Source organism: Papaver somniferum, chromosome 10 (genome assembly GCF_003573695.1).
Source record: "Papaver somniferum cultivar HN1 chromosome 10, ASM357369v1, whole genome shotgun sequence".
In the NCBI taxonomy this organism is placed as follows: Eukaryota; Viridiplantae; Streptophyta; class Magnoliopsida; order Ranunculales; family Papaveraceae; genus Papaver; species Papaver somniferum.
In genome coordinates, this window is record NC_039367.1 from 95,334,585 (window position 1) to 95,478,763 (window position 144,179).

The following is a 144,179-nucleotide window of genomic DNA, read 5'->3' on the forward strand; positions in this document are numbered from 1 at the left end:
TATACCCTTCAATCAATTAGAGAATCCAACCTTTGGTTGTTGATTATATTGATTGACACTTGAACATTGGTATTTGGTACCGTTCAAGTTGTTTCACATAATAATCAGGCTCATGGATTTCTATCTGTTTGATTTGCTGATTACATTGTGAAACAGAGATACAAACTCTTGGATATATTTCCATTAATTGAGTCTGACTGTCTAGTTGATTCTCTTGGAATTATATTGGAGTTTGTCCATACAGATTGCTGAGTGTGGTTGTTAGACCCCCGTTTTTTTACAATATATTAACGAAATGAGTTGACAATTTAATCGGGTATATGGGTAAATTACTTTAGGTTTTAATAAAGAACGCGCGATTGGGGGATATCAAAACTAATTGGGGAATATGAATTACTTCCCCCAACCAAAGGTGTCTGCTAAGGGGTGTTTTTTGGGGCGAAAATACTAAAACACCCTTTGATTAATTAAAAAATATTATGAAAAGACTGTTATACCCTTCCCACAAAATAAAAAACTTAAAATCAAATCTAAAAACAAAATAAGTTATCCCCCATTTGTGTGCCGGCATACTCGTGCGTTAGGGTTAGGTTTTGAAAGTAAGAATTCTTTCATCTTCCTCTCCTCTTCTTCATCGTTCTTCATATACTCTACGATTGATCGTTCAATCAAAAATTTATTCTTCGATTAAAACCAACCCATAAGAATGCCTCCACGAAAGAAATCAGATGCCCAATCGATTTCTCAACAAAAACAAGAAAAAAGGATTGCTTTGATTGCTCAAGAGCAAGAGGAAGAAGAACAAGAGAACTCGGACGATCAACCTCTCGTAAACATGCCTTCTGTGAGAAGGTAAGTGATTTACAACTGTTTAATTAGTGTTTCAATCGATTTGTAGCTATGGGTTTAGGTCAAAATCGCAAATCCTAACTGAAACAGTTGAGTTTCAGTAGCTTTCGGCATTCAATTTGGTATGAATACCACATTGGAACAGTGTAGCGGCATTCGATTTAGGATGAAGAACACACCAGCGCTGTGTTACGACATTCGATTTAGGTTGAAGACCACATCGGAACCTAGTTACGGCATTCGATTTAGGATGAATACCACACCGAAACCCTGTTACGGTGTTCAAATTAGGCTTAATACCATGCCGGTATTGAGCTTCTAATAAACAGAGAACCTTTGGATTTTCTGAAGGGTACCGGCATAGGTTTTAGGTTAGATTCCATGCCGGTACCTTGTTACGGCATGCGTTTCAATTTTACGTATGTGCCGGCAAAGGTGTTTTGGTATCCAGGAACTTCCTAGAAATTACCGGCATCCACGACAATTATTTGGCAATGTTGGTAATGGTTCTCGGCATGTAATGGTTTGAATTTCTATGCCTTGTTTTGGTCACGGCATGGTCGATACTTTGATAAGGTATGCCGGTAGTGATGATTCTATGTTGTTATGTGGTGTATCTATGCCGGTATTAGAAATGAAAGTTACTTCTCTTATATTTATTTCGTGCTTCTTTTGAAATAGGGCTAAAGCAAATGAAGCTAACAAACTAAAAACTAAAGATGATGACATTAAGAAAAGAATGAATGACGGTCTTAGTATTCCTTAATCTCTGCCTCCTAGAGGGAAAGAACAAGGTCGCAACAAGCGTTTGGGGGCATCTACAAGAGGTGAATTTTGGGAGAGAGGTCTTGACCGTACTAAACTCGCAATCCGTGAAACTACCGGAGCAGTTGAGGAGGAAGATGAGCAAGATAAAGAGGAAAGTGAGGAGGAAGATAATGAGATTGATCCAAGTCAATTAGCAACCCAAAGCCAACTAGTAGTGGAACAAGGTGGGCCAAGTCAATAACCGACACAAGGCAAGGGCACAGGAAAAATAAAAGTTAAAGGTTCACACCTTCCTCATATTGATTACATGATACCTGACCTTGATCGTGGTAGAATTTGGGGTGCAGCTTCTTTTGATCCGGGGCATCTATTTGGCTACAAGGACTCTTGGGCTCGTACTATCTATCAAACTTATGTAAGAATTTCTATCTCGTGCATATGTATTGTTTTGTATTTATATAAAATCTTTTAATCGTATTATCTCCTAATTGTAGGATCATAAGAAGGATGTGCGTTTTTGCCGAAACCAAGCCGCGTCTCATTGGGATTTGTCTAAGGAATGTGAAGAGGTCCAAACATTAGTAAAGGATTCTGGTCTATATCCTTTGGTTGAAAATTATGTGAAGCCAGATATTGTGACAGTCAATTGCTTCGTCGAAAGGTATCATGGTGAAACAGATACCATGCACTTCCCGTTTGGCGAGATGAAATTGATCCCTGATGATGATCAGAACATTCTAGGATTGAGTGTTACCGGTAAATCAATTGCAGAAGGAGATCATTGTCCGGAGCTAGAATGGTCGAAGTTGCACACTCTTACTAACAAGTTGTTGGGTTGGGACTACAAAACTTCTGTGGAAATCTTCTATATATCTAAGACTAGTAGGACAAAGACCATCAAGCTGACGCTGCTTAAGAAGAAGTTTGAATACACGACGCAAAGAAAAGACAAGGATGGATGGGACACTGCACAGATTCGTTATACAACCGTTGCATACTTGTTATTCATCTTGGGAACTAGGGTATTCCCTGACACTACTGGCAACAGGGTTAGTGCAAATTACCTTCAATACTTGGATCCGTTGGAAGAGGTCTTTAGCTATTCTTGGGAACCATGGTAATGGCACATTTGATGACGGAGATGAGAAGGGCCTCTAAGGAGGTTACAAACCAATTTGTCGGTAATTTCACTCTACTCCAGGTAATTTTGTTTTTAAACTTATGTTCTTATTTATATTGTTCACATGTACCCTTATGATGAATTTATAAACAAAATTTACTGATTTTTATATGTATCATTTCACATTTGTATAGGTGTGGGCTTATGAATTTCCCAACATTGTTCAAGGGCAACCCCTTCTTGAAGATTATACCCATTGATGACCCCGAGGAGCCTAGAACCAAGAGATACCAGTTCAACAACCATCCGAAGCCCAGTAACAATCGTCGACTGACAGATATGAGATTGGCTCTGGACGCGATTACTACCAAAGTGTTCGACCCTTACAGGGAGTCTAGAGAAAATCTCTAATATTTGAGGTTCTATAGCGTTGCATTTTACAATGGGCCTTTGTTCCACCCAAAGGGATATGTTATGGCTGACCCTCGACGTGTGATGCGACAACTTGGATATAAGCAATTACCCCGCTTCATGACAGCCTCTAATGAAAGGTATCGGCTTGACCTTTGGTATCCATGTCAAGTTCCACAAGGTTGAGGGTAGAGTATGATCCAATTCCAGAACCAACACATTGGAGGGATAGAGAACCACGTCGTTTGGTAGATGCTAGTAATTGGGAGCTTGTGAACAATGGTGATGACCGATCCCACCTACATTCATAATTACTTGGTCACATCCTTTTGTCGTGCGCCCGGACGATGTCGAATTTCCACCCCAGAAAAACCATCTCGTTCCAACTCCTACAGAGGCACCACCTACGATGGCCCAACTTAATAAGATTGTTGGATTGCTAGTACGTATTTTTAATTGCTTAGTTGTTTAATTTACACATAATTTTATATCAGCATATATATATTAATTATGTGTTGTATGTATGAAACTAGCGGCGTCGGCTTCGCAAGTTGAAGAAGTTGTTAGGTTGCAAGTACGACGAAGGAGGGGTGATATCCACTGAATAAATGAAGGAAGTCATGGAGAAGCTTGATAAAATTGAAGACCCAAGTGCAAGAGCTTTGTTTGGGGAAACGAGGAAGGCTCCCGTTGGCAAGAAGCAAAAGACCAAGTGATGTACTCTATAGTTGTGTTTCGTTATTTGGATGGTGGTTGTTATGTTGTGAACAATTTCTAACTTTTTTTTGGTTGAACTCTTTAGTTGTTTGGTTTACTTTTGGTTTATGATACCTTAATGAAGAACATTTAAGCACGATTCAGTTGTTTGGTTTATGTTGAACATGTTTAGATTTCTAGTAAAATGTAGTCTTTACTAGATTTCGGCATTCATATGTTTAAGTTCCACAGCACCGGTACTGTTTCCGACAATAAAACTTGATGTAATTCTATGCCGTCACTTGAACCGGCACAGAATATTTTCTCTTAAACTATGCCGGGCACAATTGAAAAAAATAACCAAGTTTCTATGTACATTATGGGTAGTTCTGGCATTAACAAATTTATTGAATCGATGCCAGAATTATGATTTTCTTACTCTTACATAGTTTTGCAGAATTCGGGCATTGGATTTTAAAAATATACTATGCCGGTACTTTATATAAATAGGTTACGAATGCTCCATTTATTTCTTTCCTAGATAATCTATCACATTATATTTCAAACTTGAAATTAAAACATACTAAAACATGGTAACGAAGCACTTTTGGTTTAAGATGATCTCCTATTTAGTAACCCATCCCTTTTCAACAATTGCGGAACCTTTGAGCCTTTCACGAATATCTTCGAAGACATCGTCTGAAATATCAGTGTCAAGGACCATCTTCATTGGTTCTTGATCTCTTTCAACATATTCCTTTCCCTTCATATCACACCCATCGATGGGCTTGCATTGGCCTTTGTGGTTTCTCTTGATTCTGCTAGTGCAACAGCTTTGTCAAACCATTGAAACTCATCGCACTTTGGGTAATTCAAACACCTTAAAAACATTCTTCCATTTTAGGCATCATCAGTTTTTGCAATCCAAAACCGTCGTGTCCCATCACAACTTCTACACTTTGAATAAATAAAAGGGCAGTCCATGGCTAGATGACAAGGTGACATTCAAATTTGACACATGCAATGATGATTCTGTAAGAAAAGATTATATTAGTTATGCGTCATTGTAGTGAAGATTTTAACTGTCCATATATTGTTAGTAATGTTCAATCTACATACTTTGAAAATAGAGCTTGATGATGAATCTCCCATCGCTTGTGAAGCTTTAACCGTGCTTGATTGATCTATTTTTTGGTGCTTTCTTTCTTGAGAGAAGGATTTTTGTTATTTGGTGGGTGCTTTTTGTAGATTTTTCCAAAGGAATGGGGGGGGGGGGGGGGGGGGTATTATATATAAATGAATCTCCAACGGTCTTATTTTTCAAAAAACTAGTCGTTTTTTTGTTTGAAATTCACAAATACTGGCATAGTCGCAAATATATATTCAATGCCGGTACAATGTACCGGCGCTGAACCATGTTGTTCAATTATGCAGGTAATAACAACAGGCATGGTCGAACATCTTCCGTACACTGTCGGAATGGAATATTCAATGCATAACGACTATTTTTTTAAACCATAAACCAGTAAATACCATTTCCGGCGTTGGATCTAAGTTACTGACAATACCGGAATGATAAAGTGGAAAAGATCCGTTGTGTCATCATCTATTTAAAGGAATGGATACACCCATTGTACTTGATACCTCAAAAAAAAAATAGGTGAGCTCCAACACATATCTCTGATGGAAAATCAATCACCAACTACCGACTTCATCATTTCCATGGAAAAAGAAAAACTTAAGAAGAACAAATTATCCTCTCCGATAGGAAATCAATCATCATCCACCACCAACTCAATTCCCATTATACTATAAAAACTTAGAAGGAAGGAGCAAACCACCAAGTCAATTGCCGCAATGGAAGAAGAGATACTTAGAAGGAAAAGAGAAGAAGAAGAGGCAGCAATACAAACAAAATATCACAAAGAAACTAAAGAGATAATCGAACGTGTAAAACAAGCGAAGATAGAAGCGGATGTTGAGGAAGAAACCGAATGGATTAAAAATTTCTTCATAGTACCGGATTTGCCGGAAGATCACCATCCTTCAAACCTTTTTTGGGGTCTTGTTGCGGATGGTCCTTATATGTCGAGGTTATATGACGGTAAGTGCAAGAAACGCAAAATGGATTACGGGGATGAGTTTGTGGCGAATTGGACGATTTCCCTCATAAAATTGTGTCGCAAATACAACGAGTTCCTCGCAAGATACCGAGATAATAGGTATCAAGCTCAGGACGCATATACCAAATGGAGAAAAGAGCCTTTTAGGCATTTCGAAGTCGCGTTGTTTGTTGAATCTCGTACCAAGAAATGATGTTAGTTGAAATTAGCTTGAGATCTTTCATTTTATGTGTTTAATGTTTTTTAGTTTATTTCCTTAGTATTAATATGAGCCCAATTTGGGTCAGTTTGCTTGCTTAAACCTTTTGTACATGCGTTAATAATGAATCAAGAATCACTACCGGCGTTGAACTGTAATCATTATACTATGTCGGTTTTATGGTTACAATTGAAACTTATCGTCTGAATGATGGCATTGAATTATGCCATCTTTCCATGCGAGTATCCTGACGGTTACAAACAAAAGTTATGTGGCAGTTACAAACTCCTTCATTCCACTAATTTGACGGTTACAAACTATTTTATCCCACTTATTTGACGGTTATAAAATCCTTAATACCAGTTTATGCGCCGGTTACAAACTCCTTAATTCTATTTAAGTGAAGGTTATAGAAAGGAAATTATTCAATCTCCCTTTCTATTCACTCTCCCTTTTTGTTTAATCTTCTATACCAAAGACAATGGGTCGTCGCAAACCTCGTGAAACAGCCAATCCTGAAGAATCTGATGATGATGTTCTGGTAAGTGAGCCTGAAGAGTCTGTTGGTGAGGCTGGAATAACACAATTGCTCCGGTAAGTGATGTATATGTTGAATTGAAGTATTTTTAGGGTTTATCCAAAGTGAAACTTGGTTGTTTAGTCTTTCTACTACACTATAAGTAAATTTTGAAATCGAAATTTGTAGTTTAGTTACATGTTTGATTCGCGGTAGAATTCAATTTGAAAATCATGCAAGATTATATGTCTTGAATCCCTATTTTATTGCATGACCCTGCCGGCATGAATAATTAATTGAATACCATGTCGGTTGCCGTTTCCAGCGTTGTATACTTGATCAATACTATGCCGTTTTCATTAGCCTTTTTTGTTAAAAACTCTGTAATGAAATTACAACGTTCCGGCATACACAGTACCTATCTTACAATGCCGGCAACAGTGCCGACAGTGTCTATATGTGAAAGTACTATGCCGGTTTTCTTTACCAAAAATTATTAATTTTCTGTCTAAAATTCAATACAACCGGCATGGATTTTTAATTATATACAATACCGGCCCTGATCACGAAATTGATGTTATGTTCAACATATATGATGGTTGTGGTTATTTAATTCAGCTTACATATTGGAACATAGGTCAACATCAGAAAAAAAGAATAAAGGAAAAGGCAAAGCTGTTGTAGAAGCAAAACGTAAGTCTTATCGACGTAGCCGTCCTGATCCGGCTATTGCTAAGGTGACAATTCGGGATCAACCTATAAGCGACTCAACCAGCAGTGATGATGATGATGATGATGAGTGGGAAAAATTACTTGTACTGGAACGAGCAGGTGGCTCATCCTCACAAGCAGGTGGATTAGGACAAACTGGTGTCGGAGTTGAAGCCCCTAAGGATAATGAAAAGGCACCCCCAGCCTACCTTCCTGATAAATATGACATGATTCCAGACCGCGACGATGGCAAACATTGGGGTGAACTGATAAACCCGCAACTCTTATTTGCTTACAAAGACTCTTGGGCTCGTTGGATCTATCAAACTTATGTAAGACTTTTGCATCTTCTTCTTATATTATTTATTTGTGATCGAGTGAATTTAATTAAGTTTGATGTGTTTTTATAGGACCACAAGAAAGCCTTCCGTGTTATCCGCCATCAACAATCGGATGTATGGCCTTTGAAGTTTGAGTATTGCGTTGTTAAAGCAGTAGTCAAAGCATATGGGTTGTGTCCCGCGATAAAAAATTATGTGGCCACTGATACCGTCACGGCGAACTGTTTATTGGAGAGGTTTTTTGGTGAAACTGATACCATGCATTTTCATTTTGGCGAGATGACCATTATACCTGAAGATGTCCAGAGGATAATAGGTCTTGAGGTTCTTGGGAAATCCGTTTAGGTAGGAGATGACTCTAAGGACCTAGGATGGGACAAGATCTATGAGCTGACTAAAAAGTTGTTTGGATGGGACAAGGAAACCACTTTGGCAAATCTGTACAAGACAAACCGTTCCCAGACAAAGATTATCACATTCTTCAAACTCCTTGAATTGTTTGGGAATACGAAGAACAAGGAATTAAATCCCGAACAAGTTCAGCAAACTGCCGCCGCTTATATATTGTTCATCTTGGGAACCGCTATATTCCCTGACGTTAATGGTAACAGGGTGCATATGAACAACCTACAATACTTGGATCCGTTGGAAAAGGTTCATGAGTATTCATGGGGCACTGCTTTCTTGGCACATTTTTTGGCAGAAATGCATCAATTTAATGGGAATTTCACTGTAATTCAGGTATAGTGAACTACTTATTTTGTGATCGTTTTCATTAAATTTGTTAGTTTCCAATTATTAATTTTCGTATACATTTCATTGGAACGATCTTTCATTGGCATAGGTGTGGGCTTATGAACACTTTCCAAAATTGTTCATACGGTATAAAGGACTGAGTGCTTTCCTTGACTATCAACAGAATAGGCCTCTAGGTCAGAAATACTTCTTCGACAATACCCCGAGGCCCAATAACAAGAAACGGTTATGTGCAATGAGATTGGCTTTGGACTCGGTGGATGTCCAAGATGTTGTGTTTGACCCATACAGGAATGACATAGGAGTTCACTTGCACAGGCGTGACAATGTTTCATTTTACAACGGACCGTTATTTCATCCAAAAGGACTTTTTATGCACAACCCTCTCCATGTAATGCGCCAACTTGGGTACAAGCAGAAAGATCTCACAGATACATCTTATCAGAAGTTCTCTCATGACTTTACTCAATGCCAATCAAATGAGAATAGTACTCACATAGTTTACGACCCTGAACCTATTCTTGCACATTGGAGTGAAAGGGAAGAACAAGCACTTGTGTTGGATAGGGCTGATTGGGAATTGGCTGAGAACGGTTATGAGAGTGAACCAACCTTCCTGAGAGGCCATCGGAAGTTCTTGTATCCTTATGCTGTACGCCCGGATATCGTAATAGTTCCTCCACAACCAGCACGTCCCTCCACAACTCCGAAAACTGTACCCGCACTTGTACAGCTCGTTACATTGTTGGTATGTACGTCTTGTTCATTACTATTATTTTAATCTATATCTATGAACTTATACAATTGTACATACTAAGTACATGTTTCAAATTTCCTTAACAGCTGATCGGTTGTCAGCCGAGCAAATATAATTTCACTTTCTCACTCAACTAGATATAAATATAGTACGTGATAAGAAAGAGTTCGTTCCCACAGAGAGGCTTTTGTTGTTATCAAATTTTCAGATTCTTAATTAACCAAGGGGGGTTGTTTTATCTAAATTAACAAAGAAATAAAAGTAATCGAAAGCAATAAAATAATTTGAATAATCAATAAGGAGAAGATATTGGCCACAGGATAGTATCATTCACAAACGTGTATTTTCATCAACGACTAGAATTGAAATTTTAATCTCTCATTTACTAAAAGTCCTAGGATATCTTGATCCAAGAGTATCCCGTTTATTTTCCGATTTTATCACAAACAACATCAAAAAATGCTATTGTGAAATCTACCTAGAAAGCAACCTAGAAAACAAAGAGCCTTTTAGGCATTTTGAAGCTGCTTTGTTTGTTGAATCTCGTTACAACAAATAATGTTAGTTGCAATTAACTTAAGACCTTTCATTTTATGTGGAACGTTGTCTATGTGTTTAATTTTTTTTAGTTTATTTCCTTAGTATTAATATGAAGCCCAATTTGGGTCAGTTTGCTTGCTTAAACCTTTTGGTGGTGCCTTAATAACGAATCAAGAATCACTACCGGCATAGATTGTTAATAACAAATCAATGCCGGCACAGTATACATAACTTCAGTTAAATTCGTCAGACTACTGGCATAGACTATGAAAGTTCGACAACGCCGGAATTATGAAGGTTTATTACCTTTCAACCGTCATTAATTGAAAACGTTTAAAAAACGTAACAACTAATTCTAACTCCTTATTATTCTCCATTGTAACTGTCGCACCAATTATCCCCCCATTGTAACCGTTACAAACTCCCTCATTCCATTTATGTGACGGTTACAAACTCCATAATTACATATAATTGACGGTTATAGAATGGAAACGGTTCCATCTTTCTATTTCTTTGTTTTCACTTCGCAATTCCAAAAGAACTTCCAAAACCACTAAACTCCATTATTTGGTTTCATCCTATGAACCAAATTCATTCAATTCTTCACAAACCTCCTGAAAAACCAAAACCTATTCCTGGTGGTAAATCGAAATCAGAAGCATCTATTGAACAAGATGATGATGAGGAAATAACAAAGATGATGAGGTAAGTGATGTCTATGTTTATTGAAGCATTCTTAGGGTTTATTTCATAATATAAAAACACAAATTGAAACTTGCATGATTATTGTTTGTACTAGGTAAAAGGAAATTTGCAATTTGCAATTTAGTGAATTTGAAATTGAATTTAGTGAATTTGAAATTGAATTTAATGAAATGAAATTCCAATTTAGTTTCGGCGTACAATTAAATTAAAATACAATGTCGGTTTATATGTCATGTATCCCCTTTTTATTGCATGCAAGTTATTAGAATACCGGCATAGAAACCCACTAAGTTTGAACGTTGGCACTCCTGCCGGAAGTATTGTAATGTTCACTAGCCATGCCGGTTTTGGTTACCTTATTTTGTTAAATCTCTGTAGACAATTCCCATATTACCGGCATGGGATTTTATTTACATATAATTTCGTTACCACGAAACCGGCATGTAATTTGTTTAGAGTACAATGTCGGTACATATGCCGGCAGTATCATTATGTTCACCGGCCATGCCGATTTTGATTACCTTATTTTGTTAAATCTCTATAGACAATTCCCATATTACCGACATAGGATTTTATTTACATACAATTCCAGTACCTTTAAACCAGCATAGAATTCTTTTAGACCATTATGCCGGAATGTGTGCTGGCAGAATCGTTATTTTCATCGGCCATGCCGGTTTTGATTTCCTTATTTTGTCAAATCTCATTTTGTACGTAGGTTCAAAGCTGCAAAATTGAAGAAAGGAAAGGGAAAAGCTGTTGATGAAGGAAAACCTAAGTTTTCTCGTCCTCGACGTAGTCGAGATGATCCGGAACGTGGTAAGGTCATGATTCGGGAGATTCCCCATAGGGAGACACAAGCAACGATGATGATGCTGAGTGGGAGAAATTTGTACCTCCTGATCCAGCAGGTGGCTCATTCTCACATGGCTTAGGACAACCTGAAATTGAAGCCGGTGATAAAAAGGAAAAGGACTCACCAAAGCACCTCCCAAAAACATATGACATGATTCCAGAACGCAATGATGGCAACACTGGGGTCAGCCGAGATATCTGAAACTCTTATTTGACTAGAAGGACTCTTGGGCTCGTTGGATCTATTCAACTTATGTAAGACGTTTGCATCTTGTTTTTATATTGTTTATATATGATCAGGTGAATTGAAGTTTGTTTGGTGTGTTTTTATAGGACCACAAGAAAGCCTTCTGTGTTTGCCGCCATTAACAAATGGATACATGGGATTTGGAAGGGGAGTGTTGGTATGTTCAAGCGGCAGTAAGAGCATCTGGGTTGTATCCCGCGGTAGAAAACTATGTGGCCACTGATCAAGTGACGGCGAATTGCTTCTTGGAGAGGTTTTTTGCTTCAACTGATACCATGCATTTTCCTTTTGGCGAGATGACCATTATCCCTGAAGATGTCCAAAGAATATTAGGTCTAGAGATCCTTGGAAAAGCTATTAAGAAAGAAGATGACGGTAAGACCCTAGAATGGTCCAAGATCTATGAGCTGACTAAAAAGTTGTTTGGTTGGGACGAGGCAACGACAAAAGCAAATATGTACGTGTCCAAGAATACCATGACAAAGACTGTTAAAGTCGTCAAGCTCAGAGATTTGTTTTAGATTACGATGGGCAAGGAATTTAATGCCGAACAAATTCAGCAAACTGTCACTGCTTATCTGTTGTTCCTCTTGGGCATCGCAATATTACCTGTCTCTAATGGTAACAGGGTGCATATGAAACACTTAAAATACTTGGATCCCTTGGAGGAGGTTCATGAGTATTCATGGGTCACTGCTTTTGGTACATTTTTTGGCGGAGATGCGTAGATCTTCTAAGGCAATTGCCTGTCAATTTAATGGGAATTTCACTGTATTACAGGTAACGTGAACTAGTTATTTTAGTTTTCTAATTAGTTATTTTCTTATATATTTCATTAGAAAGATATTTCATTGGAGTAGGTGTGGGCTTATGAACACTTCCCAACATTGTTCAAGGAGTACAGATATTTGGAGTCGTCAACTTATGGTTTGGACCCACGGGATCCTGTAGCTACGAAATACTTTTTCGACAATAAATCGAAGCCCAATAACAGAACTCGGTTACTCGCCATGAGAGAGGCTTTGGACTCTATCGCTGTCGAAGATGTTGTGTTTGACCCATATAGGAACGAAAGACGAGTTCACTTTGCAAGGCATGACAATGTAGCATTTTACAACGGACCATTGTTTCATCCAAAAGGATTTGTTATGCATAACCCTCTCCGTGTGATGCGCCAACTTGGGTACAAACAGAAAAACTTACGGGTAAATCTGATGCCAAATTCTCTCATGACTTTCCTCAATGCCTATCAGATGAACAGCATATGCTGGTAGTTTACAAACCAACTCCTCTACTTGTACATTGGAATGAAAGGGAAGAACAACAACTAGTGCTAGATAGGGTTGGTTGGGAATTGGCGGAAAACGGTTGTGAGTCGGAACCAAGTTTCCTCAGAGGTCATTTGAGGTACTCTCATCCTTATATTGTACGCCCGGCCACCGAAACAGTGCCTCCACAAGCATAACCTTCCTCCACAACTCCTGAAAAAGTTACTGTACCCGTACTTCAAAAGACCCTCACGTTGTTGGTACGTAATTCTGGTTCACTTCCTATTATTTGAATGTATATCTATAAACTTATAAAAGTTAATTATGTCTTTGAACAATCTACTGTCGGTTTATGTTTGTTTGTGTGTCTTGCTAAACTTTGAACATCTTTGTTTCATTTGTTTTCGGTTTGGAACATCTTAACTTTACATATGGTTTGTTAATCAATCTAGTATTTGCTTATGTTATTTTGTATGTCTTGCTAAACTTTGCAGATGTTGATTTCATTTGTTTTTGGCTTAGAACATATTATATTGGTTAATCTATGTCAAACATTGCAATTTTTTTATGTTTTTTTTCAGAACCGGCACGGTCGAAATTGTAACAACAATGCCGGTATACTGATTTCTTTTTCGGACCAAAGAAATTTAGAATTCCGTCATGGATTCGCTTTTCTAGACAATGCCGATACTCTTTCTTTTACTCACACATAAGTGATCTGTGTATAATTCCGTCATTATTAGGAAGTTAATTTCAACGCCGACACTAAACCTGATATCTATGTGTATTTATGGTGCCTTTCCGGCATAAAAGAAAAAAAACTTTCTAAGCCGGGATCAATTCCCGACATTGTAAAGTTTGAACTAAATCATGCCGGCATGTCTATAGCATACGGTTGAATGATTACAATTCAAACTTCCAAAAAAACAAAAGGTTGCATAGCAGTGAACCTCACATTTCCAAATTACTCTTCATCACTTTCTAATTTATGAATAGGAATTTCTCCCTTTTCCGGGTTAATTGATAGCTTCAACGCATCCCACAATTGGTGGTTCTCCTCATACAATTTCATCCATTCCTCCGAGTGATTGGGGACTATATCCTTGTTTTTAGTCAACCGACAAACCGGTGACAATGGACAATTTTCCTTTAGCTTCAGAATAATGAAATGATTACCGTTCGCGAACGCCAAGACAATTCTTCTCTTCTTAAGAGATCCTTCGCACTTTTGCCACTTTGGCGTATAAGTTGTTTGTTCGGTGGGGGAAAAATAATTAACAACACAGTTAAATGTATCCGCCACAAGATGCCCACAAACTGGCATTGTCATCCAATATTCAGTAGGAAGGAACTTCATCTCGTGCTCTGGCCCTAACACCCGAGCATTAAAACTATCAAACCCTTCCTCATCATCTACCAATTGTTCCTAACATCTCTTCTTTTTCATAAGTTATTCGGCCATCCTCTTTCTAGCGTATCGGCATGATGTCATCCCTTTACTAACCGCCGTCTCAAAGATTCCTAATTGTTCGGTCAAGGAATGATAGCCACAATTTCCATCTCCATCGACATCATCTGTATATACAATATACTTGCGAATAACCTCGGGAAGTTGCAGTACATATGACTTTATTTTGGTATGGTAATGTCTATAAGTCTTACCTGTTTTGGAATCCTTAAACATCAACTTTTAGCTTAAGTATATCCAATCCATCCTATGCAATCTCTACATTTCCAACGTCTTCAGTATGTGATGGGAGTCCGTACTTCCTTGGCCTACCACTTCTCTTCTTAAAAGAGACTGCATCACCATCGTGTTGTTGATGACTAGGCATTGGTCGCTTACCTTTGCCATCACTTATCTTTGGTGTGGCTTCGGAATTTTCAGCTTGATGTACTTTACTTGATGTAGGTTCCTTATTCGGCCTTTCATTTTTGATATGCAAAGCCGCCCCTTCAACTATGGGTGTGACTTCGGAATGCTCCCCTTGTTCAATCATTGTTGGTACCTTCCTAGTCCTACCCCTTTTCTTTGTAACCTCGACTCTATGTGTGGCATCCGATTCCTCGGATTGTTGTTCTTTTTCCATCGATGCAGGTACCTTTGTCGGCCTACCCCTTTTCTTTGGAACCGGCACTTCATCGGCTTGTGGTGTGGATACGGAATTCCCCGTTTGGTGTTGACTTGATGGCGGTTGCTTCCTCGGCCTACCCTTTTTCTTTGGAACAGGCGCTTCCGCGAACCTTGCTTCTGAAAGCTCACATCCAGTTGGGTCTCGTTTCTTACTTGCCTCTTCTTCACATTCGCGTACTCATTGCTTTCAATTCTTTCCTTTATTTTCTCCTAGTTGTTTTAGTTTGTGGTCTACCGGGGGGATCTCCCTTTCTTGGCTCTTCACTTTGTGCTATCCATGGGCGTGTAATTATCCTTAGTTGGCTCAACAATACTTGTCGGCTAGCCGAGTTTCCACGTGAATAAGCTTCATAGAATTCCTTGGCCTCCTTTGTATCCCATGGTGATTGTCCGGGAGCTTCCGAAGGGGGAGGGTCGAAATATAGTTGCTTCCAAAACGGATCAATAACCTCAATAGGTATAACTTTTTCATACTTCACAAGCATATGACGACATGGAAGCCCCAATGAAGACATGTCGGGACAAATACACACATCATCTGGTTCGTCGTAGTTTATCTCTTTTTCCATTTCTCTAATCATGTGTTTTATTGCCCAATGAGAGACGTTGAATTCTATTCCTTGGAGCAAATTACCATATCGAAAATGTGACGTCATCCTTTCCATTGAGCTTTTCTCAATGGCCTTCTTGATCCTATCGATATCAGCCTTAAAGTATTGCTTCATTGCCTCGGTGACCGTAACCATGTTTCCTTGGCCGGACTGGATGAGATCTTTAAATCTCCCATGAGCGGACTCCGCTATACTAGTTGCTTCATTCCCATAGTATCTATACCGATTTGTCCACGCACGCACAAATTTTTCCTTGAACTTATCCAACAATTTATCCCGACAATATGAGATGGCAGTTGGATACATTTCGTTATATTTGGCAATAAACATGTTCAATCTCTTTTCATATATATACTCGGTAAGAGACCAATAAACTTTCTCCCAATCCTTTATAAATTCCAACCACCTTTTATGATTTTCATCGTGTTCTTTGTCCACTCGCTCTTTAATCTTTCCTCTTTCCTCTTCTTCTTCTTCGGGTGATAGTTTCTTCTTGCGAACATCTTCCTCTAGTTGAGCAACCATTCTCTTCTTAATATCCACCTTAGAGGGTTCAAACAAAGCATGACAATGTTTTATCACATTTTGACCTATATGATATGTACATAGGAAATTTTGTGCATCCGGAAATACGTCAGATATAGCATTCATTAGTGCGTCATCTTGATCGGTTATGATGACCCTCAGAAATTGATTTTCCGGGAACAATAATTTCAATTGTCGTAATGCCCAATGATAATTGTGATCCCTCTCGTTTTCCATCAAACACCAAGTCAATGTGAATGATACCTTGTCCGATGTTTGCCCTACGATGTTGAACAACGACATGTTGTATTTGTTTCTTGTAGGTGCGATCCATCATGAGGACACCACAACATGTATGAGACATTTGTGAAAGCAAAGGATGCGTAATGAATATTTGAAGGGGTTTCTTGTCCGATCCTCTTTTAATGATACGCGTGTAGTTGCGATCCCAAAGTATCTTCTCAAATTCTTGCATAACGGTCCTCCCTTCCCGTTCCACCCTTCTAATGGTTGCTTGTGCGCTATAAATTGTACTTAGGGAAGAAACGTTCTGATCATCCTTTTCCTTGAAGCCTCTGAGAATCACTCTTGTTTTGGTACATGCTTTGGTCATTATCTTTACATCCTCGAGTTCATGAGGTTTTAGCTTCGCAACCAGGGAGTGACCAACAAAATCTTTCGGATCCCGGTGGTTATGACGGCCAAACCACACCGTACAATCCCATTCCTTTTCTTTGTCTCGTAGGTTCCAAGCCGATATTTTGTGCCGGCTTTGTCCATAATTTATAAACCACGTCGGTACTAGGTGCCGGCGTGCTCGATAATTTATATATCACGCCGGTATTTAAGTTCAAAAATCTTTAACTCCTGGATGTTTTTCTTGTGGTACCAGCATGGTGAAGTTAGGAGTGAACCATGCCGGTTTGGATATTCCATGGAATATTCTGTGGTAGGTAAAAAGTTAACTGCGTGCCGGCATGGATGTTTTTGGTTGAAGATCACGCCGGAAATTGTTTCAAAATGGGGTATATTTTTCGCCGGCATGGAAGTAGTATGAATGTCGTGCCGGTTCTGGTGGTGCCGGCGTGGTATTCATACTACGAGTATGCCGGCACCAAGTTTTTTCAGAGAAAAAATGGCGGTTTCAAAAAAAAAATCGACCTCTTAGCAGCATTACCTTTGTGTTGGGGATGCTTGTATGTTGAACTTGTTTACTTTCTTGGGTTGGTTCTTCAAAAAACACTTCATGCTCACGAAAATCATGATCCAAGGGTGTTGGTTCATCATATTATTCCAATTGTGAGTTGTTATCATTAACCGAAGATTGAAGATATGATTGTTGTTGTAGTTGAGCTAAAGATTCAGCAGCTGCAATTCTCTCTTCACAATCATCTTCCATTTTCACAAAAAAAAATTCCACTCAAAAATATTTTTCCTTCCTTCTACTCTCACCTCACTCACACAAATTCAAATAAAAATACACACTAATCTATCCCCCAAATACTTAAGATTTTACTAATTATTATTAACCACTAAACCTGATTAGTGAGGGCTAGATTAGGAATTAAAAAAATAATTACATAACGGGTGACCTAGATTTGATATTTGGATCTAGTTTTTGTCATGTAGCTATATCCTCCAATTAGTTTTCATATCCCCAATCGTGCGTTCTTAATAAAATCCCAAAAAGTCAATTTTATGCTCAATATTTTTCTTTTTGCTTCTCACTTCATCTCAATACGCAGTTACTTAGCTCCATGGCATAACGAATCCTTAATTCTTCGGATTTGAAGATGGTAACTGGGTATGGTTGGTTCTATTCTTTTAAACCCTTTGTCAAGTAGATCTTGCTTCTTTCCTTCTATCTGTTTGTTGAGGTTCGATAGTTAGGGTATTAACTGTAAACCGAATACAAATGTTATAAATAGGATAAGATAAGGGTGTCTATGGATGTTTGAAAACTCTGAAATTCTTTCGAATTCACATATGATATGTCAAATATTATTCGATAATAATTTTTAGATTTGGATATCCAAATTTTTCATTCGAAAAATACAACCAATCGGATAAGAATTCGAATACATAGTAAAAAAAGGTATCCCTATTTGAAACACTTCTATCCAAAATATACATAGTTCAAAGTAGAAAAATTTATATCATATCATATTTTATTTTATTTATTTTTCTTTTCAAAATCCAAAAAAAATGATTACAACTCGAAAAGACTATCTTATGGTAAGAAATTGGTCGGAAGCCTAGCAACAAGCTGAGCTCCAACACCTTTTTGAAATCATGAAATTGAATGCTTAATGTTAAAATGATATTCCTTCCGTTCCTTTTTAATAGGCTGGTTTATATAAATAGATGTTTCAAAAAAATAGGCTGGTTTCCTAATTGGGAAAATCAAATGTTACTTTAGTTTTCTAGGACCACTTTTCTCTTAACTTCTTTTGAGGACAAGTGTCATGTGGACCATTTCACTATACTTCTTTTGCTGACAAGTGTCATGGGAACCATTTCACTTCACTTCTTTTATTGACAAGTGTCATGAGGACCATTTTTAATGATTAGTTCTCTTAATTTCCTTAATTTTCTCTTAATTTCCTTAATTTCTCTTAATTTCCTTAATTTGCTGACAACTATATTGCACCTAATTATAATGATTTTGGGTTGCATCAAAGATTCAAAATATCCTTAAATTTGTGCACATTATCAAGCAATATTCTAGCCGTCTATCTGTATCAACAGTACTGTCAGTCATGGAATAAGCTACAACCGTTAGATTACAGATAAGTGAAACCTAAACCTAACAAGCAGATCCCCAACTCTTATAAGTAGGCAGTCTTCTTTTCTCCTTTAGATCCGATTTGCGCCTCCATTCTAACAACAACAACTCCCAACTCCCTCGTCCGGCAGCTGCAACAGAATCATGGCATAAGCAAGTGGTGGTGGTTCAATTGCATCACCAACAACAACAAACAGCTATTCACATAATAATGATTTTTCCCCTCTAAATGTCAATGTTCCGTTGCTATAATCCAGCATTTGTTCTCAGTTTTGTCTGGTCAGTGGGATGCTTTTCTTCACGATACTCTTATAACTGGGCTTAGAAGATTTCATAGCAGAAGCACAAGATCTGATCTGCTGGTTTAATCTCAGCTTCCATTTCCGTTTGTATGGTGTTCATCTATCTTATGCAATTGTTGAAGTTTGAAATTGCAACTGCAGCTGCTGCACTTTAAATTCTCCAGTTATCAGTAGTTAATAGTAGTAGGAATTGATAATAAGGGATGGAGTTGTGCCGTCGGCACAAATGCACTTGGAAGTTGTGATTTGATGAAGATTATCTACCAAAACAATTCATGAATTGAAGAAGTTCTGCAGATTCCAGTTTTTTTTTTATTTTTTTTATTTTGAATTCTTGGAAACATCCCAATTATGATCTGATATGATGGTGAGAGCACTTGTTTTCAATGAATTTAAGTGTTTATATTTGATTTGGTTTATGGGAGTCTGATTCCAGTTTACCACCCGGAATCAGGCGATCCTATATTGAAGCCGGCATAGGTGACCTTGACATCTAAGCTTAGTAGTGCTCAAGCCCAATGAGCATCTGCTTCTACAGATATCCATAAATAATCCAGATGTGCTTTGTAATGTATCTAATTCATTCGAGTTCAAGGATTGTTTATTTTTTTGCCACGGCTCTTGCTCGGTTAAGCCCTTGCTTGTAAAGGATTGCTGCGAGGATCCCAAGCCAAAGTGACCGGTTTTGGCTATGTTTCTAAATCCGGTACAAAGTCAGATTACCGTTTATTTTAGGAAATAGAAATCAGATCCTGTTAGGAAACAAATTTCCAGTTTCCTTATTCACGATGTAGTAGTAGAGGAACACCTCTATAAATATCAGAATATCTAAGAGTGATGCAAACTTGAACAAGCTCTGTGTGAAATACAGACACGGGAGGAGAGTAGAGATAAGAGAAATATCGGTAGAGGGCATTGTTTTGACGATTAAAAAGCAGTGATGGAAGGTTATGAGAACTTGGATGAGTATGAGGACGACGGATTTATCGTAGATGAGGAAGAACAGGTGCCTGGAGACGGATTTATCGACGATGACGAAGAACAGGTGTCTGAAGAAGATGAAGTAGAGGAAGAGAAAGTGCAGGAAGAGGTAAAGAAGCCTACGAAAGACGAGATGGATTACCTCAAAGTTAGGCAGGAGTTAAAAGAAGCAATGAGGAGGAAGATGAAGAAGGGAAACGATTCTGTCACCGGAAATTCCCAAGAGAGGGAGAAGCGTAATTATGGTTCCTTTTTCGGTCCTTCTCAGCCTGCTATTGCGCGAAGAGTCATCGAAGAAAGCAAGTCATTGCTGGAAAATATGCATTTGGCAGCTAAAGTTTCAAAACCCCATCATAGTTTGCAGAGTCAGAAGAATCCTGCTGTCGCAAAAGCTACCCCAAAACCTGGCGCAGGTGAGCAGCCTGTCACAGTTGTTAGCATGGAAAAACAGAAAGCGCGCATTTTAAAGGAAGCGAGAGATTATAAGTTTCTTTTCTCTGAAGATGCTGAACTGCCAGCTCCTGCAAAAGTGCTTCCACCTAAGACTAGTTCTGTACCAAATTCTGATGCTCGATCAGCTCAAGTGACGCCCAAAATCCCAAAGTCAGTTAGCAATACTAGCAGGCCAGTTCTGAATGGTCGTGAACAAAGACCACCTGTAGCTGGGGGTAACCGAATGCAGAGTAAACAAGGGCAGCGCAAACCGATTCCTGATGGTAGACTTGATTCTACCTCAGTGAAGCATAGAGAACAGCTAGGCAGCAGTACTGGAAATGGGTCAAGCCGGCCTCAGGAAGCAAAAGGCTTGCCTACCAAAACCAGCGTGAAACCCTCGACTCTGACTAAGAAGACATCGGTTCCAGATACTCACACCAAGGACAGAAATGCTTCTTTAGCTGTTGAGAAAAGGCCTCCATCTGATGTGCGGAAAACAATGTTACCTAGGCCACATCCTTCAATGTCAGGTCAGCAAAAACCATTGCTCAAGTCGCAGCCATCTAGCTCCAATATGCAGAGAGCGCCATCCAAGTCGCATCCACATGAACAGGGAAAGGATGTTCAAGAACCTGACAGATCTAGACTGATGCCCAAACAGCCAGTATCTTGTCCAACAGCTCCTAAGGTGAAAACTCCCAAGAAACTTCCATCTCGTCCTCCTGCACCAAAGAACCGTCAAAGGAAGAGGTCTATGAGTCCAGAGCCGTTCGATTACCGACAAGAGATCAGAAATTTGACAGGTTACGACCCTAGCAAATACGGTAACGATAGAGATGACCGTAGCATGGAGGCTAGTTTTAAGGAGATAGAGCGGGAGGAAAAGCGTAGTGCAAGAATTGCAAACAAGGAGGATGAAAGAGAACGTCTCCTCCAAGAAGAAGAAGAAAAGAAAAAAGAAGCCGAAGCCAGGATGAGGAAGAAGCGTAAACTAAGCAGTCAGCAGTGATGATAAAAAACCGAAAGGCAACCAACCTTCTTTCTCACACTCAAATTTTTGTAACTTAAAATCCTCAATTAGTATTTTTGTTTTTCATGTATAATCTCTTGTTTGTGCAGTCAGTTTCTAGCATTAATAAAATTCAATTAAATTAACAATAAAAGTATGCTTCAACTTCGTATATTCTAATCAAGAAAATAGACAACTCTGCCCGAGTCAGAGGTGTCAAACAGGCCGGCCCGGCCCGGACTGCCTCTGTGTCCCATTCCCATACCATCTCACCTTCTTTTTAAGTGCAGGTCCAGCCATCGGCATAAGCCATAAAGGATCCCTTAGCTAGCCAAAGTGACCCATGAAATTGCCTGCCTGCAAAATTGGTTCTTGAAAATAGAAATCAAGATCCTTTCAGGAAACAGATCCCTAGTTTCCTTAAATCACACCATATCTAATCCGACGGTCAAGATTTAAACCATATACTTGGAGAAACACATCTATAAATATCACAATATTGGAGAGTAGGGATGCAAAACTTGAACTAGCGCTCGGTGCCGCAAAATTGAGAGACAAGGGAGGAGGAAAGTACAAAGAAGTAAAGAACACTTCAATCGACAAAGGGTATGTAGGTTTTTCCCTAATTGCATAATTCATTGTAGGTTTATAGAGATTTCGGTTCTTATTAAAGTTATTAGAATCTATATGTTAAAGCCCTAGATGTATAAATTGTTACTTAGGGTACAAAACGATCAAATTATTGTCACCCAGATTGTAAAATTAGGTTAGGAGTTTCAACAATGATGAATTAAGGTTGTGGTTTGGGAGTAACACTAACGAAATCTGCTGTTTTGGGGGCAATTGGAAATACAGATATTTTTCTGAGTTAATAATGGAAGCAGCAACAAGTAGCAACAGTTCTGACATGGAAACAAAGATGGAGCAGCCTCAAGTTATATACCGCTGTAAAAAATGCCGGAGAATGGTTGCTGCACTTGAAAATGTGGTTTTGCACGAACCAGGAGCAGGGGAACAATGTTTTAAATGGAAGAAGAGAAGTGGGGAGACTGAACCACCTGGATGCTCTTCCATATTTGTTGAGCCCTTGAAGTGGATGTTGGACAAAGGTTTGATTTCCATCCTCTGGCTAGTTTTTGTTTTGTACTGCTTTTGCTTATACAGTAGAAGTGTGCTAATTTTTGTTTTTGTTTGGGATTTTTGGTGTTGCCAGTGTATGAAGGCAACATTGGAGAAAAGCTTCTGTGCGTAGGTTGCAATGCTCGATTGGGGTCCTTCAATTGGGCAGGCATGCAATGCAGTTGTGGTAAATGGGTCAACCCTGCGTTTCAGCTGCATAAGAACCGAATAGATGAATGCCCTTCATGAATTAAGAGTTGTCAGGCCAGTATAACAGATACAAGTTAAACGTAATCTTCAATGGATTTGTGAAGATGGAACAAAAATAATTTATGAGTTACTAATATAGGCTAGCTTAGAATAATTCTTTGTACTGCAGTTGTGCTACTTTAAATTGAAGGTATCTGATATCTATCTAAATTATAATTGTGAATCTGTGGTTCTAAATCTAGTCTATGGTTTGCGACAAAGATCAGGAGTCTCTCTTAGTTTTACTTTCTTGGAATGGGTAGTTCTGTTGTTTCCTGATTGTAACTGTCCGGTTGCAGGATCTTCTACTAAAGCTTGTTCTATCTATACATGCTTAATGTTGTTGAAATATAGTGCACTGCTCAATGTTGTTGAAATAGTGCACTGCTCAATCATAGAAACTAAGATAGTGCACTGCTCAATGTTGTTGAAATATTTCATGCAGGTTAATGGAATTTGCTTTGATTTGCTTTTTGTTCATCTTTGTAGCATTAACTTACCATTTCAGAAACAAAATCAGCTACCGGATAAAGCTGTATCAGTTCAGTTAGTACGGCCTATAGAGTATAGACACATGCCCGACTTGATCCCCTCGAGCCATTTAGGCCCCAAATGTACTATAAATCAAGGTGGCTTTGATTTCTAAGCTTGCTGCTCTCTAGCTCCAGCCTATTGTGCTTTCCAAACAAGGTGAAATGCTAATGCCAAAAATATTTATACTTTTATATAGAGACTAGACCACCAGCTTGCGGGAACGTTTGCGAGGAGGAGGAGATTCCTTGTTGGATGAACTCAAGGATTAGAGAAATTTGCATAGATACCCACGACCAAGCTTGGACTAACCAAAAAATAAAAAAACATGACCAAACTTGGCCGGATGGTGAACGCTTGCAATGGGATAATTCTAACTAGGTATGACTGAACTGGTTTTGGTATTAACCAATATTTATCACATTATATGTATGCTTTCTCATTCATATATTTTTGCATCTACTGATGGGTGTGCGTGTGTTATAACTGTCTCACAAAATACAAATGCAAAATATCGTCGAAATGACTACCATATTGACGGGTTTACCATGAAGTTTGAGTGAATTGGTTACATGCTGAAGATATAAAAGGATAGACATCCCATCTAACTGGTTTTAATTTCTTTCTCATAAAACAAAATTAAAAGGTCAATCTTAATGAGGTGATTAGTGAGTTGTCGGAGTAAACTGGAGATAATAAATGCTAATCTTAAGCATCAATCGGGTGATTTTTCAGTGTTATCAATTTTCCTTAACTTTACAATGAAGAATGTTAGGGTCATTACGCCAAATCCTTATTAGTCTTACTTAGATTGCACATCTTACAACCATTGTATGGTCGACAAAAGGAAAAAATTGCAAGTTACAATAAGACTATTGACTCAACTCCAGATTAAGTCTTCAAACTTCAGAGACTTTGTTAGTATCATTCGAAAACACTAAAACTATTAATTCTTCTGATAATATTTTAAATGTTGCGGACACACCTCCTTTTATCCATAATGCGGGCTAGAGGTAGGGGTTCGATTCCACTAGAGAGGATTAGAGTATACCCAGCTAGCTAAACCGGGCTGTTGTTGATCCGGCCACCATTCCTACACCATGATTCCCGTCTCATTTGGAGACGGAAAAAATATTTAAATTATTGCTACGAGTAAGCATTGTCTGTTTGCTTTTATTAGTTATGTTCTTCTTTAGGGAACTCGCATTCAGTCAGGCGAACCTCTCATTCAAATATAATTGGGGTACACCACTGCACCATAGAAAAATTATGCATCCTACCATTAATTGTTAACAATTATGTTTTCTTCTTCTATCACTGTTATCTCCATGGATAACACCCGAAGTCGAAATAGTCAATGATAGAGAACTGGTTAGTTGTTAATTTCCCAGATTACGAGAATCTAAGATAACCAACAACCGGTTAGTTGTCTTCATAAATATGAGTGGTCCATTGCCCCGATAATCAATTGCACTCGCCCACAAAATTATTAAGCCATACTGTGTGTGTCTATAGACCAATGTGATATTTATATCCATCCAGGACTCCCAATAGCTACCACTAGTTGACTGGAATTCAACCAAGTCTTCCTAATAAAGACGTAACAAGATTTTATTATAAAAACCCCGTCTGCTCTTTGATTAGTAGTCTATCAGCCCAAAAGAAAAATCTCCTCTTCTTTTAAAATGTCGCAGCGAGTAAAAGTTTCCACTCATACTTTCCTAGGACTGTTAGTGTTGCTCCTAGTTTCATATTATAGTATCGATCTTTTCGCATATGGTTCTTCTTTTTCTTCAACTCATGAAAAACAACATTTACAAGTAGTAGTAGAACAAGAAGTAGATGCTCTTTTAAAATGGAAAACTACCCTTGTTAATTACCAGAATCATTCTCTCCTCTCTTCTTGGAAAATGAATGTTACTGTGAGTACAACGAGTCCATGCAAGTGGTATGGAATTAATTGTCACAATGAGGGAAGGGTTGCCGAATTGAATTTAGGTGATTTGGGTTTCCAAGATATGACCCATAATTTAAACTTTTCATCTTTCTCCAACTGTGTTAGTCTTAACATGAGCTACAACGAACTCTTCGGAACCATTCCATCCCAAATTAGTAATCTTTCGAAACTCATTTACCTTGATCTTGCCTTCAATAAACTTTCTGGGCATATTCCACCAGAAATAGGTACTCTCACGAGTCTGTCGTATATAGACCTCTCCGAAAATCAAAGTAGTGGGTCCATCCCTCAAGAAATTGGCAATTTAAATTCTCTCACTCAGCTAGGATTGTCTGTAAACAATCTGACTGGTTCAATTCCTACCTCAATATACAATCTTGCTAACCTGACCTTTTTAGTAATGTTCGCAAATCAAATTTCGGGCGTTATCCATGGAGATATAAAAAGGCTAAGTTCCCTTGTCCTCTTAGATTTTGCCGACAACAAAATCAGTGGTTCAATCCCTACTTCAGTATGTAACTTGACCAACTTGATTTATTTGTCAGTTTCTGAGAATTATATTTCCGGCATCATACCGCAAGAAATTGGTAGGCTAAGGTTTCTTAGTAGGTTGTATTTATACAAAAACAATCTCAATGGTACAATCCCTGCTTCTTTAACCAATTTGACCAGGCTGAGGATTTTTCATCCATATTATAATCAACTTTCTGGTAACATCCCTCTAGATATAGGAAGCTTAAGTTTTTTTTGGAGAAGATAAAATTCATTCACTAGAGAGTGCTGAGCTAGCACTAAAAGAAACAACACACAGCTAGTTAAACTGGACAACACAAAATGAGTAAAGGGGAGTGTAAAACATGGAACAAAAAAACATTTCCCCTACTACATGTTTGAAGCTAGTTACTACTTAAAAACCTCCCAACCGTGCATGAAATCCACAAACTTAAAATGCTTAAAGGATTCATGAACTCTTGCCCAACTGAATAAGGAAGCCTTCCCTTGAATAATAACCCTTTCTACTGTTTTTTCCTTGTTGCGGAAAACTCTATCGTTCCTTTCCTCCCAGATTTGTTGCCATATGACGAAGGGCAAACAGAATATAGGAAGCTTAAGTTTTCTTACGGTCTTATATTTGTCCCGAAACCAGCTTACTGGTTCAGTCCCTGTTTCTGTGAGTAACTTGAAAAATTAGACTCTTTTATCTCTTTTTGAAAATAAATTAACTGGTTCACTACCAATAGGAATCAACAATCTAACACAGTTGAAACAACTGAATTTGGGTTACAACATGTTTTCTGATCATTTACCTCACTATGTTTGTGTAAGCGGAACACTTGAAGAATTTGTGGCAGGCTCAAATTATTTTACGGGTCGTATACCAAGAAGCCTTAGAAATTGCACTGGCCTTAGAACTCTCGTACTTCAAAATAACTAACTGGTAGATAATATAATTTTTCCCACAATAGTAGGAAATACCATTAGTAGGACAGAGGCGTTTCACGTGTATCCAAACCTAGATAGATTAGCTATGAATAATAATAAGTTGTATGGTGAACTCTCAAAAGACTGGGGGAGTTGTCAAAATTTGACAGTCCTATATCTCCATGGGAATAATATTACTGGTCGCATACCATCAGAAACGGGGAAGTTGAAGATTTTGAAGGAACTATATCTTTTTTCAAATAATTTAGTAGGGGAAATTCCTAAGGAGTTGTTGAATCTGTCTTCACTAATCCAGTTAGATTTGAGTAATAACCAGCTTTCTGGTAGGTTGTCTTTCACAATTGGATTGTTATCCAACCTGCAATATCTCGATTTATCAAAAAATAAACTCATCGGCTCAATACCTAAACCACTAGGGGAATCCTCAAGGTTATTATCTTTAAATTTGAGCACAAACAATTTTAATGAAAGCATCTCACCTCAACTCGGAAATTTGGATTCACTGCAGATATTGTTAGATCTTAGCTACAATAAGTTGAACGGGGAAATACCAACATCTCTCGGGAAACTAAACAAACTGCAAACTCTAAATTTATCCCATAACAAGCTTTTCGGCTCACTTCCATCCTCATTTGATCAAATGCTTAGCTTAACTGCTGTCGATATTTCGTACAATGAATTGAGTGGTCCTCTTCCAGACATCAAGGCCTTTAAGGATGCTCCAGTTGATGCATTTAGGAACAACAATGGTAAAAACTTTCGGGATTTACTACCATGTAATTCTTTGGTTGTGACTACAAGAAAAAGGACAAGCATAAGCTCTTGCTTGTAATCTTACTTCCTTCGGTTGGTTCGTTGATTCTTCTGTTTTTACTTTTTGTATTATGACAGTTATATATGGGCTGAAGACTGTTGACTTGAGATCCAGGATTGAGACCCAACTTCACAGTCCAATGTCTAAACTGTTATGGACAGTCCAATGTCAGGTGGAACACTAGGGTCTAAAACTAGGGTTGTACGTCTTGTATAAAGTGAAAGTTGAATGAATGAAAAAGACACGAACTCATTGTTATACGTTTTGGAGATTATACAAAATCTAACATGGCATCAAGAGCCAGAGTTGATTAATATGAATAAGAAAACCTTAGACCAGTAAACATGGCGGATGATACAGAATCATCTAAAAGAGGAAAAGAGGTAGAAAACAGTATGCAAAAGAAGAAACCAGAATATCATCTGGGATCAAGTGATGGACCAGGGATTGTCATCACACCGATTATGTTAAAGGGAACAAACTATGATGAATGGGCTAAAGCAGTGAGAAGATCATTGATAGCCAAAAGAAAATCTGGTTTTGTTGATGGAACCGTCAAAGAACCAAGGGAACCTGAGGAGTTGGAGGAGTGGATTGCAGTCCATTCAATGCTGGTTTCTTGGATCAGCAATACATTGGAGACATCTATTAGATCAACGTTGGAGGATTATGATGATGCGAGCTTGTTATGGACGCACTTGAAGAGGAGATTTTGTGTTGTAAGTGGAACTCGGATATGCCAGTTGAAAGCTGCCTTAAGCGAATGCAAACAGAAGAAAACTGAGGAAGTTGCCGTGTACTATGGGAGACTGAACAAGATATGGGATGAGAGGGTGAAGTACATGAAGATACCGAAGTGTAGTTGTGGCCAGTGCACGTGTAACATTGCGACACAGGTTAGTACGTTGAGAGAAGAAGATTTCTTACACTATTTTTTGATTGGTTTGGATACTGTGTATAGCTCCCTGCGTGAACAATTACTGGCAAGAGATCCACTGCCATCTATAGATGTGTCTTATCAAGCTATGGTTAATTCGGAACGTCTAAAATTGGGGGACGGAGTTGTGGCGTCTCAGACACAGGACAATGTTATGGCGTTCAAGGTTCAGTCGGATCAGCGTCCATACAATAATATGTATGATCCTAAAAAATATTGCAAGCACTGTAGCCGAGAAGGGAACTCACACGAAGGGTGTTTTCAGCTTATTGGATACCCGGAATGGTGGGGTGACAGGCAAAGAGGTGGAAGAGGATATGGTCGAGGAGGTTGAACTGGTGGTCGAGCTGGTGGTCGAGGACGTGCTGGTGCCGGGTTTGTGAACAACAGAGGAGGTAGAGGACAAGACAATATACGTGCGCATAATTTGAGCATCTCGGCAGCAACAGCATCTCATCCTGCCACTCCAGGAGATGCATCAGGACTGACAGGCGTGACTGCAAGTCAAGTTCAGCAGGTTCTTGAATATTTAAATTCAAGAAAAATCAGTTCCCAGCTCCAAGGTAAGAAAAATCAAACACCCTGGATTATAGACACAGGAGCTACAAATCATGTCACTTGTAAAAGAGATGATATGATAAATGTGAAAGATATTAGAGCATGTTCTGTGGGACTGTCGGACGGAAAATATGCTCACTCTGAGAAAATAGGAACAGTTATTCTTCCTGGTGGTTTGAGATTGGACAATGTGCTTTATGTGCCACAGATAACTTGTAACTTGATTTCAGTTACACAACTCATTGATGAGGTAGTATGCAATGTTCAATGTACTAACAATTTATGTCTTATACAGGACCGGTTGACGAGGAAGGTGATTGGAGTGGGTGAGCGACGAGGTGGACTATATATGTTCTGCGGTGTGCCTCCAGTTAAAGTGCTTGCGGTGAGTGAAGATACGTATGAGCTGTGGCATCAGCGAATGGGACATCCATCAGAGAAAGTGTTACAACAGTTACCGGGTATGGGTAGATTATTGAAGAAGAATAATGATGCGTGTGATATTTTTCCGCGTGCAAAACATCGTAGAAGTAGTTTGAGCAAATCCAGTTGTAGTTTTGATTTGGTTCATATAGATTTGTGGGGTCCTTATAAGACGCGCTCGTCTTCTGGAGCACAATATTTTCTGACAATAGTAGATGATTTTTCAAGAGGTGTGTGGATTTATTTAATTCAAAGAAAAATTGAGGTTGAAACAATATTTCTTAACTTTATTGCGCTTGTGAAACGTCAATTTGGTAAAGAAATCAAAATTGTTAGAAGTGATAATGGAACTGAATTTAATGCATTGTGTGGCTATTTTAAGACTAATAGAATAGTTTTTGAGACATCCTGTGTAGGAACACCTCAACAAAATGGAAGAGTTGAGAGAAAACATCAGCACATAATGAATGTGGCAAGAGCTTTGAGATTTCAAGCAAATTTACCGATCCGATTTTGGGGAGAATGTGCTTTGACAGCAGCGTATTTGATTAATTGTACGCCTACACCGGTTCTAAACAACAAAACTCCATATGAAGTTCTATTTGGGAAACCGTCACCATATAATCAGTTGAAAGTATTTGGTTGCTTGTGTTATGCACATGATCAAAGTAGAAAAGGGGATAAGTTTGCAAGTCGAGGAAGAAGGTGTGTATTTCTTGGTTATACTTTTGGGAAAAAGGCATGGCAAGTATATGACTTAGACAAAAGACAATTTTTGGTTTCAAGGTATGTAGAGTTTCTAGGGTACCTGATAAGCCAACTGAGATAGTTTGGGCTAATAATGACGTGTGTTGGAGTGATGATGAAGAAATAGTGCAGAAAGAGAACCCATAAAGCGTTACTGAGAACCCAGAAGATCTTACTGAGAACCCAAAATACATTACTGAGAACCCGGAAGACAGTACTGAGAACCCAGAATATATTACTAGGAACCAGGAAGGTATTACTGCGAACCCAGAAAACATTATTGAAAACCCGGAAGACATTACTGAGAACCCGGAAGATGATACTAAGAACCCAGAATATATTACTGAGAACCCTGTGGTCTCGAAGGAAGAAGTGACGGAAGCTAGTATGGGTAAAGGAAGGCGACAGAAGATTCTGTCTAGTCGGCTCAAAGGTTTTGTAACGCACACTGTATGAGAAAATAGTCCATATCATGATCACTCTCCATAGTCATCATCCTCAGGTACGCCGTATCCTTTGATGTATTATGTTAGTTGTGATAGATTCTCTACAGTTCATAAAAAGTTTCTTGCAGCAATTATTGCTGGTCTGCGCCTAAAAATTTCAAAGAAGCCATGAAGCATCCAGGATGGTGTAAAGCAATGGCAGAAGAAATACGAGCTTTGGAAGAACAAGGAACATGGGAATTAGAAGAATTACCGTCGGGAAAGAAAGCTCTTGGTAGTAAATGGATTTACACAGAGAAGTATGATGAGAATGGACAGTTGGTGCGGCTCAAAGCTAGACTGGTGATCTTTGGGAATCATCAAGTAGAAGGGTTGGATTAGAATGAGACATTTGCACCAGTGACGAAAATGACGACAGTGCGGACTTTCCTAGTTGTGGCAGCAATTAAGAATTGGGAAGTGCATCAGATGGATGTACATAATGCATTTCTTCATGGAGACTTGGAAGAAGAAGTATATATGAAAATACCACCCGGATTTGCTCAAGGTAAGTCTAATATGGTGTGTAGGATGAAAAAATCTTTATATGGTTTAAAGCAGGCTCCTCGGTGTTGGTTTGCAAAATTTTCTGCAGCTTTGAAGAATTATTGGTTTCGGCAATCATATTCCGATTATTCTCTTTTTACTATGACTAAGGGAAAAATCCAACTTAACGTTTTGGTCTATGTGGATGATTTGATTGTTGCGAGTAATGATTTAGTTGCGCTTGATCAATTCAAACTTTACTTGGGACAATGTTTCAAGATGAAAGATTTGGGAAAGTTGAAGTATTTTCTGGGTTTGGAGGTGGCCCGGAGTGCACAAGGTTTTTATATATGTCAACGCAAATATGCGTTGGATATCATCATGGAAACAGGTTTATTTGGTGCAAAACCTGCAGAATTTCCAATCGAAACGAATCATCGTCTTTCTTTGGACAAAGGAGATTTGTTCACGGATGTGGAAAAATATCGAAGACTGATTGGGCGTTTAATCTATTTGTCCGTGACTAGGCCGGACCTAGCATATTCCGTTCATATTTTGTCTCAATTCATGCAACTGCCAAGAATAGCACATTGGGAAGCGGCTCTTCGTGTGGTTCGATATTTCAAGAAGAATCCTGGACAGGGAATTCTGTTGCGCTCTGATAGTGGTCTTAATTTGAAAGGATGGTGTGACTCAGATTGGGCTGGTTGTCCCTTAACTAGACGCTCGTTGACAGGATGGTTTGTTCTTCTTGGGTATTCTCCAACATCCTGGAAAACTAAGAAGCAACATACCGTTTCTCGTTCGTCAGCTGAAGTGGAATATAGATCTATGGCGGCGGCTACGTGTGAATTAAAATGGTTGAAAAAATTACTAGGTGATTTGGGAGTTCATCATCCACATGGTATGCGTCTTCTATGTGATAATCAATCGGCTTTGTATATTGCTCAGAATACAGTTTTTCATGAACGAACAAAGCATATTGAAGTTGATTGTCATCTGGTTAGAGATGCTATCATGCAGCAGCTTATTACGCCTTCTTACACTCCTACAACAGTGCAATTGGCGGATATTTTTACTAAATCTTTAGGGAAAGCTCAGTTTCAGTATCTTATTTCCAAGATGGGCATGTGTGATCTCCATGCTCCGTCTTGAGGGAGGGTATTATGAGAGTTATATATGGGCTCAGGACTGTTGGCTTAAGACCCAGCATTGAGACCCAACTTCACAGTCCAATGTCTAAACTGTTATGGACAGTCCAATGTCAGGTCGAACACTAGGGTCTAAAACTAGGATTGTACGTCTTGTATAAAGTGAAAGTTGAATGAATGAAAGAGACACGAACTCATTGTTATACGTTTTGGAGATTATACAAAATCTAACATTTTGCCATCTTGTTAATTTCAACTTCGAAAAAGATCGGTAAGAAATGTTGCGTTATGTATCAAGCTACATCTACCAATACTGGCAGAAATCCATTTTCAGTTTGGAATTACGAAGGCAAAATAGTGTACGAAGACATAATTGAAGCAACCGAGGATTTCGATACTACATATTGCATTGGAACGGGAGGGTATGGGAGTGTTTACAAAGCAGAGTTATCAACAGGTCAGGTCGTTGCTGTGAAGAAACTTCACTCGTCAGATGAAGATTCCGAGATATTGGATCTCAAGTCATTTGAAAGTGAAGTTCATGCACTGACAGAAATCCGACACCGGAACATTGTGAAACTTTTCGGGTTTTGTTCTAATCTTGAAATGCGAATCTCATTTTTGGTTTATGAGTTCGTGGAAAGGGGAAGTTTGAAAAATGTTTTAAGCGATGGGGTACTAGCAGTGGAGTTCGATTGGATTAAGAGGGTAAGATTCATCAAGGGAACAGCTAATGCACTTGCTTACATGCGTGGATTTCGGTACGGCGAGGATTTTGAAACCAGATTCATCAAATTGGACTTCTCTTGCAGGAACCTACGGATATGTTGCTCCAGGTATAGCCTCCCAAGTCCCAACTGAAACTTTTATAATTTTATTGGTATTGCGGTACATGTTTACTTAAATCAGTTAGCAATTCACATCCATTTATTTGTTAATATTAATGATGTTGCAGAGCTTGCCTATACAATGAAGGTGACAGAGAAATGTGATGTTTACAGTTTTGGGGTAATTATATTAGAAGTACTCATGGGAAGGCATCCATCTGAAATCATCACATTACTCTCGCAAGTTCGTCATTCATCTTCGTTTTTAGATGATATAGGGAAAAACATAAGGTTGAGAGACATCTTAGACCAGAGTATTGCAGCACCACCAAATGTCGTTCAAAATGACATAATGTGTACTGTGAAAGTTGGATTTTCGTGTTTACGTGGTGATCCACTTACTCGTCCAACTATGGAAGAAGTATCCGCTATGCTCAACAGCTCAGAGCAACGCATCTGTGCCGAAGTCCTTTGACACTATTACTTTGGACGACCTAATCATGTTATAATGGTGATTCATTTCTGCCGTGTCACCTTCTTTGTTATGTTTTATTGTGCCACAGCAGCTTCGGTTTCCTAGTATACGTTGAATTTGTTTTGTCGGTTGTAATCAACAGAGCTCAACTAATAATAAAAATGATTACAATTGTCTCCTGCAGGGGCGGAACTACCTTGTGACTAGGGCTAGCTTAAGCCAGCCCTAACAAGAGAAAAAGTCATTTTTTTCAAAGCCTTTTTTAAGTTGGGCCACAATTGGTCTATGAGTTTTATTCTTAAGCAAGCCCTGAAAAAAGCTCCAGCCATCCCTATATCCAATGTCTAGTTCCGCCACTGGTCTCCTGATTGTAACTGTCCGGTTGCAGGATCTTCTAGTAAAGCTTGTTTTATTCTCTATCACAGGAACTAAGATTGTGCACTGCTCAATGTTATTGAAATATTTCATGCAGGTTAATAGCCAAATAGGAATTGGATTTTGCTTTGGTTTGGTTGCTTTTTGCTTTTTTGCTTTTTTGCTTTTTTGCATTTTGATAAAGCAGTACTTATATTGTATCAGTTCAGTTCGTATGAGCCTGATATGGCTGTAGAACATACATATATACCTGTAAACACAGGCCCGGTTTGACCCAATCGAGCCAGTTAGGTAGGTGGCTTTGATATCTAAGCTTGCTGCTCTCTGGCTCTGGCCTATTGTTGATTTGCAAACATGTATATATGCATTCTAATGCCAGATGTATTTATACTTGCGTATAAAGGTGACCACCAGCTTTCGGGAACATTTGCATCTGTTTATTTGCGTTCATAAGGGAAGAAGGGGATTCCTAGTTGGATGAACTCAAAGCCAAAATGGAAAGGATTAGAAAGTTGCATAGATACCCATGACCACGCTTGGGTAACCGGTGAGCGCTTGTAATGGGATAATTCACTAGGTATGATTGAACTGGTTTTAATCAATATTCATCACACTATATGCATGCATGCCTTGTCACGCATATTTTTGCAGGATATTTGCGGGCATGGTTTTTTGATGCTGTCGGCATGATCGATGGATTGCCGGCATTGAAAAACCATGCCGGCAATATCCCTCAATTATTCCATGTATCCCCCAATTAAATGTTCTTTTTAAGAGTGTCAGATTAATTGTAGGGTGTTTGTCTTTTTTTTTTGTAATTAGGAAATTCATTAAAACAGTAACATAGGACAGGGGCGGAGGCAGTTTAAAGCACTGCACACCTAGACTAATTGACTCCCAAGTTTAATTTAGGCCCATTTATAAATTTTAGGCTATTTATAAACTTAATTTTGCTTCTTTGCACCTCGTAAAAAATCTTCTCCACCTCAAAGTATATTTTTACACCCCCTACTTAGAAATCATGGCTCCGCCCCGGACATAGGGCGTTAGTAACCAGCAATACTTGTAGAGTGCTTGTACCAAAAATGTCAATCAATAACATGTAAGCCTGATGTATTAGTTGGACTATAAAGTTGCAACACCGTGTAGGACATTTTTTTTTTTGATAAAAACATATAATTTTATAATAAATCAAGTAATGTAGTACAAAAGTTGTACAACATCATTTTTTTTCAAAAACATTAGATAAAATACTTGATTTATAAATATTTTCTCTAATGTGTAAACATAAATGTTGCAGGCTCTTGATTCTCACTTCCTTCGCTAGAGTATCCGCCGCGGAGTTGTATTTTCTGTTAATATATCTGATCTTGGCTTGAGGAAGAGTATTTAGATTTGCTTCAACCTCTTTTATTGTGTTTTCAACTTCCCAATATATTTCCTTACACTTCTTGTTAATGAAATCAGCAATACTTTTGCAATCTGTGACAATTGAAACACTAGGTAGAATATTATTTTTAACCAAGATGTAGCTTTAAGCATTGCCTTTGCTTTTGCATGAACTGTTGTCATTGCTTTATCTGAGCTTGCTTCGAATATACATATATGAATTCCTCTTGGTCCGCTGAATATAAGAGTAAGGCAAAACCCATTGATAGATCTTCTTTCTTGAAAGCCACATTTATAAAAATTATCCAATCCGTGTTTAACGAAGTCCAATTTGGAGTTGATACTACTCCATTTCTAGCTGCAATTTTCCTTGTGATTGATGTTGAAGCTGCTGAGTGTAAATATTTGTTTATCATCTCTATAAACATTATCGGGTTAAGGTCTTTTCCTTCGAAGACAACTGAGCATCTGTGTTTCCACATAAATCAGAGAACAGTAGCAATTTTGCTGAAATTTGAGCATAGTTCGGATCTTCTATTCAGTTTTTGGTCCGCTGAATATAAGAATAAGGCAAAACCCATTGATAGATTTTCTTTCTTGAAAGCCACATTTATAAAAATTATCCAATCCGTGTTTAACGAAGTCCAATTTGGAGTTGATACTACTCCATTTCTAGCTGCAATTTTCCTTGTGATTGATGTTGAAGCTGCTGAGTGTAAATATTTGTTTATCAGCTCTATAAACATTATCGGGTTAAGGTCTTTTCCTTCAAAGACAACTGAGCATCTTTGTTTCCACATAAATCAGAGAACAGTAGCAATTTTGCTGAAATTTGAGCATAGTTCGGATCTTCTATTCAGTTTTTGACCCAATTGCATATATTGAGTCAGAAAAAAGTGGGTTGTTAATAAAACTTAAAAAAACCTATCAGCACTAATGCACCAACACTAATGCACCAGAACCCATCAGAACAGTGTAGAATTTTATTATCTCACAGCAAAATTGCACCCCTCTAGCAACCATTGGGATACACTGCAATCGTGCTTTCACACTTTCCTTTGGTTATTTTTGAATCCTATTATTCGGGATTGAAACCCAAAGGATTTTGGGGCCTTTATTAGGTCATGTAATAACAAATCCAATAACCCCTTATCCTATTATTTTGTTAATGTCTAATATACCCTCAATTGAATTAATGTTAATTAAGGAAATTAACTAAATTAATTATGATTAGTATGTGAATTAGGATTAATCATTTTACTAATTTTATAAAAATCAAAAAACTTTTTTTCATCAAAATTCTTTTTTCTCTTCTTTTTTTGTTTGATTAAGTAGAGGATCTGAGGATTTTTTTGAACTTTTTTGAAAAACAACACCTAATATGGTGAAATATCCTTAAATTACTCAGAATAACCCTATATATGGAGGATTTTGTTGATTCAAATCGGAAAGCATCCATTAAAAATTTGGGTTTTTTGCAGTTTCGGCTCGGAAAACATCGAATCCCATCCGTAACCGACACTTATTCGGCTGGGAAATGATGAACATCCAGCCTAAAATATTGTATACGGATGGCATAACATTACATCCCAGTCGCAACTCAACAATTTACGGTTGGGAAAGCCCAGCCGTAAGCAATCTCGGCTAGCAAAACCTTGTCGACCTATACGTTATCTATTTTAATTATCAGAACCATTTTCGGCTGGGAAAATCCAGCCGCAAGTCTTAGATACGGCTGGGACGTATGAGTCGTAAGTTCAATTGTGGCTGGGAAAACCAAGCCGTTTTTCATCCTCTGTTTTTTTTTTTTTGTGTGTGATTGTCAAAATAGCTTACGGCTGGGAAATCTCAGTCGTGGGTGTACTAACATCTGGGAAATACTAGCCGTAATTGTTTTCGGGTGGGAAAACCAATCCGTAATCTAAATTAACGGTTGAGAATTTTGAGAACTCCCGACCGTAAACACCTTCAGATTCTTTTTCTTTTTTTTTACCCGAAATTGATCGAATCGGATTTTTTAACCATCCAAAAGCAAAAATAAATGATGGGTTTTCTTAGTTTTTTTCTTTTTATGATAAGTGTTAATTTTCATCGTGATGAAATTATGATCATTATCTTTATCATGATCAAAGGAAAATGAGAATATAATAGTTTTTGGTTTTCTTTATGATCATCATGTTCATCATGATTTATGAATGAGAAGAGAGATGAGGAGAAGATAATGTAATTAGTTGTCTTTTTATGATCTTCATCTTCATCATGATGAAATCGTGATCATCTTCATCATGATTTGTCAATGAAAAGAGAATGAGAAGAGAAGATTATAGATTTAGGATTTTTTTTTTTTGATAACTAGTGAAATTTGAATAAGGGTATTTTTGACTTTTTCATATTCCTAGAGTCCCCCTATCCACTTTTTGACTACACATAGCATTTTACGCCCCCAAAATCCATTTGGGTTCAAGCTCCAATAAGGCTAAGTCTCATGGGCTAGATTGGAGGTGCTAGATTAGCACTTAAGTGTTGCAATTAAAAAAAAAAAGTCTGGCAAAAAAGTTAACACTAGTTCTCTCTCCTACCATGAACTAGCATGCTAGATAGTTTCGCTGAATGATTCAGCGTCATAAAAAACACCTTTTCGTTGAATGGTTCAGCGCTGGACGATATATCTGTTAATCTGACGGCTGAGATTTAAAGCGTTGAATCATTCATTGTTGGGCGCTGAATGGTTCATCGCTGGGTTGACGTGGACTGCTAATCTAGCTGCTAGATTAGCAGTCAGAACTACCTCCTAAGTCTTATGGGAGTGCTAATCTAGCAGCTAGATTAGCAGTCCACGTCATCCCAACGATGAATCATTCAGCGCCCAGCGATGAATGGCTCAGCGCTTTAAATTTCAGCCGTCAAATCAAAAATAAATCTCTCAGCGCTGAAGTATTCCGTGAAAAGGTGGTTTTTCAGGCGCTGAATCATTCAGCGTAACTATCTAGCATGCTAGTTCACATGCTAACAACTGGTAGGAGAGAGAACTAGTGTTAACTTTTTTGCCATACTTTTTTTAAAAATTGCAACACTTAAGTGCTAATCTATTACCTCCAATCTAGCCCATAAAACTAAGTTAAGACTTAGGTGGTTCTGCTATCTGACGTGGATTGTTAATCTAGGGGCTAGACTAGCACCCCATAAGACTAAGCCTAATAGGATTCTTATTTTAACCATGCTCTCACTAGACCATGAACTGAATGCCATACCGTACGAGTCAAACATACTAGTCTTATGGCATATATGACTTTCAATTTATTGCCAACAACTCTATCTTCTACTGAGGACTGAGTAAACTCAGAAGAAGAAGAGATGAGTTCACTACAGTTCTTCCCTTCTAATTCTTCGTTGAAAAACCCTATTATTATATCAACCCAAATTACTTCTTCCATTCAAACCCATAACTTCAATCTTCCAATCTCAAAACCCCCAAATTTCAATACTTCTTCACTTAAAACCCCTAATTTCTCAAACCTCAAGCAATTTCAAAACCCTAGAATTCTTAAAAGAGTTAAATGTAATGGAGTTAAAGACACTGGGGAAGAAACAAAACTGAAATTGGATGGTGGTGGTGATAATGGTGGTGGTGGTGGTAATGGTGGTGATGGTGATAATGGAGATGGAGGAGAAAAGAAAAATGGGTTTTTACCAGATTGGTTGAATTTGACTTCAGATGATGCAAAAACAGTTTTTGCTGCATTTGCTGTTTCACTTGCATTTAGATCGTTTATTGCTGAACCTAGATTTATTCCTTCTTTATCAATGTATCCTACTTTTGATGTTGGTGATAGATTGGTTGCTGAAAAGGTTTCATATTACTTCAGAAAACCATGTCCTAATGATGTTGTCATTTTCAAGAGTCCACCAGTTTTGCAGGTAACACACACCATAGACTGTTTGTGTAAATGCTGCAATGGTTTAGCCTCATTGTTTATCAAGTTTTGTTTCTTAATTTGGGGTTGTTTTTTTCAATTTGCAGCAAGTAGGATATACTGACAGTGATGTCTTTATTAAGCGGATCGTCGCGAAGGAAGGTGATGTTGTTGAGGTTAGATCACTGAAACCGACTAATATGCATTTGTATGTGTCTTTAATGGTGAAATCTTGTATGTTTCGGATTTTCATCTATAGCAGGTTAAACCTGTTAGCAAGTAGTATGATTTGCAGAAAAGTAAACTTCCAGCTTTTAGTGAATGTTAATTAGTTTGAATTGACTTCAACATTTTCATATGATGTGACATAGTTCCACTAGTATTTATCAACCAAAACACGACTTTTAGTTCAGCAACGAAGGAAAAAATTTGGACTTGGGGTTAGCCAGTTCAGTTGTTAAACGATAAACCAGCTTGTATGAATCTATAACGAGGCATAGCTCCACTTATATCCAGTCACATTCCAGCTTATCAAGTTATCGCTCTCTACAAAAAAAAAACTAGGGCAAAGATTCGTATTGTCTTGAACTAGTTGAGATCTGGTTACATGCTTACACTTACTAGAATTGAAGTGTTTAGTAATCCGTATGCAAGTTCCTGGGATTTTATCTATTTTGAACTTTAACAACTTGAAAGGATGTGTTTTGATGGCAATAGACCTTCTCCATTATTCTTCATAATATGGTGCCAGTGGCGATAGTTAAATGTCCTGACCTTCTCCAGTCAGTTGTTTATTATAGACTAGTGTGTATTACCTTGAGATAGTTGAGCTCTGTTCACGCACTTACACTTATTAGAAGTGAATTCATCCTGTAATCTTACTGCAAGTTCCTTTGGTTTTAGCTGTTAGGAACTCTCTAACGACTCTGAAGGATGTCTTTATGACAATTGACCTTCTCCATTATTCACACTAGAATTACTTCCGATGATTGATTTACCTGAGGTGAAGCAGTGTGCCTTGCATTTAAGTGATTTAAAACAATAGGGTTATACTTTGCATTGGAGAGCTGTCTCATAGTAAACCGATTGTGTATTGCAGGTTCATGATGGAAAGCTAATAGTAAACGGAGTAGCAAGAGATGAAGAATTCATTCTCGAGCCACCTTCTTATGACATGACCCCAGTTGTATGTATCATTTGAACTCATGTTTGATCATATTTACAATATGCTAATTTCTCCAACCATGGTATGCATTTCTTCCTTCCCCTGTGGTCGGCACTTACTTGCAGAATTTAATTCTTGAATTCTATGTTTAAACTATCCTGCAGACAGTACCAGAGAACTCTGTCTTTGTTATGGGTGACAACCGCAACAACAGCTACGACTCACATGTTTGGTAAATCAATTTGTAGTTATTACATTTCATACCTCAGCTTTGCACGTTATTGTAATTGTATCTTGAATTTTCGTTTTGGTTTTCATTGTAGGGGTCCTTTACCTGCAAAGAACATAATAGGAAGATCGGTATTTAGGTACTGGCCACCAACAAGGATTGGTGGCACAATTCTGAAAGATGGTTGTCCCATATCACCACCACTTACAGACACATCTAAGAAAATTGCCCCAATAACAACGACATCTCAGCGTGCAGATGATACCCAAAAGGTACCCGAGAAAGCTATGTAGATTATATTTATACCATGTTTTTTTGTCTCAGTTCTTCTAGGTAAGGCTGACTGACCGTAGGTTATATTTGTCTTTGTAATTCTTTGTGAATGCTTCTGAAACCCCTCCTATTGATTACAAGTGTAATGGTTGTACATTTATTTATGGCATATACAATGATAGAAGATCTGCTACATTGTAATGCCTTCTGTAACTTTAGAACAGTCCCATTATGAACAAAGATTTTGTTGTTCCTTTTTCTGAAACTGTTTTGTTCTGTTTTTCGTCGCTAGATTTCCTTGTAATGTGTCGAAAAATCATTTGTCAACATTTTCAGACAAATACCCCTTTAATGGATGTTACTTTTTATGATTAGATAATGGCAAAAATGAATCATGTTTCACTGTAATGAATGTTGGTGATAATTCCTATTAAGGGTTCAGGGAACTCAGGTCAGGATGGACTACTTCAAGGATAGGGAACTGAAAGAGGCTTTGAAGGATGATATCCGGGATAAATTAGTTTATCAATTCAGCACATTTCATGTGCAAGGTTGATGAATTATACTTATGAAAAAACTTCAGGTAAAGTTGGTTACACACATGATACGTTGAACCAATTCTGAAGGGTACTATGTCCAGATTTATGAGTCGTGGGCTAAATTCTTTTGAAGACTAAGTATTCTTGAACCAACAACCTGCAAACAATCAATCTAAATCACAACAGAGAAGCACGGAAGAATCGCCAGGGGCCTTAGATTTTTGCTTTTCTCACTCACCTACCGACATTATCCATAGCCAAGTTACAGATGGAAATATCATATTTATTGACTTGTAAACAACCCAACACCAATATTTTGACCAACTTTATTCATCAATACTACCAAATTATGGTTCTCAATAAATCCCATTGCTACACTGTACATGGTTGAATTGCACCCACCAGCAGAAGATAAAATCTAAAAGAAGGAAAAAAAAAATTGAGAGAAGCAATGGAATCACTGGAGGATGAGATAAAGAACTTAATCAAGGTATGGATAACAGTTATGATATGTTTAACCTATTGTTATTTAGTCTCTAGAAACATTCCAAAGGGATTTCTTAGGCTTATTTCAGTTCTTCCAATAATTCCAATTTTCATCATCCTCCCACTTTATCTTTCATGGGTTCAATTTGCTGGAACTACAGGTTTCTTTATAACTTGGCTTGCTAATTTCAAACTTATTCTCTTCTCATTCAATCATGGCCCTTTATCATCACCATCAATTTCATTCCAACATTTCATTTCTATTGCTTGTTTTCCCATCAATTTTAAACAAACCCCAAGTACTAAAGTCAACGATCCAAGCTCTCAGAACCCTCAATCATATCTAATATATTCTCTGAAGGGTTTAATACTTGTCCTGATAGTTCATGTTTATAATTATAAACAATATTTACACCCAAATTTTGTGATTTTGCTATATTGTATGCATATTTACTTGCAACTAGAACTCATGCTAATTGTAATTGCGGGATCAGTTCAGTTCTTTCTAGGATTAGAATTAGAACCCCAATTCAATCAGCCATTTCTCTCTACATCGTTACAAGATTTCTGGGGCAAAAGATGGAATCTGATGGTCACAGGAATTTTACGGCCAACGGTTTACCAACCGATGCAGTCCATTTTTATGTCTATTGTCGGGAAGAGGTGTGCCAAGCTCATTGCTTTACTTGCTGCATTTGTTGTGTCTGGTTTGATGCATGAGCTGATCGTTTACTATTTGGGGAGAGAGCGGCCAACTTGGGAGATATCTTGTTTCTTTGTATTACATGGGGTGGCTCTGGCAGTGGAGATTGAACTTAAGAGGTGTTTCAGAGGTAAATGTCACTTACCACAGCTGGTTTCCGGTCCTCTGACTGCTGGTTTTGTGCTGGTTACTGGTTCTTGGCTGTTTTTTCCACAATTTTTAAGGTGTGGTGCTGATGTTAGGGCAATTAGGGAGTATGCCATCATTTGGGAATCTATCATGGGTTTAGTGAAAAAATGTTGGGATACTTTCTTGGGTCATTGATGTTTTAACTTGAGCTGTGAAAGACTATTTCCACTGTAAATCCACTGTAAATAGTGATTTTTCTGCTTCTTTTTCCCAACATTGCTAATGGGTGTACCAGTTCTAACTTACCCTGCTTATAATCAGATAACGCCAAAAAATTGGCTATGTTATGTTTTCTGTAATGTAAATATGTCAATGATCACAACTTTTTTACTAATAATGGGGCACAAGTTAACTTCAATTTGGATAGATTTTGATAAACGGCTCAAAACCCATATCACGAATGATAGAAGTTTTATTTCAAACTAACCACTTTACAATGCCATCCAATCTTCTAGTCTTCAAACTTACACTACTGGAGTCATACAAAATGTTATGCCCCTTAACAATGTCATCTAAGATTCTAGTCTTCAAACTTACACTACTGGAGACTGGAGTCATTACATTTACAGCGACTCCACCTCCCCTACAGTCTGCTTTTATCTTGATGTTGCCTACCTATAGCTCCTTGGCTATAGGCCCATTGCCCTGCTCTTTGTATTTGCTAATCCTTTAGCCTATTGCACTGTCCTCTGTATCCTTTAGCCTATTGCACTGTTCCCTGTATTGCTAATCCTTCAGCTGCAGCTGGCTGGTCCTGTCATGTGGTTCCTGAAAAGTACAAAGTATCAGCAGAATATCATGTACTGTATTGTTAATCCAGTAGCTAATCCCAACCCCTTAAGTTCCATCCACTTATGGCATCTACAAACAATATATCATGTTTCATATCAACAACACAATTCCCATTTTGAGAACTATCATCAAGAACTCTAAACAACAAATCACATAAAATATTATCAAAAGAAGCCAATCAGCTTGAAGAATACACGAAGTGAAGTTTGTAAAGATGTTTCAGACATCCAAGGAAGGAATAAAGCAAACCTATTCAGGAAACCTAACAGATAAAAAAAGCTTTTGTAAAGATGGATCAGAGTACTGGCTTGGAAAACCTCTTCTGTTGAAAAAGAGATTTAAACAAAACGCACATTATAATCTTAGTCAATCAGCTGGGGAAAGGATCATCACTTCCATCTTAATTATTCTCACAAAAACAATCAAAGCCCAAATGCCACACAATAGACAAAATAGCAAGGACATATTTCTATTTAGAATCGCTGTGTTGTAACAGAGATAGAAGCAATATGTTGATATTGTTTTAGTTTACCTAACAGATATTCAGTCATCATCGGCATCTCTACAAGTTTAAATCTCAATATCTGGGAGAAAATTATCTGGAAGCAAGTTCTGAAAGTAGATTTAGGCTTCAGTGTGCGTAACATTCAGATCATTGATAAAATCTCACCGAAATCCGCTAAGATGTAAAATTTATCATCAAGGACATGTGGTTCTCTGTATTGCTAATCATTTGATATAGAATCAAGTCAAACCAGAACACATGACGTTGACTGATAAATGAACTGAATAAGAATAAGCAACTTCTAACACTACTCTCTAAGACAAAAACAATAAGGAATGTGGCAGTTATTTTGACACAAATAAGCTGTTGAAGAACTAAGCAAATCTGCAACACTAAACGGCATAAATTTAGCATGAGCATTGGGGCTTTTTTCGTCATGATATATTTCGGAGAAGCCCGGGGTGCAACATGCAAATAGCATGCTATAAATGAAGAATATAAACCTCTAGATAATAATAAACACCTCAGCCCCTTAGATGTTCAAATTGTGCGGTCATCTCCGCAATCATTATCATCGGCATTTTATTATACTGATTAATCAGTGTAAATCAGTGATTCTATATGGACCATGGTTCCAAACCACACCAAATCTGTCCTTAACCGTCCCTCTCACAGAAAATGGGACCTGCCTTTCTGGAACCTAGCAGGGGGGCCTTCATGGGTGCATTGGACCCACTGTCTTTGAAAGGACAATTTGGACAATTTTAGAGTGGTTTAGAACCAAGGTCTGATCTAATTTAAATACTTGGGAGACTATAATTTTGAAGTTATTATTGAAGTATATGAATAAGAAAAGATCTAGGCTTCAGTGTGTGTAACATTCAGATCATTGATAAAATCTCACTGAAATCCGCTAAGATATAAAATTTATCATCATTAGCCTATTAATCTGATCTGTTGATTTGATTCTTGTGTATTTGATATAGACTCGAATCGAACCAAAACATGACTATGACAGAACCTTAACAAAGAACTGGATAAGCAACTTTTAATACCAACACAATGAGGAAATGTGGCAGTTATTTTGACACAAATAAGCTGTTGAAGAAACAAAGCGAACCTGCAACACTAAATGGCACAAATTTAGCATGAGCATTGGGGCTTTTTTCTTCATTGTATATTTCAGAAAAGCCCGGGGTGCAACATGCAGCTAATACATGGAAAATCATACTTTCAAGAGAGGCACTAAGTAATGAAACATAATTGGGTCTGATAATGTAGCCAGATATTGTGGCTAGCAACATATGAGTGAATAACAAGCAATCTTACTCTGGTAAGGTTAATTTTGGCTCTAAGCGGCAGTCAGGTTTTGACATTGAAAGACACCTGCTGTTGACTCAGATATAGAGCCATTTTCAATCAGTTTCTGTTCCAAAATATTATCAAAAAGAATAATTCTAAGTTGACTATTTTTAAAGAAGAATTGGATACTTAAAAGGAAGAGAAAAGGGATGCTCAGTGGAAGGGGAAGTTGTTTTTGTTAAAGGCTCACGGGAAAGATTTTTAGGTCTTCCCCACTGCCCTAAACACACTCCCGTGTGCTTCAACTCATCATTGCATCAAAATCAGAACTCTTAAGTTCTAACTAATAATTAAAAAACATAAAAGCACAAACAATACCTATATAATCTTTAAAGTTAACGAAGTAGTCAATAAGAACAGATTTAGGCTTCAGTGTGTGTAACATTCAGATCATTGATAAATCCCACTGAAATCCGCTAAGATAAAAAGTTTATCATCATTAGCCATTTTAATCTGATTTATTGAAATTAACATTACCATTATGATACTGAAAACCTATTTTCATTCCCATAAATCTGATGAAACAAGCAAGAAAATCTGAATTATAAGTTCTAGTCCTAGACCAAACCACACAGCAGCTCTAATAAAAGAGCAGTGAACAAATAGAACATGAGTGATTCATCTTTTCAGTCCAATTCAGTGTTAATTTAGACCAGAAAATCTTTGAAAATTAATGGGTCGGAGTTGCTGATACTCCTATGACAGCACAAAATTCAATATTTCCCACAAAAGAAGCTAGAGAACTCGGAGAGGCTTTGGTCTTGGAGATCATACCCGGGGCTAAATTAGTTTCTTACACAGAAGAGACTCCTAAATGCTGCATTTGGTCAAATCAAACTAGCTTAAATTTTAGGAATCATGCAGAATTCGTCAAACAGTTGATAAAAAATACTACTTATCAAAATAGAACTTAATTATGCTCAGTTGAATAAATTGAATAAAGTTTGCTAAAGTACAGATCTATGAGTAAAAGTTTCTCTAACAGCAACAGAGAAGAAGCAGACCAAAAATCCATAGAGAACCAAAAATCCAGAATTTTTTAGTAAAAATGAGAACATACAGAACCAGCTTCTTCTCTTACTGAGAAGACCCTAATTTTTTGCTTCTCTATGGATTTCAATTCTTTTGCTAAACAAGATTGATTAATACAATACATTTTGTCAAACAATTTAGCTTCAGAGAACTATCTAAACTCAAAAAATGAAAAACAAACAAAAAAATATACAGAAAAAAATGAATGAGTTGGTAATATACAAGGAGTGGGTGATCAGATAGGAGCGAAAGACTAATTTCTGTTTCAATTAATCAGAGATGAATCTCATCTGAACTATGCAACAATCATCACTTCTTTACTCCTCCACCATCAATTTCATTCACAACTACAGATTTAAACAGTAACCAAATCTAAAATTACAAAAGGATAACCGATTGATTGAAAAGAGGCTTCATAGAGAAGATTAGATTTATCAACATAGAATAGATTCAGCCATATGCTTGTCTATAATTTCTTTAATCATAAGCCACTTCAGAAAATTTCAAACAAGTATAAATCAATACCCTACCAAATTAAATTGACAAACATAAAAATCAAAAATCAAAGAAACAAAAAACGAGTTTGATTTGGGGATTCAACTCAGAATATGGGTGGTGATATATAGAGTGGTCGGCAAGGCCATGATTAACAGCCATTACGACGAACGAGACCATTACAATATCGTCATTGTCAAATCCCCCGATTTACTTCTTTACACTGAATAGAACCCTTAAATATTTTGAGGTAAATTAAAACTCTAATTTTTAATCTAGATAAGATGAGAAACCCTAACTGAGACGGAGAGAAATAGATTTCGTTTACTAGCATCTCCAAAGTGATATTTATAGGGCAGACAGACAGGATTTCGGATCTATCTAAGACTACGTCTAATGGTCCTCCGGGATTCAAGATTTGAAGGAAAAAGCGTGGTCTAAGAGCAAGTCTTATGATGGAATCCATTCATCTTCCACGCCACCTTAACATTTGGAACTGTGGATGAAAGCGCAAGTGCAGTGGTGGAATAGTGAAAACGCTATTCTTAATAGCGTTTTTTTCCCAGCCGTTAGATTTCAACAACTCATCCTAAATCTACGGACAAAAAAAAAACGCTATTCTTAATAACGTTTAACGCTATTCTTATTGGCGTTTCCATGGATTCCACGAACCCTTACACGAAACTGTGGAACCTTGCTTGGATTTTTTGTGGAAGACCCCAACTTGGAAGCCATTAGACTTGACATTCCATGGTTTTTCCACACTTGGAATAGGTTGGATTCCACCATAAGACTTGCTCTAATGTGTTACTGTTTGCATGATTCCCAATTGATCCAAGCGATTGCTTGGATCTAATCTGAGTGCAACCCAGGCACGCCATTAGAAATGGCGCACCCTAAAAGTGTCATACGCCATTACAAAAGGCGTGTTGTAGCATATTGGAAAAAAAATTTCCCTCATACGTCGTTAGAAAAGGCGCGGCACGGTATTTCAAAAGGCGTCCACTGGGGACGCCATTACAAATGGCGCATCGTATTTATACTTATTTGACCTTTTTTCTCTAACACCCTGTTTACACCCGCAGGTTATACGACAAACTATGTGCGTATACTTTCTACCATGTTCCTACACCGGTTTACACTGTAATGTTAAACGACGAGTTATTTACGTATACTTTCTCATATCCCAATTTAGTAGTTGAAAGCACTCATACCAATCAATTTAAGCCGTTATCATTAAGTCATCTACACTGTTTTTTACCACAACTTCGAATAAAAATCTCGCTATCCTTATCAACACACTGTAACAGCAAGATTCTGTAAAAGGGGATTTCATTTATAAATAATAACAATTATTTCCTACAAAAACACTCCATCAACCACGCAAAGAAATACACTATAAAATTAGTGGCGATCCTTCTTGTGTACCCGATTAAAAATGGATTCTAATCGCAAGGGAAAACAAATTGTGTGTGTAGAAGCAAACCAAATTTGTCCGCTCTGTTTCCTTGATGACCATTCATCCATGAAATGCCCTTGGATGTATTCCAAGTGCCCGCAAAAGGGTTGTGCTGGTATCAAATTGTTACTAGAATCGGGACCTGAACAGAGTAGGTACCTTCGTTGCCAATTCGACAATTGTCGTGAAGAAGCTCAGTGGTTGGAGGATGCAATCAAGTCCAGAGATGATAAAAAGATTAACGAACTTTGAAAAAACTTCAAACAAAAAGGGATGATTAAGGTTGAACATGAAAATGGGGCGTCATGCCCAGTTACTGGATGTAGGTTTTTTATGAAACTGCATCGTTCTAAAGATAAGGACACCTATGGTGCACATTTCTGGGAATGTCCTAGCTGTCATTTGGTGGAACGGGCCGAGTAAGTACATTTGAGTTTTCTCTTTGATTTATGGTGTTATATTTTGTGTTTATGATGTAATGTTTAATCATGTGTTTTATTCGGGTCAATGACGCCCGGTCTGTTGTAATGTTTATGATTTATGTACTGTGTGCTATTTACGTTTTTTATGTATGTTAACGTTTATTTGAGTTTCTTTATGTTTGTGTTATTTAAAACCTCCTTTTCATCCAGAGACCAACGTGTTGGTAAACACATTTCCTTCGGTGAATATTTGCACCTAAGTCGTCAAACTCCCAAACCACGAGATCCCAAACCACTTTATTCCATTCCACGTGTATGATAACAAATCAAAAGGGAAAACTGCATAATTCAATGCTCATCTATACACTGTTGTCTGACATCCAAGTGGTGGACAACTCCATTGGGTGTGATTTGAAAACACACTGTGACAGGTGATGATTGAAGAATGGCCGACAAGTGATGACACCTCTTGCTTGCAAGTTCCCCTTATTTTAAATATATTTCGTTGTAGGATTTCAAAATTACGTTTAAACCCATTGTAGAATTTTATTATAAATCTTTGAAGAACGCGTCACAATTCAATTATCTCTGGAGGTTTAGTGCTCTCTAAACTCAACCAACAGATAAAGTATTTTCCCTCCCAATTTTTCAAATTCACCTATTTTATATCCACCACAATAATCACTCAAGATGCCACGATTTACAATGCATGAAGATAATGCTCTAGTCATAAGTTATTGTAAGGTTGTAGATATGGATCATGATACAGAAAATCCTCAGGCGGGTATGGCGTTTTGGTGTCGAGTGAGGGAAGACTTTTTGATTCAAATTGGGAATGGAAGCGTTTGGTATTCTGCTATACGTATCCAACACCGCGTTATCATGCTAAAAAGGATTTGTGGTCATTTTAGGAAGTATCGGGTTCTTGCAAATGGTAATCGTGCCCAGGTGATGGCCATGTATGAGGCGGAATTAGGGCAACCTTTCAAACATTTCGTTGCCAATTATTTTTTTGGTACTCACATATAAATTAAAATCTCTTTATAGGGAGTGACCCGGAATGTTACAAGCATCCCTCCGTTGTCGAAAGTCCTCATCTTGGGTGCAAATTTCTGGTAATAATCTAAGAAATAGTTCTCGGGGAAAATCATGGTGGGCCTTAAAACGCTTAGGTCCAAATCTGCAACCCGGGTTGAAGTAGTCCTGCATCATCCTAGCATCCGCTTCTACGCGGCATCTGTTTATGCTTCTTCCAGTCAAAACAACCGTTGGTTCTGGTTGGTGCAAATTGTGCGCCTCCTGCAACACTTCCTGATATATGATTGTGTAATCTCCATGACTATCATCAAGGTACCGTTTGGTGTATGATGACGGTTGGGGGTATGCAAACTCTCTCCGTTGTCGCATATATCTAGCGATAATTGACTCCATAATACAGCTAAAATAAAGTCAACTTTTTATTTTTTATGTATCAAGACATGGCATACAAATTTAACTATGTGGTTTGTTCTAAAATATACTATGAAAGACACTTAAATTTAATAAGACGAAAAAAAACATAATATGTATAAGACGATGTGCAACTAAGATTAAGATAAACAAACTACATATTAAACAAGAACACACATTTACAAACATGTACTAAACCATATCTAATTAACACCTTTTTAACTAGTTTCACTATATAGGAGGAAAAAACTGAGTGTTTGGCACAACATCCATATCATCACTATCTTCACCTATCTGGCCACTACCATGAACACTACCCTGCCAACTCCCACCTAAGCTTAGGCCTAACAAATCAAAAGAGTTTAGTGAATCACTGTTATTTGGCGAGCTCTGATCCATTGGCGTGGGGGGATGAACATGAACGTTACTTTCAATACCGTAAGGGACATAACACGCATTAGATGTACCAGGATCTCCTGTTTGTCGCTTACGACGGCGTTGGGTTTCTTCTAATGATACACCCGCGTCATAAGTGAGGGCATTAGTTTGTTCTTCCTGACTATGATATGTAGTGCTGGTGTTATACAAGTCTCGTCGACGAGACTCATCGAACACTGTCTGTATAGTAGAGAGGAAGCACCAGTAAGTGTCCGCCGCAAACTGGGCCATTTCTTCCTAAAAATATTAAGATTAAGTTTGTTAACATACTAATGCAATAAGGTATACTTATCAAATGAAAATGATAATGGAAAATAACTGGTCTAACCTTTGAGACATTCATATTAGAAAAATCGTATGGGTTTGGTTGCCTCGAGACTGGAACTAGATTTTCAACCGACTCTTTGTAGAATGGCACATCCCATTGGACGCTTGGTAGTTGTGTCATGGACGGTCCGACTTGGTGGTATATGTATGACTGGGAAGACATGGTAGGTGGTGGGTACTGGGGCATCAAACTCCGGGGTATACCAATGTGCCCCACTCCAAGATCATCACGTGTGTTTAGGTGAGCTGTTTCTGTCAAAAGAGCTCCCACGCTATGACTTGTCCAAAACTGAGAATATAAGTCTGCAGAGACATAATGAAAGTGGTCACCATTGACAAGCTCCGTCTGATTAGACACCGTATCTAGACTAGGGGGATTACATGGGATAACTATTATCCCTGCAACCTGCCTCATACATCTCTCAGCCAAATAAGCAGTAACTCTTGTTCCGTCCTTAACATCCTTGAAAACAAATCTCCTCTTAGACATATCAAGTGCTATCTGAAAGTGTTCAGTTTGTTGGTGTGAGCTATCCCCGAACCAAGGATCCCAAATTACCGCGTCTCCCATCCTCATGTCTATCTGAGCGCATGAATCAGTCACAGAGTGTTCGTGAAGATCTACTTGTCCCCCCCACTTAAGGTTCGTGCCACAAAATAAAGAAATAGCTGGGTGTGCATCAAGTTTATCATCTTCTAGGTCGTCTTTTAGAACAGGCTGACAATTACAAAAATAAAAATAATACCAGAATTCTAAGATCATCCACATCCCACCCATATCTGATCGTACGCACAAACTCCATTCATCCATATGTTTATACAAATTACCCAAAATTGGAGTACCCCAATCATAAGAATCTACCTCTTCCAAATCATCCAACACTGAACACCACCGTTTATCTACTGTAACGGTACAGTTGGGAATCAAAAAAGAACCAATACACCAAAGCAAGAATATCCTAGTCAAATCATCGGAAATATCGGTGTTATCAGCAGGAGGTTTCCTACTTACAATGTAATTAGCCAAGTGAGAAAGACGGATGGTAAGTGCCTTTGACTCATAGTCGCCACTTTTCTTCTCAAAATGTTTTCTAACTGCCAAATGATCTAACACACCCCGGAAATATTTATCATCCATAGCTATAATTTCTTCAGACGTGGGTGTTTCGATTGGTAATTGTGGGATTGGTTTACCTACTCCAATTGAAATACCAGTCAACCGATAGAAATCTAGAGGGGTCAAACCTATCTCAAACTCACGGAAATGAAAGGTTCTAGTCTTCTTCCACCACCTCTCAAGTAAAGCTTCAATTAATCCATTATCCGCATACTTAAATTTAAATTGAAAAACAGAAGAAAAACCACACATATGAAGCAAGAGCAGTGCACGAGGGTTATTAGCAACCACAATCTGGTAAAAATCATTTACCGTGGTCCAGCTACCCCTAAATTTAAAACGTCTATGCTTCAAGTTCTCACATTTATGCTGTAAACGGACATTATTCTGAGATATTTCAGATAACTTCTCAAACCTAGACAAATCGATATGCTCCATAATTGCCTAAAACAAACAATAACCACAATCAAAATTTTAATAACAAACAAACATCCACCGGTATTATCTATGCACAATCAAATTCACATTACGTATGAACAACCCCCATATGAAAACATCAAACAAAATCATATTGTCAACATCATATTCACCCATGTAATCTTCCACACATTATATATGCCCAATTCAACTACAATCAATCAAATAACGCCATTGGAGGATTCAACTTCAATCAATCAAATAATTTGTGTTTCACCTAAATTAACCCAAATATCCAAAACCCTAATTTCAAAGGAATAATTTTCAAATCAATTAAAACTTTGTGCTACTATTCCATGACAATATAAGCAATTCAATGATTCGATTATGAGTAACTATCATGAACAACAAATAAAGAAAATCAATCAAAATTAAAATTTGTTACCTAGTTTTGATTTGTTGATGAAAATCAACAAAAATACCACACAAAGCTTCCCCTTACCGGTTGGAACAAACCTATTGAGATTATACCTAAACACCCACCAATTTGTTACGACACACCATTGAATCTTCTTAACCCGTTTCTTATTTTTTGTTGAGAACTAAACATACAGAAGAGAAGAAGAGAAGAGGAGAAGAGTCGCTGCGTGTTTCAGGATTTAACCCTGACACGCCATTACAAAGGGCGTGTGGACCGGTCAACGAAGTCAATACGCCATTCCTAATGGCGCGTGCGCTTATTTTAATGATACGCCATTTCTAATGGCGTGCCGCACCGATTCTAAAGGCGTTCCAATGCCGAATCCTGGGTTACCACTGCGGCTAGGCAAAGCGTTTTGCTGACGTGGTTCCAGGATTCAGCTTGAATCCTGGAGGACCATTAGACTTAGTCTAATCAGGCTGGGCCTGTGTGAGTTACGTCAACTTAGTCATGGGCCTCTATTCGGAGAAGTTATAAGGCGGAGCAACATATGAAATCTGTTTTGATGCATACTGATTTTTTTTAAGAATGATTTTTTAGGGACCATGGTTTTTTTTGGGGGACCATGATCTTATTAGGCCACCTTCCCTATAGTTATAAGGGGTGTCCTAGAACATTGAAATGACTAACCTATCATTAACCTAATTTAATTTAAAACCAACACAATAACCACCTCTCTCTCTTTATATATATATATAACCACCACCTACTCTCACCACCACCTCCCACCACAGCCGATTACCACCACCACCACCAACCACCGATTCCCACCACCACCACCAACCACCGATTACCACCACCACCACCAACAACAACAACCACCGACCGCCCACCATCGCCGATTACCACCACCACCACCTCTAATTATCACCACCAACAACCATTGATTGCCACCACCACCTCCGATTACCACCACCACCACCACCACCACTATATATATATAGCTTAATTTAAAACATTAACAAATATATTCTCACAAACCCATTACTTGTCATTCGTTTTTGGTTGAATAAATGAGAACTAATCATCAAAATGAGTTGAAAATGGAAGTTGCAGAGAGGTTTAATGGAGTTTTTTTCAGTGAAAAGTTCAGTTATCACAAATTATTTTTTTCTTAACCGAACTCAAAGTTCGGTTGATTCGCAAAAAAAATACTTTTAACCGAACTCCTTGTATTAGAACAATACAAGTCCATAAGTTGGGTTCGTTCGCAAAATTGTTAAGTTTTCTTTGTAACCGAACTCTACCTATAAGCCCAGTTCGGTTGATTCACAAAATATGTTGAAGTTTGCGAACCAACCGAACTTCTAACACTAGGTTACTCTTAAACTGAATTTCGGTTGGGAACTTGGTTGCGTTGAAGTTTGAGAACTAACCGAACACACAAGATGTACTCAAATAAATTGTCAAGTTCAAAGTTCGGTTACCTACCATTTTATCCTAGGTAACCGACCATTGCACTGTACGACCAAAACCTCCATTAATGAGCGAGTTTGGTAACCTGCGTGTTTGGAAAACGTAACCGAACTACACTTTCAGGTGTGTTCGGTTACATGTTCTTGACATATGGTAACCGAACTACACTTTCAGATGTATTCGGTGACATGTTGTTGACATATGGTTAACCGAACTGGCCCAAATTTACATAAAAAATTTCATTTTTTTGAAAGTTTGGAGCAATTCAACCAACATTATCTAAGTTTGAAGCATACCTGGGTACCCAAATACCCTTCCTCCGGTTGTGGTTGGTAAAATCCATCATTTTTCATGTTTTCCTTCTTCATCTTCTCTAACTTTACTCTCTCAATAATTCTACTTCTTTAAAAAAAAACTCATCTGATTTTTTAATCTCACTAATTATCTTTAACTTAATCATCTCACTAATCATTACACTAATTATTATTAACACTAGCTAATCATCACCCAAAATTAATCAGGAGGGTAATTTAGGTATTACATATCTAGATAAGGGATGACCTAGATTTACTTCTAATGTCTTTACCCAAAATAAAACCATGGTCCCCCAAGAAAAATCATGGTCCCCAAAAAATCGTTCTTTTTTAAGGCATACTTATTCATTATCCCAACTAGAGTATGTTTATAAGGGGTGTCTAAATGGGAGTGTAATTACCTATATATCCTTAGACATTTAAACTACTAAAGTGACCTTACCCTTAAAAACCTAAAACCAAAAACAAAATCACATTTGAACTTAAACTTATTTTCTTCTTCTCTAGATTTAAAATCAAAAATTGAAGTTGACATTTTTTTCATTGCCATAATTGATTACTGATTCATGAAAATTTGATCTTCTATTAAACATAGATGTAAGATAACTCTCACAAAGAAAAAATCACTAGGTAGGTGTTCAAATTATTCTACTAATCCGTTAATTGAAGAACAAAAAGAAATTGAGGTGTTGAAACTGAAATTCAACCAAGTGAAGAACTAGCAGTCGAACTTCACTCTATTCGTCACCCTGAAGGTGATTAAGAACAGTTCGGCTGGTATGTTTATTTCAATAATCAGCCGAACCTAGTTTAATGCATTTAGCGAACTACTGGTTCGTCTGATTCGATAATATGAAAATAGAGCCGAACCATACAATAAGGTAAACGATTATTTTTCTCAGGTTCAACTGATTCGAAAATCTATTTGTATTAGCCGAACCTTATGACTACAAAGAATAAACTTAAGGTTCGGCTATTTATTAGACGAGTTCGAATGAGCCGAACCATAAACAAAAAGTCAAATACTTAGGTTCGGCTTTAAATTTATAAGCCGAATGGTTCTTCGCGCGTAAAGTTCGACTTTTAGTTTTCAGCCGAACTCAAAACAAATCTCCGAAAAAATCAATTTTTTTTGATGAATTCAACCTAAATAAAGGAGACTAAACATATTATATAATTATACATATGTATTATTAGCATAAAGTTCCCCTTTTGAATCACAAAATTCTCAGATTTCTCATAATCTTTAAAACCTAGGTTTTTTTCACTTCTTCTTCCTCTCAAAGCCCCAAACTCTCTCACAAGAAATCAGATTTTTTATATTATTTATTGAACTTTAATCAATCTTTAACAACGCTAGTTAATCAAATCATTAACATCTAATCATAATCATTAAAACTAACTAAATAAGGGTATCCTTGCCATTATTAAAAATGGGTGGACAAGGGGTGATGGATTTTTTTATCTAGTGAACCTATTTTGTCACCATTTGGTATGCCTCAAAACAGGTTTCCAACATATGGTTGGTTGCGGATTTGGTATAACCCGCATCCAAATGGCAGAATTTGTATTAGCATCCGCGTCTAGTCCGTAACCCGGAAGATTTGACATTTATGGGAGGCGAACCGATGTTCGGTGCCGGTGGATTGATGAATTTTCAGTAAACTCTTTGTTATTAAAAGACTTTTGTTAGGGTAAGAGTAAAAATGGATTTGAGGAGTGCGAAAATCGTAGTTGACTCATCAATCAACTAGGACTGGTTCACTATATTTTTCTAATTCAGACAAATTTACCCTACTAAAATCTAACCACATAAACTCACACCTAATCACCAACTCTACCACCACTATCAACGACCCTCTAAGCACCGTAACCACAAAATTCATGAGATAAATTTAGGATTGTGGTTGCGGATTTTAATTATTTGGGAAAGGTAAACAATGACAGGTTAGGACGACATGCGTGGTTTTCCTTTCAGTTTCTTCTGATAGAGATAATTCCCATTATAAGCAAGTTTAGATTTTAGGTTTTAATAATATACCCTAAAGAACAAAACATACTTTGATAATGTCTACAAGAGGATCTGAAAATGGGGGGTCTAATAACCAAACCCAACAATTCGTTTGGCAATCTGAGAGGACTTACTCCAATACACTTTCTAGAGAATCAACTAGACAGTCAGACTCAATCTAGAATAAATTATATCAAAGAGTTTAATATCTCTAACTCTTAATTCAATCCGCAATCAGCAAATAGAAATCTGCGAACCCAATTGAATAAGAGGAGTAACTTGAACGGTACCAAAGACCAATGTTCAAGTGTCAATCAATATAAATCAACAACCCAAGGTTGTATATTCTAATTGATTGATCTTAAAGCACAACCTGTGATATTGCAATTATACAACAAAATATAATGCGGAAAAGAAATAACACAGACACCAGAATTTTGTTAACGAGGAAACCGCAAATGCAGATTAACCCCGGGACCTAGTCTAGATTGAACACCACATTGTATTAAGCCTCTATAGACACTAGTCTACTACCAATTAACTTCTGACTGGACTGTAGTTGAACCCTAATCAATCTCACACTGATTCAAGGTACAATTGCGCTTCTTACGTCTCTGATCCCAGTAGGATTTTACGTAATTGATTCTCTTAGCTGATCTCACCCACAACTAAGAGTTTCTACGACCAAAGTCGAAGACTTGATAGACAATCTGTCTCACATAAAAAAGTCTATAGGATTGAATAAATCTGTTTCCCACAGAAATACCCAAGAGTTTTTGTCCCGTCTTTTGATAAATCAAGGTGAACAGGAAACCAATTGATAACCCGGAATTATATTCCCGAAGAACAGCCTAGAATTAGCAATCACCTCACAATAAACTTAATCGACTAGCGAAACAAGTTATTGTGGAATCACAAACGATGAGATGAAGTTTGTTTGTGATTACTTTTCTATCTTGCATATCGGATATATAAAATCTTGAGCCAATTATTTCAATTTCACTCAACATGATAGAAACAACAAGATCATATCACGCAACTACAAAGATAATAGTTGGGTCTGGCTTCACAATCCCAATGAAGTCTTCAAGTCATTAACCTACAGGGTCCCGAGAAGAAACCTAAGGTTAAAGGAGAATCGTCACTAGTTATGCAACTAGTAACACACATGAGGTATGTGGATTAGGTTTCCCAGTTGCTACAGTTCTCCTTTATATAGTTTTCAAATCAGGGTTTGCAATCTAAGTTACCTTGGTAACAAAGCATTCAATATTCACCGTTAGATGAAAAACCTGATTCAACCAAGCTGATATCTTTCTAATGTAAAGTAATACTTATAATTGAAATTTCAATGTTAAATTATAACAAAACACCATGAAATAAAAGTAACCAACCTTCAAATGATGCTTCTTCTACCATTGGAACAAGGAAGACACAAAGATTTGAGGTTCTTCTCTAATAATCTTCAAATTTCTACCCAATTCTAAGATTGGAAACTAGAAGATAATATATGCATCTCTTACAAATTGAAATTTCTACCCAATTACAAATTGGAAATAACAAAGTGTTGGAGGCTCTTCTCTTAGGAAGGATTTAGGGTTTAAACAATAAGCAGTAAAAAAAAAAGACAAAGATGAGAAATAAGGGAAAGAAGGGGATAAAAGAGTAATTATGAAATAAAAGGGCATAAATGGTATGTTTGAAATACAATTATGCATCATCCTTCCCTCCTTAAGTGAAATTCATCCTCGAATTGTCCATCTCTTCGTCCATAGCATTGTCACCCAATATGGAACCAAGTGCTTAACATTAAAGACGTCGGGCGTACGAATTGAGCTTGGTAAGTTGAGGCGATAAGCATTATCATTTGTCTTTTCTCCAATTGGAAATGGTCCAATCTTCCTTGCCTTGAGCTTGTTGTACTCACCCACGGGAAAACGTTCCTTAGTAAGAATCGCATAAACAAGATATCCTACTTCAAACTCAACCACACGTCGTCTTTGATCAACCTTGTTCTTGTATTTCCTTGATGAAGATTCTTAATGCTTTCGGGTGCTTTCATGTATAAGGTGGAGTTTAGAAACAAAGTCTTCCGCCTTAGCATTTGTCCTTTTCAAATCCGGTACTAAATACAAGTCAAGTGGTACTCTTGGATTGAACCCGTACACCACCATGAATGGTGAATAATTACTACTCCAGTTCACCGCATGGTTGTAAGCAAATTCCACCTTGCATAAAACTTGGTCCCATGTCTTCAAACTCTCTAAAAATAAAATGAACTCCCTTGTGGCGCCCCCTAATCTAGCAACTGACTAATCCAAGAGATTAACTATAAAATGAGGCACTAATGATCTGAAACATATAATTAAACACTAAGAAAGAAGTTTTAAACAAAGATTAACCCGAATCTAACCCTCTCTGAAATAAATACAAGATCTCCCCTCTAATGATAAATATTCAATAGTGAGTTGATTTACAAATGAAACATAATCACAAAATAAGCACAACATAAGCTAACATTACATCCCTAAATCGATAAAAGCTTTAAGCTATGAAACTGCATATCTTCACGCGCACCTTTTCTTCTGATTACTTAAAACTGAAGTGGAAACGAGTGAGCACATCCTCCCAAAGGGGTGCCCAATGGAAACAAATAACTTTCAAGTAATCGCTAACATGCTTCACAGTTCTAAAAGATAATAAAATTGAAATAAGCAGAAAAATAAAAGAAAAAAAATAACACTTTTTACATACATCACGAAACAGAAGATTGCTTCAACTCTTTTCCCCAGATATTGCGTCCATCGTGGCAATATCCGTGAAAGATCCACCACCGGATGGACCTACGAGAAACGAATTAAACAACCTAAACATATGTTATCCCAACCTCGTATCACTCAATGGAGAAGAAGATGCTAGGAATAACTCCGGTCTCAAATGATAGCATGAATCCGGGTACCGTAAGATATTATCGTGGAATGCGTACACCTCATAGATCCCAATTCCACCATCTAATTCTAGAATATAATAAGGTTTTGATTAATATGATCTGACCCCACACAATAGCTTCACAAAACTCCCAATCATTATTCGTAAACCGAAGTCTCCAAATAATGACCATTTCCAGTCATGAACCTAGAATTTCTTCCTAAGTCAAGGTCATGGTAACCCAGTCATACTACTAAGACTGAACAATCAAGTATGATATGCATATGAGTGAATTCCCCAAATAAAATAGTATATATACTATCGAAACGGATGAGTTACCGCGCTTCTAAGGTTATATTGCATACAGATGAGTTACCGCCCTTTTATCTTAATAAGCAAGAAAGTAAGTAATATTGCAAAGGGATGAGTTACCGCCCTTCTAAGTAATATTGCAAACGGATGAGTTACCGCCCTTATAAAAATAAAAAAATGAATCTAAGCCCATTTACGGTTCTACACCTTTTCATTATCTAACTTTAGCATAATTAAGGTTTACTAATTGATTTAGGTTGGTTCTATAGTTCATGAGATATGTCTTATGAATATCTACAACTTTGTAGAAGGGACCAAAGATAGATTCAGACCATAATGGTCCAAAATATCAAAATAGGAACATCAGACCTAAGCCCAAGTCCACTACACAAACCCAATAATCCAAGGCCTGGTCAAACTGGTCAACCAACAATCACTGACGGTCAAGACGACAGTCTCAGGTCAACAAACAGTCAACGTCTAAGTTCAGGTCAGAGTCCAGTCAAGTCAACAGTCAACAATTCAAGGTCTACCAACTCTGAGTCGAACCAAATCAACTCAGTCAGATAAAAGCCGAGTCATCTAAGAACATATTCAGTCAGATTACTAACTGGGATGACTAACAGGTTACAAAACAAGATACAAAAATTCATACAATTAAAAACTACTAAAATCAACTCCAACAGTACAACTCTAGCAAAAACATCTTCTTAACTGAAACACCCTTAAACACTCAACTACACCTTAATCTTTCTAAGACAACAACACCACCAACTTTCATCTTCATAGACATTCTTCTCATCTGAAACTCTCTCCACATCAGTATCTTCTTAGCTTCTTCACATTCTATCAAACATTTCTTCATACCATCTTAGCATCACAACTTCATCTCCTTACACATTGGTGGGCCCGGGGAAGCGTATAAATTAAGCGTAATAAAAACGGGCCTACAGTAATACCGCAAGTGCACGGTCGTCGGTTGTAGCTCGTGCAAGTACGGGTCGATCCACAGAGACTGGGTGTGTTTGGAGTTTCTAGCTATTTTGGGTTCTAATTTGCTGTTGGGCTTTTGAATGGTCAATGGGCTTTGAGTACCCTTCTGTTTTGGACTATGGGCTTAGTGAAGTGATCTAGGCCTTGAGCCTCTGAAGTTTACTGGGCTTGGATATGAACTTGGGTTCAATGGAGTGAACTGAGCCTTGGGCTTGGTAGTATTTTGATGTGAACTGGGCCTTTGGGCCTTTGAGGGACTGAACTTCAAATGTAGCAGTGAACCGAGCTTGGCTTTTGAAGTGGTCTTTTGCCTTTCCCTAGCAGTAGCTGTGATCTGGGCTTGGCTTAGTAATGAGCTTGGGCTTTTAGCCTTTTGTTTCAACCCTAACAGTGTGCAATGGGCTTAAACCAGTGAACCAAAACAGGAAAATGGATTAAGATACTGAAGAAAAGTGCCAAAGAGACAGTTGCACACCAAGGCCTAAGCCAAGGGCGGTGAAGATGAAATAAAGAAAATAAAGAAAATAGTAAACAAAAACAATGGGTTTAAACAGTAACAAGAGTGAACAGTTTTAAACAATGAGAAAAGAAGCAAAACACAACAAAACAGTGAAGAAAGAATACTAGGATAGTGAATCCATCTTAACTCATATTATGTACTCATCTATTTACACCAGTCCTGTCCTTGTAATCAGATAAGGAAGAAGTGTCAAATCTATCACTTATCTAAGGTGATTCACCAATTGATAACTCATGCATACCTTATATATCAATTCTAAGCACTAGTTGTCTACTTCAAGCACAACTAGTCAGAGAATTCAAAACAAATTCCAAGGTATTGGTAGGGATACAATCAATATGGGGGAATTCTAACTACAATGGATACTTGGCATTCACTGTGAGAGCAACATATTGAAGTATCATGATTGAGATTATCCTAGAATAATTTGATCATTCAAGACAGTATAACAGCATGAATATAATAGAGAATCAGGATTTCATGAACATGACAGTAACACATAACTAGACAGAACAGAACATACACATTAACAGAGAATATTGTCAAATTCTATCCAGGGTATTAACATACACATTAACAGAGAGCATACACAGAACAGAACATACACATCTAGGGTATTAACAGAACACAGTTCTGGACGCTGGCTATTCCAGCATAACCTTTACATCACACCCACAGTCCCCTTTTTATACCCAGACACCCAAATTAGGGTTTACAGAAAAATTCCCCCAAATCCCCAAATTGAACAGTGACAAAATTAGGGTTTCTCACCTAATTCGACTAATTTAATCATACCCATGTTGCCACTGTTCTTCCTCATGCTCTCCCTAGCAGTAATTAGGGTTTTATCAAACAAACCCTAAATGGACAGAAAAATTAGGGTTAGGGATTTTTCTTACCAAACCTGCGATTTGACGCTTCCCTCTTCAACCCATTCCTCTCCTCGTTCACCAGCTCCATTCCCATGCCTTCAATTGCTTTTCTAGCTTCACTAATTCGTCAACCATTCACCTAGGGTTTCGGCAGGGGAGAAATTGACGAATTAGGGGGCTATAAAGATGGGTAATAGTTGTAGGAAGGTAGGGGTGATGATGGTGGAGGGTGTGTGGTGGTGGTAGAGGAGTTGGTGGCGGTGGCAGTGGAGTGGGTAGTGGTGATGATGGAGAAGGTGGTGGTACGGGTTCTGCTGCAGAGAGGGGGGGGGGGGGGGGGAAGAGAAGAAGTCGATGGAGAAGAAGGAGGGGCGTTTGGTTAGGGTATAGGTATAGGATACTAGTGTGTTGATCAGGTGTAGAGGATTTTGATGTTTCGCGAAGCTGGACCGTAGGATTATAGGATGATGGAATGATCCAACGGCGCGATGGAAATGGATGAGGGGAGACCGTTGGATGACGAGATACATCAAAACTGACGGCGAAGATCGAGGTTAGGTGTTGTAGTGTTAATCGGAAGTATCGAGATTTGATGCGCAGGCAAAGAAGCGACCGTAGGATCTAAATGTGATCTAATCTGAAGGCTTGGAATTTAGGTACTATGGTGTTTGCAGGGACTTCAGATTTTGATGAACGATGAAGAAGCGACCATTGGATGATGAGATGGATCCGATCTAACGGTTGAGAATGGAGGCGGGTATGGATATAGAAAATGGGTTTGGGTAAGGGTTTTGGGCCTTGGGTATGCCAAGCCCATATCTTCTTTAAGAACAATTCTTCCTTCTTGAGCCCATTCCTAGCTTTTTGGACGTGCGCTCCATTCTTTGCGGCTTCCTTGCGTAATTTCTTCCGGCTTTTCACCATTCTTCAGCTCTTTTCTGCTCCGCAAGTCATCCAGACTTTATTTATTACCTAAAAATGCAAAATTAAGTAAGAAAAATATTTATTCTTGAAAACAATGAAAATACAAAATATGGGATAAAATGTAGAATTACTGCACAAAAGATGAGTTAAATGCCAACAAAAAGGGATAAATATATGCACTTTTTAGCACTCATCAAATACCCCCAAACCTGAATTTTACTTGTCCTCAAGTAAAACAAAACTAAGGAAATCCTACCTATACCACTGTCGCTGGTCTCTCGAATGCATTTAGCGTATGCACTAAGCCTTTTAAACCACTAAGTGTCCCTAGTGGACGAGTGAAGTCTCGTGAAGGTTTGCTTAGAACATACCTACAAAGTTCTAGGTCAAAATATAAGCTCAGATTCCATCAAATGTGACATGTGCAAGACAGTTTAAGCTCACAGCAAAATGGAGATGTCAATCTAGCTATCAAAGGCACAATCCTAGCACTGATAACAAAAAAATACATGTGATAAGAGTGTAAAGTGTATCTACACATGTGTAAAGAAAGATCTGAAGTTATGACTACTAATCACCAAGAGATAGTTTCTCAGGCTAAGAACCAAGGTCGAAATCTAGCTAGCTGTCCGGACTTTACGAGAATTGTGAATGAGTTGGAGGTATTTCACAATTACTCGCGTTGTACATCAATGGCATACACCCTCCTTGCTTATTACAATGAAACAACAAAATGACTATTTACATGACTCTTATTTACATTGACTATTCTCTTTTTATTTTTGGAACAAGAGAGGATGGAATTGATTACTTGATTTTTTTTTTTTTTTTTTTTTTTTTTTTTTTTGTTGCAAAAGAAAACACTTTTGATACATATACAAAAGGAAACAAAAGATTACATGACACTTTGCAAGAGGTAGCCCTTTTTGATGCACCCAGTTAAATTCGATGGTTGTCTTTCTTAATGTAACCTCCACCTTCTATCCCAACCAACCAAAGAACAAGCTAGTCAAGTTTCGTTCAGTATTCTAAAGTGATTGGCAATCGTAACTTCCTATCAAACACCTTGAAGATCGAGGCCATACATGTATTGGTAGATCGTGCGCGTGCAAATTTCATATCACAATGTGAATTGTGCTAGAATCAGGGTGCCTAAATATCTAGACTAAGACTCCTAATAATTACATATTTGCACAAGAGTCAACATTTCAAGGTAAATGAGCTCCATTTTTATGATTTTTTTTCAATTTTTTAATTTTTTTGAATTTTTTCGATTTTTTCAAAAGAGAAGGAGTTCGTTTTCAATTATGGCATATTATCGTGGTATCTACTCTATACCCCCAAACCTAAACTAAACATTGTCCTCAATGTTTCAAAATATGGAAAGAATTAAAATGCAACATATGGAAAGGGACATGCTGAGTAGAGTAAAAGGAGAGAGAATACCCGATTTCGGCGAAAGCAGAATTAAAACTCCGTTATTCAAGGCAAAAATCCAACATATTTCAGCCGAGATCATATTGGATTAGAAAAATATATACAAAAGGAACAAAAGGGTTTTTTAAGAAATTTTATCTATTGGATTATATACAAAAAATTCACCATACACTAACAATCTAAAGAGTTGAGGATCAACCCAAAAGACAAAGTGTAGCGGTTTCAACAGCTTCACACAAATATAACAGGAAAGAAACGCAAGTGAAACTGTGAAACAAAATGAGCTACCCCCAAACCTGGATTTTTCAACGGATAAAATTTTGGAAACAAAATCTCGCAGTTTTGGGGGTTCATCATGCACAAGGTCTAGCTCGAAATGAACTTTGCTAGGGACGGGAAAACATGCTAATTCCAACTGTGGTTCCTCAGATGTATTATACTTAGAAGCAAAATAGTCCAAGAGGACTTGGGAAGCACACAGTTCCAAACCTAGGTTGGGCATTCTCAGAAAAATTGGTTTGACAATATCGGTACAAACCAAATCTAGGTTAGATGGAAGGCCATCAGATTGTGACTTATGTAGGACGATAGGCACATCATTATTAATCACATCAACATCTCCTAAGTCTTCTACAAGTGTCACAACATGCTCACAATCATTAAACAAATCGGCAAGATCACAATCAGAGTCATCAACATCATCAACAAATTCATTCTCATGCATCGGCAAATCAGGAGAAATATCACAATGTGACCTAGGTAGAGAATCAGACACATCAAATATATTTTCATGCATATTAGTGTCCACAGAAGATTCAACTATTCCTATGTCATGCTCATCTTCACAGAATAATTGTACGAATCTCATGTCAATATCAAAATCATATGAATTACAATGAGTATTAGAAAGAACAACATGCATGAAGGTCGAGGGCGAGAAGCCATATGTTATTGAACCAACAGGTTCCACAATATTTTCATGTTCTTCTAACACATCATCATAATCATCATAATCATCATCATGGTAGCATGCATATTGGTCCTCATTAAAAGTGGTGGTGTCGTTAGTCGATTCATGTTCCTCTAAATTAGGTTCATATTCAACATCATTTACATGAATGGGACTAGACACTTCATTAGGGACAACATACATTTCCTCATGAATTTCCTCCTTTTGTAGGTGAAGCAAAATCTGATCTAAATATGCCTGAATTCGTGATGTAGATCTATCGAAGTTTTGCTCACTGAGTCTGAAAGCTTCTGTGGTGGAGTCTAAATTCATGGGAGTACAAAATTCTTCATGTTCAAATTGTGGTGATTGGTACATGTGTGCATGGTCATTAGGGTTTATAAAAGATTGATCGCAACCCTCAAAGGATTGATTATGGTCCCAATGACTACCATTCTCACAATTTATGGGCATTTCATACCTTGGATTTTCTCTAGATTGCCTAAAATTATGCAAAATATGACAATTCTCAACAGGGTGGTCTAAACTACCACATGCGGGACATGCATAGATTTCAGGTTGCCTAAGAAAATTAGATGTGACAGATTCCTCATGTGATTGCATTTCTAAAGCTGCGATCCGAGCTTCTAATTGATCCACAAGAGATGATTGTGTGAGTGAGGTATTAGAAAAATGTTCATTTTCACGTTGTGGCGAATGATGCATGTGTGAATAGTCATTAGGGTTCATGTATTGAGGCTCGGGACTTTGAAAATGTCCATAATAATTCCTATGACTATTGACATCATGGTCTATGGGAGGTTCATAACGTGAAGTTTGTCCACACGCAAGTTCTCTAAGGGATTCGTTGTATTCCCCAACTGTAGAAAAAGATCTAGACATGATTGGGCTCAAAGGCTAAGTAAAGAGTTTACAAAGCTCAAAATTTGGTTTTTAAGGGAATGAAAAACATTTGGTTTTTGATGGGAAACATTTGGTTTTTATGGGGATAAAAGAAAAAAAATTTGGTTGTTAATGTGGGAGCAAAATAAAATTTGGTTTTAAAATCTGGGAGCAAGTAAATTTTTTTTTTTTTTTTTTTTTTAAAGAAAAAAAAATTTGGTTTTTGAATGGGAGCAAGCCCACTGTTTGTTTTGTGTTTGCTTTGGCTCAGCTGGTTTGAAAACGTTTGGTGAAACTGAGTCCAAAATCTCGGCCTAGAATTTGGGTACTCGGCCTACTAACGAGTTAACCTAGCGTGATCGGTTACAAGCTCAGCTGGGTTTAAAAACCCAGAATACAAAATACCAGTCCAAATTAAACAAGCTCACAAAAATTAAAAACAAGCCCACAAATTAAACAAACAAGCCCACAAAAATTAATTGCAAACCCAACAGAAAATAAAAAGCCCAAAAATTGGCTTTAATATTACAAGCCCACAATTAAAAATTGGAAGCCCACAGGTTGGGTTCTCTTAAATGGGTTACCTTTTTAGCACAGCCCAGCTGCTCTGATATTGTTGCAAAAACCCAGTTGGGCTTTGGTTCTTTTCCTTGGTGGCGTCCCAGCAGAGGAAAAACAGGTTCAGAACAGCAGGTCCAACAACAAAAGAAGTGAAGCAGATGCAGATGCAAATGCTATGCAGTGAAATGCAAAAATAGCTAATAAAACTACCAGAAAAACACAGCACCAATCCCCGGCAGCGGCGCCAAAAACTTGGTGGGCCCGGGGAAGCGTATAAATTAAGCGTAATAAAAACGGGCCTACAGTAATACCGCAAGTGCACGGTCGTCGGTTGTAACTCGTGCAAGTACGGGTCGATCCACAGAGACTGGGTGTGTTTGGAGTTTCTAGCTATTTTGGGTTCTAATTTGCTGTTGGGCTTTTGAGTGGTCAATGGGCTTTGAGTACCCTTCTGTTTTGGACTATGGGCTTAGTGAAGTGATCTGGGCCTTGAGCCTCTGAAGTTTACTGGGCTTGGATATGAACTTGGGTTCAATGGAGTGAACTGAGCCTTGGGCTTGGTAGTATTTTGATGTGAACTGGGCCTTTGGGCCTTTGAGGGACTGAACTTCAAATGTAGCAGTGAACCGAGCTTGGCTTTTGAAGTGGGCTTTTGCCTTTCCCTAGCAGTAGCTGTGATCTGGGCTTGGCTTAGTAATGAGCTTGGGCTTTTAGCCTTTTGTTTCAACCCTAACAGTGTGCAATGGGCTTAAACCAGTGAACCAAAACAGGAAAATGGATTAAGATACTGAAGAAAAGTGCCAAAGAGACAGTTGCACACCAAGGCCTAAGCCAAGGGCGGTGAAGATGAAATAAAGAAAATAAAGAAAATAGTAAACAAAAACAATGGGTTTAAAAAGTAACAAGAGTGAACAGTTTTAAACAATGAGAAAAGAAGCAAAACACAACAAAACAGTGAAGAAAGAATACTAGGATAGTGAATCCATCTTAACTCATATTATGTACTCATCTATTTACACCAGTCCTGTCCTTGTAATCAGATAAGGAAGAAGTGTCAAATCTATCACTTATCTAAGGTGATTCACCAATGGATAACTCATGCATACCTTATATATCAATTCTAAGCACTAGTTGTCTACTTCAAGCACAACTAGTCAGAGAATTCAAAACAAATTCCAAGGTATTGGTAGGGATACAATCAATATGGGGGAATTCTAACTACAATGGATACTTGGCATTCACTGTGAGAGCAACATATTGAAGTATCATGATTGAGATTATCCTAGAATAATTTGATCATTCAAGACAGTATAACAGCATGAATATAATAGAGAATCAGGATTTCATGAACATGACATTAACACATAACTAGACAGAACAGAACATACACATTAACAGAGAATATTGTCAAATTCTATCCAGGGTATTAACATACACATTAACAGAGAGCATACACAGAACAGAACATACACATCTAGGGTATTAACAGAACACAGTTCTGGACGCTGGCTATTCCAGCATAACCTTTACATCACACCCACAGTCCCCTTTTTATACCCAGACACCCAAATTAGGGTTTACAGAAAAATTCCCCCAAATCCCCAAATTGAACAGTGACAAAATTAGGGTTTCTCACCTAATTCGACTAATTTAATCATACCCATGTTGCCACTCTTCTTCCTCATGCTCTCCCTAGCAGTAATTAGGGTTTTATCAAACAAACCCTAAATGGACAGAAAAATTAGGGTTAGGGATTTTTCTTACCAAACCTGCGATTTGACGCTTCCCTCTTCAACCCATTCCTCTCCTCGTTCACCAGCTCCATTCCCATGCCTTCAATTGCTTTTCTAGCTTCACTAATTCGTCAACCATTCACCTAGGGTTTCGGCAGGGGAGAAATTGACGAATTAGGGGGCTATAAAGATGGGTAATAGTTGTAGGAAGGTAGGGGTGATGATGGTGGAGGTGTGGTGGTGGTAGAGGAGTTAGTGGCGGTGGCAGTGGAGTGGGTAGTGGTGATGATGGAGAAGGTGGTGGTACGGGTTCTGCTGCAGAGAGGGGGGGGGGAAGAGAAGAAGTCGATGGAGAAGAAGGAGGGGGCGTTTGGTTAGGGTATAGGTATAGGATACTAGTGTGTTGAGCAGGTGTAGAGGATTTTGATGTTTCGCGAAGCTGGACCGTAGGATTATAGGATGATGGAATGATCCAACGGCGCGATGGAAATGGATGAGGGGAGACCGTTGGATGACGAGATACATCAAAACTGACGGCGAAGATCGAGGTTAGGTGTTGTAGTGTTAATCGGAAGTATCGAGATTTGATGCGCAGGCAAAGAAGCGACCGTAGGATCTAAATGTGATCTAATCTGAAGGCTTGGAATTTAGGTACTATGGTGTTTTGCAGGGACTTCAGATTTTGATGAACGATGAAGAAGCGACCATTGGATGATGAGATGGATCCGATCTAACGGTTGAGAATGGAGGCGGGTATGGATATAGAAAATGGGTTTGGGTAAGGGTTTTGGGCCTTGGGTATGCCAAGCCCATATCTTCTTTAAGAACAATTCTTCCTTCTTGAGCCCATTCCTAGCTTTTTGGACGTGCGCTCCATTCTTTGCGGCTTCCTTGCGTAATTTCTTCCGTCTTTTCACCATTCTTTAGCTCTTTTCTGCTCCGCAAGTCATCCAGACTTTATTTATTACCTAAAAATGCAAAATTAAGTAAGAAAAATATTTATTCTTGAAAACAATGAAAATACAGAATATGGGATAAAATGTAGAATTACTGCACAAAAGATGAGTTAAATGCCAACAAAAAGGGATAAATATATGCATTTTTTAGCACTCATCACACATCTGCTATTAATTACAACTCCACCGTTATCCACTGTGCAAGGCTCAACTATAACACTATTTCAATCCTCAATTGTTGTGACTTAATCTCAACCCCTGTACAACTAGACCTCAACATACCACCTGAATCTCCACCTCTGCCACTGCTACTTCGTACCACAATTACAATTCTAACAATCTGCAACACCCATTACTGTTTCATTCACTCTATAAAATCTCCAACACCAATTGCATACCTCATATCTTACTCAGACAATACTCATCACCATTGCTTCCATTTCACTTCATCTTAGACAAGTACTGCAACAACACTTGATCTATAACAACAGCACCAAATCTGCAACCACTACAATCAAATACCTCAGCAACTCCTAACCAACAGAACCAGCACCACCAGTTTCATCATTAAGCCGTGGAATCTGCAGTTTTAACTCACACGCTTTACAACTCAACTGCACCACCAACACCAATTGAAATCAACTTCAACACCACCTGAATGACTACTTCATCCAACTAAGGTATTGATTCTCAAACCACCTCATAACCAAACCACCTACACCAATTCATTATCAGTTCAACACACCACCATTTACACTACATATGTACAAGCAAACTCCATCTCAACTGCCACTGCATAACACCTGTAATTCAACCTATCCATAACTTCTCAAATACACTACAGAGAATTCATCCAAAAATTCTTCATGACAGACCCAATTTAATACTGACCAACCCTAAATAGGATGAACCCTAATTCGTTACTCAAATCTTACATAAACTGATATCAAACCCAAAACATTCAATTATGCATCAATTAACAGCAAATCCAACCTAATTGATCAAACTATAAATCAAATTCAAATAATTAAACCTTCAAATTAATGGAACCCTAGTTTACCTGATTATGTGATTCTTCATAAGAACAACTTCAGAACTTTAATTTAACACCAACCCATTCGATCTTCATCCAATAGAAACTTAAAACTCCTCTTAATCTCTCGTCCAACTCAAGAACAGAATCCTAATTGATTCAACAACATCAGCTTCTTCTACTATCGAGTTCAATCAACTTCAGTTCTACTTCTTCTTCTTCGATTCATCACACTACCTAACTTTCTATGAAAAACCCACACAAAATAACTTGGTTCTTCTGAACTGAGATCAACAGAGAAAAAGAGAAGAAACAGGGAAGAAGAAGAAAAGAGAAGAATGAGTTCCTCTCGACACGTTTTTGGTGATAAGGCCAACCAAAATGATAAAGGCACCCAATAAACGGATAAGGGAATCCAGGCGGTTTATCTGCAAATGACAATCCCCTTCGTACTAATCCAGTGATATTTTCTTCGTCCAGTATCCGAATGACACGTTCGAGTAGTCTATTTCGCATAACATTTCGAGACTTATTCAACGATACTAATTTCGCATCTAGATCGTTGTTAAATTAATTTCTATCAGTTAACGTTCGTATTAATCTAATCGATTCATTAGCGGCTAAAACGTGTCTTGACTGGTCTAGTAGCGTTCACGATCTTGAGGGTCCTTACATCCCTAGTGCTTGAACTACTTCCCTTCTTGAGAACTACTCGACCACGATTTCTTCCTTTATAATTACTCACCAAGTCTAACCTCTTGTGGTGATAGTCAAGTGCACACTTAAGAAGCAAAGAAACACCAAGTAGTTTTTCCAACTTTGAATGGTGACTAGCGTTATTATACTTGTCTTCAAAGGAACCCAAGTTGGATCAACATAAGTTAATTTCTCATTTTCTTTGCTAATACTTGATAAAGAGCTTGTTGTTGGGTGAATTTTTCTCTCAAATTTCATCTAGTGAATGACATTTTTGGATATGGCATAAACATAACTATTGGAATCATCAACAAGCTTGCTTACCTTTCTTCTCATGGTACAAGTGGTATGGAATGCGTCATGCATTGTCCCTCGATCATCGTCATCAAGTTCAAGCATAGAGTATTTGTTTATGACACCCAATCTTTGTCTTTGATAACCGGTGATAAACTCTTCTTTCATTTCTTCATTAGGTTCTTCATCAAATATGGGTGGCGTCGTAGGATCAAAGTAAACATCATTAACAATCTCACCTTCCTAAAAACTTGAAAAACTATCAAATTTTGGTCGAGACATTTTATCAAATACCATGTGGGCAACATCATTATCAATATCACCTTCCCCACAATTTGAAAAACTATCAAAATTTTGTGGAGGCATTTTATTAAATACCATGTGGGCAACATCATTGCCAATCTCACCTTCCCCACAACTTGAGAAACTATCAAACTTTGGTGGAGACAATTTATCAAACATCTTGTGGGAAACTAAAGTTGAACTATTTAGCTCCACTTCATCTCCATGGTCAAATGAATCCACATAAAGACACTCCAACTTCTTAAATTTCTCTTCTACTAATTGATGCATTTTATCAAACATCTTTATAAGGACCATCAAGCTCGTCAACGCGATTAGACCATTCATGAGACAACTAAACCTCTATTGAATCGATTAATTAGAGACGGACGTTAATTGTTAGAAATTAATCTAACAACGATCTAGACACGGATCTAGTATCACTAGATAGATCTAGAAAAGTTATGCGGAATGGACTACTCGAACGTGTCATTCGGACACTGGACGAAGAAGATATCATCGGATAAATATGAAGGGTAAAATATTAATTTTGCCGTAGACCGCTTGGCTGCCCGTATCAATCTTCTAGGTGCCTAAAGTATTTTCTTTGGCCTTATCACCACCCCACGTGTCGAAGAGAAATCATTTCTCTTATTCTTTTTATTTCTTTTTTTTTTCTGTCTTCTTATCTTCTTCTCTTTCTTCTCTTTTCTTATGTTCTTTCTTCTTCTTTCTTTCAATCGATTTCAAGTCAAAGAAGCGATCTTGAGTTGATGTGAATGTTTTGTTGAAGCTGTATAGATGATCAAGGAGATGTAGTTTCTGTTAATTGTGAAGAAGAAGTTGGTGTTGATGAAGAATCGATGAAAGGTAATATAAAGTTTCTGTTTAATTGATTTCTTGATGAAATTGAGAGTGTTTTGGTGTTTTAATTCTTGGGTTTGTTGTTAATTAAAGTAGACATGATTGTGTAAGGTTTAATTTCAGTTTCATAAAGAATTAAGGTTTCTTCTGTTCTTCCCTAAATCGATCAGAAATTAGGGTTTAGAGAATTGAACCGTTGATGAAGATGAATTGTTTAAAGGTGATTGAAATTGGGATTTGTTTAGGGTCTCTGAGAAAAACCAATGATGGTGTTGAAGATTGTTGAGTATGGTTGAGATACAAGGGATATGAAGCTACAATTATAATGAAGTAATGGCTTAGCAGTGTAACTGTATTGAAGATTTAGGCTATGGAGTGTACTGGAGATGAATTTGTTTGTGTGTTGGTGAGTGCAAGTGTTTGTGTTGCTGCTTAGGTGCTTGAGTTGGAAATTAGAGGAGTAAATAGCTTCTAGATGATGGAACTGATGTTAACTGAAGATGGTGATGGTTCTAGTGTTATAGTTATAAGACTAGTGATGATGCTACTGAAGAGTAGATTATAAGTAGAGCTGAAGTTATGGGTTGCTGGTAGTATTGAGATTTGAGGAAGCTTGTTATTTTGTGGGTTGTAGTCTTGGCTTGAAGCTGTGGTAGTATTATTGAACTGGCAGGGGACATGAAGAACTGATATTGGAAATTACTGGATTAGGGATGTACCAATCAGAGCAAGGGGAATGAGTGGCAGTAAGGTATATGAAATATGAATTACAGATTGTAGATGAAGTTGCAGATACTAGTTATGAGGAACTGAAATGTAATTGAGGGGTTGGTGTTCTTTTGGGAGTTGCAGGTGGTGATAATTAATGAATTATAAGACTTTAGAAATGGTCTGCAGTTGAGGATGTTGTGTATGATAGTGTTGCTGTTGAAGCTAAGATGGCAGTATTGATAGAATTCAAGAGATTTGAATGAGTTGGAGTTGTTATGATTGATGTTGAAGTGCAGGTGGATATAAATTAATAGAGGTCAGGATTTGGTATGCAGATTATGACTCAATGAAGGTTAGAGTTGAACTACAATTGTATTTGGTTGAACTGATAGAGAATAGGTTGCGAGTACAAGGTTGTTGAGATGAAGAAGAAATAGTTAGTTGAACTGAAACTACAAGATTGTAATGGTTTTTGAGTTACAAGATTATGTACTGGAATTAGAATTGAAAATGGTGATTATAATGTTTGAATTGATTTAAGAAAGAGATGTAGGATTAGTCTGTGTTGTGTGGGTGTTGTAATGCATTAGTTTGTGGCATGAGCTAATAGCTCAGGCTTTGTGTTTTAGCTGACTAGTTGATAGTTTAGTCTGACTCGCCTGAGTCAGTTTATCTGCTTGAATCAGTCTTTTGACTGAGTTGACCCTGTAACCAGACTTGACCCGATTTGACTCTGTGACTTAACTCGTTGACCTGACCTTGAATCAAGTGATTTACCTTGACCTTTGACCTGACGTTGACTGCTAGTTAAACTCTTGATTGCTGGAGACCATTAGTTGACTCAGATGGACCAGGCCTTAAGTTAATGGGCTTATTTAGTGGACTTGGGCTTAGGCATAGTTTTCTTATTTTGTTAAATTGGACCCTTATGGTGCGAATTGACCTTTGGTTCCTTCTACAAAGTTGTAGATACTCTTTAGACTTATCAAATGGACTATAGATTCTACCTAATTGAATTAGTAAACCTTTGTTATGCTAAAGATAGATAATGAAATGATGTACAACCATAAATGGGCTTAGAACAATTAGATAGTTCACTTAGCTTATAACTAGATAATTGTATGAGATTATATTTGAGCCTTGTATGAGCCTTTTGGTTACATTCTCAGATTTGCTTGTGTGATTAACAGTTAATCTGTATTAACAACGATCTATCCAAAGGATGAACCTGTGGATTATGGATTTCAAGGTATGCGAGGCTTGTCATCAAAAGAGGTGGGAATCGATAACGAACTCTCTTGTATTCATTATTGTTTTACAAATCTATCTTTTGTGAAATTCATGCATATCTTTGTTACTATATGATAGTGTATATATGTATTATCTGTGTGTAATACAAACTGTTTTTCTTTTACATTTTGGGATGAACTTGGATTTTTATAAACAACTAATATCTGTGTTTTGGGAGTATTTACTTATTTTCAAAAAGTGATTCTTTCCATTGACTGGAAAAGTGGTTACAATCTTTACTTATTGTTAGCATGAAAGGGAGAAGGTTTCCTTTTTATTGGTGTGTGATGTGGTTGCTCAAAAGTTATATCTATATTTATGCGCTAAAGGAGTGAAAATTGCTGCCAACTAATAAACTATCTAGGTGTGTACTCGTGTCACCGAATATTACTTTCTCTATTTCTGTACGGGAAACGCATGTCTCATACATGAATGTTTAATGTTCTTGTAAATTACTTTCAAAAGCTATTTTATTATGTTTTGGTGTTTAGAGAGAATGATGTTGAGAATATTATATAAGATTGTTGGATATACACGTGAGCGGATTGTGGGATCTCGACTGTGTAAGCACTTCGGTCGGATATAATGTTGTTACCATTTGTTTTCTTTGAATACTTGCTATGTAGAGTGCGCGTAGAATAAGGTACTGGTAAGGTACATATCGTTTATGACTTGAGGACGGAAACCTCATGGGCGCTTTAATGATCATTGAAGAATCCGCAATAGTCATGCCTTGATACTCCGAAGGAAGACGTCGCTCAACTATTATTTATGTTGTGAATGTGTACCGGTTTAATGGTTGGTAGAACTTTATATTTTCAGTAAAACTTATTATTTTAATATGCTTTATCTGTTTTTCCGCGTTTTATCGGTTTTTAGCAAAACCTGCATTGTTTCCAAATCATTTTAGTGATTACTTGAAAGTTAGTTGTTATTTCTGCTGGGCACTCCTTTTAGGGATGATATGCTCACCCATTCCCACTTTCAGTTTCAGAGACATATCAAGATGTGCACGTGGTAAGGCTGCAAAATAACCGGTCACTTGTCCTTGTACCGGTCTGGAACCGAAAAAATCGGATCGGGACCGTACCGGAATCGGTGTAGGCGGTACAGGGACCAGTACTGAAATTTGAGAACCGGAGTAGAATGGTACTGGTATTGGTTCCGGGGGAGTACCGGTCAGTACCGGACCAGAAGAATCGGTGAACTAAAACCGTCGATATTATACTTATAATTTAATCCTAGCTGTCTATGCTAGGTCTAATATATCTCTATCTCATATATACAGACAATCAACTTCTTCTTTTTTCTGCTCTCTCGACTTCTTCTTCTTTTCATCGTTCATTTCTTCACCACCTTCTTCATCTCAGCTTTCACTTCTTCTTCACCAACCAATTGAAGAAAACAACAAATGTAAGTCGTTCATCTGATTTTGGGGATTATTTGAGACCGATTTAGGATTTTATTTTTATTCTTTATGGATTGATTCAGGGATTCAGGGGGTTTTGTTTATTGATTGATATAGGGTTTTATTCGATATCAATCTTCTTTATATTAAAAAAAATCGATTATAGATCTGGATATTGATTATTTGTTTCTTTTTCTTCAGTGACTTTAGAAACTAATTGCATGTTGATTTAGGGTTCGATTGAGAAGCAGAGGAGCAAAGAATGGGATTTTGGTAAAGTGCATATGTAGTTCTTGAAGATGGTTGTTGGATTTGGTGGTTCAATCATGTTTATATCTATGTTCAATCAAACAATCTTATGATGTTGAGATATGAACCTGAGATAATTTCCAGGAATGATGGTCGAAGTTTTGAGCCAATAGAGATGAAATTAAGAGTTTAGGGGAAGATTAGAGATGGGTTTTACTGATTTAAAGAATTAGGTTGTTTATTAGGGCTTGAATTATAGAAGTCTTGATTTGGAAATTTAATTAGGGTTTCAGAAATAGTAGTCGGTGAATTAAAAATTCAGAGAAGGTTAATGTTTGGGTAAGTTCATGTGTTTTTTAATTTCAGTATTTGAAGTTAAATTGCTTGAACTGTTGAGTTTATATGTTTGTGAATGGAACTGTGAAATTGAATTGAGTATAGAAGGAAGTTGTGATTGTATCTTAGGTTTGTGTTTAATCACATGGAGGAATCCTGAGTTCTATGGAATGAACTAGTGATGTAATTGTGTTGTGTTGATTTTTATTTTTGTTCAGAGTTTCTACCAGGTAAAAAGTCGGTACCGGTGTGTACCGGACCGGTCTCACAGGTCCAGGTACCGGTCCTCAAAATGAGGTACCGGTCAACACCAGGTACAGGGACCGGTTCCATAGGAGAACCTGACTGAACCGGCCCTTGTGCAGCCTTAGCACGTGGCGATGAAAGCTTCGAGGAGTTGGTTTCGTTAGTTGGTTATCTTCCGTTATGTTTATTTTGTATATATATTCTATTTTTAAATCAACTCACTATTAAATATGTATCACTTGAGAGGAGTTCTTGTATTTATTTCAGAGAGGGTTTAGATTCGGGTTAATCTTTGTTTAGAACTTCTTTCTTAGTGTTTTTAATAGATGTTTTAAATCGTTAGTGCCTCATTTTATAGCTAATCTCTTGGGTTAGTCAGCTGTTAGCTTAGGGGACGTTACAATCTTCTATCTAATTTTATTCAATAATCTCATCACTTGAACATTACTTACTTTTAGCTCCCCATCCATTTTCATTCTTCTTTTTGATATCATAATAAAACACCATAAGATTGAAATACCCAACTTAAGAAAACTACCAAGAAAAATAAACACAACAACAAAATATTTGATGATGATATTAGTATCTTTACCAAACCTTCCCCCAAAAATCAAACCAAAGCTCTTGATACCAACTAATGTAGAGTAATACTTATAATTGAAATCGCAATGTTAAATCATAACAAAACACCATTAAATAAAAGTAACCAACCTTCAAATGATTCTTCTTCTACCCTTGGAACAAGGAAGATACAAAGATTTGAGGTTCTTCTCTAATAATCTTCAAATTTCTACCCAATTATAAGATTGGAAACTAGAAGATAATAGATGCATCTCTTACAAATTGAAATTCCTACCCAATTACAAATTGGAAATAACAAAGTGTTGGAGGCTATTCTCTTTGGAAGGATTTAGGGTTTAAACAATAAGTAGTAAACAAAAAGAACAAAGATGAGAAACAAGGGAAAGAAGGGGATAAAAGAGTAATTATGAAATAAAAGGGCATAAATGGTATGTTTGAAATACCATTATGCATCACTTTCAACCGTTAGATCGAACTTAGCTTGTTACACACAAATGAAATGTACCCTTATTTAGGTTTATGTAGCCGTACCTAGACGTGTACACCAGGTTGGTTCACAAATAGGTAACCGAGGTTAGCCATATGATTACTCTCATATAAACCTTATTCATCTTAACCATAACTAGTTCAAATGACTCAAATGAAACTAGTTAAAGAGTTTTTCAATTGTATAGAAAACACAATCAAAACCAAATCAATTTGATTCACTTGAATCAATCATGAACATTATATCCATGGTTTGCAAAGATTGCATTCCTTATGATTTAAATGTTTAAGTTCATGAACTGAACGATTTGACAAAGTAACCAGCTTAAGTATGCGTACTTAAGCAACCAGATTTTGAGTTTGTTAAGTTTCCAAACTCAGCAGAAATTTTTGGTTCGAAAACTTCTGCCAGTATGCGTACGGGTACGCATACTTAAGGTGACTAGTTTAGGAGTTTGTAATTCCCAAACTCAGCAGATATTTTCGGTTCGAAAACTTTCGCCAGTATGCGTACGGGTACGCATACTTATTTTGTCTCCTTCACCAATTTCGTATACACACATATGCATACTCTTGGTTCCCGGTTTATGGATTTATACACTAATGTGCGAACACAATATATATGCTTATATCCAAAGATGGTTACATCATCAACTCTTTATTTCAATCATTGAAACATTCTTCTATAATAACAATAGCCGTTTTCACACACTATTAGCATCAAAGCAATTTTCAAGATATTGAAATAATCATTATTATCGAAACACTCCAAGCCTACATCAAATGATTGTATCACACAAACCATGTAAGATGTTACTCGGCAATTTTCTCATGATATAAGATGAACTTGGTCGAAGCGAAAGCTTACCAACACATATTTCGAGAAATATGTAAGCGAGATATACTCAGCCCGAAATCTCAAATGTGTATAGAGAAAACTATATCGTAACACGACTTATGTCTAAATATAGGGGATAATAGAAATATACTTTCCAAGTGATAGATGAGTTCAAGTCTCCACATACCTTTTTTCGAAGAAGTTCCACAAGCTCCCCTGAGTAGTTCTTCGTCTTCAAGAGATGAACGCCGATAGATCTAAGCTCAACTACACTATCTATATCCTAGTCTGAGACATCTATAAAATAGGCTAGAAATCAAGATTTATAGTTTTGATCACTAACATTGACAAACATGCTTGAGATATCAACGCATGCGAGTTCGACCTAGCAATGCTCTAACAATCTCCCTCTTTGTCAATTTTAATGACAAAACTATCAATACATATGGATTACAAAATAGATAAAAATTGTAGCTTCCCATCCACATGCTTGATATCCTTGGCATCTTCAACGCGACTCGAAATCTTCGTCACCTCCAAGTACTCCATGATCCTAAAGGTTGTAAGTTCAACATCATAGTTGTTGAAGATCCGTAGCTATAACAATGAGAAAACAAAATGCTCTCAATCATTGTTATACAGTGTCATAGTATTATTACACAACATCAAAGTTCAATTGTATCACAACTTTGACAACGATACTATGGTGATATTCATCACTCCCCCTTAGTCAATACTTTATCTCAACATGAAAACCACTCCGCCTTACATAATGATCCGTAAACCATATGTATTTGTAGTATCACACTACACATTAATTCTCCCACTTTTTGTCAATATAAATTGGCAAAGGTACGAAAACTAGTGGGATCCTCATGAAATTTCCACGGAGATACTTCATGACTAAAAGAGAATACCATACCAACTTATTTAGATGCAATTATAAAGCCGAAGCTAAATGCATTCATCAAGGAGTTAATAAAGATACACGATAACCCCTAAAATTCCACATCCGCAATCCCCACAAAGATTTGGCAATTAAGCACAAGTTCAATATGAACTCTCCCCTATAAAATGTCATCCCCGAATGAACAACAAAGAAAACCTTACTTTCACAAGAAAAGAAGGATTTCTTTGGACAAAATTGTCACACCCCATGAATTCTGGCACTAGAACCTAGTCCATAATCCCGGAACGCCACTGTCGTAGGTACAAATTTTCCTTTTTAAAATAAGAACAATTTAGAACTACGAGAGAAATTCCAATAAATAAATAAATTATTTACAAAACACCTTAAATGATTACAATCCGTAATTGAAAAATAATTAAACATAACATATCGGCGATATTGAACTACCGATTCCCAAATCCCCGTAATAAATTATAATTTCTTTTTCTTCAGCTAGTGTCTCTGTGTACTCTGTAGAGAGAGAGGAAAAAGGGATGAGCAACCATAGCCCAGTAGGAAATTTTCAAAAATAATATAGTGCAACGGAAAAACATAAACCGAACGATGCATCAAAGATATAAATAAGTAATTACAATCTTTCACTTATTTACTGACTTTTATTTCAAACTCTTACTCAACAACACTTCATATTTAATTAATGAGCTTCTTAAATAATTTAAAACATTTTATCAATTTTTGTTCAACCGGATATCATTTAGCAATTTCTTTATGCGCGTTTTAAACTTCCTAACTTTTAGATGTTTTTCACTTCATTGTCTTAACTAGACTTTTTCAACAAATCCTTAAATACTTTAAATTTACGACCCACCGCGACACACTATTTGAATAGATGTGGCCCCGACCTCGGCAAACTCGACTACCCCAATCTTTATTCATGGACCGCAACCCAAATCATAATCAATAACTATTTTCCACCGGTGTTCACAAGGTATTTCTTTCTATTGTGGCCTTGATTTCTTGGCTCTAACACTATCTACTGCCCACTGGTGCACACGAACTATTTGAATAGTCGAGGCCTGATCTCTTAGCAAGTAGATTATCCGATATCACTATACCATCGACCGACTAATAATATTTCTCGGACCAAAAACTATCATTAGTTTTCTCTTAATTAAATCTCTTTCTTACCAACTGTATTTTTAGTTTAACGTTTTTTTATTTTTCTTGACTCATAATCTTTAACTCATTCACATTTCTTAATGTATCGAAATCATCATGTGTACAGATGCACCTTCTATCGACAAGGTTGCAGCTTAATCTTTTAGTTAAGACCAAAATGTTGTAGCTTAATCTTTCAGTTAAGACCAAAATGTTGGGTTATGCTTAATAGCTTCCCATCAACAGTGATGACAAGCTTTTGTGAAATTTTCGTCTTGTTAAGAGCAGCTCACTTATTTTACATTCAGTTATTAAGTTCTATGGTCACAATTGCATGCAAACAAAATCACACAGGACAAAGAATTTTCTTCAGAAGAATATAAGAATCCGATTAATGCCAATCAAGATACAAAGCTAGTGGAGTAATTGGTTCATGCATGTGAAGCCAAATTTTCTTTTTATGACCAAAAGATGCAGTACACTTTTCTAGATTAAATCCAAAACAAAGTTTTGAAGGTAGCCCATACTGTGAACGGCACTTAGGGAGTTAGTACGAGACACGTTTGTTTCCAAATTTTAGCGAGCCAACACACAGAAGATGGTTTTTGAGAGCAAAGCAAGAAGCCATGACCGAAAACACCCAACATAAAATTCTAGATAATGCGGTTTATAATAGGAGAAACCCATACGGCATACATATTAAAATAGCCATATCAATGATGCAAACGAAAACCATGCCAAAATAGTTTAATTTTTAGTATTACGAAGAAACCCCTAACTCAATCGCTAAATTCCAATTATGGTGATTATAACCCACGGCAGGAAAGAATCAGAATTATCTCCATGTTGTGCTCCATCCAAAAGCTAGAACTTGGTCTTAGAACTGTTTTAGTAAGGAAAATAAATAGAAGAAGTGCCGATCATCGTTTACGGCTGCTCTAGGTATTGTGTTCGAGAAAAGACGAAAAAAAGAAAGAAAAACAGCGGCTGATCTTTTTCTTCTAGGTTTTGTTTTTTTATGTATACAACCAATGCATATCTATATTTAGTATTTACACGTTTAGTCTAGGTCGAAAGAAAACACTAATGGCTTTGGGCCTTTTAGCACCCAAAACGTGAGAAGCGGCTTGCATGGGCTAAGTTGGACCAAAAGTCAACTGTGGTCAAAGTCAACTTTAAAAAGAGGGACATTAAAATATTATGTTGATGTGGATTTGTTTTTACTTCTTTTTTGTTATAGGGTCTATGTCCCATGGATGTGCGGTCCATTAGATGACTAGGTTTTTCCTTACATGTATATAAAAAACATTATGTGTATGTAATATAGTATGTCTCTTTATCAATAAGAAGTTCTTCTCCTTCTCTAATTGTTACTCCAACACGTTATCAGCACGACTCTACCAACTGGTGTAAATTTTTTTTCTTCTCTGGAGATTTAGACTCAAAGATATTTGCAAAAGTGCATGATGGCCTTTTGCTTCCCAAGTCGAATGACTCTAAACTACAGAGTGTGTTTGCTGTTACACTAAGAACACTCACTTATTGATTTAAACAATCAGGCGGATGTGGTATACCCGTCTAAGTGACTATTGGATTGGGAAGGGATAAACAAGTAAGGCTTCGTACCATGCGTATTAAATAAGTTCCTGATTCAGAACTATAGCTATCTATAAGTACTCTTAATGGAATAAGAGATCTTACAAGCTATGTAAAATCTGAACTTGAGATGAAAATCCTGGGAAATCTCGATCTTATCTATGTTCTAAACTAGAAGACCGAGCTTGTGGTATATTATTCCACCATTTTGCATATGTCCATTGTCAGGCAATTTAACAAGGACGTGCATGCTGCTAGCACTCCCATGATTACTCGAGTTTCAAATGTACATAAATGACCAATTCGACTAAAGGAAGATGACGAAGTTGGATCGGGAGATGAAATTTCCTTATCCAAGTATAATAGACGCATTATTGTACTTAGCATAATGTACTCGACCAAATGTTACATCCTCAATGAACTTGTTAGCTAGATATAGCTCAGCGCCAACGCAACGTCATTGGAATGGTATAGTGAATGTAATCATGTGCTTAAAAGTAACCATTGACATAATTTTGTTTTATCCATACAAAGACATAAAAAGGAATGCTAACCGAAAGTGCAATCCAAAGGTTGTTGATTATAAAGGAATAATAAACTCTTCTCCAACGAAAGTAATCATGGGGAGATGCGGTAGATTATTTTCTAGGTCATTACCGATATTCAGTTTCGAAAAGTACATGACTAAAGGAACAGTCTGGAACAACTTTGAAAGTAATTAGGGGGGGATGCCGACATCAGGGGGAAGATCTAAGGATATGATGTCGATATAATTTACTTCGAAATTGAAGCTGTGTTGTACTCTTTTTCCCTTCGATCGATAATAGTTTTTCCAAAGGGTTTTGTTACTCGAAAAGGTTTTTAGCGAGACAATACTAAAAGCATCAAATATGTTGATCGTTTAAGACATAAAGATCACGTTGATATTATTGAAAATATCTGAATCAAAGAAATGAAACACGATAGTACGTTAAGCAACGTAATTTCCAGAATCAACAACATGGTTCTATAAACATCCAAGTTACCAAATTAAAGTGTTATAAACTTCTTTTGACTGCATTTAGACTAATGAAAATTGTATGACATCAGGGGGGGCATCTAATGGTGTGTTGAACTCTTTTCCTTCACAGAGGTTACTTTTTCCCACAGGGTTTTGTTGCTCGGCAAGGTTTTTAATGAGACAACAACAAACACCGGTAAGTAATTTCCCAACTAAGACTATTGTCTTTCCTAAGAGGATTTTCTTCCTTAAGAGTTATGTAGCAACTAGTCAACTTCAACGGAGCAAAGTGATCATCTGCAACGGATCACCTTTACTTGCATCTGTCACGTTGTACTCTTTTCCCTTCGTCAAGGTTTTATCCCACTGGGTTTTCCTTGTCAAGGTTTTAATGAGGCAACATATTCGAGTCCAACTATGTTCTAAGTTTGCTTAATATTGTAGGTTATTTTGTTTTTGGTACCCAGGTTTTGTCCGACTTTTGAGTTTGGTCTAACATTTGTCCAGCTTGGTGTTTGGTACTTGGAATTGACGTTGACCCGCTTTGACTTGGTAAGAGTTTGACTTCAGTTTTTTAATTATTTTAAAAATTAAATAAAATCTAATTACTATTTTAGTTTACTATTTTAGCCTTTTACTTTACCAAAAAAGTCTCCCCAACTCTCGAAATCATTTTCTACTTCGCTTCTTCCGCCTCCAAACCCTCGACAAACACCACAACTCTCCATATTCATAACATAAACACGGATTCTTCTCCTCTCTCAAATCTAACTCTCTGCTACTGCCATCTAGATTCTTCATATTCTACTCTATTTTTTCCAGAGACTAATTGGATTTAGTTATGGTACAGTTTGTGTTTAGTTAGGGTTTTGATATTTTGAAAATTTGAGGGTTTAAATGAAAAATTATATTAGGGTTTCGATTCATCTTCGGGTTTCAATTTTGGTTCATGACAGAACCAATCTAATAGGGGTTTCAGTAAGCGTTTCAATTAGAGATTTTTTACAAGGACATAGATGTTGTTATTGAAGAATTTGATAAATTTGAATACTTCTCAGTTATAACTTGAAGAAGAATTGTTATATGGGTTTGTTGTAATTGAGGTGAAAATGGTTGTGTTAATGTTAAGAATGAAAATTAGGGTTTTTGATGGCTGAGTTTGATTTCAAAATTGAGAAATGGGTGATTTGTGACAGAGAAATGGTTCAATAATGGAGTTGTTGAATGGTTCCTGATAGGTTTATCTAATTTTCGAGGTTGAGATGGGTAATGAAACTGTAATGGCAATGGGGAGATAGGGTTGTTGTTGATTTAAATAGAAGATGGGTTTTGTTAAGAATGAAATCTGTAAGTGGTGTGGTTTGATGCACAGAAGAACAATGGACCTGAGTCTGTTGAGTTGGCGGTGTAATGGCCTAGCCTGAGGTTGATTGATACATAGATGGTGGATGAGATTGGTATCATAAGTTGTGGTTGTGAATTTGCAGTGACTAGATGTATGTTTAGGTTGTCTATGAGACAGAAGACAAGCAGTGGGGTTTGTTTTTGAGCTGGTGAGCTTTACGCTGAGATTAGAAAGTGAGCAGGAAGAGGTGATGTGGTTCAGTTGGCTAAAACGGGTGTGAAACAATCTTGTTGTAGTAATTGCAGGTGGAGATAAAATGGCTAGGAAGTGGTGGTTGATTGAGGATCAGGTTAAGAGGTGCAAGCTGGTGATAGAAGTTGTGGATCTGATATGCTGCAGTGATGATTCATGTGTAGTTCAGCTGTTACTGTTGGTGTCTGGCAGAGAAACAAGAAGGAAATAGTTCAGATGGTGGTGTTGGTGTGAAGGCAGGATCTGAGCAGCTAAAGCTAAGAATAAGTTATAATTGGAATGTATTTCTGCAGGTTTGAGGTTGCGAGCTCAGTCTGGTGATAGTGAGGCAAATGAAGTTTGTGATGGCTGTGATAAAGAGGCAATGAAAACAATGGTGGTGGTTGCGGCGGTGATGTGTTAAGATAAAATGAGTTTGACTGAATGATTTTGATGTAATGTAAATTCTAATAAAGTGAAGGGTATGTTTGTAATCTGGTTTCACATTTTAATTTTATGTAAATTTATTAATAATTTGTAAACAAAAAGTCAAGATTTAACTTGGTCAATGGAAGTCAACGTGAATTTCAAGTACCAAACACCAAGCTGGACAAATGTTAGACCAAACTCAAAAGTTGGACAAAACCTAAGTACCAAAAACAAAATAACCCTAATATTGTACTCATTTTCTTTAGTTCAGGTTTTGTCCCTCTGGGTTTTCCTGACGAAGTTTTAACGAGGCAATTAACTTAGACTCGTCGATCTTTGAAGATCGTATTGCATGTGATGAACTACATGTATAGTACGAGACAACATGTGAAGTACTACATGTGAAGAGATGTGCCAAGGTTTTATCCCACTAGGTTTTTTTACTTGTCAAAGTTTTAGTCAGGCAATTGATTTCGACACAAGTCATCAAGGAGACAACGACATTCGAAGAACTACATTCGAAGCACTATATGTGAAACACTACATCTGGAGTTTCATTGTTGAACCGCACAAAGGGGAGTGTTATAGGGCCTATGGCCCATGGATGTGCGGTCCATTAGATGACTAGGTTTTCCCTTACATGTATATAAAGAACATTATGTGTATGTAATATAACATGCCTCTTTATCAATAAGAAGTTATTCTCCTTCTCTAATTGTTACTCCAACATTTTTCTCATTATTATTTTATTTAAATTATACTTAGGATAAACATCAGTAAATGAATGTAATCATTTCTTAGAAGTCGGTTTTGGTAGAAGCGTAATTCAAAACGACAGATTATGATAAAAATCAAATCATATGAAAACATAAATTTGAATCGAAAGTATTCAATTGAATTATCCATAAAAGAATTCATGATTAATTCAATCGAAATGCACAATTAAATTATCACAAGAAAACTCATAATTAATTCAATCGGAATACACAACCAAATTAACCACAAAAGTGATTAATTCAATTGGTCATGCTCGACATAAGAGAACTTACGGAGCAACACTAAAAATAACCATAAGAGAATGATCTATTTGGTTGGTCATGCTCAAACATAAGGAAATTTATGGAGAAACACAATATATGCACAAAAATGTGGATCGGAGATCGACCAATACTGTGGAATAGACAAGGATTCATCCTATTTCCCATTACTATTTCCACAATGACATACAATAGGCTTAATCCTTGTACACAAAAGTTTTATCCTTTCTTCCATCAAAACAATGACATAAAAGGCTTTAACTTTTGTAATGTCAAAAGTTCATTCTATCTTCTATCAATACATTCATACCGACATAATAGAGATAACTTTTGAACAAGTATGGGACAGTCACGGGTTCACAGACGTAAACAACATATCCCATAACAATTTGCAATATATAAAATCATAAAGATTAAAATTGCAAAAACCATGTTCCAAATAACTTAGAATTTAAATAAATAAATCTAAAAACGTTGAAGATGAAAATCGTTAGACATAGCTATGTGTACTTACAATAATGGCTATTCCAAACCCTAGTTATCCTTCTTAAAAACACAAGAATAAAATTATCATAAGAAGTTACCTAGACATCAAGAAAAACTCGTAATGCACATATAAGATGATTTGTCCTTGGAGAGTAGAATCAATCTTTTTTGCATGGATTTACACCAAGAATAGCTACCAAAGGAGCATACATATTTTCTTAACAAAGAAGAACATATAAAGTCATTAATGATCATGCACCATAGTTCACATAAGATGATTGTGAACATTCAAGAATTCCACAACAATGCGTACTACTGTCCATTCTTGAACTTCCTTCTTTGTGATTCACCAACAACATTCTTGTAAAATCTACAAATGAGATTAGAAGAGTATTACTCCAAGAATCCAAGTTCCCAAGTCCAAGAGAAGTGGAACAAGTGCGACGAATCGGAGCGAAACACTCAAAAACAAGAGACAGAACAAATACCAATCTTAACTCATCCAAAATCAAGAATTCTTATCTCCATTTCGAAGATAATTCAAAGAGGAAGAGAATGCAAAAAGAATGAGGTCATTCCGAGTTCGGACGAAGAAGATACGGCCAAATCTTTTTACCGAATATCGACGTCTACAGGCAAGTATGCATACGGGTATGCAAACGGATTTTCAGTATGCAAACGATTTTCCCTGTATTTTATTACAAAAACTCATTTGTAAACTGATATGCAAAATGGTATGCATACCTGAAGAGTACTATGAAGGCCAAAACATCTCGAATAACTATTTTCAAACCGGAACATTTAAGAACCTTAAACATAAATCAAGTTAGGTAGACATGAATGATACACAAGGTACATAAATCATCATAAAACTTGCTCAAGTTTAGAGAAATGCGTTTTTAGAAAAATCCGATTGAATTCTACAATATTACCAAACATTCAAAATCATACCCAACATAATATGTGTGCCCCAATTCTCGTGCTTCCCTTACCGTATACATAACATGACATTTCTTGGTGAGGATGTACTTTGAACACAATCAAGTTGTGTTGAGGTGAACAATGTCTTGCTCACCATGGCACCAAGAAAGAGTTTCTTTCCAACTACTTTTGCATTCAACAAAGTTGAGAAACATCCAAGAATCTGTTTTTACAAGTTTTGCAAAAGACATTAGAGAGATACACAAAAATTTGAGTCCCTGATGTCTCATTTTAAAACTTAATAAAAATAGTGTCTGCAAATAATATTTAATATTGCACAGGGAAGCTCTTTTGGTGTAGGAAGACATCCTGACATGTTTACAACAACAAACAAGACATTATCATGACACATTATATCAGGAATTGACCAATGAACTGATTCATGCTTTGAGGTGATACCGTTAGATGACTGAGATTTAAACTCCTCTTGTAATACATTTAGTTTACTACAACCAAGTGGATTACACAGAGGAGGAGCATTGCTCTCACTAATTAGTAAATCAATATCAACCTCGACATGAGTATTATTTATCATAACTTGATTTATCTTGTCACGAGATTCTTGTTCTTTCTGAAGGTATAACTCAACATCAATAGATAAGCTTTCAAGTTTATTTTCAAGCCCTGAAAGCACTTCAAGAGATTTTAAACCTGGTGTAGGTTTAGATAGCATTTTCTCTACATATTAAATCAGTCATGGAAGATAATTTTGAAATCCCTGGATCTGGTGGTGCATTTATTGAGATAGCACTTCTGTCCATATCAGATCGCTACAAACACAGACTTATGAGGTCTTTAACGTGTTTTCCTGCTCTGATACCCATTGAAAATGCGGGGGTCTAACAACCACACCCAACAATTCGTTTGACAATCTGAGATGACTTACTCCAATACACTTTCTAGAGAATCAACTAGACAGTCAGACTCAATCTAGAATAAAGTATATCAAAGAGTTTAATATCTCTAACTCTTAATTCAATCCACAATCAGCAAATAGAAATCTGCGAGCCCGATTGAATAATAGGAGTAACTTGAACGGTACCAAAGAACAATGTTCAAGTGTCAAACAATGTAAATCAACAACCCAAGGTTGGATATTCTAATTGATTGATCTTAACGCACAACCTGTGATATTTCAATTATATAACAAAATATAATGCGGAAAAGAAATAACACAGACACCAGAATTTTATTATCGAGGAAACCACAAATGCAGAAAAACCCCGGGACCTAGTCCAGATTGAACACCACACTGTCTTAAGCCGCTAAAGACACTAGTCTACTACCAATTAACTTCGGACTGGACTGTAGTTGAACCTTAATCAATCTCACACTGATTCAAGGTACAGTTGCGCTCTTTACGTCTATGATCCCAGCAGGATATTACGCACTTGATTCCCTTAGCTGATCTCACCCACAACTAAGAGTTGCTACGACCAAAGTCGAAGACTTGATAGACAAATCTGTCTCACACAGAAAAGTCTATAGGATTGAATAAATCTGTCTCCCACAGAAATACCCAAGAGTTTTTGTTCCGTCTTTTGATAAATCAAGGTGAACAGGAACCAATTGGTAACCCGGACTTATATTCCCGAAGAATATCCTAGAATTATGAATCACCTCACAATAAACTTAATCGACTAGCGAAACAAGTTATTATGGAATCACAAACGATGAGACGAAGTTTGTTTGTGATAACTTTTCTATCTTGCCTACCGGAGATATAAAATCTCGAGCCAATTATTTCAATTGCACTTAACACGATAGAAACAACAAGATCAGATCATGCAACTACAAAGATAATAGTTGGGTCTGGCTTCACAATCCCAATGAAGTCTTCAAGTCGTTAACCTACAGGGTCTCGAGAAGAAACCTAAGGTTAAAGGAGAATCGACTCTAGTTATGAAACTAGTAACACATAGGAGGCGTGGGGATTAGGTTTCCCAGTTGCTAGAGTTCTCCTTTATATAGTTTTCAAATCAGGGTTTGCAATCCAAGTTACCTTGGTAACAAAGCATCCAATATTCACCGTTAGATGAAAAACCTAATTTAACCAAGCTGATATCTTTCAACCGTTAGATCGAACTTAGCTTGTTACACACAAATGAAATGTACCCTCATTTAGGTTTATGTAACCGTACCTAAACGTGTACACCAGGTTGGTTCACAAATAGTTAACCGAGGTTAGCCATATGATTACTCTCATATCATCCTTATTCATCTTAACCATAACTAGTTCAAATGACTCAAATGAAACTAGTTAAAGAGTTGTTCAATTGCATCGAAAACACAATCGAAACCAAATCGGTTTGATTCACTTGAATCAATCATGAACATTATAGCTACGGTTTGCAAAGATTGCATTCCTTATGATTTAAATGTTTAAGTTCATGAACTGACCGATTCTACAAAGTAACAGCTTATGTATGCGTACTTAAGCAACCGAATTTTGAGTTTGTTAAGTTTCCAAACTCAACAGAAATTTTCGGTTCGAAAATGAAAAAGCGGGGGTACAACAACCACACCCAATATTTCGCTTAGCAATCTGTATGGACAAACTCCAATATACTTTTTAGAGAATCAACTAGACAGTCAGACTCAATCTAGAGAAAAGTATGTTGAGGAGTTAATATCTCTCTCACTTGATTTGATCTTAACTCAAGCAAATAAGAATTTGCGAGTCTTTATCAAATACAAGGATAATAAACTTGGATGGTACCAAAGACCAATATCCAAGGATCAATCAATTTCCAATCAATAACCAAGGTTTGATTTCACAATTGATCGACACAACACACAACTGTGATATTTCAATTATATAATAAAATATAATGCGGAATAGAAAAAACACAGACACCAGAAATTTTGTTAACGAGGAAACCGCAAATGCAGAAAAACCCCAGGACCTAGTCCAGATTGAACACCACACTGTATTAATCCGCTAAAGACACTAGCCTACTACAAACTAACTTCGGTCTAGACTGTAGTTGAACCCCAATCAATCTCACACTGATTCAAGGTACAATTGCGCTCCTTATGTCTCTGATACCAGTAGGATACTACACACTTGATTCCCTTAGTTGATCTAACCCACAACTAAGAGTTGCTACGACCCAAAGTCGAAGACTTTAACAAACAAATCTGTATCACACAGAAAAGTCTACATAATAGATAAATCTGTCTCCCAGAGAAATACCTACGAGTTTTGTTCTGTCTTTTGATAAATCAAGGTGAACAGGAACCAATTGATAACTCGTACTTATATTCCCGAAGAACAACCTAGTATTATCAATCACCTCACAATAATCTTAATCGACGAGGCGAAAGAAGATATTGTGGAATCACAAACGATGAGAGGAAGATGTTTGTGACTACTTTTCTATCTTGCCTATCGGAGATATAAATCTCAAGCCAATCGTTACGATTGTACTCAAAACATAGAATCAGCTAGATCAGATCACACAACTACGAGAAAGTAGTATCGATCTGGCTTCACAATCCCAATGAAGCCTTTAAGTCGTTAACCTAGTTTTCAAGAAGAAACCTAAGGTTAAAGGAGAATCAACTCTAGATAATACAAATAGTATCACACATGAGGTGTGGGGATTAGGTTTCCCAGTTGCTAGAGTTCTCCCTTATATAGTCTTTCAAATCAGGGTTTGTAATCAATGTTAGCTTGGTAACAAAGCATTCAATATTCACCGTTAGATGAAAACCTGATTAGATTCAAGCTAATATCTTTCAACCGTTAGATCGAAAACTTACCTTGTTACACACAAATGAAATGTACTATTTTGGGTTTATGTAACCGTACCCAAACATGAACATTTATTGGTTCAACAATAGTTAACCAATGGTTAGCCATATGAGCACTTTCATATCAACCATATTCTTCTTCACCATAACTAGTTCAAATGACTCAAATGAACTAGTTAGAGAGTTGTTCACTTGCAAGGAAATCTTATGTAACTATACAAGATACAATCGAAGCAAAAACGATTTAATTCACTCGAATCGGTTCATGAACTATATAGCCACGGTTTTCATTTAGCATTCCTTAGTTAATATAAATAAGTTCACAAACAATCGTCTTTAGATATAACCAGCTTAAGTTCGCAGACTTAGTTCGCGGACTTAAGTTCCCGGAAGGAGTTCTCAAACTCCAGCAGATTTTATCGGGTCGAGAACTTCCGCCAATTCGCGGACTGAGTTCACGGCTCTTGTTCAAGTTTTCTTGATCAAAAAAGTTCGCAAACTTCAGTTCAAGGAAAAAGGACTTATACATATATGTGTTGCCACACAATGCTTATATCCATAATTGGTTATTTAATCTAAAATCTCATTTCAACCATTGAAACATTCTTAGAGGACATTTCCTCAAAGTAAGCAATTTTCAAGGTGATTGAAACATTTCATGACTTTCGTCACTAGGTAAAGATGAACTTGGCCAAAGCAAAAGCTTACCAACACATATTTCGAGAAATAGATAGGCGAGATAAACTCGGCTCGAAATAGCAAATGTGTATAATCAAAGTCTATATAGCAAAACGATTTTTGTCTCAAAATAGGAGATAGAGTAGATAGACTTTTGAGTGATAGATAAGCTCAAGTATCCACATACCTTTTAGTCGATGAAGATCCACCATTTCCTTGAGTATTCCTTCGTCTTGTATGATGATCGTCATGGAGTTCTTGAGCTCAATTACACTATCTATCCTAGTCCAATACTTAGCTATAGTAAACTAGAAATGAAGACTTATAGTTTTGATCACTAACATTGTCAAACATGCTTGAGATAGCAACACATGCGAGTTAGACCGAGCAATGCTCTAACAGAAAACTTCCGCCAGTATGCGTACGGGTACACATACTTATCTTGTCTCCTTCACCAATTTCGTATATACACATATGCATACTCTTGGATCCCGGTTTATGGATTTATACACTAATGTGCGAACACACTATATATGCTTATATCCAAAGATGGTTACATCATCAACTCTTTATTTCAATTATTGAAACATTCTTCTATAATGACAATAGTCGTTTTCACACACTATTAGCATGAAAGCAATTTTCAAGATATTGAAATAATCATTATCGAAACATTCCAAGCCTACATCAAATGATTGTATCACACAAACCATGTACGATGTTACTCGGCAATTTTCTCATGATATAAGATGAACTTGGTCAATGATGAGTGCCAAATATTGTATATATTTATCCCTTTTTGTTGGCATTTAACTCATCTTTTGTGCATTAATTCTACATTTTATCCCATATTCTGTATTTTCATTGTTTTCAAGAATAAATATTTTTATTAATTAATTTTGCATTTTTAGGTAATAAATAAAGTTCGGATGAGTCGCGGAGCGAAAAGAGCAGAAAAGTAGTGAAAAGCCGGGAGAAATTACGCAAGGAAGCCGCGAAGAATGGTGCGCACAACCTCATTTTCTACACACAAAAGCGCCTTCGTTCTCAGCCGTCAGATCAGTTCCCAGAAGCATCCGATGGTCGCTCCTGCATAGAGCATCAAAATCTGAAGTCTCTGACAAGCACCACAGCGCTGAAATTCCAAGCCTTCAGATTAGATGGTAGTTGAATCCAACGGTCGCTCCCTTGCTGTTCATCAACGTTTGATATCTCCGCCTTACACTACAACACCTAACCCCATCTAGAGCCGTTAACTTCGTCGTATAAAAAAATCCAGCGGTCGCTACAAGCTTCACTTCATCTCACCGTCCGATTGATCTTTCATCTCCCTATCCCACGGCGCAGCGTCGCAGATCATCACACTCGATACACTCGCCTCACACCCTAGCGACCGAGCACCTACACCTCAACCAAACGCACCCTTCCCTTCTCCATCGAACCATCTCCTCCATCACCCCCTCTGCAGAACCGCCATGCCCCGTACCACCACCATCATCACCACCTCTCCCTGACGCCCCCAAATCACTCCACTATTTTCTCCCCAAATCACTCTACCTATACCCATCATCACTATCACGTTTTACATCAACTAATCTCCTCAATTTCTCATCTCTGCCGACTGAAACCCTAGGTGAGAAATTGAAGATATAAGTTGATGTTAGAGCAGCAATTAGAGCGGGAGATGACTCAGGAAGAGAAATAGAAGGATGGGTCGACGAGATGGAGCGAGAATTTCATCAACAGTAGGTAATTGGCAAAACCTAATTTTACGGACTTTGGGGAAAATTGGGGGAAAAGCTAATTTTGTGTAATGGGTATAAATTGGTGTTGGGGGAAGTATTAGAAAGAGACTATTTTACCTCTCTGGACTAGCCAGTAGAGAATTGAACAAAATTTTATGAACTGAAAATTTCAGTGCTTGTATGTTTGTATGTTTGTATGTTGCAATTTGCTTATGTGTTGTAGTCATTTGTTTTGCTGCAATTTATGTTTAAATTATCTATGTTAGTGTATGCATGTTGTTACTTCATGGTTAGCATGAGCTAATCATTTTCAGGCCAAGGCTCAGTGAAGCCTTGTGCACTGTCAAGTGTGAATGAACTAGAGAGTTGCTTCCTGTTGCTGTGTTGTGAAGGTGTATTTGAGAGAGGCCAATGCTTATAGAGCCTGTGATTGGCTGTACTGTCAAAAGACAGCCAATGCTAGGGGTAGCCTAGCAAGCAAGTTGGTGTTCTCTCATTTCTAGTTGTATGCTTAGGAAAGAACTTAACCTAGACCATGTTACTTGATTAGGATACAAGGTGGATCATATGCTTTGGCTTGCCCACCACTTCTCTTTTAATCAATCTTAATTTCAGTCACTTTTAATTTCAGTCTTGTATGCTTGTATCACCTGTTACTTTTCTTGCCTTTCATTTTCTTGCATTTTATAACTATTGTGCACTGAAGTCAGTGCACTGAACACAATCCTGCCTCTTGCCCTTGGCTGCCAAGCCTTGGTTGTTTGTTGCTTTTCTTAACTGCTTCTTTATTGCTTTACCCTGCATTTTTGGTTCTTTGCTTATCTTTCCCTGCTTTGGTTCTTAGCCTGCTTCTCTATTGCTTTACCTTGTGTTCTTATTTCTCTGCCTGAAACCTTGGTTGCCTTTAGCTTGCCTGCCATAGTGCATTGCCACTCTTGTTAGCCTAGGAAAACTTCTCATATGCTCCTCTCCCTGTGGACAAACCCCTACTCACTCTTTTATTACAAATATTGACCTTGTATACTTGCAAGTGTTTTGTGTGCATCTCAAAATTCACACCAAGTTTTTGGCGCCGCTGCCGGGGATTAGCCCACATCCAGGACTGCTAAGTTCTGTTAATTCTCTTGTCCTGTTGAATTTTCATGTTTCAGTTAAATGTGCTAGTAGTTAATTCTCTTGCTGTGTTTTGTTAATTTCTTGCTTTGTTCTGTTATATGTTAAATGTTCTGTTAATTTCTTGCTCAGTTAGTATGTTCTGTTAAATGTTCTGTTATAAATATGTTAAATGTTCTGTTATTGTTAGTTCAGTTAGTTGTATCCTGTTTAGATGTTGCTCACTGTTAGTATCAATTCACTTTCATGTTTGTTGTTGCTCCTGTCACTGTCAGTACATGATGGAATGCTAGGCTAGATTTCTTTGAAGCTTTATGCTAATTGTGCAATGGCAAGAAATCAGTGCTCATAGCAAGCTGATTTTCTTGCCATTCTTGTTGTATGCTTAGGTTGTAGTGTTGATTGTGCATTGGGGGAAATTAGTGCTCACTAGTGACAATGAGCAAGCTAATTTTCCTCCCATTCTTTTAGTTTGCCTGTATCTTGCCTTAGTATTGCTTCTTGTCAGTTTCTTTATCAACCCTGCCCTTGGCCTTAGGCCTTGGTTCATCTTGTTTTGTTTTGCTTTTGTTCATTGTTTTGTTGCTGTTTAGTTTTCATTTGCTTTGTTCCTTGTTTTTGCACTGTGTTGTTTTCCTTTGGCTTGTACTGTTACTTGCACTGTTTTCTGTGGCTTAGGCCTTTACTGCTGTTTTCTCCTGCTGTGCACTTGCACTGCTTTGCAACACTGCTTTGCTGCACTTGCATTGCCTCTGCTACACTGCTACATTGCTTTCCCCTGCTGTCTCTCCCTGCAGCTGCTGTGCTTGTGCAGTTTTGCTACAGTCCCTGCTGTCAGTGAAGCCCAAGGCTCACTTCAAACTGAAACCCAATTCAGTCATCTGTAGGCTTAACCAAAGCCCAGTTGTTTAAGACCAAAGCCCAAATTCATTAAGGCCCAATCCAATTCAATTAATTGTGGGCTTAACCCAAAAGCCTGAACTCACTGTAAGGCCTAAGCCAATTTGCACTTCAAAGATAACTGAGCCCAAGCTCAGTTCATTTTAACAAACCCATTAGTACATTAAGCCCAATAGTTCCAAAGGGGTATTCAAAACCCAATAGCAAATTAGGAACCCAATTAGCTAGAAACTTCCAAAACACACCCGATCTCTGTGGATCGACCCGTACTTGCACGAGCTACAACTGACGACCGTGCACTTGCGGTATTACTGTAGGCACCCGTTTTTATTTGCGCTCAATTTCTATACCCTTTCGAGGCCTACCAAGTTTTTGGCGCCGCTGCCGGGGAGCTGGCTGCCATATTTTTGAAGTTTTCATAGCTGTTGTGGCCTTGTTGTGCTTGCATAGTTGTGTGTGTTCATTGCTATGTTGTTCACTTGCTAACTGGTGCTGGAGCTGTGCATTATTTGTTGTTGCTGCAAAGCCTGCTGCTGCTGTTGCTGCTGCTGCTGCTGCTGTTGCTGCTGTGCTGTGCTGTTGCTGTACTGTGCTGTTGCTGCCAAGCCAAAGTCTGCTGCTGCTGTTGCTGCTGTTGCTGCTGGTGAACCAAAGCAACTGCTGCTGCCAAGTGAAGCTGCTGCTGCCAAGCTGTTGCTGTTGCCAAGCTTGCTGCCAACTGAAGCTGCCTAGCTGCTGCTGCTGCTGTTGCTTCTGATCCAACTTGCTGCCAAGCTTGCTGCCAACTGAAGCTGCAAAGCTGCTGCCAGGCCTGCTGCCAACCTCTTCTGCTGGGCTTGTGCAACAATCTCTGAACTGGGCTTGAACCAACTGAGCTGGGCTCAGTAATCTCAACTTCTGCTGGGCTTGCAACTTCTGCTCTTGGGTTTGCAACTTCAGCTGGGCTCCGTTGCTGCTGCTGCTGGGCTCTGCTACACTTGCTGCTGCTGGGCTTGGACGTGAGCTGCTTAGGACGATCATAAAGCCCAACTGGGCCTTGCAACTAAAAGGGGACTAAAAGCCTATTTTTGGGCTTCCCTCCAAAAAACAAGTAAGCCTAACCCATGAGTTAACCCACTTGGGCCTCATTTAAATTCAAATTTGGGCTTGTAATAATTTATTTAATTATTTATTTTGGGATTGTAATAATTTTTATTTTTCTTTTTTTTTTATATTTGGGATTGTAATAATTTTTTTTGTTTTTCTTTATTTTTCTTTTTTCTTTTATGGGTTTGTTTTAATTATTATTATTGTTTTTATTTTCTTTTATGAGTTGTGATAATTTATGCTAGGTTTAGTTCAAATTTTTTTTTCCAAAGCCCAAAATTTGTAAACCAAAAAAACAAAATCCCTTCTTTAAACCAAAACCCATTCAAAAACCAAATCTTCATAACCCTTGGGCCAAATTGTTTCCGATTGCTCTGTCTGACCAACATGTTAGTTAAGGTACCTACTAGGACATGATTGTGACCTACAGAGACCAGACAAACAGACTTGTTAGAATTAACCCAGACGAACCTATCGAAATTCTAAGTTCTGAGGGAGACAGTCCAGATCAACCAGAAACAATGGGAGAACCACGTACCCTCAAGGATTATATGTACCCAACTAGAGCCAGTCAACCGTCCTGTATTTTGCTGCCCGAGGCTAATGGCCATTATGAGCTGAAATCTAGCACAATACAGATGCTTCCTATTTTTAGAGGTGTTGAGAATGAAAACCCTTACCACCACGTGAGAGAATTCGAGGAAATTTGTGGAACTCTGCGTTTCACTCAAATGACCGACGAAACCCTGAAGTTAAGGCTTTTTCCTTTCTCCCTGAAAGATAAGGCAAAGGCCTGGCTCTATGCTTTACAGCCTCAATCCATCATGACATGGGATGACCTCATAAAGGAGTTTTTCAAAAAGTTTTTCCCGAACCACAAGACTGCGACAATTCGTCAAAGTCTGAATAGCTTTGTGCAATTAGAAGGTGAGACCTTAGCTAGATACCTGGAGAGATTCAATGAATTATTGCTCCAATGTCCCCATCATGGTTTTGAAAAATGGAGACTTGTGCAAATTTTGTATGAAGGTCTAGATGTGTCCACCCGAACAACGGTTGAGTCGATGTGTAATGGTCTATTCGTAGATAAAACTGCTGACGCGTCTTGGGACTTCTTGATTGAAGTAGCTGAAAAGACGCAACAGTGGGAATCCATCCGTGAAACCAGAAAGACTACATCCGAAGCAAAGGCTTTTAGGATTGAAGCGGATTTTGAGGGTAGAGCAAACATGGCATCAATAGTTAGGAGATTAGAAGAGTTAGAACTACATAAAAATTCAAAACCTTCCACCACTACTCTCCGAGAACATGTCGCTTCATCTGTTTGTGCTGCTTGTAACGACCCCAACCATCAATTCCAAAATTGTCCAGATTTGCTTGCAATCCAGGAGTCTAGGCTTGAACAGGCACATGCCATGTTTCAGAAACCAGAGCATAACCCTTATTCACAGACCTACAATCCAGGATGGAGAAACCACCCTAACTTTTCATGGTCAAAAGGACCCACTCAAGGAGGACCATCTCAACCCAATCAGAGCTATCAACCCAATCAGAGCTATCAAAACAATCAGATATCAGAACAATCAAGGTTATCAACACCCGAGAAACCCTCAGCAACAATCAACTCTCAACAATCATATCCTCAGCACAATACAGACAAGAGATTATCCACCTTAGAGGAAATGTTCCAGAGTTTGATGCAAAGTCAGAAAAATCTAGATCAAAAGATGGATCAAATATGTGAGAGAGAAAAGGGTAAACTTCCGAGCCAACCCCAACAAAATCCAAAGAGGATATTTCAAACAGGCACAACATCCTGCACTGAAACCTCACCTGATCAAATCCATGCCATTACCACCCTCCGAAGTGGTAAAGTCATCGAGAACAACGTAGGCGAACCTAATGAGTCTGATACAAATTCCACGTTGTCTCCACAACCCCAGAAAACCAAAGAATCTGAGCAAGTTGGAAAATCTGACAATTCTACTGCTGTGAATGTCCCTTTGCCAACTCATCTTCCTGTTGCTCCATTTCCTCAAGATTGATCTATCAACAGAAATACCCATTACAATGAGATGTTAGATCTGTTCAAGAGAGTCAACATCAACATTCCTTTTCTTGAAGCAATCAAGCAAATCCCTGCTTATGCCAAATTCCTCAAAGACTTGTGCACTCAAAAGCGCAAGCTCAATGTGCAAAAACGTGCTTTCTTAGCTGAGCAGGTGAGTTCCATCATTCTGAACAAACTCCACCCAAGTTTAGGGATCCAGGATGTCCAACAATTTCTTGCACTATAGGAGAACACACGGTCAATAAAGCGTTATTAGACCTAGGTGCAAGTGTTAACCTACTGCCATATTCTGTTTATGAGCAGTTAGGTCTTGGGGAGTTGAAACCAACATCTATCACTCTACAACTGGCAGACCGATCTGTCAAGATTCCTCGTGGAGTGGTGGAAGATGTTTTGATCAAGGTTGACAAATTCTATTTTCCCGTAGACTTCATTGTCTTAGACACTCAACCTGTACAAAACCCAGACTGTCACATTCCTGTCATCTTAGGACGTCCTTTCTTGGCTACGTCCAACGCGATCATCAACTGTCGGAATGGAGTGTTAAAACTGTCTTTTGGTAACATGACGGTAGAATTGAATGTGTTCGATATTAGTCAACAACCTGTGAATCTTGATGATGATGATGTACATGAAGTTAATATGATTGAAGGATTAATGCAAGATTCGTTGACTAACATTCTATCCGTTGACCCCTTTCAAGCATGTATGGAGAACTTTAACCCTGATTTCTATGATGATGCATACTGTAGTGACGTCCTATCTCTGCTCGAATCTGTACCTCAAATGGACGTCACTGAAAGGAAATATGAAGTGGAACAACCCCTATTCTCTGATTCCAAGCTTATTCCATCCATTGTTGAGCCACCCAAGCTTGAATTGAAACCATTGCCTAGTACGTTGAAGTACGCATTCCTAGGTTCTTCTGATACTTTACCTGTCATTATTTCATCATGTTTAGACACGGAACAGGAAAGTAAGCTTTTAGAAGTACTTAAGGAACACAAAGAGGCCTTAGGATGGACCATCTCAGATCTCAAAGGAATTAGTCCCACCATTTGCATGCACCACATTAACCTTGAAGAGAATGCCAAACCATCGAGGGAAATGCAAAGGAGACTTAATCCTAACATGAGAGATGTAGTCAAAGGAGAGATCCTGAAACTACTTGATGCGGGTATCATATACCCAATTCCCGATAGCAAATGGGTTAGTCCCATTCAAGTTGTGCCTAAGAAGTCAGGCATTACTGTTGTTCAGAACGACAAGAATGAATTAGTCCCTACTCGTACAATCACAGGATGGCGAGTATGCATCGACTACAGGAAGTTGAACACAGTAACAAGGAAGGATCACTTCCCGCTCCCTTTCATTGACCAAATGCTAGAACGTGTGTCTGGACACAGTCACTACTGTTTTCTAGATGGCTTTTCCGGTTATAACCCCATTTTGATTGTGGAGATTTTTGATGTTTGGGGGATAGACTTCATGGGTCCATTTCCCATGTCTGACAGCAAGTTGTACATCCTAGTCGCAGTTGATTACGTTTCTAAGTGGGTAGAAGCCATAGCAACCAGAACAAATGACCACAAGGTGGTACTTTCATTTCTAAAGAGAACATATTTTCACGTTTTGGTACCCCTAGAGCTATCATCAGTGACGGCGGTTCACATTTTCGTAACAAGTACTTTGAGTCTTTAGTACGCAAGTATGGCATAACTCACAAGGTTGCTACTCCGTACCACCCTCAGACTAGTGGACAAGTGGAAGTGTCTAATAGGGAAATTAAGCACATTCTGGAGAAGACGGTCAACCCGTCCAGGAAAGATTGGTCATTGAGATTGAATGATGCTTTATGGGCCTATAGAACAGCTTATAAGACACCAATTGGCATGTCCCCCTATCGTCTAGTGTATGGAAAGCCGTGCCATCTACCTGTGGAATTAGAACATCGTGCCTACTGGGCAATCAAAGAGCTGAACTTCTCTCTGGACGAAGCTGGAATTCAAAGGAAACTTCAACTCAACGAGTTGGAAGAATTGAGAAATGAGGCTTATGACAGTGCCAAGCTGTACAAGCAGAAGATGAAGATATTTCATGACAAGCGTATTCTGCGCAAATCCTTCACTCCTGGTCAGAAAGTCTTGCTGTATGACTCCCGATTACATCTTTTTCCAGGAAAACTGCGTTCCAGATGGAAGGGTCCGTACCTAGTACGCACAGTTTTTCCTCATGGAGCTGTAGAGCTGGAGGATGTCTCCAACAAGAACGTTTTCAAAGTCAACGGGCAGAGATTAAAGCCATTCCTTGAGCCATTTCCACCCGACATTGAAACAACCGACCTGGAGGACCCAGTCTATGTGGACTAAACTGGTCCACTCTTTCCCTAAATAACCAAACAGTTTTCCAAATGTTTCCCTAAAAACCAAAATTTTCTTTTTCCCAACAAAACCAAATTTTTTCCAAAAAGTCCAATCCCATTAAAAACCAAATTTTCTTGTAGATAATGTGTTAGTTAAATTTCCTTTTGTATATTGTGCTCATCCATTGTGACTGCTAATATGATGGATTTTTGCCTTGAATAACGGAGTTTTAATCGAGCTCACCGTACAATCGGGTATTCTCTCTCCTTTTACTCTACTCAGCATGTTCCTCTTCATATATTGTTTTATAATTCTTTCCATATTTTGAAACATTGAGGACAATGTTTAGTTTAGGTTTGGGGGTATAGAGTAGATACCATGATAATTTGCATAATTGAAAACGAACTCCTTCTCTTTTTGAAAAAATTGAAAAATTCCAAAAAAAATTGAAAAATCAAAATTCAAAAAAAAAAAAAAATGAAAAAAAATCATAAAAATGGAGCTCATTTACCTTGAAATGTTGACTCTTGTGCAAATATGTATTTTATTAGGAGTCTTAGTCTAGATATTTAGGCACCCTGATTCTAGCACAATTCACATAGTGATAAGAAATTTGCACGCGCACGATCTACCAATACATGTATGGCCTCGATCTTCAAGGTGTTGATAGGAAGTTACGATTGCCAATCACTTTAGAATACTGAACGAAACTGACTAGCTTGTTCTTTGGTTGGTTGGGATAGAAGGTGGAGGTTACATTAAGAAAGACAACCATCGAATTTAACTGGGTGCATCAAAAAGGGCTACCTCTTGCAAAGTGTCATGTAATCTTTTGTTTCCTTTTGTATTGTATCAAAAGTGTTTCCTTTGTTAAAAAAAAAAAAAAAAAAAAAAAAAAAAAAAAAAAAACGATGTAATATTCAAAAAAAAAAAAAAAAAAAATATCAGAAAAATACAAAAAAATCAAGTATTTATCAATTCCATCTCTTGTTCCAAAAATAAAAAGAGATAGTCAATGTAAATAAGAGTCATGTAAATAGTCATTTTGTGTTTTTGTAATAAGCAAGGAGGGTGTATGCCATTGATGTACAACGCGAGTAATGTGTGAAATACCTCCAACTCATTCACAATTCTCGTAAAGTCCGGACAGCTAGCTAGATTTCGACCTCAGTTCTTAGCCTGAGAAACTATCTCTTGGTGATTAGTAGTCATGACTTCAGATCTTTCTTTACACATGTGTAGATACACTTTACACTCTTATCACATGTCCTTATTTGTTATCAGTGCTAGGATTGTGCCTTCGATAGCTAGATTGACATCTCCATTTTGCTGTGAGCTTAACTGTTTTGCACATGTCACGTTTGATGGAATATGAGCTTATATTTTGACCTAGTTTGTAGGTACTCTGGTAAACCTTCACGAGACTTCAACTCGTCCACTAGGGACACTTAGTGGTTTAAAAGGCTTAGTGCATACGCTAAATGCATTCGAGAGACCAGCGACAGTGGTATAGTTAGGATTTCCTTAGTTTTGTTTTACTTGAGGACAAGTAAAATTCAGGTTTGGGGGTATTTGATGAGTGCCAAATATTGTATATATTTATCCCTTTTTGTTGGCATTTAACTCATCTTTTATGCATTAATTCTACATTTTATCCCATATTCTGTATTTTCATTGTTTTCAAGAATAAATATTTTTATTAATTAATTTTGCATTTTTAGGTAATAAATAAAGTTCGGATGAGTCGCGGAGCGAAAAGAGCAGAAAAGTAGTGAAAAGCCGGGAGAAATTACGCAAGGAAGCCGCGAAGAATGGTGCGCACAACCTCATTTTCTACACACAAAAGCGCCTCCGTTCTCAGCCGTCAGATCAGTTCCAGAAGCATCCGATGGTCGCTCCTTCATAGAGCATCAAAATCTGAAGTCTCTGCCAAGCACCACAGCGCTGAAATTCCAAGCCTTCAGATTAGATGGTAGTTGAATCCAACGGTCGCTCCCTTGCTGTTCATCAACGTTTGATATCTCCGCCTTACACTACAACACCTAACCCCATCTAGAGCCGTTAACTTCGTCGTATAAAAAAATCCAGCGGTCGCTACAAGCTTCACTTCATCTCACCGTCCGATTGATCTTTCATCTCCCTATCCCACGGCGCAGCGTCGCAGATCATCACACTCGATACACTCGCCTCACACCCTAGCGACCGAGCACCTACACCTCAACCAAACGCACCCTTCCCTTCTCCATCGAACCATCTCCTCCATCACCCCCTCTGCAGAACCGCCATGCCCCGTACCACCACCATCATCACCACCTCTCCCTGACGCCCCCAAATCACTCCACTATTTTCTCCCCAAATCACTCTACCTATACCCATCATCACTATCACGTTTTACATCAACTAATCTCCTCAATTTCTCATCTCTGCCGACTGAAACCCTAGGTGAGAAATTGAAGATATAAGTTGATGTTAGAGCAGCAATTGGAGCGGGAGATGACTCAGGAAGAGAAATAGAAGGATGGGTCGACGAGATGGAGCGAGAATTTCATCAACAGTAGGTAATTGGCAAAACCTAATTTTACGGACTTTGGGGAAAATTGGGGGAAAAGCTAATTTTGTGTAATGGGTATAAATTGGTGTTGGGGGAAGTATTAGAAAGAGACTATTTTACCTCTCTGGACTAGCCAGTAGAGAATTGAACAAAATTTTATGAACTGAAAATTTCAGTGCTTGTATGTTTGTATGTTTGTATGTTGCAATTTGCTTATGTGTTGTAGTCATTTGTTTTGCTGCAATTTATGTTTAAATTATCTATGTTAGTGTATGCATGTTGTTACTTCATGGTTAGCATGAGCTAATCATTTTCAGGCCAAGGCTCAGTGAAGCCTTGTGCACTGTCAAGTGTGAATGAACTAGAGAGTTGCTTCCTGTTGCTGTGTTGTGAAGGTGTATTTGAGAGAGGCCAATGCTTATAGAGCCTGTGATTGGCTGTACTGTCAAAAGACAGCCAATGCTAGGGGTAGCCTAGCAAGCAAGTTGGTGTTCTCTCATTTCTAGTTGTATGCTTAGGAAAGAACTTAACCTAGACCATGTTACTTGATTAGGATACAAGGTGGATCATATGCTTTGGCTTGCCCACCACTTCTCTTTTAATCAATCTTAATTTCAGTCACTTTTAATTTCAGTCTTGTATGCTTGTATCACCTGTTACTTTTCTTGCCTTTCATTTTCTTGCATTTTATAACTATTGTGCACTGAAGTCAGTGCACTGAACACAATCCTGCCTCTTGCCCTTGGCTGCCAAGCCTTGGTTGTTTGTTGCTTTTCTTAACTGCTTCTTTATTGCTTTACCCTTCATTTTTGGTTCTTTGCTTATCTTTCCCTGCTTTGGTTCTTAGCCTGCTTCTCTATTGCTTTACCTTGTGTTCTTATTTCTCTGCCTGAAACCTTGGTTGCCTTTAGCTTGCCTGCCATAGTGCATTGCCACTCTTGTTAGCCTAGGAAAACTTCTCATATGCTCCTCTCCCTGTGGACAAACCCCTACTCACTCTTTTATTACAAATATTGACCTTGTATACTTGCAAGTGTTTTGTGTGCATCTCAAAATTCACACCAGTCAAAGCGAAAGATTACCAATATATATTTCGAGACATATGTAAGCGAGACATACTCAGCTCGAAATCTCAAATGTGTATAGAGAAAACTATATCGTAACACGACTTATGTATCAATATAGGAGATAGTAGAAATATACTTTCCAAGTGATAGATGAGTTCAAGTCTCCGTATACCTTTTGTCGAAGAAGTTCCACAAGCTCCCCTTAGTAGTTCTTCATCTTCAAGAGATGAACGCCGAGAGATCTAAGCTCAACTACACTATCCATATCCTAGTTCGAGACATCTATAAAATAGGCTAGAAATCAAGACCTATAGTTTTGATCAGTAACATTGACAAACATGCTTGAGATAGCAACGCATGCGAGTTCGAACGAGAAATGCTCTAACAAGATCTATAACGGCTCTCCATCATGAATTGATTTCAAGTGAAAACATAACATACTTTGATAAGCATACCCTAATAAATCATTACAATCGATACAAGTTAGAGGCAAACATGGGGACTCTTTTCTGCATACCGCATAAAATAGGAAGATCAGAAGATGCAGAGTACTCTACCGGTTTAGTATCGTGATCACGGAGTTTAAACATACGACATCAAATCTTAAAATTTTTGACAACCTGATTCATGGGAGATGATGGTGGTGCTGTTGAGATAGTGCTGAAATATTGTGGTCAATACGTATATTTAGTAGGGGTATATTTGTCCGGGTTAGAAAAAAAATACTGAATCGATGTAGGTAACGAGTCAACTACGATTCTCGCACTCCTCAAATCCATTTTTGCTCTCCCTTTAACAAAAATCTATTAAAATGCCATCATCAATTATGTTTTATTAAGCCATTCTCCATAGGTTATTCACGTAACTAAACCACCTGAAAAAGTAAAGAAAATACTTCTTTTTTGATGGAATGATGGGCTTAAAAAAAACCCTAGAATTATTTATTAAAATACCTCATTCAAATTGAGGTTTGGATTGTTACATAGAAGAGATGGTAGAATGACACACCCTTCTATTACATCATTATACATTGTACATTGACAAACCCAATTTAATTACAATGTGATTTCTTTGATCTACATGAAACTGAAAAACATGGAAGAACCTAACTGAATCCTTGAATCTCCAAGGAAACTTTTGATCATTCCCCAAAATGGCTTGCTCAATATTATCTGCATCTCCTTCCATTATCACATCATTGAGATTTAGATCTTTAATTAATTGAGTTTTCCATTTTACCTTAACCATCAAAGATGTTGTATCAAAATCAATAATCCGGCATCCCAAAATTCTTCCAGTATTAACCTGAATAACCTTCCACATAAATAATTGAATCTTTTATAAGAAGCCCGAGATTCTCCAAAATGTCTTCCAAAGAAAATCATTGTTATTCAAAGTTGCCCGAAAGTAATTTACTGAGAGATTTCCAAAACATAATTTTGTCCAACATGAGATTGTTAAGACAATAATTGGTGAAACAATCTGATTCACCAAATCCATGTCTTTGATTCCATCGTCATGTTCCATCAGAACTGCCGGAAGGCTATGATAAATCGATATAACAACGTAATAAAAAACCAAATGGCTTGAAGTAGCCATGGATGATATCCATTCAAATCAATAAGGAACCAAAAATCTAAAACCTAATATGATATCTCAGATAATCCAAGTAAAAAAAATACTGAATCAAGTAAATAAACCCAATTAATGAACGCCACAAGACGATTTCACCTTAGTTATTTATGAGAATCGAAAAAACGAAAATCAGGTAAATATCAAGTTTCGGCAAATTACGGTCATCATCACGATCCTCATATTTTTATGTAATAGGTTGAGACATCACCAGTTTTAACGAGGACGGATGTTTGGTGCAATTATTTTATTTGCCAAAATAAACACAAAATTGGTTAAATAACCCATTTTTTGTTTTTTCTGGCCGTAAAAGACTTCTAAAAGAAGATACTGGTTAAATACCCAGAAAAATTAAATATAATTTTCTAATATCCTAAATGGATGTTTGACCCAACTTTTTTACCTAAATTTTTAAACAACACACATAATACCCGGGCTTTTTTGTGTGCATCAATTGTTAGTGTTACACCTACATTATTGCGTGAACAATAGAAACCAAATAAAAGCGTAGACTGACATTAGCATTTTTGTTGATGAAACAAAATTACCAAAAAGCAAATGCACTAAAAAAATAAATATTTATATAAGACTATTGCTTGGCCTGTCTTTGACCGTGTTGCAGATTCAAAAGGAAATTTTGGTGATATTCCATTTCTTGTTGAATCTGAGACCGCATATGGTTTCGTCATTTACTGACCATTGATTCAAAGACTTGTTCCCGACAAGGAAGCATCTACATCAACGAAATTGTTCATACCAGATGAGACAACAGTAAATGAGTCCGAAGTATTGAAATTCCCATTATCTTTAGCACTATGTTTCCCTCCTCCCACAGTAGAAAGGCCAGAACTGGGAGCTTTGGCAATATGTTGAGGGTTAGGAGTACGAGTTGTGCTTCTTGATAACAAGGCCCCTAAAGCAGATGCGTACAAATCAGATGCTACGGAAGAATCATTACTTCACGTCCAACAACAACAATAACTTCTACACAAGATATACCACAAATTTATTACTCGAAAGCAGCACCATCCATCTCAAAAATTCATACGACAAGGAGTTGCAATCTAAACAATCTACATCATCACAATTATCTCGAGGAGTTAGTTGAGAAGCAATTCTAATCATTCATTTATACATTACATACAATTAAACTAGTACAATGTTATTAATCTTCTCATGTAGTTCCCTTAAGAAGTTGTATCGACGCACTTTGTTCACTTACATGATGTACCCAGTTTCATTGTCCATACTGTGACAAAAATCCAGGTATATCTCAGTTTGAAAGTAGATGAAACTGATTTCATCCTGCATATTCCGATGAACAGTCTACAACTAGATAAAATTGGTTTCCTCCTGCATATTTTGACGAAAATACAATTATATTACGGTCTACAACTATATGAAATTGGTTTCATCCAGAGTATCTTGACAAAATTAAGGTATATCAATATGTAAGTTATATGAAACTGGTTTCATCCTGCATATTTTGACGAAAATACAGTTATACCAAAGTCTAAAAATAGATGAAATTGGTTTCTAACTGTGTATTCTGACGAAAATTAATGTATATCAATGTATAAACTATATGCAACCATCCTGCATATTTTGACAAAAAATCAATTATATTATAGTCTACAACTAGATGAAATTGGTTTCACCCTGCGTATTCTGATTAGAATTAAGGTATATCAATGTGTAAACTAGGTGAAACTGATTTCATCCTTCCCACCAAATACAACCCAAAAAACTCAATTTCATCCATGTTTAAACTTTGATGAAATCAATTTCAACTCAATCCAAAACAGGATAAAACCAGTTTCATACAAACCAAATTCAATCAATTTCAAACTAGATTTTACATAAGATTAACCTAGATGAAACTAGTTACATACAAACAAAATTTTAAACCGGATTTTGCAAAATTTAAACCAATATGAAACTAATTTAATCCAAACCAATTTTAATCATGTTTTAAGATAGATTTACGCAGGTCAATCCAAGTCGTTCAAAAAATAGAATAAAAAACAAAATTGGGGTTAGGAGACTTATGTGTTCAAGGATTATCAAGAACTAATCCATATTTTCGAGTTCCCATTTTGTGAATTGGCGGATTTAAAACCTAATTTAGCTTTTTTTGAACTTATGAGATGATTATAAAATTGGGAAACTCTAATGAAATCAGGGCATTCAAATTTGATGGTGGAGGAAGATGGTGGTGTTGGTTATAGTTGTTGTAGATGATGATGGTGGTGGTTTTAGTTATTGTGGGTGATGGTGGTGGTGGTTGTAATTGTTGTTGATGGGGATGGTGGTTGTGATTATAGTTGACAATGGTGGTGGTGGTGGTGGTGATTTTAGTTAATGGTGTGTAGAAAGAGAACATCGAGATGGTGGAGAACAGAAGATCTCGACGATTGTAGTGGTGGTGTTAATGAGTTTTGGAGATGGTGGAGAAAAGTAAAGATAATATCGATGGTTCTTTGTGAAGTGTGGAAGAAATAGGAACCAAGGTATAATGGTCATTTTCAAGTTAAGCTATTTCCCATCCATTTGACTTAGACAAAATTTTACTCGTCCATACTAACCTGGTCTTGAATGTTTCTGGGCAAATGGCCCATTTTCCGTAAAATAAAATACATCTTCGAGAATTACTAATTCATCTCCCTTCCAATCAGCTTGATCAATATAATCAACCTTATAGATATTCATTTTAATTTTGGTTTTTGACCTTTTTTACTATCTTGAGTTTAAGCTAAATTATTATATAGATGAGATGCAATGAAGACGGAGGCAAAAAACATGAGTGAAGAAAATAATCGTGTCATGTTGTATTAACTTTTTCCATATAAGTTTTTAGTTTGTGTGTTCAAATAAAAACGAAAGACAATGATTTTCTGGGTCAGGTGTCCAAGGGATGGATGATGTCTCACTCGCATCAAATTCGCCAAAATAGACGGCTTAGGCAAGGTTTGGTAATGTTTTTTTTTCTTTCAAAAAACACTTTCTCTATGGTAATAAATTTTGATATTGGCGTTTCGTAAAAAAATTATAAAGTGTTTTTTTATCCCAAATTAAGGAGCTTTTTAAAGCTACAAAAGTATAAGCTTTGGTCTCACCTAATTTTAATGTTTGATTTATCTTTTCTATCCCTATTTTATTTTATAAAGGATATAAATTACACTTAAATTTAACATTCAATTTTTTATTTCCTATATTTTATTCCTTAAAGACTATTATTTTTCTTTTTCAAACTATTTTATATACCATTTTATCAAACTTTTATTTTTATTTATTTAACTCAAATTTGTCCTGTGTTTATTAATTGTTATATATGTTCATTTAATTTCAAAAACTGTAGTAGTTGAATTACTCAAATTAAAGTAAATGGAATTCTAAGGACTAATTTTGAATCACCTGTATTAGACTAGAGAATGAGTATTAATTCGCAACGAAAAGGTGGTCTCAAAGGATTTAACCATGCATCTATGATTCTCAGGATCGTCTTTTAGGTAGGACGGGATGGACGTCAATCATCCTAAGCCCAAGAAATTTATTCCTTCGGTACTAATATTTTTATTTATTCTTAGGCTTTTATTACTACACTATAACAAAAACATCCATGGATAATCCAATTTATTGTTGCTTGTGATCTTTTCACATATGATCTAAAGGGTAGTCTATAGATCATAATTTTTATACATCTTATCAGAAGCAAGATGGAAAAAGGCTCACCTCCGCACAAATTCTATGAACAATGGAGATGATCTCAATAGAATCACTTAAGATTCAAAACTTAGAAGAATTGAGTTGGTACCTAAGCCAATTCAAAAGAAAGAAATAAAGTTAGGATCAACTGGTCTCAAGCATCGCAAATTGTATCAGAATTTTGAAACCCCAACAGATTGCACTATGATTAGCTCGTATCTTGTGCTAAAAATAATACCATACAATATATCATTAGCCATATCAGTTTCTTTGGCTGTTGGTCTGAAGTTGTCTGTCATACTGTCGCTGACACAAGTTACTGCTGCATACTTACTAGTCATGTTACACTTTATAAACGACTTCCTCTTGAAATTTGAACACCTACAGAAACCATAAATGATATAATTAGGATAGTAATATAGAATGAATATGTCGTTAACAAGACCATATAAGGTGAACAATTTGAACACCTACAAAAACCATAAATGATATAATTAGGATAGTAATATAGAATGAATATGTCGTTAACAAGACCATATAAGGTGAACAGAAAATCCATTCCCTCAAGCCATGTATAAGATATAACTTTCACGTAAGCTTAGGATATGTTATACCCTAATTATTAGGATAACATTTTATACCCTTCAGTTAGGACCCTCACCTTATATGGAGGAAGTTTATTCCTAGTTACCTGCGAGAAAGAATAGTGTCATAAACTTCTTGTAGGATCTCACTGAAATGCGTAAAACACTGAAAGTAATTTCCAGAAAGAAGTATTATATGTGTACCCTTGAAACTTAATATTAAAACTACCAATAAAGTATGAAAGAAATTTTTAAATAAATAAATATCCATAAAAATGCTTCCCACACTATTTTTATAGGCACGTTCACTATCAAATCCGAGTGATACTGAATTACTAATACCCATTAATATTGTATCCCGAACATTTATTAACAATGTAATACTCGTTACCTAAAAGATGCTCCTGCACCTAAGTATTTTTACATTAATTGATATAACAGTGCAAGCACTCATATTCTTGCCTATCATCATGAAAACACGTTAATCTACTTATCATGATTCATACCATAAAATACCTAAACTGATAAAAATTTTCAGTTCATACATTCAAGCTACAAAATCGGGTTGAAAATTCGTTAATCTATTAAAAATGTGTTCAACTTATAAAGACCTAATTAAACCTTAGAAGCTCCATTTATAACCCTAATTCAATCAATAACAATAAAGAATAGATCAAATATTCGTATAGGATTGTTAACTTGATCGATCTCAAATTACTTAAAATCATCATCATCTTCAAACAAATCCACCTTTTCATCTTCAAACATCACTTGAGGTTCAGTCGTCGTCATCTTGAACGTATTATTAACCTGAAATCAAGATTCACATAAACCCCTAAAAAATACATAGATCTCAACATAAGAGAAACAAACTATGCAATATATTTCTGTCTGACTGTACTTGCAAAATGGAAAAGAGGCCCTACCAACAGTTTTCCTCCACCGCAGTCTTTTTCTATCGTTCCGTAAACTCTTTCTAGTTTGCATTCAGGAAAGAAAAAAAGGTAGAGAAGATTAGACACAGATATATAAGGTAGAAAAAGAAAAAGCAGAAGAAAGGAAAAAGAAAAGAATGGTATTCCAATACTGTGGACTTACCAGGTGGTAAATAAGAGAATATACAAAATGATAGGTGTGGTAAGTTTGAAAAGTGCTGCTCCAGGTGAACTGCTTACACGTCGTTACCCTGTGACTGATTCCTTACTCGAAGTCGATAAATCAACAATGTATATATACGGAAAACTAATATGAAACACTAAGAAAAAACTCTTACCTCACTGTTTTCGAACAGAAAGATTCAACCTAAGATCTATAATACAACCAGAAGAGAAACTAAAAGCTTAGATATTGATCGCATTTATTGATGGGAGAAAGTGAATCATAAAATTGAAGCATATCAGAATTCAAAATAACTAAAATCCTAGATACCGATTGCATATATCGGTGGAAAAATTAAATCACGAAATTGAAGCAGACTGAAATTCAAAATTTAAGACAAAAATTTTGTGGTTTGGGTCTAGGGCTCAGATTGTGTTGAGAGAGAAAGGGAGAGAGATGTGAGGAGAAAGAAATATGAATAAGAAATGAGCAAAAAAATTTATTTAATAATATTTATTTTGACTGTTAGTTTCTCTGTCCTAGTTTAAGATTTATTTTGACTTTTTTTTCTCCGTATTTCTTTGTTTGACCGCTATTTATTATAGTCAGTGGTCTAACGGTAGATGCTAAGGTCATATTTTTTATACTAATGAATGATCTATCAACATCTAGTTACCGAATAAGATGACACCAACTCGTATGATTTGTGATCTTATGTAAAAGGCCTCTCGTAGACCATAAAATTTCATAAATAGTGATTTTTATAGTGTGATCTATAGCATTTTTTTTTGTAGTGCTACTACAAATATTGGTTTTATATTTTCTTATTACCAATAAACATCTTGTACGGTTAACATAAGAAACATCTTACAGAGTATAAGTCTCATGTGTTACTTTTATGTTTACAAATATTAAATATATATGATTTATTGGTATGATACTTTTTATAATTCAAAATGTTTTTTTTTCTTGCTCAATCATTTCAGAATGTAAAAAACTATATATATCTTGTAATTGTATTTAAATAATGTTTTTTCTTTCTTTTTCTTGTTAGTTTTTTACTTGGAAACATGATTTAATTTTTATTGTTATAAATATATTTAAAAAATTGTTGATTTTTTCTTGCTTTTTTTAATATATATATATATAGACACAAAGACATAATGCTGAAAATCTACCTCAAATTTCTTCCTTTACCTTCTTTAGCTACCGATTCTTTCTTCCTCCACCTTCTTAACAATTGATTTTAATTTCTTACCTTCTTCACTAGTGTACTGATTTTACTTTATCATGTTTTCCTTTCTTTCAAATACTTAAGTACCTTTGGCAACGCTCTTTTTCCAACAACAAATTGGTTGGAAAAGAAATTCAGTTATACTATCACAATTGATTGAAAATATTTACGTTTATGTCAATGTACTGATAAAAAGGGATAAAAGTGTGCAACATACTGAAAATGCGAACCCTCGATCTATTAGTAATGTTAATGACTAACTTGGTGAAAATGCAAGTGCAAGAAATTTCTTTAGGAGTATTATCATGGGTCTCATAGTAAAGCTAATGAAGGTCCAAGAGCATCGCGATATGGAAGAGAAATCTAAGATTTGGAAGCTAACTAAAATCAACGAGCCATTTCAATGTCGTTCCTTTTGCCTTACATATGATAGTTTTCCTGTTTTAAGTTTGGTACTTTGGTATCTTGTTGATCGTCAAAGATCACCATTGACCTACTAAATTCAATAGTTCTTGACAGTCAACTTTGTCTAAGATGACCAAATCAAAGCTGAATATTAGCCTGAATATAAACTCAAAAAAAAAATTGAATTAAAAATGATTCTATAGAGGATAACTTTTTGCTTGATCGAAGTGTTATAATTTTGTAGATTGAAATGCCAAAGAAAAGCTAAACTATATTTAGCTAATTATATCTAAGTCATTTTTGGAGAAATTCATATTGAGAAAAGACTCTTTACATATGAAGCATTTGAATAACAAAAACTCTACTCCCCCTAAAGGTGAGATGGGAATATATTCAATCCGAACATAAATGTCATTCAATTCAGTACAACGTAATACTACATAACATGATATGTTTCCCCACCTTAATTAATGCTTCATCTCTTTTATTTTTGGATATATACTTTACAACGCATATATCATTTTTCAAGTGATTGTAAATCACCCTATACTCAATATATTTCTCCCCCTTTTTGTCATAAAAATAACAAAAGTACAAAAAATACAACATTTATTTTGAAAGGAATTCTCAAGTTCAGATGAACTCGATACAACCTATAAGAGTCTAAGCAAATCGAAGGTCTAATATACCATTTTTGATAAGCAAAACTAAGTCCGAAAGCACAAAAAGTCTAATTTAATCTAGCAGCTAACATATATTTTTTTCTTTTTTTGATCGGTAAATAAGTAAGTACATCATACAAACTCCCAAACACGTTCTTCTCATAGTAAGAAACCCTAAAGGTAATGCAAATTATTACAAAGCCACATAAATGCACCTCACAATTATTTTGTGAGAGCCCATAAATACCTCATGTCTAAATATTGGAACAATGAAAACCCCTTGTCCCACTAAAGAGTTGAATCCCAAATAGTGAAAAAAAGCCTTCTCTTAAAGAAGCCAAAATTTTGCTGAACCCTAATGAACAACCCGAGCCCAAAAAAAGTATCAACCGGAAGTCCCTCTCCATCACTTGAACCCTAGATCTATCAACTCAGCCGCCACAATCCATCACCTGAAGATCCAACTTCCACCGCTAACAATCATCACAAAATCGTCGCAACTTCTTTCATATTATAAACAAGTACCTTTTGATAAAAGGAGTAACTTCGATTTGATGTTGATCAAAAAAAGAAGAAATAATTAGGACATATATGTAAACTAATTAAATTCATTAAAGTAATCAAAAGGGGACGTTTTGATTTACCGAATAACTTACTAAAATTATTTACACAATTTTGCCAATATTTATAACTGAAATGAGAATGTAAAATTGTAACAAATGCCATAAAACACAAGTAAACAACCATCAAATAAAGCTTCTTCTTCAAGTACTAAATCTTCAAATGAGGCTTCTTCTCCGCTTGGACAAGATACAAAGATTTGGGGTTCTTCTTTAATATATAATACTTCAAATTCCTACCTAATTCTAAGATTGGAATTACAAGATAAAAAGAGGCATCTCTTACATGTTGTAATTTCTATTCAATTACAAATTGGAAATAAGAAAGATAAATCAATCTACAATTCGAAAGTGAGTCCAATTACAAGTTAGAAACATTAAATTTTAGTATACGTGACTCATATATGAGTTAAAATTACCATTATCTTCTTATGATTCTGCTATCGCAACCCAAAAAGTTGGATATGAAAATCAACTACAAATCAAAAGTTACAAACTATTAAAAATAAGCCAAATACGAGAACGAAACTTAGATTGTGAATCTGAAGTTTATCTCATAAACTAAAAGCAACACAAAGAGATTCATAATTCGAAAAAAGTATCTCAATCATAACTATCAACACGAATCACACAAGAATTTATAAATAAATACTTTTCATTTACTTTTATTGATAGTTCGAATAAACTTTATACAAATATAGGTGTTTCATCAATAATTGGTTAATCTATTCATTAAAAAGAATGAATTCTTGATCAATTAAAGAATATTTTACTCAAATTAATTAATTGTGGATTAAAGAATATAATAATCAATTGTTAATTAACATCAATATTTGTATAAAGTCTATTCGAAAATCTCAATAAAATTTAATGGTAAGTTCTTATTTTAAATTCTTGTGTCATTCATATTTCTGATTGCAACACTTGTGCCGATATATGAATCTCTTTTGTGTTGCTTTCGGTTTATGGGATAAATTCCTCATTTCACAATCTAGGTTTCAGTCTCATATTTGGCTTATTTTCTAGTGATTTGTAGCTAATTTTTATATCTAACTTTTTGGGTTTTTATATCAAAAATCATAAGAATATTAAGGCGATTTTAACTCATATTGAGTCGCATATACTAATATTGGTTTATTTTTTATACATTTAATATTCAATATACATATGGGTGGTTTCGATTTTCGTCTCTCTTGTGGCAGGTGATGGTTAAGATCATGTCTTGACCTTTCTCTGGTAAAGGCTGGATTTCTGTTGTTCTCTTGTTTTGCAGGGAATAACAAATGCGGTGGGAGAGTGTTGATGGTGGTTTTTGAACAAAGGGTAAAACCGTAAAACCTCACGTATAGCATGACGTTACCAGTGACAATAGCACATTTATTAGAACATTTAACGCGCTTATGTAAAAATCACCAGGGTACCCCTTTTTCAAATACTAAATTAGGGTTTCGATGCGCGAAACCCTAAATTCACACATACTGTGCAACCATTACGCAAAAAGCATGGAAAACATGCCAAATGCACGCACCGTGCAATCATCGCGCAGAACATAGCAATTGCACGTATCGTGCAATCACTGCGCAAAAGCATGGCAATCATGCCACTCACACATGTCACGCAACATGCCAAATGCACGTACCGTGCAAACATCGCGCAAAACGTAGCAATTGCACGTACCGTGCAATTATTGCACAAAAACATGGCAAACATGCCAAATGCACGCACCGTGCACTCATCACACAAAACATAGCAATTGCATGTACCATGCAATCATTGTCCAAAATATGGCAACCACGCCAAACCGCAAAGCAACGCGCAATCATCACGTTAACAATGCCAAAAATCCAAAAAAGCACCACCATTGCACAAAATGGCAACCATGCCAAAAGCGCGCGCCATTGGCACATGCCATGCAACCCTTGCAACCTGGCATGCCAAGTCGTGCAACCTAGGGCCAAAGCCACCACACGCGCCATTGGCACATGCCTTGCAACCCTTGCAACCTGGCATGCCAAGCCGTGCAACCTAGGGCCAAAGCCACCACATGCGCCATTGGCACATGACGTGCAACCCTTGCAACCTGGCATGCCAAGCCATGCAACCTAGGCCAAAGCCGCAACACATGCCATTGGAACATGCCGTGCAGCCCTTGCAACCTGGCATGCCAAGCCGTGCAACCTAGGGCCAAAGCCGCCGCACGCGCCATTGGCACATTCCGTGCAACCCTTGCAACCTGGCATGCCAAGCCGTGCAACCTAGGGCCAAAGCCGCCACACGCGCCATTGGCACATGCCATGCAACCCTTGCAACCTGGAATGCCAAGTCGTGCAACCTAGGGCCAAACCCACCACACACGCGCCATTGTCACATGTCGTGCAGCCTAGGGCCAAGGCATACCACACATGCCATTGGCACATGCCGTGCAACACTTGCACTTTGGCATTTCCACTTGCACCCGATGTGCAACCTAGGGCCAAGGCATACCACACATGCCATTGGCACATGCCATGCAACACTTGCACTTTGGCACTTCCACTTGCACCCGACGTGCAACCCAGGGCCGAGGCATGCCACACATGCCATTGGAACATGCCGTGCAACCCTTGCACTTTGGCATGCCGCGCCTACGTCAAAGGCCACGATTCCTCTTATGAAAACCGTCGAAGGTCGCCACTGTTCCGGCAAGTCTCTCAAGCTCAACTTATCGAACACCAACGACATGCTACATGTTCTCCACGAAAAAATACTCGGGACATCAAAATGTATGTCACAAACTGGGGGATGCTCATTAGGGATTTGGTTTGGCGGTCTACAACGTGCGGCATACACAAATGCCCGTTTCAAGAAAGTGTAATAAGAATAAAACGGTTAGTAAATTCAGGAAGTAATGGCGAAACGCTCTTTCATTATGGAACATCAATTCCATCAAATTCCAGGCGTTACAACCTCTTCCCATTTAACTCATCCGTTTCTTTTCTTACGGGGCCAGAGTACGTTTCACTTAGACTTGTATAAATAGGTTTTACCTATTTCAACCAAAACACAAGTTTTTGGTCAGGAAGAAATACAACACTCAGAAAGGAAACTCTTGTTAGCTTTCTCAAAGCTTTCATCTTCTGATACAAGTCAAGTACTACTCTTCCAGAACTGCTCTGATCTCAACACTCTCTTCGCTTCCCTCCCTATACCAGCCCTTCTCCTCCTCTTTGTGACCGAAGAAAATTCGGAACGACCATTTCTTGGTTTAGGCCAGATTTGTACAGATTGATCTCTCGAATCTAAAGTACTCCCATTCAGTACATTTGTTTAGGGTTTAGATTTGTTTCTCACCCACTCACCGAAATTACCAAAATCAGCAAAAACGATTTTCACCCATAAACAATTGGCGACCACAGTGGGAGATTGATCTCTCAGTTGCAATATCAGATCCCAAGTTTCATTCTCAATTCTAGATTTCAAAGGATGGTCGGTTTTCAGACTGTCTCTACAAACTCAGATGCCACCCAGACGAATGGTGAGTTTTCTGCTCTAGCTAACGGCATAACCAATGGAGAAATTCCAAGACTGGTTGATCTGGCACGAGCTCAGTAGATCCATACCGAAAATATGGACCCGATGAAGGAAGCAATTAACAGCATACTTGACTTCCTCATCAGTTTAACGTCGGAATTTAGTGACTCACGCTTCCCAGAAGATCAGGGACCGGGGACTAATATCCCAGACGAGCATTCTCAAATCAATGGTTTGTCACTAACTGGAATCCAGTCAACCAGGAAGCAGCCTCACTAGTGGAGAACTTATGCGAACTGCTACACCTCTCCAAGGATCAGCGAGTAGAGACATTCTCCGCTATCAATCAGATAACATTGAGTGCATCTCTGGTTCCTTCACACGCGGGGACTCCGATAACACCAGATATATCCATCAACAATATTGTGTTCACTGATGACGACATTATGGTAGAAGAAGGTCATAACCGAGCCTTACACGTCACGACTCTCATCAGGAACACGAAGTTCCGAAGGGCACTCATCGACACAGGAGAATCCTCCAATGTCATCACTCTTGGAACGCTCAAAGCTGCAAGGGTGCGGCTTAGCGAAGTCATACGACAACCTACTACGATGAAAGATTTCGAAGGTAACCAAACCAGCACGTACGGGTACATCAACTTGGAGTTGACAGTAGGACCAATCCGATCCAATGTGAAGTTCGAAGCGATCGAGAAAGAACAAGATTACCACATGATACTAGGAAGACCGTGGCTACACGACCACATAATCATTCATTCAACATACCACCAGTGCCTAAAAACTATGCTGAACGGGGAAGTTGTCATATCTCCGCATCATTATCTCCCTACGCGCCGATATATTGCGTAGAGACGTTGGAACCAAAGAAGGGTTCACGAGACACGACGGACAGAGTTCACAACTTTATGCTGCCGAAATGGACGTCGCTCAAGGAAACCGATAAGTCGACATCGCTCCACGGAGAAGTACGTCCTCCCACCATCTCCTCTGAAGGGAAACTCGCCAGTCTTTCTCTGCCAAGCCAAGGCATAACCCGCGCCCACACCAAGCGAGGACGCGCTTTCACCGCAAGTCATGACAGAAAAGGGAAGACCACGTATCGCCGCCACTGTTAGCAATTAACAGGGGAGACCACAACCCGGTCTCTTCGCATAGTAGAATGCTTTCACAATAACCAGGAGGAAATTACGGACGCACCTCAGCAGCTGCAGAACTGACCCGACTCGACCACGGACAAACTCGAGACTGCCAATATAGGGAGCGAGGAGTCTCCGCGACCCATCCTGGTCAGCTCAGCTCTACACTCTGCGGAACGCTCGAAGCTGGTCAACCTACTCAAATAGTATCAAGATGTATTTGCATGGACATACGAAGAGATGCCTGGATTAGATGAAAAGCTATTCACCCACCATATGCACATAATACACGGATCCAAACTAGTCAAACAATCCCCGAAAAAGTTCAGACATGACGTGGAAGAACAAATTAAAGTGGAGATTCAGAAGCTGTTAGCCGCTGGTTTCATCAAACCCATTCACCATCCCACCTGGTTGGCTAACGTCGTTCCCGTAAAGAAGAAGAATGGACAGATCAGATGATTTGTCGACTACAGAGATTTAAACAAATGCTGTCCTAAAGACGATTTCCCACTTCCTAACATCGACATGCTAGTAGACGCTACCAGTGGGAACGACATGTTTTATTTCATGGATGGGTACAGTGGCTATAACCAGATAAAGATGTATGAACACGATGCAAGTAAGACCGCTTTCCGAACTCCTCTCGGAAATTTCTACTATAACGTAATGCCTTTCGGTCTGAAAAATGCTGGCGCCACCTACCAACGCGCCATGACTACCATCTTCCACGATATGATGCACAAACAAGTCGAGGATTATATAGATGATGTGGTGGTTAAATCAAAAACTCGAGCGGCCCATCCAGAAACGCTATTACAAGTGTTTGAAATGTGTCGCGAATACAAGCTAAAGATGAACCCTTTGAAATGCGCCTATGGTGTCTCTTCAGGGAAATTATTTGGGTTCCAGGTAACAGCTGAAGGGATTAAAGTCGACCCAGTCAAGACACAAGCTATTCTTACGATGCCACCGCCATAAACCGTAAAAGATATCCAGAGTTTCATGGGTAAAATAAACTACATTCGCCGCTTCATATCGGGACTGGCACAACTTGTCACTGCATTTAATCCTTTACTAAAGAAAGGGGCGAGCTTCGTGTGGACTACGCTTCAACAGGAAGAATATCAGAAGATCCAACAAACGCTGTCCTCCTCGGCCATCATGAAATCTCCTGTAAAAGAAAGACCGTTGTGTCTCTACACGGCCTTCAGCGATACTGCTGTTGGAGCCCTCCTCGCTCAAGAAGACGACGAAGGGATCGAATATCCCGTATACTACTTCAGTCGAACATTAAGAGATGTTGAACTCAGATACCCCAAAGCGGAAATGGCGTGTCTGGCTCTAATCCATTCCATCCAGAAGTTTAGACACTACCTTCTCTCCAACAAGGTGGTGCTAATATCCAAATCTGATCCTGTGAAGTTTCTCCTCTCAAAACCGTCCCTGATAGGGAGACCGTCTAAATGACTCCTTCAGATGTCATAATTCGACATAACATGTGCTTCCCCGAGGGATATTAAGGGACAAGCTATTGTGGACCTGTTAGCATCATTCCCAGGAGAAAATACTGCAAAGTTACGCGAGTATATCCCTGGAGATCTTCTAGAAGTTCTTATAATAAAAAAAGAGGCATGTCTACTATTCTTCGACGGCTCTGCCAGCCCTGATACTGGTACCGGAGGAGTAGGCGTGGTTCTGGTATCCCTTGCTGGTGAAGTCTTCTCGTATTCTTTGAAGTTAGACTTCCTTTGCACCAACAACTCAGCGGAATATGAATCCTTCCTCATAGGACTATCACTGGCTAAACAAGCTGGAGCCACACGTTTGGAAATAAGAGGTGATTCCAAACTACTCGTCAACCAGATGAACGGAGTCTACGTGCTAAAAGAATTAACATTGGCACCATACAGAACTGAAGCACAAAAACTGCTAAACTACTTCGCTGACGCAACCATCACACATGTCGGTCGAAATAGTAACAAGCACGCTGATTGTCTAGCTACACTAGCATCAAAACTGCAGTTCGAAGGATTTGAAGAAACCCTGACAGTGAAAAGGCGAACCATAGCTTCCACATAGCTTTCGCAACCTGAGAAGACCGGGAACGATGACTGGAGGACTCCTATTATCCAAGAGCTCAGCAACTCACTTTCCCAGGGAAAGGTCAGTCTCAAGACTTTGCGAAACTTCTTTATGCTTCAAGGCGTTCTATACCATCAAAACCCAGACAGCTCCCTGTCGAGATACCTCGGAAAGAAAGAGGCACAACAACAACTCGACCGCGTCCATGCCTAGGTCTGCGGGATAGCATCGGTAGTAACCTTTATCGTCGTTTGCAACGACTTGGTTACTATTGGCCAGAAATGGGGGCTCAATATCGATCGCTTTATAAAACATGTTCCAATTGCCAAGCACCACCATATCAGTCAGAAGTCTTCAATATTAATCACGCTGGGGACTGACAGAGGCCATATGTCAGCTACCTCCGCGACGGCGTACTCCCTACCAACAAAGAAAACGCGACCAAGATAAAACATGGATCCAAGAGGTTTGTGTTCCATAACGGGATTTTATATCGCATAAGTTTTGGAGGAAGTTTACTGCGATGTTTGAACGAGGCGGAAATCTCGGTCATGTTAAGAGAAATGCACGAAGGCGAACACCAAGGGAAACATAAATTGTTTCTTCAAATACATGAGAAATACTATTGGACAACCATGGAAGATGACGCAGCTGCTTTCATTCAGAAATGCCGGGAATGCCAGGTCCACGGGAACCTCATCCACGAGCCTCCGACACCTCTGCACTCAATAAGTAGTCCATGGCCCTTTTATAGCTGGGAACTTGACATCATTGGGAAGATCAATCCGCCATCTTCAAAGCAGCATGAATACATAATAACCGCGACTGAGTACTTCACCAAATGGGTCGAAGCTATCCCATTGCGAGGAACCACCGGAGCCAAAATCGCGGCGTTCATCAAGGAACACATCATCTGCCGTTTTGGCGTGCCTAAACACATCATCACCGACAACGGCACGCCTTTTGCTAACAAACAAGTGCATGAATCACTCGAGAGATACGGTATTAAACAAGTCTTCTCTACCGTGTACTATCTTCAGGGAAACGGGAAAGCCGAAAGCACCAACAAGATTCTGATTCGAATTCTCATCCGAACGGTACATGACAACCCCAAAACTTGGCATGGGAAACTGCCAATGGCCCTCTGGGCATACCGAACGTCTCCAAGAAGCTCCACCGGCGCTTCTCCTTACTCTCTCGTCTACGGTGCAGACACGATCTTCCCAGCTGAAATCAAAATCTCATCGGCCAGAATTACTGCAGCAAGTGGACTTCAATGAGATGAAGCTGAAACACTGAATGCCAGAATAGCGGAGCTAGACACCATAGATTCCATAAGATTCAGGGCAGAATAACATGCACATGCGTACATGAACAAAGTTTCCATAGCATATAACCGAACTGTGAAACCCCGGGTTTTCCAAGCGGGAGATTTGGTGCTAAAAACTGCTAAACACATACAACAAGAATATCTGCACCAAAGTTTTCCCCCAAATGGGAAGGGCCGTATATAATTACAAAGGTGTATGACAGTGGGTACTACAAGATTATCAAGGAAGATGGAGGAAAGCTAGAGGAAGTCATCAACGGGAAGTGGCTCAAGGCATACTACGCCTAACCACTATCTCGCAACATGCTACACCAGGGCACGACAATCCATGCACCCTTTCCGCTTTCTTTTCATTTTAAATTATCAAGTTTTGATGCAACCTCAACAGATTAATAAAATTTCTTTATTTCTCCAAACACAAGTACGAAAAGAAAAAAAAAACCTTACATCTCATAACATGAGTCAGAAAAGCCCATCCAGTAGATTGTAATCCCTAGAAAGCATCGTCTTTAACCGACTCTGATATCTTTCAGTCCTACTTTTCAAATTCCGGATTGACTCTTCAACCTTCTGTAACTCCATAGCCAAAGCCTTCTCATCTTCCAGCATAGCTTTCGTAGTAGGGATCACACCAGCAAGTATGCCGGCTCTGTCGACTTTCACAATATCAAGACGATGTCGCAACTAACTGACGTTGAACTCCATAGATTCACAGGTAGACACCATATTCTCCCACATTTTAATGGCCGATTCCGCGACAACACGGATAAACATACTCTCCATTTCGGCGACCATCGGCAAGAGGCAATTCACTGTGGAAACTAGAGCAGATGAACAATACTTCACCATGCTCCTGGTGGCAATGTGACCATATATCCTCCATATCCTCGTGTAAAGACTCATGAATTCTTTTCGCACCAGGAACCCACCGACGTTCCGGTAGTTGGAGGAAAGGCACCTCATACGGGTCCCAAACGACGAAGCTGCATTGTGATACTCGTGACAAGAAATTCCTAAATAGGCATTCTCCAGATCTGTAGCATCTGATGGGATCGGGTTTGAAGGAAGAGGGGTGAACAAATCATCTTCATCAATGATGGTAACGCATACTCCGACAGGATATCTCTGCACAGAAGAAATTTTTTGTCATTTATCGGCAAACAGTGAAACATATGTTGATCAGTAAAAACATACCGGTATAATCTTCTTGACCCTAATAACTAATAATATTTTGAATGATGTTGTAGTAATGAGGTTCAAACTCTCGGACTTGTGAAGATTAAATTTAAAGATTTAATAAAATTATATACAAAAATATTAACAAAGTGGGCGAGAGGTAACCAAAACACTAGATTCCACTATGACGCAAAATTGAATGATACAAATTTCTAAACTCTAATTATCTTTTAAGACTCTTATTTCTTAATTCATAAATAATCTGGAAAATTCTCAAAAATTAATTGTATCCCTAAGCATAGATTATCTAAACAAAGCATAACCTATCTAATTGAATCACAACTACTGAAGAAATTTTTTGCAAACAATTAAAAACTCTGCAAAAGCAGTGATTGAGTGAATTATAAATTATAAATTAGAGAGAATAAATAATTACCAATTATTAATACGTAAATAGATTCCTCATTGCCTTGGTTGTGAGAGAATTAGTCGCTCACCATGTTGGAAAACCTCTCAAAGAATTTCATTGATGCTCAAAAATGGTTTACAAATGATGAGACTATGAGAAATACAATAAAACCGGGTTTGTAACAGTTATAAGTGTTACAAACCAGAGAACTACGACCCACAGTATGTGTCACTGATACTGTTGCTCTAAGACCCACGTTAAGCGTCGTTGTCACTGTTGGAAAACGACTGTCTTTGGCAGTCCGTTCTTCGTGTTCTTCATGTTCATCAGCAGCAGCAGCAGCAGAAACCGAGTTTGGGAAAACTCGAATTTCTTCTTCTCTGGCTGTCCTCAGCCCCTCCAGACTCTCGACACCCCTTCTCTGAGTCCCCAGAAACATATTTATACCCGCAGGAACTCCAAATCTCTCGAGTAATTGCAAAATATTTATGATTATTCTCCATGTAAGATACGAGATATTTTTTTTCTTTTTTTTTACCTCTTCACGCGCGTTACAGCTGCACACTCTCCTTATTTATCTCTGACACGCTCCAAACTGTTGCTCGAGTCAACAAACATGCTCAGAAATCGTTCAGACTCATGCAATCCCGTGAAATAACTCTCCCATGCATGTACTGCCCTGTTTTGCTTCTCGCGTAATATCCAGACAAATTGGATCGCACCATAGTCCCATACCAAGATTTTTAGGCTATATCACGTCCACCCATGAAGTTTCAGCCATTTAGTCTACCTCTAACTCATCCAAAATCCGATCGAGAAAACTGCCAGGAGCTGCGACTATTTTCCCGCCAATATTCAGTTTCAAACGAAGGGGATGAAGGTGCATCTTAACCAAAACGTGGGCGCCTTTAACAGCTGGGGTGCCTGGGGGTTCCCTTATCCAAAGTGAGGGTGCCTTTAGTACTTTTCTCCGGGAGTCCAAATAGCACTTTTCGAGCAACTTTTTCCACACAAGTGTATTTCTCCAAAAACACCTACACAAACATAAAAACACCATAATAAGTACAAAATCAAGCACTAACAATACAGACACTAAGGACAATTCAGACACAAAAATGTGTCTATCAAATACCCCCAAACTTATTATTTGCTAGTCCTCGAGGAAAATTAATCTAGAAAATAAAACCGAGTTAATCTCGGGAGGGTTTACCAGAGGTGTACCCACAAAACCATTACTTCTAATTGGTCAAAGTATCCAAAGAGCTATGAGGACATACATATTCTCAACCTATCTCCAAGTAACTAGAATGCCAGAGAAATTAAAGGTGTCAGCTCTAAAGCTGACTGAAGAAAAGGGGAGACACATCCGCAACATTGCTAGATAAAGAGATATCCACTACACAGCTAGATAAACATTGTAAGATGCGTCCACTTCTTTACAACTGGATAAGATTAGGAGAAAGATAAAGATGATAGGGACATTTGCTACACAGCTGGACTAATTACGTGTGATGAGTTAAACCAGTGCTAGAAAGATCTTGTGCCAGATTGAAAGCGGACTAACAAAATAACCAAATGTATCTTTCTTCGACTCTCTCATAGTGCTCAGTAGAAACAACGTCTTCTGCGGTCTGTTGACGATAAACTATCGAACCTTGACAATTAACCCTTCTCTTCGATTTCTTGCTTGACTTATAAATTTTTTACTTCCCTTTGTCCTTATTGAACAAAAAGTAACGATGATTTTCTTTTTTTCATTTTTAATTTTTTTTTTTAATTTTTTTTTTTGAAACAAAAATTACAAGACAACAATTTACATGGCCATGAGAGAAGGACTTTCAAAACTTGGATCTTCGCAACTTGTGATGTCTTGGTATCATGGATTCTAACAACTTATATCATTTGATCTTATAACTTCAACTTTGATTTTTGAATTATTCTTTTCTATTGTTGCTTCTAAACCTAAAACGTCTTCAACTTTCTTCATAGATTTTGATGTCGCTACGCTTGTTGATAAGTTTCTACTGAGAGAGAGTCGCAATCCAGTAACTAAGACTACATTGTGAGGTTGCTTTGTCTTTCTGGCATTTCCTGACCTACTTGCCTTTCCATCATGTATGGTTAGGTCCATCACGGTTACCCTCTAAAAGGAACAAGTTCTCTCCTGAATTTCAAGGATCTCAATGTCTTTTTCTCTAATGTCTCAAAAGGTTGTTATCCCTAGCATTCCAATTTCTATGTTTTCGGTGAGAAACAGTATGTAAACTTAGCTAACCGGATACCATGTGACGCTATAAGTTTCAAAAGTGCAAGTTCTTCCCCACCCCCAAACTTAAATCTAACATTTTCCTCGATGTTCTAAAGATAAAATTAAAGCATGAGCAAGGAGAAACTGTTACCACTTGAAGAAAAAGAGTTAAGGAAAGATATTACCATGTTGCATGAGCATGGGTTACCTCCCAAGAAGTGCTAAGTTTAAAGTCTTCAGCCAGACTTAGGAAAGGATTAGTCAACTCGAACCGTATAACAGTAGCCGGAATAACTGTGAGTCTTCAAAATCAAATAGAGCTGATCAAAGGAAACTGCAGTAAACTAAGAAAATGAACAAGACTAGCATGCCCTTACCTAGTTTCCTGATTAAGACAACTACATCTAAATGTGGTTCAGGTTCAGGTTCTATAAAAGGGTCTAAATATATTTCTTTAGGCTGCAACTCCTCAAAAGTAAGATCCAAATTATTAGGTCCTAGAGTCTGTAAAAACTCAAATAAAAATTTAGAAGCACATAATAATAACCTAAATAATTGAGGATCCTCTAAGTCAATCAGGTTTGACTTACAAAATTGACCACAGTGAGGGTAGTAGTCATTCTTAAAAAAATGTGTTGATTCTAATTTCCTAAAGCATTTAGGTTTAATCTCACAACTAAATATTCGACACATTTGAAATATAAACGTGCCCACATTTGGAAGAAAACTATTTGGTGGGAAAACAAAGTCAATAAGGGTATCATAGCCTGGGCAAACCACGTCAACCAGAGGATGGGTTTCTAATGACTGAACTTATTTCTGGACATTATTAGGTTCAGGAAAACGTGTATGGAGATAATATTGTACGATGGTTGAGGCACAAATGTCAATCCCTACACGAGGGAACTTTATAAGAGTTAAAGGTAAAGCACAGGGAGAATGATAATCACCCCCAAACTTAGAGTTTTGGGTGTCTCTAGGTAGACTAACTACAACTTCAAACCTGTAATACAAAGACACACCCAAAGAAACGTAAAAAGAACAAATAAAATAAAAAAAAACCTAAAAATTCTACCTAAGCACAAATCCGCGTCGGCGGCGCCAAAATGATAATGTTTTGAATGATGTTGTAGTAATGAGGTTCAAACTCTCGGACTTATGAAGATTAAATTTAAAGATTTAATAAAATTATATACAAAAATATTAACAAAGTGGGCGAGAGGTAACCAAGACACTAGATTCCACTATGACGCAAAATTGAATGATACATATTTCAAAACTCTAATTATCTTTTAAGACTCTTATTTCATAATTCACAAATAATCTGGAAAATTCTCAAAAATTAATTGTATCCCTAAGCATAGATTATCTAAACAAAGCATAACCTATCTAACTGAATCACAACTACTGAAGAAATTTTTTGCAAACAATTAAAAACTCTGCAAAGCAGTGATTGAGTGAATTATAAATTATAAATTAGAGAGAATAAATAATTACCAATTATTCATGCGTAAATAGCTTCCTCATTGCCTTGGTTGTGAGAGAATTAGCCGGTCATCATGTTGGAAAACCTCTCAAAGAATTTCATTGATGCTCAAAAATGGTTTACAAATGATGAGAATATGAGAAATACTATAAAACCGGGTTTGTAACAGTTATAAGTGTTACAAACCAGAGAACTACGACCACAGTATGTGTCACTGATAATTTTGCTCTAAGACTCACGTTAAGCGTCGTTGTCACTATTGGAAAACGATTGTCTTTGGAAGTCCATTCTTTGTCTTCTTCATGTTCATCATCAGAAGCAGCAGCAGAAACCGAGTTTGGGAAAACTCAAATTTCTTCTTCTCTGACTCTCCTCATCCCCCCAGACTCTCGACACCCCTTCTCTGAGTCCCCAGAAACATATTTATACCCGCAGGAACTCCAAATCTCTCGAGTAATTGAAAAATATTTATGATTATTCTCCATGCAAGATACGAGATATTTTTTTCTCTTTTTTACCTCTTCACGCGCCTTACAACTGCACACTCTCCTTATTTATCTCTGACACGCTCCAAACTGTTGCCCGAGTCAACAAACATGCTCAGAAATCGTTCAGACTCATGCAATCCCTTGAAATAACTCTCCCATGCACGTACTGCCCTGTTTTGCTTCTCGCGGAATATCCAGCCAAATTGGATCGAAGCAAAGTCCCATACCAAGCTTTTTAGGCTATATCACGTCCACCCATGAAGTTTCAGCGATTTAGTCTACCTCTAACCCATCCAAAATCCGATCGAGAGAACTGCCAGGAGTTGCGACTATTTTCCCGCAAATTTTCAGTTTCAAACGAAGGGGATGAAGGTGCCTCTTAACCAAAATGTGGGCGCCTTTAACAGCTGGGGTGCCTGGGGGTGCCCTTATTCAAAGTGAGGGTGCCTTTAGTACTTTTCTCTGGGAGTCCAAATTGCACTTTTCGAGCAACTTTTTCCACACAAGTGTATTTCTCCAAAAACGCCTACACAAACATAAAATCACCATAATAGGTACAAAATCAAGCACTAACAATAGAGACACCGAGGACAATTCGGACACAAAAATGTGTCTATCAATAACCCCGGTTGGGGTACTGTTACAAGATCCAAGCCTCACACATTTTTCCGAAGTATCTAGCCGGTTCGAAGATGATTCACTTCTGGTCGACATAATGAGGAGAGGTAGACTCAACAAGGAGAAACCTTTTTTGTAAAACTGGGAAGACGATGTAACTTCACCGAGCATAAATACTGGGGAACCCTAAAAGAAGAAAAGAAGAAGTGACGGGTGTAACGCTTCCAGATTTTGAATGAGGAAAGAATGCCCTGATTAAGACGTGCGTGAAGAAGGGAAATCAGACCCAAAAGAACAAGTCTTGCCACTCCCACGGCATACGCCTTTCCGTGCCAACACCATGCCAGCCATGCCAATCCACGCTTCCCCTTGCCAGCACCATGCTCTGCCAAGCGGCCCACGCCCATTCCAAGCCCATTGATGCCAACAAGTCCCTTTCATTCCAAGTCTATGCTAGCATCTCCGCCTCGCGTTCAAAGCCTGACCCCCAAAACACCTAGTCATACTGGGATCTGTGCAAAGCTGCCAGATACGAGGATTGTGGATTCTTACTTACATCTCGAAAAGGTCAGACAAATCTCCTCGGCCCTCTTTCACGACTTAATGTCTCAGTTCTATCCTCGTCTGTCACCATCTTATGCTTACCTCGCAACAAGGCCCCTGTTCCAAGCTAAGCAGGGGACTTAATATTGATGGTGGTTTTTGAACAAAGGATAAAACCGTAAAACCTCACGTATAGCATGACGTCACCAGTGACACTAGCACATTTATTAGAAAATTTAACACGTTTATGTAAAAATCACCAGGGTACCCCTTTTTCAAATACTAAATTAGGGTTTCGATGCGCGAAACCCTAAATTCACACATACCGCGCAACCATTACGGAAAAAGCATGTCAAACATGCCAAATGCACGCACCGTGCAATCATCGCGCAGAACATAGCAATTGCACGTACCATGCAACACTGCGCAAAAGCATGGCAATCATGCCACTCACACATGTCACGCAACATGCCAAATGCACGTACTGTGCAAACATCGCGCAAAACATAGCAATTGCACGTACCGTGCAATCATTGCGCAAAAGCATGGCAAACATGCCAAATGCACGCACCGTGCACTCATCACACAAAACATAGCAATTGCATGTACCATGCAATCATTGTGCAAAATATGGCAACCACGCCAAACCACAAAGCAACGCGCAATCATCACGTTAACCATGCCAAAAATCCAAAAATGCACCACCATTGCACAAAATGGCAACCATGCCCAAAGCGTGCGCCATTGGCACATGCCATGCAACCCTTGCAACCTGGCATGCCAAGCCTTGCAACCTAGGGCCAAAGCCGCCACACGCGCCATTGGCACATCCCGTGCAACCCTTGTAACCTGGCATGCCAAGCCGTGCAACCTAGGGCCAAATCCGCCACACGCGCCATTGTCACATGCCATGCAACCCTTGCAACCTAGCATTCCAAGCCGTGCAACCTAGGGCCAAAGCCGTCACACGCGCCATTGGCACATGCCGTGCAACCCTTGCAATCTGGCATGCAAGCCATGCAACCTATGGCCAAGGCATACCACACATGCAATTGGAACATGCCGTGCAACACTTGCACTTTGGCATTTCCACTTGCACCCGACGTGCAACCTAGGGCCAAGGCATACCACACATGCCATTGGCACATGCCATGCAACACTTGCAGTTTGACACTTCCACTTGCACCCGACATGCAACCCAGGGCCGAGGCATGCCACACATGCCATTGGCACATGCTGTGCAACCCTTGCACTTTGGCATGCCGCGCCTACATCAAAGGTCACGATTCCTCTTATGCAAAATATCAACCGTCAAAGGTCGCCACTGATCCGAAAAGTCTCTCAAGCTCAACTTATCGAACACCAGCGACATGCTACATGTTTTCCACGAAAAATACTCGAGACATCAAAACGTATGTCACAAAATGGGGGATGCTCATTAGGGTTTTGATTTGGCGGTCTACAGCATGCGGCATATACAAATGCCCGTTTCAAGAAAGTGTAATGAGAATAAAACAGTTAGTAAATGCATGAAGTAATGGTGAAATTCTCTTTCATTATGGAACATCAATTCCATCAAATTCCATCAATACCAGGCGTTACCACCTCTTCCCATTTAACTCATCTGTTTCTTTTCTTACGGGGCCAGAGTACGTTTCACTTAGACTTGTATAAATAGGTTTTACCTATTTCCACCAAAACACAAGTTTTTGTTCAGGTATAAATACACTCAGAAAAGAAACTCTTGTTAGCTTTCTCAAAGCTTTCATCTTCTGATACAAGTCAAGTACTACTCTTCCAGAACTCCTCTGATCTCAACACTCTCTTCGCTGCCCTCCCTAAACCAGCCCTTCTCCTCCTCTTTGTGACTGAAGCAAATCCAGAATGGCCATTTCTTGGTTTAGGCCAGATTTGTACAGATTGATCTCTCGAATCTAAAGTACTCCCGTGCAGTACATTTATTTAGGGTTTAGATTTGTTTCCCACCCACTCACCGAAATTACCAAAATCAGCAGAAACGATTTTCACCCATAAACAAAGAGTTATATTTTTGAACTGGTGCTTAATGGTATACCTTTATGGGGAGTGTGGTTGTGGAAATTGAGGGAAAAATATTTCTTATAATTGCTTTCTTGATTAGTGATTAGATCGTTTTCCATTTTATTTTGGATTATCGAAGATAGAGAATGATTAGTTTGGTTAATCACTTTCCTGATAAGTAATGTGTTAATTATGATCTTAGTTTGACTTGTCGAAGTTAGGACGATTGTTCTGAATAATATGTACCCGATAAGTAACTACATCGTTGTTTCAATTCTAGTTCGACTTATCAAAGAAGGTACAATTTTATTTATTTTTCAGTTCTAGTTCGGCTTAACAAAGAAGGTATATATTTTTTAATTGATCCTGATAAGTAAATATGTTAATTCTGATCTTAGTTCGACTTATCGAAAAATAATGGAAATTACTTCGGGTAATTGTTTTCCTAATAAGAAGATAAGATCAATCACTTATGATATTTCCAATCTTAGTTTGACTTATCAAAGATGGTTGTAGATTTCGTCAAAATCAACGTGATAAAAACCGTTAAGATTTTTAAATCTCTAAAATAACTATTATTATTATTATCAATAATATTATAAGATGCCGCAGAGGGCTTTTATTAGAAAAAAAAATCACGTCAATAATTACAAAGAGCGTGTTGGCATCTTAGCAACAAGCTGGACACCAATAATATAATAAATTATTATATTATAGTTAAAATTACTAATTATTACTAAGGGATAAAACTCTACAAGAAATTGGATGGGAGTCGCGCTACAAGAAATCACTAATTATTATTATTATAAAACAAAAAAAGAGGTTTTTACGATGAGTTAGTTGGTAGCCTAGTAACAAGTTGGGCTCGAACACCTTTTTGAATAATAAATTTATTCTATAAAGAGAGAACCACCTACTTTATAGTTTGCATCTTGATTGGTTAGGCGGTTCTTCAATATCTTCAAAAATACAAATGTATCCCCTCCTAGTTCACTAGGGTGGAAAAAGCCAAAACACCAAAATCATAACCATGTGTTGAGCATTTGTCCAAATATTTATTACGCTTGCGAGTAACTGCAGCCGACATAGCACGTCCTGGTATGAAGTTACTGGTTTTTGCATTTGTGAAGGGTGAGACACATGTGACATCAAAACACATGTCTCAGCCATTTTCCCAATTGTAAACGAGAGTATCTGTGGGCCTTCAGGCGTCAGCATTATCAGATAAGAAGCACATTGAGACTTCTTTACTAGCAGCAACACCAACTTTATAACAAATATCTACAAAAATATCTCTAACCAAATCGTGCCGAAATTTGAGACCGACATCGATCACTGACACTACGTAGAGCATGATCACCATAGATATCCATAGTACAATTACAACTTGATCACAAACTAGCTTCATAAAATAGAGGTATACCCAATCGATATTTAAGAACGAACTAGATTGGCGAGGCCCAACTGTTTGGTTAAGCCCATTAATGGGTATGGCCTTAAGAAAATTCATAGCATGGTCAGTTTTATTTCATTGCCAAAGAATGAAATACCTATCTGATAATGAGTATTTGGTGGTCAATTCTTTCTTAATCACATCAAAGTATCAGACTGTCAGTGACTTCATGAAGTGAGGGGTAGTATCGTTGATGTTAAAACTGGAAAAAAAGAGACCACAAGACTGAGAGTATACCTGTAACGCATGCTGATACCTCTGGCTTGAGACAACAGTAGTTGTAACTTGTAGAATGATCCCCAATAAATGTTGTGTCTGAGCACGAGATGCAAGATAGCAGTATTTGGATGTGTCTGCCATTTTATAATTACTCAACCAACCATCATCGATAGATAAAGTGGAAATATGCTGCTGAATAACACCAAATCTTGCACCATCTCCAACTATTAATTGCCCCAAGTACTTAAACAGGTACTTTTCAAATTGTGTAGTAGTTGTATGTAGTGCAAGAAGGCTAGCAGTGCGATATGTAAAGTAAAGTCTAGACACACCAGTGAAATTACATAGAATAAACAACTCACTCTGTGGGTCCTGTAATTTCTTAATTATATTCATAAGCTGGATCGTCTTCTCCACTTTCCCCGTAACCATATTACTGCAATATTTGCAGGACCAAACTCACTGGTCTACCAAGCAACTTTACTTCATTTGAGGGTTTGCTAATGTTAACAGGAAAAATACCACCTGCATTGCTGCTTGGATCAACAGATGGCCAAAAAATCCCAGTTTTACTGATGTTTAGATGCGAACCTCTTTCAAGTCCTTTATCTTGTATGATTATGAGAGATTTGGCAAGGTATCACCAGCAATTGTACTATCATTCAAACACTATGCATGTAAATCAAGCGTACACTATGAAGAAATCTTGTTCACAAGTGGTTGTAAGATATATGCAAAAAGCAATGGACCCAATGAGTCATCCTGTTGAGCCCCTTTAGCTGATGACAAGATTGAGTCATGGTAATAGAGTCTAACATGCTTAGAGTACAAAAACTCAACCCATCTTGATATGCTTGGACACTTAGCTCCGACTTATATGATTAAAACAGATATATCAACCAAATTAAAGATATTTTTGAAATATATAAGCAGCATTGTTATGTTGTTTTGATTAACTTTCATCCCAAGTATTTTGTTAGCTGAATGTAATATTCATTATCCCTACATGGTATCCCTACACCAAACTGGTGAGTACCTAAATATGTGCTCATAGGCTTACAACACCTGCAATGGATTGTATGAGATTATCAGCAACAACTGCTGCCGCACCACTAAGCGCATCTAACAAATGTTAAGCTATAAGACCACCTCTTCCACATAAAACATCTTTAGTGTCAACAAATACTGCAGCTGAAGAAATATTGTCTGTAGGAATAGTTGGAGGTGGTGCATAGGGATTATGTTCCATTTTCGGAAAGTCATCTAAATAACGACTTTCCTTTTATAAGGCATATGGAAACTTTATGAACCAGGAATCTGGATATGGAGTATGAAGGTATTATGCACCTAGTCTGCCCGGTCGAAATACTGGTCTCTACTTGAGATCAGGGTTTTCAAAAAATAAATCAAAATGACAAATGTGCAACCTAACGATAACAAAAATAAAATAAGGTAAGGAATAAACTAATACCTAAACCGGACCGCTTAGGTTATGATTTGAATGATGTAACTAAAAATAAAAACTAACCAAATGAAAAACCCATGATTATGCCATGCAATGATACACGAATGCAAGGATGACTATTATAAACTACTCCATCCATTTCAAGAAGATAGACTTGTTTGGTTTTTCATAAATATTAAGAAAAACAATCATTTCAGCCATTATTTTTTTCCGTGTGTTTTCTTAATTTATCCTTAAGAAAAAAATGGTACCATGATATTTCAAATAGAAAAACAGGAGAGAAAAATGATCCTCAAATTTGCTAAGAGATGTGATCTCCTAATATGGGAAAAAATAGTAATATAATAACATTTGACTTTCTTTTTATGGAAACAAGCCTATCTACTAGACATACCCATATATAAAAAATTTGCATTTTTTTTTTGGAAACGAAGGGAGTAAACTGCATGCATGGACGGTCCTAAGCATACCACTGATATTTACATGCCTAACCAAACTACAAGTGATTCACATTTCCAATTCATATTTTTTTCCATTATTTCATGCTCATGTGCATAATGTGTATCCATCGTGAGTAACTTGAAGAAACCAAAAATTTAGATAGATGTGGATTACATGTGTCTTTCGTTTTCCAGTATTTTGGATGTTACTCGAGATCAACAATTTTTGCTCATCCCAGATTGTATCTGATAATTAAGGTTGTACAAGAACCGGTTGAGATGACCTGGACCGGACTGGAACCGAAAATATTGGACCGGAATCGAACCGGTACCGGAGTAACCGGTACAGGGACTGTGACAGAAGGTTAAGAACCGGCCTACACCGGACCAGATGTTCCGGTTAATTAGAGCCGTTGAGATCTTTACAATTTTTAATCCTATCTGTCCATTTTGTTTAGGGAACCCTAATATTATTTAATCTCTGAGAAACTCTTTCACTCTTATTTTTCTTTCTTCTTCATTTTTTTCTTTCTGAAGAGCAGTCTCTTCAATTCTTCATCTAATTTGATTTCTATGAACTATGCAATCACCACCACCACCATCATCATCATCATCATCATCATCATCATCATCATCATCATCAAGTCTTACTAGTTAGTAGTTACTACACAAAAGGTAAATCGGTTCTCTAATCTTTTCGATTTCCTTTTTGTTTCTGTTTTAAAACCCTAGAAATTGAAAACAATTTTAACAGTATCGCTTGATTAATCAACTAACCCTTGTGTTTATACTCACGAGGTTAAGTGCTGACTGCTAAGGATACCAAATTCTTCTTTGTCTATCAGATTCAATCTATACCTTTTTGTTTCCGAGGTACTTTACAGTCTTTACTTATTCTTTTTCTTCTGATTGAGCAATCTATCTTTAACCTTGTTGTTGTGAATGCTTTAGGGTTTGAGATTGGTTGAGCAATCTATTTCTTAACTTGGATTTGTTCATGTAATAATTCAATTCTGCTTAGTTTTGTGCAAGTTTGTTGTTTTTGTGCAATAAAATTGAGGGTTGAGTAGTCAATTAAGTTGATAATCTTGATGTGCACATCTTTGTCTTGCCCTGATCATCATTGCTTTATTTGCATTATCTCAGTATAACATTGTGTTTCTGTTTTATTTTTGTTAGATGACCACATCAAATTCAACTCCAACCACAAATGAAACTCCAAGTACAAGTACAACTCAACAAACAGAAGTTGGATCATCCTCTCAAGCCGCATCTCATACAAACGATGAAACTGAAACTGCAACTCCAACAAGTACAGCTGAAGCAGTTGAAGTTGGTGATAGCAAAAAGAAGCACGACAAAGTGATATCAAGTGTTTGGTTGGGAATGACTAGGATAATGATACTCTTGTTGAATGTCATCATTGCCACAAAAAATATGCTGCACAATGACGTAAATGGCACTGTTGGATTATGAAAGCATTTGAATAGATGTCCAAGAAATCCCAACAAAAAGGTTGGTAACTTTCTGTGTAGTCTGTTTTGAAGTTGTTTTCTTAAGTAACAACTTTCTTAAGTTTATTCTTGAAAACTTTGTTCGAGACAGAACACAATAACTATACATAGGAGTAGAAACAACTTTCTTCGTATGCATATGAAAGTAGTACTGATTGCAATCTCTTAAGAAATGATGCATTTTTGGAGTTGTTGATGTGGGGATACTGAGTATGAACTGTGGGGATAGAACTGAATGGTATAAGGATTTGGTAGTTGCAGGTTTAGGAAATGGAATGTTGGTTGCTGTTACAGGTAGTGGCTCAGCTTAACTTAAGCAATGCAGTGAAGAAATGGTGCTTTGGTTTGTTTGTCTGAGAACACCAATGGTGCTTTGATGACTAGATGGATGAGTTGGTGAGGAATGAACTTATGAAAATGTTGTTTGTCTGAGAAAAACAATGCACTTTAAGTACTTGAGTAATCTAATTAGTATTATGAACTTATGGAAATGTTGAACTTAAATATGTAAAAGAATGAACTTATTTTGTTATGTTAAACATTGAACTTATGGAAAATTGGAAATGTTAGTTTTTAGTAGTTTGTAAAAAATTTCAGGTAAAAAACCCGGTACCAGTCTTGTACCGGACCGGTACCGGAGGTACAGATACAACACCAGGTACAAGTATAGGTATCGGTCCTCAAAATAAGGTACCGGTCGACACCAAGTACAGGGACCGGTTCCATAAGAGAACCGGGCCGTATCAGACCATGTGCAACCCTATTAATAATTGCCAGCGATCTTGCAAAAGTATTCTAACTGGCCAATAATGTCTTTCCTCCTATGGCTTTCTTCCAAAAGTCCTCCTCAACTAAAAATTAGTTCATTATTTAAATCGTTCTTTTCTTAACCTCAGCCTCAGAATCAATTGGCATTGACCAGACGATTCAAATGAAATACCTAAATTTTTATTTCCAATTCAATTTATATAATCATTTTTCTTTCGGAAATGAATATGTTTTATTTTCTTTTCCCAAAATATATTGTTAAGATTTTTATTTTATGGAAAGATAACTATAAAAAAGGTGGCTAGTTAATGATAAGAGAAAGAATATGATAGGGGAAAGGTGAAAAGAGCAAAAGAGGATGGTTTGTCGTCCTCTAATTCAAATTCAGATGCTTTTAATCTTATGAATACCTATACTACTGCTATATTCCAAGAGTATGCGAAGATGATTGATGATATTGATTCAATTGGAGATCGTGATAATCCTGAGGAGAAAATAATAATGCAGGTGCCACTGTAGTACAATGGTAAAGTCACTGGGTGATGATACCAGTGACCTGAGTTCGAAACTCGCCAGCATCAAATTCTTTACCGATAAAAAAAGAAAAAAAAAAGAAAAGAAAATAGTGTATCAACTAAATAGTGAATGTGAGAAGTTTAACAAAGAAATTTATAGCTCACAAGAGACATCTGGAAGATTGACTGCACCAAATCAGCATGGAGGATCTGCTATCTTATCTAAGGTATTTTCTCATTCTAGAAATTAGTGTTTGAAAACGCGGGGTACCGAAATACACTACCAATTTTTTCTTAGTAAATCTGTATGGACAAACTTAATACAACTCCGAGAGTTAAACTCGATCAATGAATATTATCTTAGAGTTATATCTCAATCTCTTGCGATTAGAACTGCTAGAGCATAGCTCGGTTGAACCCACCAAGTGTTGGTATGTCAAGTTTGGTTGTCATATTTTAGAATCAAAACTCATCTAGAGTCGCTTGATTAAATACTAGAGTCAACTTCGTTTAGGTTAGACTAGAAAGTATAGGAATGTTGAGACATACAAGTATTACTCTGAATACCTGGAGAATGTAAGAAGTAACAACTACAACGATGACATCATCCTTCCACTTGAGGTTAGTAATATTGAATTGATCTTGTTTCCATTCTTAACGGATCATTCAACTCGTGCTATATTGAAAACATAACATGCAAAGCTTTATATATTGTGTATAATACTCTATTGATGTGACTTGGTCATTATAGTATGATCAAAGTGTCAATAAAAAAATATTACGAAGTATGAATGCTTATTTTTTGGAACTTCGTAAGTACGCCATCGACATAATCTATTGTATATAGTTATTTGATTATGTAAGCATTATATAGGAATGATTTCATCCTAGAAAACAATGTTTTATAACATTTGTTTAAAGGAAGTACATTTATGAGCTTGTTTCATAATCGAAAGGAAATCATGATTGGTCTTGTTATTCTTTGAATATCTTTTGGATGACCAGTGGAAGATGACTTCGGTAGAACCTATCTTAAATTGTGGAGATTTATGGTATAACCGGTCATAGCCTATATAATATAGTTTGTTGCAATCGGTCATGAGCTTCATTGTAAATCTAGTTGTAACCGATCACAAGCTATATTGGAATGCAAATTGTAACCGGCCATAAGTTACTTTGGGAACCAAGGTATAAAAGTTCACAAGATGAATTGGAATTTAGTTGTAACGATCACAAGCTACCTTAGGGAAGCAAGGTGTAACCGATCACAAGCTAACTCAGGAAGTAAGGTATAACCGATCACAAGCTACCTCTGGAAAGCAAGGTGTAACCGTTCATAACCTGGTTTGGTAAACATGGTATAACCGATCACAACTTACATTGTGAGGTTGGTACAACCGATCCCAAGAAGCAAAACCGAGTTTCCAATATTGACATATCTCTGTAAGTTTTGTGTGAAGCTTGGAATTAGGTTTTGATAAGAAACTTTTAGATGTCGACATATTTGAACATGTACATAACTCTTATCATTTATTGTTCAAAGATACTCAAGATGATCCCTTGTCCGAAAAAGTGAAAAGCATTTAATTATGATGTTCATCATATATATATGTTTTAATTACCAGCATTTAAAACATATCCTCTGGAAAATATTATTAGTTAATGTGCTAAACTAATAATAGAAATTTTTCCATGAGAGTTCTCAGAAATATTGTTAACATCTATTGGGAATAGGAAAACCGAATTTATGTACTTTAATGCATATCTTGAGAATATTTCCGATTTTGGATTTTCCTTGTTGTCCAAACAACCTTGGTATATGATTACTTGAGTTTGAATTTCTTGCAAACTATCCTAAGACCCAGGCAAACTTCATTTCTTGTTGTTTCTGGTGGAACCGTCTATTCGGAGAAAAAAGTATCCTAATTAGGTGAAATCTCTTACGACCGCTCGTTTAAAGACTTCCGTGGGATCAATAAGCTCTACGAGTACTGTTGGTAGGAAACTGGATAATTGCAGTGTTATTAGTTTTCGATCATTGATTTGATTGACTAAAGGTTGTTGAAACTTTGATTGCACCTAGTTTATTTATTCTTTAGAATCTTCTCTTCTAATATAAGATTCACTCAGACTAGATCAAAGTATCAACGCGATTTTTAGAACCATCTTCGGATATAAAGATATCTTGTGATAATCCATTATTAACAGACTCCGTTCTGTGTGTGACTGATCATAAGAGGATTCAAGTGTTGTTGTGCAGGTACTTGAAGGAAATAAAAGATTTGAAGACGAAGAAGATTTCTTATTAGTTTTCATATCTTGTGGGTTTAGTGCACAAACCTTGATCAGATGGGATCCAACTAGAATCGGTTTATCTTTGATAGACTTGATTGATTAGTTGCATGAGATTGAAAACTCTATATAGTTTATCTTTGAGATCTATATCGATTGAGTGCAAATCCAAACTTGATTATTTCGGTAATCAGAGGATAAATTGATCTAACCAGAAAAAGGAGTTTATTAGATTAAACATAAGAGCCTTTGTCAACAAATTATCTTATCTTTAGCAATACTAATTAGAGTGGTTGCCTAACAGATTCTTTCTTTGTTGTTTGGAATACGATCCAAAGGACTTGGTATTCACGTGTGTGACTCTAGAAGTCGAAGGCGCATGGATACTGAGGGAACTAAGTATCTAGGGGTAGTCTTCTTGGTCTCAACTATACAAAGTTGGTATTAGATTTTGTATAACGACTTAATTCTGAGAATATTCAAAACTGGACTAGGTCCCGGAGTTATTTTTCTGCATTTGCGGTTACCTCATTAACAAAATATTGATGTGCCATTTACTTTAGTTTTCCTCATTATAATTGTTTTATTATAATTAAAGTAAATTGCACTTGTACGTTAATTCCGTAACACTTGATATTATTGATCCTATAGAGTTTCGGTCATTACCGAACCTATTACCAGGTGCACACTTTGTTGGCGTATCGTCTCGATCTTGTATCCATAGTCAATCACACAAGCGACCTTGTTTTTGTATTGTCTCAATATCGTATCCATAGACGATCACACGAAGTGTGAACCAAATTGTTGTATTGCATCGACTAAGTCCATAGACGATCACATTCGGTTGAGGACTTATAGGTGGTGTTGATGGTGGTTTTCAGTTCAGGACTAAAAATATAAAACCATATATTTAATGCGCCGTATGCAAAAGGACTGAGCCATTTAAAAGCAATGAGTACCCGTGACTCTCTACTCACACATGTTCTGAGTAATTCAGTATATATTCAGAATGGTGCATGTAGCAACAATCCGAAACATTCTGTAAACTCTCGCGGACATTATTCATTAGTGTATGGTTTATTAAGTATCTTCCTATGCTATGTTCCCCTTGTGAACCCTTAGTATTGGTATGACATGACAATTAGTGTTCACTTGCAGCTGAGTAACATGAATTTCCCGAAGTATCAAGGTTAAGGTCTGCATAAAAGTACTCAGTCGGAAAGCATGCTGCTCTCTGGAAATAAATCTAAAAACTCTGTGTCAACATGCAGAATTTTGTGATAATTCACAAGATTCAAACACAAATCTAATTAATTTGCAAAAATTAGGTTTTTGCGCCCTACGCAGTATATCAGACCCTGCTGGTCAAAAATAAACCTAGGCAAACTAGGCAATTGATCCGCCATGGATTAGTAGGTGCAAAGTCCTACCCAATGTATGAAAACAAGGAATTAAAGAGGAGCCGCGAAAAATAGGAGCAACAACAAAGGGAGGTGTGGTCGTGCCATAGGTCAGCCGGAGCCACCTGCAGATGGCCACGCCCCCATGCTACTTGTCGTCCTCCCTATTTCCCATCAACCAATCAGGTCGCTCTAAATCCGCCACATCCACTTGAGATATAGCCGGGTCCATACTTGCCGGTCCTCTTTCCCACCGACCAATCAGGTGTCTTTAAATCCGCCACGCGCACTAGAAGATGTGGCCACACCCTATGTTTGGTTGGCCCTTTTCTATTGACCAATGAGGTTGCTCTAAATTTTCAACAATATTAAAAGAGGAAAATTGCACCGGATGGTCACAATGCCAATTATCTTGCCAAACCGTGGCAACATGCTAATGGCATGCCAAACATGCAATTCCGCGCCAAGATGCTATTGGCATGGAAAACGTGCTAACATGCTACAACAACATGCCAAACGTGCCATTCCACCACAAACAGCATGCTTACGTGCTAACTCACTTTTGTTTGTGGCCAAACGCCATAACAGAGTCCAGTCAGGGTATCCCAACTAGAACACGATTTTTCTTTAGTGGCATTAGTTGAAACCCTAATTTTGGTCGTGGCTCAAATTACGCCACTTTAGCCCACAACATGCCACAAGCCGTGCGGGGCACAGGAAACCCTAAAAATGGCGTCATGTTATGATTAGCCGTGGCCATCCTTGCGCCTGTGGTCATTCCCATGTTATGTCCCTACCATCATTCATTTGATGCGACCATGTCACTATTTGCACAAAGAATGTCACCGTGCCTCGGCCACATGCCACACGCGCTAATTAGGGTTTTGGTATGCCAAACCCTAATTTAAATAAGGTTGCTGCGCCAACCAAGCTATGTAATGCTACCTGGGGCATTAAGTTTGATATGGCAACTGGAACCAATGTTGCCGAGCCATATTTGGGTCTAACGCCAATATGCCAAAATATAGC

At 37.6% G+C, this 144,179-nt stretch overlaps 5 protein-coding genes, 1 long non-coding RNA gene and 9 other non-coding genes across 15 annotated transcripts; 6 read left to right on the top strand and 9 right to left on the bottom strand.

The window, feature by feature from the left end:
* Positions 1-19,005: 19,005 nt before the first annotated feature.
* Positions 19,006-21,777, top strand: LOC113319242 (protein SPT2 homolog). The gene has a single exon (XM_026567513.1). The coding sequence runs from the start codon at positions 20,161-20,163 to the stop codon at positions 21,643-21,645; it is 1,485 nt and encodes a 494-aa protein (XP_026423298.1). The 5' UTR covers positions 19,006-20,160; the 3' UTR covers positions 21,646-21,777.
* Positions 21,778-22,176: 399 nt separating this feature from the next.
* LOC113316862 (probable inactive dual specificity protein phosphatase-like At4g18593) lies at positions 22,177-23,306 on the top strand. Its single transcript, XM_026565018.1, has 3 exons — positions 22,177-22,251; positions 22,501-22,754; positions 22,859-23,306. Exons 2-3 carry the CDS (start codon positions 22,520-22,522, stop codon positions 23,011-23,013), a joined length of 390 nt encoding a protein of 129 aa, XP_026420803.1. The 5' UTR covers positions 22,177-22,251; positions 22,501-22,519; the 3' UTR covers positions 23,014-23,306.
* An 8,919-nt stretch (positions 23,307-32,225) lies between these two features.
* Positions 32,226-33,847, top strand: LOC113315986 (probable leucine-rich repeat receptor-like protein kinase At1g35710). The gene is made up of 4 exons (XM_026564223.1): positions 32,226-32,500; positions 32,866-33,253; positions 33,358-33,381; positions 33,455-33,847. The coding sequence occupies exons 1-4, from the start codon at positions 32,226-32,228 to the stop codon at positions 33,845-33,847; spliced, it is 1,080 nt and encodes a 359-aa protein (XP_026420008.1).
* A 5,082-nt stretch (positions 33,848-38,929) lies between these two features.
* LOC113317119 (chloroplast processing peptidase-like) lies at positions 38,930-41,452 on the top strand. Its single transcript, XM_026565254.1, has 5 exons — positions 38,930-39,529; positions 39,633-39,701; positions 40,625-40,711; positions 40,855-40,922; positions 41,014-41,452. Exons 1-5 carry the CDS (start codon positions 38,966-38,968, stop codon positions 41,210-41,212), a joined length of 987 nt encoding a protein of 328 aa, XP_026421039.1. The 5' UTR covers positions 38,930-38,965; the 3' UTR covers positions 41,213-41,452.
* Positions 41,453-41,798: 346 nt separating this feature from the next.
* LOC113318126 (long-chain-alcohol O-fatty-acyltransferase-like) lies at positions 41,799-43,443 on the top strand. Its single transcript, XM_026566253.1, has 2 exons — positions 41,799-42,221; positions 42,717-43,443. Exons 1-2 carry the CDS (start codon positions 42,183-42,185, stop codon positions 43,242-43,244), a joined length of 567 nt encoding a protein of 188 aa, XP_026422038.1. The 5' UTR covers positions 41,799-42,182; the 3' UTR covers positions 43,245-43,443.
* Positions 43,444-44,191: 748 nt separating this feature from the next.
* LOC113319817 lies at positions 44,192-44,300 on the bottom strand. Its single transcript, XR_003345801.1, has one exon. It is a non-coding gene; the product is annotated as a small nucleolar RNA Z103 (small nucleolar RNA).
* A 227-nt stretch (positions 44,301-44,527) lies between these two features.
* LOC113319844 lies at positions 44,528-44,610 on the bottom strand. Its single transcript, XR_003345824.1, has one exon. It is a non-coding gene; the product is annotated as a small nucleolar RNA R11/Z151 (small nucleolar RNA).
* Positions 44,611-44,739: 129 nt separating this feature from the next.
* On the bottom strand, positions 44,740-44,880 carry LOC113319900. Its single transcript, XR_003345872.1, has one exon. It is a non-coding gene; the product is annotated as a small nucleolar RNA snoR134 (small nucleolar RNA).
* Positions 44,881-45,266: 386 nt separating this feature from the next.
* On the bottom strand, positions 45,267-45,349 carry LOC113319838. Its single transcript, XR_003345819.1, has one exon. It is a non-coding gene; the product is annotated as a small nucleolar RNA R11/Z151 (small nucleolar RNA).
* A 125-nt stretch (positions 45,350-45,474) lies between these two features.
* Positions 45,475-45,616, bottom strand: LOC113319899. Its single transcript, XR_003345871.1, has one exon. It is a non-coding gene; the product is annotated as a small nucleolar RNA snoR134 (small nucleolar RNA).
* Positions 45,617-45,916: 300 nt separating this feature from the next.
* LOC113319848 lies at positions 45,917-46,027 on the bottom strand. The gene has a single exon (XR_003345828.1). It is a non-coding gene; the product is annotated as a small nucleolar RNA Z152/R70/R12 (small nucleolar RNA).
* Positions 46,028-46,132: 105 nt separating this feature from the next.
* LOC113319842 lies at positions 46,133-46,214 on the bottom strand. Its single transcript, XR_003345822.1, has one exon. It is a non-coding gene; the product is annotated as a small nucleolar RNA R11/Z151 (small nucleolar RNA).
* Positions 46,215-47,027: 813 nt separating this feature from the next.
* Positions 47,028-47,122, bottom strand: LOC113319830. The gene has a single exon (XR_003345813.1). It is a non-coding gene; the product is annotated as a small nucleolar RNA snR60/Z15/Z230/Z193/J17 (small nucleolar RNA).
* Positions 47,123-47,397: 275 nt separating this feature from the next.
* Positions 47,398-47,494, bottom strand: LOC113319835. Its single transcript, XR_003345817.1, has one exon. It is a non-coding gene; the product is annotated as a small nucleolar RNA Z43 (small nucleolar RNA).
* Positions 47,495-73,251: 25,757 nt separating this feature from the next.
* Positions 73,252-76,422, top strand: LOC113319454. The gene is made up of 3 exons (XR_003345524.1): positions 73,252-73,409; positions 75,305-75,389; positions 76,393-76,422. It is a non-coding gene; the product is annotated as an uncharacterized LOC113319454 (long non-coding RNA).
* The last annotated feature ends 67,757 nt before the right edge of the window (positions 76,423-144,179 follow it).

What these genes read in the sequence shown, in the direction of transcription:
- LOC113319242 (XM_026567513.1), top strand. Translation starts at nt 20,161, where the DNA reads ATGGAAGGTTATGAGAACTTGGATGAGTATGAGGACGACGGATTTATC.
- LOC113316862 (XM_026565018.1), top strand. Translation starts at nt 22,520, where the DNA reads ATGGAAGCAGCAACAAGTAGCAACAGTTCTGACATGGAAACAAAGATG. An exon ending in GAAGTGGATGTTGGACAAAG is followed by an intron (nt 22,755 to 22,858) that starts GTTTGATTTCCA and finishes TGGTGTTGCCAG; the next exon opens with TGTATGAAGGCAACATTGGA.
- LOC113315986 (XM_026564223.1), top strand. Translation starts at nt 32,226, where the DNA reads ATGGCGGCGGCTACGTGTGAATTAAAATGGTTGAAAAAATTACTAGGT. An exon ending in TTAGGGAAAGCTCAGTTTCA is followed by an intron (nt 32,501 to 32,865) that starts GTATCTTATTTC and finishes CAATACTGGCAG; the next exon opens with AAATCCATTTTCAGTTTGGA. An exon ending in CTACGGATATGTTGCTCCAG is followed by an intron (nt 33,382 to 33,454) that starts GTATAGCCTCCC and finishes TACTTAAATCAG; the next exon opens with TTAGCAATTCACATCCATTT.
- LOC113317119 (XM_026565254.1), top strand. Translation starts at nt 38,966, where the DNA reads ATGAGTTCACTACAGTTCTTCCCTTCTAATTCTTCGTTGAAAAACCCT. An exon ending in AGGAAGGTGATGTTGTTGAG is followed by an intron (nt 39,702 to 40,624) that starts GTTAGATCACTG and finishes TGTGTATTGCAG; the next exon opens with GTTCATGATGGAAAGCTAAT. An exon ending in AGCTACGACTCACATGTTTG is followed by an intron (nt 40,923 to 41,013) that starts GTAAATCAATTT and finishes TTTTCATTGTAG; the next exon opens with GGGTCCTTTACCTGCAAAGA.
- LOC113318126 (XM_026566253.1), top strand. Translation starts at nt 42,183, where the DNA reads ATGGAATCACTGGAGGATGAGATAAAGAACTTAATCAAG. An exon ending in AGATAAAGAACTTAATCAAG is followed by an intron (nt 42,222 to 42,716) that starts GTATGGATAACA and finishes GGATCAGTTCAG; the next exon opens with TTCTTTCTAGGATTAGAATT.